This window comes from Tachyglossus aculeatus, chromosome X1 (assembly GCF_015852505.1).
Source record: "Tachyglossus aculeatus isolate mTacAcu1 chromosome X1, mTacAcu1.pri, whole genome shotgun sequence".
NCBI lineage: Eukaryota > Metazoa > Chordata > Mammalia > Monotremata > Tachyglossidae > Tachyglossus > Tachyglossus aculeatus.
The window spans coordinates 79,771,081-79,875,631 of NC_052101.1; the positions used below are offsets into that span (position 1 = coordinate 79,771,081).

The 104,551-nt window shown below is 42.7% G+C and overlaps 1 protein-coding gene across 1 annotated transcript; it reads left to right on the plus strand.

Annotated features, from left to right (window-relative positions):
* Positions 1-22,991: 22,991 nt before the first annotated feature.
* Positions 22,992-104,216, plus strand: FGD3 (FYVE, RhoGEF and PH domain containing 3). Its single transcript, XM_038772822.1, has 17 exons — positions 22,992-23,191; positions 24,771-25,368; positions 39,560-39,649; positions 40,938-41,074; positions 45,864-46,020; positions 49,489-49,627; positions 50,823-50,881; positions 61,778-61,924; positions 64,149-64,241; positions 65,599-65,678; positions 66,080-66,110; positions 69,450-69,551; positions 74,547-74,609; positions 80,365-80,484; positions 85,499-85,639; positions 93,282-93,422; positions 102,274-104,216. The coding sequence occupies exons 2-17, from the start codon at positions 24,820-24,822 to the stop codon at positions 102,514-102,516; spliced, it is 2,292 nt and encodes a 763-aa protein (XP_038628750.1). The 5' UTR covers positions 22,992-23,191; positions 24,771-24,819; the 3' UTR covers positions 102,517-104,216.
* The last annotated feature ends 335 nt before the right edge of the window (positions 104,217-104,551 follow it).

Sequence of the window (104,551 nt, forward strand, 5' to 3'; positions counted from 1 at the left end):
TAGAAACAAGAAAATAAGGTTGGACATTGTTGCTTTTCCACATGGGGCCCACATTTTAAAAGGGAGGGAAGGAGAGTAGATATTGAATCCCATTTTAAAGGGGAGGAAACTGAGGCACAGAGAGGTTAACTGATTTGCTCAAGGTCAAACAGCAGGCCAGCGGCAGAGCCAGGATTAGAACTCAGGTCTTCTGATTCCCAGGCCCATTATCTTTCCACTAAGCTAGGATGCTTCTCATCAGGACTGCTTTATAGTAAAGACTGCTTTACATCAGGAGGGGTAGAGTCTTGCCTACCTCTGTGGATGCTTCTGGTGAACCTGGCCTGGACTGCCCTCCCTCCGCACATCCTCCAAGCTAGCTCTCTTCCTCCCTTCAAAGCCCTACTGAGAGCTCACCTCCTCCAGGAGGCCTTCCCAGACTGAGCCCTCTCCTTCCTCTCCCCCTCCTCCCCCTCCCCATCCCCCCGTGTTACCTCCTTCCCCTCCCCACAGCACCTGTATATATGTTTGTATACTCTATTTATTTATTTTATTTGTACATATTTATTCTATTTATTTTATTTTGTTAATATGTTTTGTTTTGTTGTCTGTCTCCCCCTTCTAGACTGTGAGTCCGCTGTTGGGTAGGGACCGTCTCTATATGTTGCCAACTTGTACTTCCCAAGTGCTTAGTACAGTGCTCCGCACACAGTAAGCGCTCAATAAATACGATTGAATGAATGAATGAATGAATGAATGAACCTTCCGCTGCCCGCTTTCTATCACTCCTCAACTCCACTGACCTCCCACTTTACCTCACTTCACCCACTCACCAACTTGCGCACACAGTCAATCTCATCCTATCTGGTCACTGTGCGATCTCTACCCTCACCAACTCTGAAATCCCTATATCCTTGTCACAACCTCCTTACTTGTCTTCTCTCCCACAAACCCCCTCCTCACAAATCTGTCCTCTTCCTCCTCAGAGACCTCCAATCTTTTGACCCCTCCCAATTTTCTCGTCATCATGCCCCATTTAGCTTCTATACCCAAACAACATTCCCTTGATGACCAAATTGATGCTCTCAACACCACCTTCTCTTCTGAACACAACTTACTCACTTCCTTATCCCTTTGCCAGTCTTGTACCACTAACCCTCAGCCTTGGATCACCTTTTCAGTCCACTTCCTTTGCTCCTATGCATGAGCTACAGAGTGCTGCTGGTGGAAATCCAGATACCAGCCAGACCTCATCCACTTCAAGTTCATCTCTGCCTACTTTAGCTCTGCCGTCTCCTCTGCCTGGTAACATTATTTCTCCATCCTTATTGACTCCCATGCCCATTGCCCTCACCAGTTGTTTCACATATTTAACTCCCTCCTCAAATCCGCTCTTCCCCATCTCCCCCATCTCTTGCCTGTAATGATCTGGCCACACTCTTTATTGAGAAAATTCACACCATCAGGTGTGATCTCCCTAAAATCTCCCCTGCTCCTCTCCAGTCCTTCCCTCTTCCTGCCCTTTCTTCAACTCTCATCTTTCTCAGCAGTATCTCAAGAGGAGATTTCCTGCCTCCTCTCAAAATCCACTCCTTCCATCTGGGCCTCCAACCCCATCCCTTCGCACCTTTTCAAAGTGCATTCCCCCTCCCTGACTGCCATCTTCACCAGTTCACTCTCCAGTGGCTTCTTCCCCACTGCTTTCAAACATGCTCATGTCTCTCTTGTCCTGAAAAAACCCCTCCCTTGACCCCAATGCTCCCTCCAGTTATCCCCTCGTCTCCCTGCTACCATTCCTCTCCAAACTCTTTGAGTGGGTTGCCTACACCCACTGTCTCCATTCCTCTCCTCCAATTCTCTCCTTGACCTTCTCCAATCTGGCTTCCCCCCACTTCACTCCATGGAAATTGCTCTCTCAAAGGTCACCAATGATCTTCTTGCCAAATCCAACAGCCTCTACTCCATCCTAATCCTCCTCCACCTCTCAGATGCCTTGACACAGTACACCATCCCGTGCACCTGGAAATGTCATCCAACCTTGGCTTCACTGACACTGTCCTCTCCTGGTTTCCTCCTATTTCTCTGGCCGTTCATTCTCAGGTCTCTTTCATGAGCTCCTTACCTGCCTCCCTCCCACCCGCAAATGTGGGAGTCCCAAAAGGGTCAGTTTATAATGGCATTTATTAAGCGCTTACTATGTGCAAAGCACTGTTCTAAGCACTGGGGAGGTTACAAGGTGATCAGGTTGTCCCACGTGTGGCTCACAGTCTTAATCCCCATTTTACAGATGAGGAAACTGAGGCACAGAGAAGTTAAGTGACTTGCCCAAAGTCACACAGCTGGCAATTGGCAGAGCCGGGATTTGAACCCATGACCTCCGACTCCAAAGCCCGGGCTCTTTCCACTAAGCCACGCTGCTTCTCTGGTCAGTTCTCTGGTCAGTTCTGGGTTCCCTTCTATTCTCCATCTAGACCCACTCCCTTGGAGAACTCATTTGTTCCCATGGCTTTAACTTCCATCTCTATGTGGATGATTCCTAAATCCCCATCTCCATCTCTGATTTTTCTCCCTCTCTGCAGTCCCACATTTCCTCCTGCTTTCAGGAGGACTTGGATGTCCTACCAATACTTCAAACTTAGTATGTTCAAAATGGAACTCTTTATCTTCCCACCCAAACCTTGTCTTCCCCCTGACTTTTCCATCACTGTAGACAGCACCGCCATCCTCCCTGTCACACGAGTCTATTATTTTGATGATATCCTCGACTTATCTCATTCAATCCACCTATTCAGTCTGTCACCAAATCCTGTCAATTCAACCTTCATGACATTGCTAAAATCTGCCCTTTCCTCCCCATCCAAATTGCTACCACGTTAATTCAAGCTCTTATCCTATCCCGCCTTGATTACTGCATCAGCTTCCTTGCTGACCTCCCTCTGTCTCCCCCTGCTCCAGTCCATACTTCCCTCAGCTGCCCAGTTCATTTATCTATAAAACCTCTCAGTCCATGTTACCCCACTCTTTAATAACCTTCAGTTGTTGCCTAGCCACCCCCGCATCGAACAGAAACTCCTTACCATCGTCTTTAAAACACTCAACCACCTTGCCCCCTCCTACCTTACCACACTGTTTTCCTACTACAACCCAGCCCACACATTTTGCTGCTCCGATGCCAGCCTACTCACTGTACCTCGATCTCATCTATCTCGCCACCGACCTCTCACCCACGTCCTGCCTTTGACCTGGAACTCCCTCCCTTTTCATAGTCAGCAGACATTTACTCTCCCTACCTTCAAAGCCTTATTGAAAGCACATCTCCTCCAAGAGGCCTTCCCTAACTAAGCCCCCATTTCCTCTCTTCCCACTCCTTTCTGAGTCACCCTGATTTGCTCCCTTTATTCACCCCTCCCTCAGCCCCACTGCATTTATGCACATATTAGTAATTTATGTATATCCATGTCTGCCTCCCCCTCTAGACTGTAAGATCATTGAGAGCGGGGATCGTGTCTACCAACTCTGTTATATTGTACTCTTCTAAGTGCTTAGTACAGTGCACTGCACACAGTAAGTACTCAATAAACATGATTGATTGGGGGCAAGCAAGAGATGAGGCCACCCATCTCCCACCTCTGTTGCCAGTCTTATCGATAGTCAGTAAATATGATAGCTGATTGATTGGTCTTATCTGAACCACAATTCAGGGACTGGAACCAGGCCTGGCCTGGGCTCGGACATGGCACAACATGACTTTTGTGGAAGTATCTGGGTCTTGTATGTACAGTTGTCTATTGTTGCTGGGATTTGTAGTCTCAGCACAAATCCTGGTATCATTTGTTTTCTTGCCATTTCTTGGACTCTCTCAAGTGCTTAGTACAATCAATCGATGGTTTTGGGGTTTTTTTATGGTGCTTGTTTACCACTTTACTAAGGTCCAGGCACTGTTTTAAGTGATGGGGTAGATACAAGATAATCAGGTTGGACACAGTCCCTGTCCCACATGGGGCTCACAGTCTTAATCCCCATTGCACAGATGAGGGAACTGAAGCATTCATTCAGCTGTATTTATTGAGCACTTACTGTGTGCAGAGCATTGTACTAAGCGCTTGGTACAATATAACAATCAACAGATACATTCGCTGCCCACAATGAGCTTACAGTCTAGAGGCCCTGAGTGCCTGCAGTGGGGTTTGGGGTGAGGCAGATGGTACCTCATAACTCAAGAACTCAAAATAGCTGCTTTCCTTTCCAATCCACCCCAGGCTCTTGCCACAACTCAGCTCCCGGGATCTGGGCTGAGGCAAGTTGCCCAAGGTCACCCAGCAGACAGGTGTCAGAGCTGGGATTCTGACTCCAAGGCCCATGCTCTATTCATTAGGCCACACTGAGGCTTATTGATCCTAGCTGTATGGCAGCACTAAGCCAGGTGTTCTTTGTCAGGGCCATGGCTCCACCCAGGTTGGCCCCAACTTTTATGGCCCAGCTAGACTCTATGGGGAGAGGATTTCAAATGGTATCCAGCCATCTCTCTTAATTCACTGTGACATTCTAGGTGCCCCCCAAACCCAAAATGATTGGAATGACAAAATGGGAAAGTGCAGGCTAGATTTATTTCTACTCTTGGTATTAACAGTTTTATTTTGGGGAGTGGCCACGATCTTAACGCTAATCGCTTCCAAGGGGCAGAAGACAGAGAAGAAGCTTGGCCTACTGGATGGAGCGTGGGCCTGGGAGTCAGGAGGACATTTATGTACATATTAGTAATTTATTTATGTATATACTAGTCTGCCTCCCCCTCTAGACTGTAAGCTCGTTGACGGCAGGGAACGTGTCTGCCACCTCTGTTATATTGTACTCTTTCAAGTGCTTAGTACAGTGCGCTGTACATAGTAAGTACTCAATAAACGTGATTGAGGGCGAGCAAGAGATGAACAATCTACTTGTTTTATTTTGTTGTCTGTCTCCCCCTTCTAGACTGTGAGCCCGTTGATGGGTAGGGACTGTCTCTGTATGTTGCCAATTTGTACTTCCCAAGCACTTAGTACAGTGCTCTGCATACAGTAAGTGCTCAATAAATATGATTGAATGAATGAATGAGGACAGGGACTGCGACCAATCTGATTAGTTTGTATCTATCCCAGTGCTCAGTATAATGTTTGGAACATAGTAAGCACTTAACAAATACAATGAGAAAAGAGACCCAGAGATAAGACAGACAAGTATAGGAGAAAGGAAAGAGAAGAGCAGCCTGTGGAGACAGCAGAGAAAGCACACATATATGCATGCGCGCACACATGCACGCACACACATATGTGCACTCTATCTTGCTCGCTGTTCATGAGTCAATGGGGACTGGGTAGAGCTAGGGTTGGGCCATCCATGGCCCTGCTGCTACTGTCGGCTGTGCAAATTGTTAGGCCTACCCTTGATTTGAGCCATACAGGGACCTGCCCATGTCTCCCTCCTATATTCCTGGAGTTGAAGCCTGTGATGTAGAGCCTGGAATGGGCATGAAAAGCCCCAGTCTATCCCAAGTGCTTTGCACATAGTAAGCGCTTAATAAATGCCATTGTTATTATTATTATATTGGGAACCTCAGCTTTGTAAAGCTTGCACCATGACCCCAGAGTTAGAGAGAGTTCAGCCTAGAAGGGAGTAGGGGAACTTGACTGTGGCCAGGGGGCTAGGATAAGCCTGAATGCAGCTGCAGCAAGATGTGGAAAAGAGCTTGGATCTGGCCTGCCATCAGAGGGGCAGCTAGGCATGTCCCTGTGGCTGACCAAAGCTGGTTAGTATGACTTCTCACCCTGCCCCAAAAGTTGCTGGGGGTGGGGGAGAGGGGTGGTCAAAACTATTGGGTTTGTCCCTGCAGTTCTTATTTTAGAAGATATCAATCAATCAATCAGTGGTATTAAGCACTTACTATATGCAGAGCAATGTAATAATAATAACAATTATGGTATTTAAGTGCTTACTATGTGCCAGGCACATAGCAATGGGCACTGTGTTGGGTAGGGACCATCTCTATATGTTGCCAACTTGTACTTCCTGAGTGCTTAGTACAGTGCTGTGCGCACAGTAAGCACTCAATAAATACGATTGAATGAATGAATGAATGAATACTAAGCACTGGACTGTAAGCGCTTGGGAGAGTACAGTACAACAGAGTTGGCCATCAAGTTCCCTGCCCACAACACGCTTACCGTCTAGAGATGTGGAGGGCGATCACACCATCTTGTTGCATTTTGGGAGGAATACTCTTTCAGGACCCTGGGGGACAATTTAGTGAGGGACTTATGTGATACCTTAAATAGTCTCCTAGTAGCTTGAAAGAATTAACACCCCCTCTCCATCCTCTCCTTTGTCACCAGGAAGTATCAATTTTTTTCAAATTGAAGACACAGTACTTTCCAGAGAAAAAGTTGTTTTATAATCTTCCATGCATCTTTGAATTTAATATTACCATTTCCAAGGTAACAGCCAAGCCAATTAGACTGCTACCCTGGAGAGAGCAGGGGAAGAATGAAACATTAATAGGAAAGGCATAGGAAGGGATTTTGTCCAGAATATTATGCTAAGGTTTATTGAGTGCATCATCCTTCAACACAGAGAGTGACTATCTGTGACTACCCGCAATACGAAGAACATTGAACTTGAATGATGACATTTGTCATTCTTAGGAATGATATGCTATGTTACTGTTTTTCTCTGGTGAGGCAGTGGCTTAAAAAGGAAGTTTTTTGTTTTTCTCTGAGACCTTCCCCAAAACAAGGTTCTATTTAAGGACATTGTTAAGACTTCTTTAGAATCCTAGAATTATCAGTGTCAAATGGGTGGCTCAATTCATTCATTCAGTTGCATTTATTGAGTACTTACTGTGTGCAGAACACTGTACTAAGTGCTTGGAAAGTACAATTCAGCCACAAATAGAGACAGTCCCTGCCCACAGTGGGCTCACAGTCTAGAAAGGGGGAGACAGACATCAAAATGAGTAAATAGGCATCATTGGCATCAATATAAATAAATAATAATAGTAGTAATAATTATGGTATTTGTTAAGTGCTTACTATGTGCCAAGCACTGTTCTAAGCGCTGGGGTAGATACAGGGTGATCAGTTTGTCCCACGTGGGGCTCACAGTCTCAATCCCCATTTTACAGATGAGGTAACTGAGGCACAGAGAACTTAAGTGACTTGCCCAAGATCATACAGCAGACAAGTGACAGAGACAGGATTAGAACCCGCGACCTCTGGCTCCCAAGCCCGGGCTCTTGCCACTAGGCCATGCTGCTTAGAATTATAGATATGTACACATCATTCATATAAATAAATAGAATTATAAATATGTACATATACACAAGTGCTTCGGGATGGGGAGGAGGGTAGAGCAAAGGAGCAAGTTGGGGCGATGGGGAGGAGAGGGGGAGCAGAGGAAAAGGGGGGCTTAGTCTGGGGCAGGGGGAGAAAGGAATTTTTCCATCATAAGAATGAATTCTTTGTCATAGTTTTATCCTAAATTGCAGCATCCTGGCTACAATTTGTGACCCTCACTCAAAAGCACACCTGGGTTATGCTCTTACAGAGCAGCAGGTAAGAAAGGCTCAGTGACATTTGTTTCCCCTTTGCCTTATCGAGAAGTCCCAGAATTGGCCTACTCACTCCACCCCCTACCTCACCCACTGATAACTTTGTTGGCCCTGGTTCTGAGAATTCTCATGTCATAAGATAGGGAAGGCATGAGGCTATCTCTGGGTAAAAGTGTCATAGGAAAGTTCTAGTTGCCGTCTGGCTACTCAACGCTGCTCTCCCTGACAGTTGGATCCTAGGAAGGGGAAGCTAACATTTTTGGAAGATGACAAAAGCAAAACTTTGGTTTCCCTCAACATGCGAGTCTCATGTGAAGCAGTAAGTTGTATTCTCCTTGGTCTTTCTGTCTCATCTATTTGATAGCTTTTTTCTTGTGTGTTCCATGTAGGTCTGTTTTCTTAATGCACTCCTCTCACTGCTTAAGTTTTAATTGACTCCCGAACTGTTCAGTATTGTACCAGTCAGTTATCAAAAGCCCCTGGAGAGCTGGGTGTGGGCTCTTGGCATGTTTATGATTTTGTCCTTTTCCTCCTATATTGTTTACAAGCACTGGGTTCCCAGAACTCTGGTCAAGAAAAGGAGATCTCTAATTATTAATAGTAATAATGATATTAATTGTAGTTTTCTAGTGTCAGGCACTGTAGATACCAGATAATTGGGTTGATCACAGTTCCTGTGGGGCTCAAAGTCTAGGGGGGAGAGAGAACAGCTATTGAATCCCCATTTTACAGGTGAGGAAACTGAGGCACAAAGAAGTGAAATGACTTGCCCAAGGTCACACAGCAGACCAGTGGTGGAGCCAGGATTGGAACCTAGCTCTTTCTGACTCCCAGGCCTGTGCTCTATCCACTAGGCTATACTGCTTCCACTTGGCCATGCTGCTTTGTTCCTATACCTGGTTTGTTAGTGGATCTCTAAATGCTTGTTAAAACTTTAAAGTGCTCTGTTGCATAGAAACAAAGCAACAGGAAAAGGAAGAGGCCTCTTAGATGCTCAAGATCAGGGCAAAATAACTCCTTAAAATATGTTTTCTGTAGAATTCTATGTCTGAAAGTAATCTTTCATTGAGTCCAGTTCAAAATTGAAAATCAATCAATCAGTCAATCGTATTTATTGAGCGCTTACTGTGTGCAGAGCACTGTACTAAGCGCTTGGGAAGTACAAGTTGGCAACATATAGAGACAGTCCCTACCCAACAGTGGGCTCACAGTCTAAAAGATAAATCAAAATCTTTTGATTCAAATCCATTTGAAAATCCAGTTGAAAATCCTGGTTCAAAATTGTGGAACTGGGAATCTGGGCTGCCCATTTCTCTCCCTCCCCCTTTCCCCTGCAGATCACCTCACTGCTCCTCTCCCTTCCCCTGCCCGAGGGGAAGTCCAGCAACGAAGGTCCCTATTACATGGGTCAACCTCTAGCCCATAGCATTAGAGCCAGAAAGATGAGTCTGGGAGAGGGAAGAAGGGGAAAAGGAAGATTGGGAGAGAAGAGGAAGGGGAAGAGGGAGAAGAAGGAGAGGAAAGCGAGGGGGAGATAGAAAAAATAAAAGAGGGGAGATAAAAAAGGACTAGAGGTGACAATGTCACTGTCCACTGTGGTCTGAGCTGTGCCAGTGATCCCACCTCTGTGGTCTGGGCAGTTCAGGTCCCATTACTGGGCTCCAGGTGGTGGGAGCAGTCAGGCTCCTTCTGGCATTACACAGCTGGTAACAGACTCCTGGAGCAGCTCCTGAGCCTCAGGCTCCACACCACACCTGGCAATAGCTGCCCAAGTCCCTAACCCCACTGCAGGCCTCAGCCTCAGGGCAAAGGCTCTGAGTGTCAGACCTGTGAGGGTTGGGGATTAAGGCAGCTATGGCCCCCTCTTCCATGTCTTCCTTCTTACTTCTACTCCTACACTCCCATACATGGAGGGAGATTTGTACAAAAACCAAGACATATAGCTCCCTCCCTATTTGACTCCGTTTTTTTCTTTAGGTTTTTTGGGGGCATAAAAATATCTCCAAGATTAAAGCGGGTGATGGGCAGACCCCCAAAATTTCAGGACAGCCCCACTGGAACAGGGAAACCTAGTCACCTTCATTCCAGCACAGCACAAATGGGTAATGATGATACAATTTGATAAAAGCCTACTATGTGCCAAGAACTTTAGGGAGCACTGGGGTAGATAATAATTTTGGTATTTGTTAAGCACTTACTAGGTGCCAAGCACTGTTCTAAGCGCTGGGGAAGATACAAGGTAATCAGGTTGTCCCACATGGGTCTCACAGTCTTAATCCCCATTTTCCAGATGAGGTAACTGAGGCACAGAGAAGTTAAGTGGCTTTCCCAAGGTCAACAGCAGACAAGTAGCGGAGCCTGGATTAGAACCCATGACCTCTGACTCCCAAGCCCATGATCTTTCCACTGAGCCATGCTGCAGAGTATAAGCAGGTGGATCACAGTCTAAGCAGGAGGGGAAACAAGTATCCTCCCCATGTAGGCATGTGAGGAAACTGAGACACAGAGAAACTCACGTGGCAGGGCCGGGATTGGACGTCGTCAATGGGTGCCAAAGCATTCACGTTCAGCTGGGGTTCTTCAGTGCCATCTCATTCGCACAAAAAACAACACGCAGACCCCAATGTTGCTTTTTGGCATTTATGAGCCCTTTCGCATTATTTATGTGATGAAATGACTTGTAATGAAAGGAAAAATGATAGGTATGGAATACAATGATTAATTTGGTTTGGCAGTGCATTACTAGCAAGCCCAGAGCTGTCTTCCATGATTGAGTTGGCCTTACCACCCGGCAGGGTCAAAGTTTACACCGCTCCAGGCAGATGTGACTCTCCTAATTTTAAATCTCTTTCTGAGTCACCCATTCTAATGTTTAACAATTTCCACTGTCAAAAAAATGCATCCTTGTCAAACCTAAATATTTCATGCTGCAATTTATGGCCTTTTTTCTTTGTTCTGTTTCCAGTGGAAAGAGAGAAGAGCTGATTACTATCCTTTGCATGTGCCCTTCCAGTTACAGACCGTCATCAAATAGGGAAACAACATGGCCTAGTGGAAATCAATCAACCAATTCAGTCATATTTATTGAGCACTTATTTTGTGCAGAGCACTGTGGTAAGCACTTGGGAGAGTACAATATAACAGAGTTGGTAGACATGTTCCTTGCCAAACAATGAGCTTACAGTCTAGAGAGGGAGACAGGCATTAGTATAAATAAATTACAGATATGTACATCTTTGCTGTGGGGCTGAGGTGCCAGGGGAGGGCAGGAGGGAGGATAAATAAAAGCAAAGAGCTTGGGCCTGGCAGTCAGAGGATCTAAGTTCTAATGCTGACCCTACCACTTGTCTGCTGTGTGACTGTGGCCAAGACACTTAACCTCTCTGTTCCTCAGGTCCCCACCTGTAAAATGAGGATTAAGACTGTGAGCCTCAGATGGTACATGGAATATATAAAACCTGATTAGCATGTAACTACTCCAGCACTTAGTCCAGTGCCTGGGACATAGTAAGCACTTAACAAATACCATTAAAAATAGACTCTCTGCTGCCTCTTTTCTAAACCAAATAATTTTGGCTCCTTTACTCAGAGATCATATTTTCTTGATGTTGGTTTGTGTTTTCTCTCCTCTTTAGTTTTGCGTTTCCTGAGAAATAGAGCTGTTACCCATTTTTCCACATACTTTTGTGTTTCACATTTGAGAGTTTGAACTTAAATGCTTTCTTTCATTTTTTATCTCTTTCAGCTGCTACTACTCTGCATCCTATTGCCCCTTTCTCAATGGTATATTTGGCCAGTTTGTGTCCTCATGAGTTGTAGTTTGGGCTATCAGTATATTTTAGAGTCCTTAATCTGTTCAGGTTTATTTTTAAATTCCTCTCTTTTAAACAAATCAGTCAATGATACTGAGTGCTTATTATGTGCAAGGCACTGTACTAAGCACTTGGTACAGTACAGTACAATAGAGTTGGTAGACACAATCCCTGCCCATAGTCTAGAGAAGGAGGCAGACATTAAATAAGTTGCAGATAGTGGAGTTAGCAGAATAATGAGGATATGTAAATAAGTGCTGTGGGGCTGGGGTGGAGTGTCAAAGTGCTTAAACGGTACAGATCCATAGGCATTGCAGAAAGGAAGGAGAATACTGTGGGGAAATGAGGACTTAGGGAAGGCCTCTGGCGAAGATGCGATTTTCATAATCAATCAATCGTATTTATTGAGCGCTTACTATGTGCAGAGCACTGTACTAAGCGCTTGTTTTGAAAGTGAGGAGAGTGGTGATCTGTCATACCTGAGGGGGCAGTGGGGGGGGGGGGGGTTGGGAGTTCCAGGCCAAAGGGAGGACATTGGCAAGGGCTCTGCAGTGAGTTAGATGAGTTCGAAGTTCGGTGAGTAGGTTGGCACTGGGGGAGCAAAGTAAGCATGTTGGATTGTAGTAGGAAATCAGCAAGGTAAGATAGGAGGGGAAGAGCTAATGAGTGCTTTAAAGCTGATGGTAAGGAGTTTCTGTTTGAGGCAGGGGTGGGTGGGCAACCATTGGAGGTTTTTGAGGAGTGGGGAGACATGGACTGAATGGAGCTTTTTTGGAGAAAAATGATCTAGTCAGCAGACTGAAGTACTCCATCCTTTGAATTATTTTCTTTATCCTTAGCACATAATAATGATAATAATGGTATTTAAGTGCTTACTATGTGTCAAGCACTGTTCTAAGCGCTGGGGTAGATACAACGTAATTAGGTTGGACACAATCCCTGTCCCACATGGGGCTCTCAGTCTTAATCCCTATTTTACAGATGAGATGGCTGGTGCACAGAGAAGTTAAGTAACTTGCCCAAGGTCACTTAGTAGACAAGTGGCAGAGTCAGGATTAGAACCTAGGTCCTTTTGACTCCCGGGTCCTCTCTCTATACACTAAGCCATGCTTCTTCCCTGAAAAGGGGGCATTAATGGATAGATGGTGTTTAAAGTATCCATATTTTTACAGCAGAAAGTGAGACAGTGGGGCAACAGCTCTAGAGGCCACAGCCAAAATTGACAAAGAGGAGTGAGGGGGAAAAGAGAGAGAGAAGAAATATGGGGAGAAAAAAAAATGGGAGTGAGAAGAGGAAAGAGTGTCAGGCACACAAGCGTATACATAGCAAACACATATTTTTACTCCAAGAAAGTCAGCTGGCTCTTTTTGTTGGCCTAGGTAAGAGACCAGTCAGAGCTACTCATTCCCTCCACTCACTCTCCTCCAGCCTTCCTGCTGCTGCCAACCTTTTGTAGCTGCCAGGGCCATTTCCATCATGTTTGCTTCTACCATGGGCCTTTCTCTGTAATTTTTGGGCATGGCTACCGTTCTGAGAATCTTTAGGGAATGGCACACTGAAGCAGCCATGCAGCTCAGTATTGGAGACGGAGTGGCAGAGGCACTGGAGAATGACAGGAAGAAGATTGGCAGCTTCTTTGCCACTGTTACAGTGGTTGCTTCTGCCCTGCCTCCTGAAAGTGGTTTTTAAGGGGGTGTCAGGGCCATTTGTTGGTTGGCGGGATAGGACCTTGTAATTTCTGTCAGTCCTTTCTAATGTGGGATATAGAGGGTTATAGTATGTTATCAATTATCAATATTAATGTCTGTCCCCCCAGCCCCAGACTGTAAGCTCATTATGGTCAGGGAATATGTCAGTTTATTGTTGTGTTGTACTCTCCCAAGCACATAGTACAGTGCTTTGCACACAGTAAGCGCTCAATAAATATGAATGAATGAATGAATGAATTGAATCAGTGCAGTTGCTTTGTTTTTTGACCATCTACTGTGTGGGAGAGTATAGCAAGAGCAAGACACATGTTCCTCTCAGTAAGTGCTTAACAGATACCATTAAAATAATGAATGTAATGTACGACTTGGGGAGAGGGAGAAAAGGGGTGAAATGACTTTACAAATTTGAGGTCTGTTAATTCTCCTCCTAGAGTTCCACATCACATGGACTTTGGAGGGAAGAAGGGGAAGGAAGGGAGGGCTCTGTCATGATTAGAGGCTTTGTAAATTCTCTCACTTTTAGGTCTCCAGTCTTACCCAGGAAAGGTCTTAATGGATGAATGGCCTCAAGAACACATCACCTGGCCAACTTTATTTCAAAATATCATACCAAATATAGGAAAGGTCAGAAGACACTGCCACTTGATTTCTATTCTGGATTTCAGTGACAGCTTAAATTATCGTACCATTAAGCATTGATTCCTCTGAAAAAGACTAAATACATGTCAATATATCCCCTAGGTTGCCATTTAATTACTTTCCATTTAGCAGAGGTCTTCGTAATTGAGGAGAATTTATGTAATTTAGCACAAGTTAGGGATGGTGTTCATGTGAATAAGACATTCGGTCATTTATTGAGCACACTTACTCTTTGCAGAGCACTGTACTAGGCACTTGGAAAGTACAATTCAGCAACAGATAGAGACAATCCCTACCCAACAACGGGCTCACAGTATAGAAGGGGGAGACAGACAACAGGTACTTGGTAGCTACTCTCGCATTTGTAAATTCTGGCTGTGAAGTTGCAGAGAAAACACAATTTCTCCGGTTGAAATACACTGAGTTGTGTGTCCTAATAAATGTAGTGCTTTGGTTGACAGTCACAACTTTTGGAGCCTCAGCATTTCTTTCTTTCACAAAAGTTGAATTGCCTCACCCTTCAACACTGTATGTGTTGGAACCCGGCTATGCCATGTGTCTGCTGTGTGACCTTGGGCAATCGCTTCACTTCTCTGTGCCTTAGTTACCTCCTCTGTAAAATGGGTATTGAGACTGTGATCCCCATGAGGGACAGGGACTGTGTCCAACCCAATTTGCTTGTATCCCAATGGTTAGTATAGTGCCTGTCACATAGTAAGCACTTAACAAGTACCACGATTATTATTATCTAAAGAACCACATATTACGTCCACCCACCAGCCACTCCTAGTAGTTATGTATCTGCACCTACCCTCAGTACTTAAGGAGGCAGAGTTGCCTAGTGGAAAGCACATGGGTTTGGGAATCAGGATATCAGAGTTCTAATCCCAGTTAAACCATTTGTCTGCTGTGTGACCTTGGGCAAGACAATTAACTCCTCTCTGCCTCAGTTTCTTCATCTGTAAAATGGGGATTCAATATCTCGCCTCTCTCCTACTTAGGCTTTGAGCCCCATGGGCCAGGGATGGTATCCGATCTGATTACCTTGTGTCTTCCCCAGTGCTTGGCACATGGTGAACACTTAAAAACACTATTATTATATAGATTATTGGTATATAGTCATCTAAATAAGCTATTTCATTTAATCACATTCTTGCTACTGCCAGTCCTAGCCATATTCTTCCTCTTACACTCAATATTTGTAAACAAGTTTTTTCGACCTTTCTCTCCTTTTAGATTGTAAACCCTTGGAGGGTAGGGACTTGACTCTTGCTTATGTTGTACTCTCCCAAGTGCTTAGTACAGGGCTCTGCACACAGGCACTTAATAAACACCCTTGACTCTGTGTTTGACTGTCATGTGATTTGTATTAACCAGTTTTCATGAGGGAAATTTTATTAGGTTTTCTTATATACTTTACATCTAAAGGATAAAGTCATTAAAAAAATCTTCATGAATAAATTGCCTCTAGCTATCTTCCCACTGCATTGAAATATGCATTTCAGTTTAACCACAACTTTAAATGTATCGGTTTGATTTTTTTTAAATGAAGCCTTAAAATGAATAAGATGATGAAGATGATTGTAAGGTACACGAGCCTTCAATTTTGGCATTTTGTGGTATTTAAAAAATAAAAATCATTATTTTTGTGATCAAATGATTGATCGTGGCCATTTTCCAGCAATCTTAGTCCTCCCTTTTGTCCTCCACTTCCTTTGCTCTCAAGAAAAATTCTTTTAATGAATGAATATCAGTAAAATGATGCATCTAAAAATCTCAGTCTTGTGCAGTTTTTCTACTATATCATCTTACTGTTTCTGGAATGAATGCTGCTTTTTGACACGGTCAGTCCACACCATTGATTGGGCACCCATTCTTTGCTTATTACTCAACTAAGTACAGTGAGACTGTGAAGGAGAATAAGACAGGGTCCTTGATTTCTAGGAGCTTATGGTTTTATGACCAGAAAAGGAATGAAGATAAGAATAATATATTCTGTTACTACTAAAATAACCCCTGTTTGGTAGACTTTCTGATGAAAGCAGCATGAGAAGTAATGTGGCCTAGTGGAAAGAGCACAGGCCTGGGAGTCAGAGGACCTGGCTTTTAATCCCTGCTTCACTGCTTGTCTGCTGTGTGACCTTGGGCAAGTCACTTAACTTCTTTGTGCCTTAGTTAACTCATGTGCAAAATGGGGATTAAGATGGTGAGCCCCACTTGGGACATGGACTGTGTCCAACCCGATTAACTCATATCTACTCCAGCGCTTAGTACAGTGCCTGGCACATAGTAAGCGCTTAAAAAATACCATTAAAAAAAATCCACCACAAGTTGCTCTGGAATCTTAACATCTGAAGCTAACACTTGAATACCCCGTTTGTGGATTATCCTTTCTCCTTTCATCCAGCTGCTGTCCTTTCCTACCTGCCTTTGAGTTATTGCATTAAACAGTTGCATTTCCATCAGAAACAGGGCAAGGAAATGGTAGGGAGAAGCACATCAATCCATTTTTCCTCATTATTATTCCAGGTAGAAGGTTTCCGGGGACAGGAGGTGAAATTCATTACTAAAATGAGATGACTGGATCTCATTTATGCATGTGCTCCCTGTTGTTCTCCCATTCTGTTGGATTATTGAGAGAAGACTGTAGTTAAAACTTCATTTAGTGGTGCTCCTATGCTAATTTGCACTTTCAGAGAGCCTAAAGCAGCTTCACTGGAAGACAGAGTGAAGACTGTATTTAATTGTGATATATTATGTGGATGTCTGTCTCCACTTTTAGACAGTAATCTCCTTGTGGACAGGGAAGATGTCTATCAACTCTATTGTATTGTTCTCTCCTAAGCATCTAATACAGTGCTAGGCACATAGAAACTCTTCAGTAAACACCACAGATTGATCCATTTTATGTTAAGTGGCTTGAAGTGGCTGTTTGGCATATGACCTCATACACTAGGAAGTGTGAGGGGCTGATGGTTAGAGAAGTGGTCTGGGCAAGAATGAGGTGACAAACCTTACTCTGAATGCACTCTGAATTTCTGCAGTGCTCTGGGCAAGCACTTCCCCTTCATGGGCCTCTGTTTATTTGGAGTTAAAATGTTGGCTGTGTGAAACTTTTGTCCTCAGGGGAATGCTAGAAAAAATAAAAACATGGTGGTCAAAATATTTGCTGTTCTCAATTCCATGGGCACCCTACAAAGGGCTATTAGAGTATGCGGGGCGCAGTTGACGTATCATGATCATCATTATCAACAGCATCAGTTGAAGTTCTGTTGCAGAGCACTATACTATGCCCTTGGGAGACATAAAGAAGAAAATAATTATGCAGAGAAATGATTGCATATAAGGTATACAGTGCTCTTAATCTTTCATTGACTTGTGGATATAACATTTTACCTGAGTTACTCTGCCTTGATGTTTTGCATTATTCTTGCGGATTTCTGGAGCAAAATCCCCACAAATAAAACAGACCAATCCTGCAAATCTTAAAACTGGTCACCAAATTGGTCCCAGCTGCCATCTCCATTTGGGAATTTGAGACTCTGATGAGGCCGAGGCCCATCTGGACCCCCTATCTGACTTTCAGTTAAGTTCCAAGGGGAACTTCAGGAAGGGGTGAAAATTTCCAAGGGCTTAACTGTTTCTGTTTGTGGTTTTGTGGTTCTCAGCAATTCCCATGAACAGTGAAGTTTGTAATACTTTTAAAGATAATTCTCTCTGCTTTTCTGTGTGTGTGTGTGTGTGTGTGTGTAGCTATATATACACATCATGTATATACATATATAGTATATTATAAAAGATCTCAGAGATGTACCTATGATAATGAACAAATCTGCCTGATTTATTTGCTTTGAAGTTTTCTGTAAGGTATGTAAACATGAATAATCTGGGAGATGCCATTAATTTGTTCATCAACATGTATATCAAATTATTTTTTTTCCTCAATATGTGTGGTTTTCATGCCTCATTGTACTGCTGAGGTGATTTTAGTAGTCCCATTCTTGAATAATGCAAGTAAAATGTGGCTAAGATTATCGACTTTTACCCTAAATCAGATGACTTGTTTAAAGGAAATAATTACTTCCAGGATATTGTGACTGAAATTTTTTTTGACACCAACAGTTGATGTACTCAATAAAGTTAATAAAATGGTTCTAAATAAGAGAGTTTGTAATCTATTCTGCAGTGCTGGAATTTTAAAAAGTAGCCTATTAATCAAATTTTATTTACAAGCACCCAATTGGTGTGTCCCTGAAAAGAGTGGAAAGTTTTCAAAGGACAAGGAAAATCATGCTCAACCATTTTTTCCCCCGCTCTCATCCGTCTCTCAGGTTGCTCCCATGCTCCTGTTCAGACTGAATGTCTCGTTGACTCAAGTCTGGCATCAAAAGCACGTGGGAAGTTGCAGTGCCTCAGCCCTCTACAATGTATTCAGAAAACTGGAAAAAGTCTCCAAAACAAGTCTCCACCACATAAAAAACATTCTCTACAAAAACCCCAAGGTAAGCATTTTTAGTTCTTCCATTTTCATCTTTTCCTTATGTACTCTAGTTTTGGATTTTTCCATTAAAATAGTACAGTGTAGATTTTTTCTTCTGGAAATAAATGCCAACACGGATTAAGCAGAAATTGTTCTGGTGTCATGACTAGTTCATCATGATCACTGCAGAATTTGAGATGCAGAACCGTAAAAATAAAGACCGTTTTGCCCCAAAAGTTATGTCTCATGGGTACATATTGGGTATGCTTGAAGGGTGCTTTTTACCATTTTACTATTTTCATCGAGTTATGACAAAGGCAATCATTTCTCATTGTGCTAGCTTTTCATTTGAGAGTTGGCCTAGGAAAACTGAGAATTTTTTCCTGCGTGGGCCAAACGTTTCAAGGCAATATGACCGAATTACATCCCTGTAGGGCTGAATAATCTACATTCAGCACATCAGAAATACTTTAAGCTCATTGTGGGGAAGGAATGTGTTTGCTTATTGTTATATTATACTATCCCAAGTGCTTAGTACAGTGCTGTGCATGCAGTAATTACTCAGTAAATACAATTGAATGAAATATGACAGAGGGGCAGCCAACTCAACCTCCAGATAAGGATCCAGTACCAAGATCCATGCGGGATAGGTAAAATATGTAAAGTTTACCGCCCTCTAGTCTCTGCCCCCTCACCCACATCTGCACCCTTTTCCTCCTCTTCCTCCCCCTCGCCCCCTATTACTATCAAGTAGACAAGCTAAACTTAGTTCATTTACTCCATCTGCTCATCCAGTTGTGCCGCTGCAGCCAACTCAGTGTCACTCAGTGGGGTCAATGTTTTTAATCCCCTGGAGAGACCACACAATGCAACTCTGATATTGGATAAACCAAACATAGCTCCTCTTTGGGACTTAATAATAATAAAAATAATGACATTTATTAAGCGCTTACTATTTGCAAAGCACTGTTCTAAGCACTGGGGAGGTTACAAGGCCTTCCCAGACTGAGCCCTCTCCTTTCTCTCCCCCTTCTCCCGACTTCCCCATCCCCCCACCTTACCTCCTTCCCCTCCCCACAGCACCTGTATATATGCATATATGTTTGTATGTATTTATTACTCTGTTTATTTATTTTATTTGTACATATTCTACTTATTTTATTTTGTTAATATGTTTTGTTTTGTTGTCTGTCTCCCGCTTCTAGACTGTGAGCCCGCTGTTGGGTAGGGACCGTCTCTATATGCTGCCAACTTGTACTTCCCAAGCGTTTAGTACAGTGCTCTGCACACAGTAAGCATTCAATAAATACGATTGAATGAAGAATGAATACAAGGTGATCAGGTTATCCCACGGGGGGCTCACAGTCTTCATCCCCATTTTACAGATGAGGGAACTGAGGCCCAGAGAAGTTAAGTGACTTGCCCAAAGTCACACAGCTGACAAGTGGCAGAGCTGGGATTTGAACCCATGACCTCTGACCTCAAAGCCCGGTCTCTTTCCACTGAGCCACGCTGCTTCTCTGATATGGGTCTTGTAAGGACTCTGGGGTGATTCTGAGTGATCATGGTTGCCCACAGCCCCAGATAGTGGAGCACATGTGATGGTGGGATAGGGGAACACTGTATTGTAGGAGGCAGAGACCACTGCTGCTTTGGAAGAAGAATGTTGCTAATATCCAGGCAACGGCTCAGAGCTTGTGGGTCTTTTTCTATCTTGACATTTTACTGAAATCCATGAATTTCATAGGGAATATTGGCTGAATGAAAATTTCATCAACCCTCCGTTCTGATGTTTCGTTCAGGTGGGTTAATTACATCAAGATTGTATCTGAAGTTTTTTTTTTTACCCCCTACTGGGCAGATCAAGAATGTATCCTGGAACTGTGGAATCTGTAAAGATCAGAGAATGCCGCAGCTCCACCCAAAACAATCTAAAAATGTATAATGCTTCATTTAGTGAAGTACTGATATTTGAAATGTCTTCCATTTTCCTGAGGTTGTAGATTTTTAAGGGGAAAGAAAATAACACCAATTTCATTTTGCAAACTAGTCAATGGGCTCATTTAGCTGGATAAGTCACATGTCTTTCTACAGTAATACATAGTGCTGTCTCCATGCTTTTCTGGCATTTGGATAGACTGCAGCATAATTTCTTTAAATGTGGATAATAAAATTTCTGGTAAAGATTCCTCTTCCCGTTCTAGGCAATGAGCTTTTTGCAGTTATCCAAGAGCCAGAAGGGTCACAGATATAAGTACTTGGAATCCACCACCAGTCGAAGGAGGGCTTTTAATAATTAAGGACACAAGTTACCAAGGAGATGTAAAACCTAAACACTTGCTAACAGTAATAATAATAATGATGGTATTTGTTAAGTGCTTATTATGTGTCTAGCACTGTTCTGAGCGCTGGGGTATATACAAGATAATCAGTTTGGACATAGTCCCTGTCCCAGATGGGGCACACAGTCATAATTCCCATTTTAAAGATGAGATAACTTAGGCACAGAAAAGTGAAGTGACTTGCCCAGGGTCACACAAGCAGACAAATGGCGGAGCTGGGGTTAGAACCCACATCCTTCTGACTCCCAGGCCCAGGCTCTATCTACTAGGCCAAGTTGCCTCTAGGCTTCAATACCAAATATATGAAAGAATGTCTTGGCTCTCTCTTTCTTGCTTTTCCTCTACCCACCTCCCACTCCCTCGATCAGCCAAGGCAAAACAACCGTAGAAAACTCTCTAAAGTGAGGTAATGGTGTTGTCGACTTTTAGTCGAAGGGTTTCCTCACAGCATTTGAAAATGTAAAGATAATCAATAGGCCCACTGGCCTACAGCAATATGTGTATGAGTGTGTACATCTCCCTCTTTAAAAAACCAGAAATATGACTATTCTTAGCCACTGTGCATTTCAGATGGCTGTTAAGACTAGAACATATATTGATGGAGTCCCCCATCAGAAATGACAGATAAGATTAGATCCTGGGATTTTAGGACCAAGAACCTGCACAGAGGAATTAATTATATAGTTCTAGTGGCTTGCCCTTGAAATCTCTCCTCCTTCCCAGTCCTATTCCTAATATGGCCTAGAATGCAGCAAGCAAGTAATAATAATAATAATGATGGCATTTATTAAGCACTTACTATGTGCAAAGCACTGTTCTAAGCACTGGGGAGGTTACAAGGTGATCAGGTTGTCCCACGGGGGGCTCACAGTCTTAATCCCCATTTTCCAGAGGAGGTAACTGAGGGACAGAGAAGTTGTGACTGGTGCAAAGTCACATAGCATGACAATTGGCAGAGCTGGGATTTGAACCCATGACCTCTGACTCCAAAGCCCGTGCTCTTTCTACTGAGGCATGCTGCTTCTCGTACCTTGTACCTTCAAGTACCTTGTTGTGGGCAGGGAATGTGTTTGTTATAATTGTTACATTTTAGTCTCCCAAGCTCTTAATAAAGTGCTCTGCACAGAGTAAGCATTCAATAAATATGATTGATTGATAAAACAGGCAACAGGCAAGGGTGCAGCACACTGTGATGAGCATGCATGGTCCTCACCCCTGTTGGCTAGCTACAGGCAGAACCAGGACTAGAACCAATTCCCAAAGCAGTGATTTCCCTCAGCCCCTTCTCTCCACCCCCCACTCCCCGACTAGACCAACAGCAGGGCTACATATATAATTCATGGAGAAAGGATTGATTTTTGTTTTCCTCTAACCATGCAGATTTTATTCATCAAACTCAGATGTCTGTCAGAATTGAGTTGTTTTGTGAATCAGTTTGCAATATTAATCACATTATAATAATTCCTTCTATATCGACTCTTTTGTCACATTTACTTTGAAAACAACTTATTCTAACTTGAATTTTTGGTTGAACTTTTAGTATTTTCGTCACTGGATTGTTTAAGCTTGTCAGGCTACAAGCAAGCATCATTTAAAACAGTGCCAATTTGCACTGATTTCGTTGTCATTTATTTAGCTTTTTGTGGGTAGAGCCTTAAGTTGAAGTCGTTTTCACCACATATGCATCCGTTGCCATGGTTAATTGTTTACATGGATGCAGAACAACACAGGTTTATTCTTTTCTGAACCTTTCTCAGAAGTTCGTGTACCTGTAACTTGACATTGAGCAACTTCAGGTTGAACCTTTTCAGTAAATTCTCCTCAGCCAGCTAGATGTTTTTTAACTGATGTTTTTATTGGTTTTGTCCAACAAAAGAGGAAGGAAGCTCATGAAGAAGATTCTGCCACAAGGGGCAGGGGTTCAGAGTGGTGGGGGAAAGTGGGAATTATTCTTTTCATTGTTGAATGTTGCACACACAATGAAGTGTTTGCAGCTTCTATTATACAACTCCACAGCAATGTGCCAAATTGACAGGCTCCAAACTTGGAGAAGCCAGCAGAAGAAGGGAGTGAATTTGCTGGTAGAAATCATTGCTATGTTTACTCTTGCAAAACCATTTCTTTTCCGTATGTGAGAGGCATCCGGTTGAGAAATGCGGAAGTGGTTATTTTCTTTCAGTTTCTCTGTTCAGTGAAAGACCTGGTCAAAAGTCTGAAAATTAGAAAGCAAGCTGGTCATCCTTTTTTTTCCCCTCTCCTCTCCCCTTGATACAAGAATGAGATAAAAGTAGTTGGTAACCTCTCCAAGGGTTTGTGAAGGCACCGGAAACAATGTAAGGATAAAATGGTGAAGGGGCAGATTCTAAAGCATGGAGTTCAACGGACGATACCTTCTTCCTAGTTGATATAAATTTAATAGGATGAAGATGGATTCTTATTTTCTTTTGAAATTGTATTGTATTAGTACCTCCTAAGCCTGTCCATCTCAAACCTGTTGGATGGAAAAGAGATTTTGAGTTAATACCTCCAGCACCTTGTAGACCTCTTCCTGCTGACCCCAGACTATCCAGAAGCTCGCTGCCAGTAGAAGGAGGATCACAAACATCATCGGACATCAACTCTCTAATTGAAAAATTTGAAAGCATCTGGTAATTATATCTTGCAATTTTTTTAGACTATGATATTTCATTCAGTTCATTCAGTCATTTATTGAGCACTTACTGTGTGCAGAGCACTGTACTAAACTCTTGGGAGGGTGCAATATTTGAAATGATTATAGGAAATACATTTCAAATGAGAATAAAACCCACCTTTTTCTCCTGATGTTCTTATGAAATGATCTGTGGACATGAAGTGAACTTTATCTTGCCCACATCACAGAAATGTTGTAAAAATGTAGCCGAATGTCTAATGAGCAGTTTGAAGTTTCCAGATTTGATATGGAACTGTAATGCCTTATTGGATAGTACAGTCAATTGCAGGATATTCAGTCAATCATATTTATTGAGCGCTTACTGTGTGCAGAGCACTGTACTAAGCACTTGGGAGAGTACAATGCAATAATAGACACATTCCCTGCCCACAGCGAGTTTACAGTCTAGAGCGGGGGCGGAGGATATGTGATGCTCACTCACCAAACTATTTTGTTTTTTTGTAAAATAGCTTTTGGATTTGAGAGGTAGTTTACAGGATTAAGCATGTTTAGACTACAGTTGACATTATCCTTTTTTGGAAGTAAGAAGTCCTTTTTCAAAGCAATTACTTTTCTAATGTTTTATTTGAAACTAGAATGCAGAAAGACCCATAAATTCCAATATATGTTACTTGACAATATTATTCAGGGCACAAAATGGATAGAATCTCAGTTCTGGCTTTTGCTTTTTGAGTGTTTTTTCATTTATTTGGTTGTCTGGGGTGTATGAAATGAATCATGTGCCTGTAAATATGAGAAAAGAAAGGGCCTGGTTTTCAGGGGCTGTTTTTTTATCACTAAAGTCCTGGATACTGTAATTCTATCAAACCTCTGACTTAGGAAAGCTAGAGAGCAATTCCATTGTAAAATTCTCATTGATATTCAGAAATACAGTGTTTTATTATCCCAGGTCCCGCTGAGAAGCAGCATGGCCTAATGGAAAAAGTATGGGCCTGGGATTCAGAGGACCTGGGTTCTAATCCTAGCTCCTCCACTTTCATTCAGTCGTATTTATTGAGCACTTTACTGTGTGCAGAGCACTGTACTAAGTGCTTGAAAAGTACAATACAGCAATAAAGGGACTTGTCTGCTGTGTGACACTGGGCAAGGGTTTCACTTCTCTGAGCCTCAGTTACCTCATCTATAAAATGGGGATTAAGACTGAATGCCCCTTGTGGGACATGGACTATTTACCCCAGCGTGTAGCGTAGTGCCTGGCACATAGTAAGTGCGTAACTATTTTTATGGTATTTGTTAAGTGCTTACTATATGCCAGGTACTGTACTAAGCTCTGGGGTAATCAGATAATCAGGTTAGCAAATACCATTAATTTTTTTTAAGTCTCCCTTTTGGATCTGTGTGCAGGAATATGATTTGTTTCTGTAAGTGGGTTTGCTCCAAAACCACAAATTTCACTCCAACAAGATGTGCTTATGATTTTAGGTGGCAGGCTGGACTTAAAACAAAATCATATGGTTAACCTGGCTTGTTTGATTTTGAACCAAAAATCACTTGTCCTTTTCCCCCGTTTTCAGGCAACCCATTCACATCTTTCAAAGGGGCCAGTTAAGTTTAGCTTTTAAGATGGAATCAGGATTGGATTCTTCACCACAACCAAATGCAGCAGACCATGAGCAGATGACAAGTTCTGGCAGCTCTGCAAGCGAAAGAAGTGAGCCAGGTGAGAAAGAGCCAGATGTACTATGCACTGCAGGGCAGTATAACACAGACTTAATCAAAATGAAAGAATTCAACATCGGGGAGAGCCAAAACTATGAGGACCATTCTCCAGTGAATCCCAGTGAAGAGCCCAGAGTAGAACACGGGGCTAAAGACACAGCTGCCGAGCAGAATGGAAATGGGAAAATACCAAATCGAGACAGTGGAATCGACAGTCCTTCCTGCAGTGTGGCAGGAGAGACCTTTCCAAATGAAGAGGGAGGGGAGCCCAAGAAAGGTGTTGGAGCTGGAATCCTGACCAAGATGGAGTCTGAGGGAAAGGTCAGGAAGTCTTCACCTGCTGAACCCAAGAGAGATTCGACCCAGGACGAAGACAGTGATATTGATGAGGGGAGTAGTGAAGAGCAGGAGTCAGCTGAAGGTCCAAAGTCAGAAGATTTAGATACAGCCAAGGTAAGACACTGACTTCTCTCCTGTTTATCATTTTTCTGTGATGTTGGATTGATGAGATATCTTTCTCTATCCCAAAAACGTATTGCATTTCCTCCAAGATGTAATAATTATGACACTGATGTCTTCACTATCACTCTATTTCTGACACCAGATTTTCTTAGGAATGTTATCAATTCATAAGAGAATAGCAACAAAAATCACTAACATCACAAAGGAAGAAAAACCCCACTAATTCCAGTAAAGTTATTAAATTATTTGGAGGCTTTCTTGGAATATAGAGTCATATATAGTATTTGCTTTGCAGTGCCAGAATTGAAATAGGAAACCTATTGTTAAACAGTACAAAGTGGGAAGCAGCTTGGCCTCCTGGAAAGAGTATGGGCCTGGGAGTCAGAGGATCTAGGTTCCAGTCCCAGCTCTACCATTTGTCTGCTGTCACCTAATTTATTTGTGCCTCAGTTACCTAGTCTGGAAAATGGGGATTAAGACTGTGAGCCCCATGTGGAACATGGACTGTGTTCAATTTGATTAGTTTGTTACCTACCCCAGCACTCACTACAGTGTCCTGACACACAGTAAGCGCTTAATAAGTACCATAAAATACCTCGTTGCTGAAATAATAGATTGAAATGATAATCACAACCTAAATCATCTTTTTTTATAACCCCAACTCGATACAGAGTGAGTGTATAATCACTTTACTTGTACTGAGGGAAATTAATTTGACAGTGGGCATGTTTTTAAACCATCAAATGTAGGAACCAGCAAGACTCCAAATGAGTTAAATTAAAGGCTAACATTTGCCCTTTCCTTAGATGTTATGGTGCTCATTAGCTTGAATAATAGCTCGCTGTTCAGGTAACACACAAAGGTTTTGCTGACATTTGAGAATGCTTTTATTCCAAGGGGGATTTCTTTCAATTTTTAATGCAGAAAACATGTGGCTGGTATAATAGTCTACATTCTGTGAGCTCTGAATAAATGTCAATTACTATAGCAATGATCATACAAAACAAGAGTACTAACTTCCTTATAAAACTCCCTTAACAAATAATCACCAAGTTCTTTGAAGCCTCAGAAACTGACAGACCATCTTCTTATGGAGTCTATTTCAGTTATCACTGATGAAAAAGCAGCTGCTCCTCAGCTGAATACAGTACAGTTGAGGAAAGGATGCAAAGGTTACCTTATCTAATTGAAAACTGCAGGGGTAATTTTTATGTAGACAGGATGTAATTACTGAGTTTGGAATTTGGCCCGGTCATTGGATTTGGATGAACTCTTAGCAGAAAATGAGATCAGATCTTTAATAGCTGCAAATGGTCAGGACATTGGATTATGACCACTCCTCACTGAGGATTTACTCAAAAAAGGGACAGGACTGTGTTTTGTCTATGACTTCTTTCAATGCATGTTCAGGTTAAATGAAAAAGTAAAAGGACATTTCGGATCTGGTTTTGATTTTTCTTAAAAGCAGTAGCCCTTATTTTTCCCTCTAGATTATTAGAGAGATTGATAGCTGTCACTTTTCATTCATTCATTCAATCGTATTTATTGAGCGCTTACTGTGTGCACTGTACTAAGCGCTTGGGAAGTACAAGTCGGCAACACATAGAGACGGTCCCTACCCAACAGCGGGCTCACTTTTGTGACTGCTGATCACTATATAAGGTCATTTGTTCCTAGATGCTTTGTAAATCTGATCTGTTGTCCACAATGGTTTGCTTCCATTTTATAGTTGGGGAAAATGGAAATGCAATAATAATAATACTAATAATTATTATGGTATTTGTTAAGCACTTACTATGTGCCAAGCACTGGTCTAAGCGCTGGAGTAGATACAACGTGATCAGGTTGTCCCCCGTGGGGCTCACAGGCTCAATCCCTATTTTACAGACGAGGTAACTGAGGCACAGAGAAGTTAAGTGACTTGCCCAAGGTCACACAGCAGACAAGTGACGAAGGCGGAATTAGAACCCACAATGTCTGACTCCCAAGCCCGTGTTCTTGCCACTAGGCTATGCTGCTTCTCTGTGGAGGGAAGGGACCTGCAGATGCAGGGACCTGGATTACAGGCCAGTGAAAATGCTGGGACTTGGTCCCAGATCTCCTGTTTCATTAGCGTGTACCCTGAATTTCTTCATCAGAAGCACTTACTGAGCACTTACTGTGTGCAGAGTACCTTTCTGGGTGCTTGATGAGATTTTTCCAAGCATGGTCACATCAGATATCTTATTTTTTGTAGTGAGAGTCAAGTTTAATTCCCATTTTATCAATGAAGAAACTGAAACACAGTTAAGTGGAGTAACCTACCCATGACCACACAACAAGCCAATGGCAGAGCTGAACCTTTTGACCTGTTTTTTTTTTGACTATTAGACCCATGCTTTCTCCAGTAGACTCCTCTGGTTACCTGTATTTCACAGACAATGATAGTAGTATTAGTGGTTAGAGTATTAAGCACTTTGTGCAGAGCACTGTACTAAGCATTGGGAAATGTTGCAGAGGTGGGAATTAGACACAGTCCCTGTCCCTCAAAAGGCTCACAATTTATGACTTTAGGTGGGGGAGAGGACTGGAGACAGATTCATTTGGAACAAAGAAACCATCAGACATTAATGAAACATTATTAGGGACAAGGAGAAATACACAAAATAAGAACAAGACAATTTGGAGGAATAATTGTCTAGGAAAGGTGGCTCACCTCAGGTTTTTCTGAACACCCCCAAACAATCCATTATCCCTCATTTTGTTATCCAGGGGCTTTAGTGAGAGGGTGGGGTGGGGTTTATGGGGAAACGAGATAAAGCAGAGTTGCTTAGTATGCCCAGTTCTGTTTAAGTTTTTCAATGACACCATCCTGGCAGTACCTTAATGTTACTGTTAGAACACATTTCTTCTCCTCCAAGAAATTCTTTCAACTCAACACCACAGGCTCCGAGTATCATTGAAAGCCCTAGGGGACCACACCCAAGAAGACTTTCAAATGATTGTAAGTTGCTTTGTGGCCTGAGGCAGGAGCTTTGGATTGACAGTAAGTCTGAAGCAATCCAAAATAATGTATCAGCCTACACCAGGGAAGCCCTTTACCCAGCTGAACATTTTCATTAGCAAGGCGAAACAATGTTATCTCAGAATTCTGTTACTTAGGCAACACCCTGTCCAACAATGCAAACCTAGACAAGAACCTAGAAAATCAAATCAAGAAGCCCAGCACATCTTTTAGGTGACTGCCAGACAGAATATGGTAGCAACAAGGTTTTAGACCAAACTATAAGTCAACTGCTTCCCTCTCCTCCAACCACCACATTTGTCTCTTTAAGCAATTCTATCCACTCTATTACTTATAGGCCATGCCTAATATCAAGTGGTATTCCAGGATCACAAACAATGAAATCCTGGACTGAAGTCAATCCACTAGCATTGGCGCTCTTCTCATCTCAACACAGCTTCACTGGGTAGGCTACATAGGAAAGATGGTACTGTATGGTGAGCTGGAAGGAGGTAACCAAAATAAAGGGAGCAGAGGATTAATGAAGTACAGTTAAATGAATAATAATAATAGTACTTAAGTGCATTCCTTATGTCAAGCACTGTACTAAGTGCCAGGTAGATATGGGATGAGGAAATGATTTAATGGCAAAATATTGTTGAATTGCACTCCCTCAAGGGCTTAGTACAGTGATCTGCACGCAGTAACTGCTCAATAAATATGACTGAAAGAATGAAAATAAAATGAAGCTGCTCTTCAGGGCTGGAGGACATTGTTAACCATGTGCCCTCAGAATTTCAATGTGATTTAATCAGATATAGATACAGGCAAACGTAAGGAATAACACAAAGACCTCTTTACAGTGTTTGTAGATCTAAATAGAGCATTTGTTATCTTTCAAAAGCATTAAACTGGACTCTAAAAACTGGAAAGAAAGTTTTTGACTACTGTGAAAAATTGATCAGGATCCCAAGATTACTCCATGATGATATAATAATAATAATGGTGGCATTTGTTAAGAAGTGCTTACTATGTGCCAAGCACGGTTCTATCCAAAGTGGAGTAAAGCAGAGCTTTGGACTCTAATAATAATGATTATGGTGCTTGTTAAGCACTTACTTTGTGCCAAGCACTATTCTAACACTGGGGTAGATACAAGTTAATCAGCTTGGGCATGGTCCCTGTCCCACAAGGGGCTCACACTCTTAATCTCCATTTTACAGATGAGATAATTGAGGCACAGAGAAGTGAAGTGACTTGCCAAGGTCACACAGCAGACATGGCAGTGCTGGTATTAGAACCCAGGTCCTTCTGACTCCCAGGCCTGTGCTCTATCCACTAAGCCACACTGTTTCCTATGACTATAGGACCTCCGCATAGAGGTGGTAACTGAAGCCAGAGCTAATGAATGTAAAGTGAGAAACTAAGGGCCCCAGAACAGAGTCTTGAAGGTTACCTAAGTTAGGGTGTGAAAAACAGACAAAGAACTAGCAAAAGAGATTGATGAGGAGTGGCCAGAGATGTAGGAGGGGAAGTAGTATGTGTAATCAAAGACAGCAGAGAAATCAAGGAGGATTAGGCTAGAGTAGAGCCCATTAGATTTGGCATGGGGGAGCTCATTGGTGATCTTTGAGCATTTGGTCTCAATAGAAGTGAAGGGGTAGAAATCAGATTGTAGGGAGTTCTGAAAGTGCTAGGAGAAGGGAAAGCAGCAGATGTATACAACTTGTTCAAGGAGTTTGGATAGGAATGAACCCAGGAAGATGATGGGACCACAACTGGAAGGCATAGTGAGCTCCAGAGAAGTCTTTTTAGCAAAGGTGAATTTTGAGCATGGTCTAATCAGTCAATCAATCAATCGTATTTATTGAGCGCTTACTGTGTGCAGAGCACTGTACTAAGCGCTTGGGAAGTACAAGTTGGCAACATATAGAGACAGTCCCTACCCAACAGTGGGCTCACAGTCTAGAAGGGGGAGACAGAGAACAAAACCAAACATACTAACAAAATAAAATAAATAGAATAGATATGTACAAGTAAAATAAATACATAAATAAATAGAGTAATAAATATGTACAAACATATATACATATATACATGTGCTGTGGCGAAGGGAAGGAGGTAAGATGGGGGATGGGGAGGGGGACGAGGGGGAGAGGAAGGAAGGGGCTCAGTCAGGGAAGGCCTCCTGGAGGAGGTGAGCTCTCAGTAGGGCCTTGAAGGGAGGAAGAGAGCTAGCTTGGCGGATGCGCAGAGGGAGGGCATTCCAGGCCCGGGGGATGACGTGGGCCGGGGGTCGATGGCGGGACAGGCGAGAACGAGGCACGGTGAGGAGATTAGCGGCAGAGGAGCGGAGGGTGCAGGGTGGGCTGTAGAAGGAGAGAAGGGATGTGAGGTAGGAGGGGGCAAGGTGATGGAGAGCCTTGAAGCCGAGGGTGAGGAGTTTCTGCCTGATGCGCAGATTGATTGGTAGCCACTGGAGATTTTTGAGGAGGGGAGTAACATGCCCAGAGCGTTTCTGGACAAAGACAATCCGGGCAGCAGCATGAAGTATGGATTGAAGTGGGGAGAGACATGAGGATGGGAGATCAGAGAGAAGGCTGATGCAGTAGTCCAGATGGGATAGGATGAGAGCTTGAACGAGCAGGGTAGCAGTTTGGATGGAGAGGAAAGGGCAGATCTTGGCAATGTTGCGGAGCTGAGACCGGCAGGTTTTGGTGACAGCTTGGATGTGAGGGGTGAATGAGAGAGCGGAGTCGAGGATGACACCAAGGTTGCGGGCTTGTGAGACGGGAAGGATGGTAGTGCCATCAACAGAGATGGGAAAGTCAGGGAGAGGGCAGGGTTTGGGAGGGAAGACAAGGAGTTCAGTCTTGGACATGTTGAGTTTTAGGTGGCGGGCAGACATCCAGATGGAGATGTCCTGAAGGCAGGAGGAGATGCGAGCCTGGAGGGAGGGGGAGAGAGCAGGGGCAGAGATGTAGATCTGAGTGTCATCAGCGTTGAGATGATAGTTGAAGCCGTGGGAACGAATGAGGTCACCAAGGGAGTGAGTGTAGATTGAGAACAGAAGGGGACCAAGCACCGAACCTTGAGGAACCCCCACAGTAAGGGGATGGGAGGGGGAGGAGGAGCCTGCAAAAGAGACTGAGAATGAACTACCGGAGAGTTAAGAGGAGAACCAGGAGAGGACGGAGTCTGTGAAGCCAAGGTCGGATAGTGTGTTGAGGAGAAGGGGGTGGTCCACAGTGTCGAAAGTGGAAGGAGATATAAGAAATGGTGCAGTTGAAGATGATGGTGCCTACTACACATCAGTTTGCACATTCTACTCCTCCTAAGTTCACCTTCTCTAGTTGCCTCCTCCTCAACTCTCCTATCTCTGACCACTGGCTGAGTCAAGGCTTTCAAATATGCCTTTCATCTTCAAAGCCTTTCTGAAATTCCACCTTTTCCAGGAGGCTATTCCCAATTAAACTTTCTTCTCCCTGCATCGTATACTCCCAACTCTCATCTCTGTGCTTTTGGGCAAATCGATTCCTGTACTGTACTATTTGTGCGCTTCCTATCGATCTGTAAATGATTTTGTGTCTGTCTTCTTCAGTAGAGTATAACTTCCTTATGTGTCTTCTTCCCCTTTGGTACTGTCTTCTACTTTTTTGTACTCTCCCAAGCATTTAGTACATAGCTCTCCACACAGTAAGCAGTCAATAAATGCTATCTACTGAATGTAGATTGAATGAAGAAAAACCAGAAATCATGTGAGGTAGCAATAGAAAGAGTTCAGTCTGGTGTACTACAGTTAGAAATGGGGAGACTGCTTAAAACATTGGCTTTGGGAAGACTGAGACATCAAGAAGAAGGATTGAAAATGTGGGTGACTCATACATTGTCAATCATATTTATTACCCTGTGCATAGCCCTGTACTAAGCATTTGGGTAGGTACAATGTAACAGAGTTGGTGGACACATTCCCTGCCCACATGGAGCTTACAGTCTACAGGGGGGACACAAAATAGGCAGCATAGGGTAATCTATATCAGAACATCATGTGAAAGGATTATAGGTCAGGTGTTCCAGCCAGGCTTCTACATGCCCCCCGCCTCCCGAAATCTCCCCAGAAATAGTGTCATCTTTGAATCAATCAGTCATATTTATTGAGTGCTTACTGTGTGCAGAGCAATGTACTAAGCGCTTGGGAGAGTACTGACACAAATTCAGTTGAAAAATATGAGTTTCAATGGAGCGTCATTCGTCTTTACTAACTCCATGGTACTCTCCCAAGTGATTAGGCCAGCTCTCTTCACAGTTAAACATTTAATAATTACTAACAATTGACTGATTGTGTTGATCTTCCAATAGCTATTTTTTAGGTTTTGCGGGGCCTATCACTACTGGCAATATTCTCTTGGTCTCACTGGCTTTATAACCAGTTTTTTCAGAGGAGCATCACCTCCTGTGCACCATGTTGAACTGTGTTTATCTTTTCCACATAGCCACATGTACTCCTTATCAAATTCATATGTTGTATTAATTTAATTCTGCCTATCTGCTTAGAGATTTCCCTAATAGGGGAGGACAAGAATTACTGACTATGGTAAACTCTTGACCTCATTCTCTTGACTTTTCATTCTCAGTCTCTTTTGCAGGCTCCTCCTCCCCCTCCCATCCCCTTACTGTGGGGGTTCCTCAAGGTTCAGTTCTTGGTCCCCTTCTGTTCTCGATCTACACTCACTCCCTTGGTGACCTCATTCACTCCCACGGCTTCAACTATCATGTCTACGCTGATGACACCCAAATTAACATCTCTGCCCCTGCTCTCTCCCCCTCCCTCCAGGCTCGCATCTCCTCCTGCCTTCAGGACATCTCCATCTGGATGTCTGCCCGCCACCTAAAACTCAACATGTCCAAGACTGAACTCCTTGTCTTCCTTCCCAAACCCTGCCCTCTCCCTGACTTTCCCATCTCTGTTGATGGCACTACCATCCTTCCCGTCTCACAAGCCCACAACCTTGGTGTCATCCTCGACTCCGCTCTCTCGTTCACTCCTCACATCCAAGCTGGCACCAGAACCTGCCGGTCTCAGCTCCGCAACATTGCCAAGATCCACCCTTTCCTCTCCATCCAAAACCACTACCCTGCTCATTCAAGCTCTCATCCTATCCCGTCTGGACTACTGTATCAGCCTCCTCTCCGATCTCCCATCCTCTTGTCTCTCCCCACTTCAATCCATACTTCACGCCGCTGCCCGGATTGTCTTTGTCCAGAAACGCTCTGGGCATGTTACTCCCCTCCTCAAAAATCTCCAGTGGCTACCGATCAACCTATGCATCAGGCAGAAACTCCTCACCCTCGGCTTCAAGGCTCTCCATCACCTCGCCCCCTCCTACCTCACCTCCCTTCTCTCCTTCTACAGCCCAGCCCGCACCCTCCGCACCTCTGCCGCTAATCTCCTCACCGTGCCTTGTTCTCGCCTGTCCCACCGTCGACCCCCGGCCCACGTCATCCCTCTGGCCTGGAATGCCCTCCCTCCCCACAACCGCCAAGCTAGCTCTCTTCCTCTCTTGAAGGCTCTACTGAGAGCTCACCTCCTCCAGGAGGCCTTCCCAGACTGAGCCCCCTCCTTCCTCTCCCCCTCCTTCCCCTCTCCATCCCCCCCGCCTTACCTCCTTCCCTTCCCCACAGCACCTGTATATATGTATATATGTTTGTACATATTTATTACTCTATTTATTTTACTTGTATATATCTATTCTATTTATTTTATTTTGTTAATGTGTTTTGTTTTGTTTTCTGTCTCCCCCTTCTAGACTGTAAGCCCACTGTTGGGTAGGGACTGTCTCTATGTGTTGCCAACTTGTACTTCCCAAGTGCTTAGTACAGTGCTCTGCACACAGTAAGTGCTCAATAAATACGATTGATTGATTGATTGATTGACTCCATTTGCATATGCTATAACCACTACCGCACATGCACAAATAACTTCTACTTTGGCTTTGGACATTATCGAACTCATTTATTGGTTTCATTCTGCTCTGCCTATCTCCTCAGATATTTTCTGAAGAGGTGAGGATGAGAATTGGCTTCTAGAATGAACTCTTGACCCCTCTTTCGTGCTCTAACCACTATACCATATGCACAAATAGCTCCTACATGGTTTGGGGCATTAGCATGGGAGGAAGTGGGGAGAAATAAAGCTATAAAAGGATATGTGTACTATTAGTTTGGTTAGTCTGCTAATTTTAGTAGTATGGTAAAGCATATCTAAAATTTTCGTGTGCTCTTCTTGTTTAAACTCTTGTGCAAATGGCAGCCTAAACCAGGTTCAGCAACTTTTCACTCTGAAAAATCTATTTGTTCCTCCTCCATTCTCTCTCGTCCTGTGGCAGGATACCCTTTGGAGATGACAGATGGAGTTGAATTGTTTTTTTTTAAAGAATGTCTTGGCCTCAGCACTCTTCACTCTGTTCAGTCAGGAAGGGAAGATGCTAGTCAAATGTAGAAGTTATTCATTCAGTTGGTCTTTGCCTGTGTGTTCAGAAGGCTATGAAAAATAAGTAGCCGTGATTGCATATTGATCAAGTACTTTAGTAAAATTTATTTTCCTGCTATAGTCACTGTGATTCTTAAAAGAAGGAAGGTTCTCCTAAACATGTTAGAAAAACAATGGACACCCAAAGGCCCATTAGACAAAGATGCCTCTATTATCATCTAGTGAGAGAGTAGTTTGCTCATATCCTTCTTCCCTGCCTTAATTCTGGCAGGTCTCAGAAAGCAAGGAGGATAGATGTGGTCTAGGTCTCACGACCTCTGAGCCACGTTTCAAAGAGCTGGTGGAAATCCAGGCCCCAAGCCGACTTCTTCCACTTTAAGTTCATTCTCTCTTTCTAAAATTCAGCTCTCTCTTCAGATCAGCAACTGTTCTACTCCTCTCTCATTGACTTCCATCCCCCCAACACACACCAAGTATTCCAAATCTTCAACCCCCTTTGAAAACTTCCAGGGCCTCTACCACCGATCCCCATTCCTAGCCTCCAGCAACCTCAATAACTATTTTGTTGGCATTATAGAAATCACGCAAGTGACCTTTCCATAGTCCCTTCCTCATCTTGCCATTGTTCTGCCAGTCCTCCTTCTTGCCTGTTGCTCCAGAGGAGATCTCCTGGCTGCTTTCTAACTTTACTCCCTGTACCGGTGCCTCTTACACTATTCCCTCTTATCTCTTAAAAGCTCTTGCTCCCACTCTGCCCCTCCCTTACTGTTATCTGTAACTCCTTTCTCCTATTGATTCCATCCCCTCTGCCTTCAAACACACTCACCTCTTCCCTATACTAAGCAAATCCTCTTGGCCCCACAGCCCTCTGCAGATATTGTCACTTGCCTGTTTCCCCGATCCTGACCAAATTCTCTGAAGGGATACGTCTGCTGCCTTCATTTCCTCTCTGACAACTCTCTTCTCAACTCAGTATATTAAGGTTTTCACCCCCTTCACTCCACTAAGACTGCACTCTTCAAAGTCACCCGTAACTTCTTCATAGCTATATCCAATGGCTTCTAGCTTATCCTAATCCTCCTGGACCTCTCAGCCACCTTTGATACGACTATCCAATCTTGGTTTTGCTGACTTGGAACTCTTCTGGTTTTCCTCCACGTCTCCGACTGTTCCTTCCGTGTTTCCTCTTCCAACTTTTTTTGTTTTGTTATGGTATTTATTAAGCACTTACTATGTGCTGGGCACTGTAGTAAATGCTGGGGTAGTTACAAGATAACCTAGGATACAAAGAAGGTAAATGACTTGCCCAAAGTCACAAAGCAGACAAGTGAAGGAGTCAGGATTAGATCCCAGGTCCTCTGTCTCCCAGGCCGATGTTCTTTCCATTAGGCCATGCTTCTTCCCTCTTACCTAGTACGTGGTTGCCTGGGTCCTTTGTTTTTGTGCTGGGTCCCATGTTTTCCCTCCTTCTACACTCTCTTGGGGAACTCATACACTTGCATGGCTCTATGCGGGTGACTCAAAAATCTCCCTCTTGCCCTGTCCTCTTCCCTCATAGCCAGTCCCACCTCTCCTCTTGCCTCTAGGGCATCTCCACTTGGTTGGCACTCCAGCACCTCAAACTTAATGTGTCCCAAACTGAACTAATCTTTTTCCTTCCCTATTTCTCAATTGCAAACACCACCACCCACCCCGTGACCCAAGCACACAACCTTAGTATGATTTTGGCCTCTCGCTCATTCCACTCTCACATCTAATCTGCTATTACAACCTGCCAATTTTTCTTCAAAAGCATTATATGGATCCACTCCCTTCTTCTCCACCTATACAGCCACAACCATGGTTCATGTGCTCATCATATCATGATTGTGGACTATTGTGTCTGCCTCCACATTCGTCTCCCTACCTCCAGGCTCTCCCCCAACAATATATACTGCTGCCTGGATCATCTTCCTGAAACATCGCTCTCAGAGCATATTTGCCTGCTTTTCAAAATACTCCTCATTAAAGACAGACCATTGACCTCAAAACTCTGCACTGACTTTCCTCACTGTACTTAATCAGCTCTCCTTATCCACTACTGTTCTTACTGCACCCTTTGCTCCTCCTAAGCCCACTTTCTGGCTCTTCCTTGCTCTCATCTTGCATTCCTCTGACCCCATGCTCACGTTATCCCCAGAACTCTCAACACCCTTCTCTCCAATACACTGGACTTCATCTCTCCCAACCTCAAATCCCACCTCTTCCAACAGTTCTTCCCTGAGTAATCATCAGTATCCCAAATATCAACTCTATAGCCTCCTTCTGCAGTTACGATTTCAATTTATGCCCAGTCTCACTGTTGTATATTTGTATATTTGATTGAGCAGTCAATTTTCTCATTCCACCCCTTGCGACTATGTCTATTTCTGCCTCCCCCATTAGAATGTAATGGGGCAGGGAAGATGTCGTGTGGTTCTGTTTTCTTTCAAATGTGTAGTTGAGTGTGCTGCATTCAGTAAGTGCTCAATAAATGTCATTGCTACTAGTACTACTGGGGGATTGAAAGCCAGTTGGTTAAAAAAAATCAACATTCAAAACTATGCTAATATATATATTGTTAAAGGGACTGAGAAATAGTAAGTCTATCCACAAACAAGAGCAGCAAGAATTAAAAAAAAGTATAGCATAGGCCCACCATGTCATATACTTCTGGAGGTTCTCCACACTCTTAGGAGGGTACAATAGTAAATGCTGTTGTTGTTGAGATGTGGATAATGATTCCAATTTTGTGCTGAAGACTCATCTTAAAGGGCAGATGTGGTGTTACAGTAGACACTGAGCATTGCCTTCTTGGTATGCTTGATGGAATGGGCAAAAAAGAAAAAAAAACTCCACAGAATGTTGAAAATTTTGGACTTTGGGGAAGAAAAAGTCTAGCAAGTTGAGAACCAAACCTAGGATTAGGTTTGGGTGCATGATTAATGTTGGCAAAGATTTGGTGATAAATCAACATCATCCAGGTCTATTCAGAGGGTAGACAATAAAGTCAACAAAATCTCTATATAGTTTCCAAAGGAACTGTTACTACTTCAGAAAATGTCAGGGAATGGGAGACTCCTGCTATTCCCCTTACTGTCTTCCTTTTCACTGAGATTTAATTAAAAAGGGATGGATAAAGGCAGGGAGTAATAATTGTATAATGGCAACACGTGCTTGCTCTATTCTCAGAAAATTGACTTTGAGTCAAGATCAGTCCATTAATTGGTGGTATCTGAGTGCTTACTGTGTGGCAAAGCACTGTACTAAGCACTTGGGAAAGTACAGTACTGCAGATTGGTAGATGTGATCCCTGCCCACAAGGAATTTACAGTGTATGGGGTGGGGGGGGGGGGGGGGGGGGGAGCAGCCATGAAAATAAATTACCAATCAGAGAAATAGTTCCCAAAATGTCTTCTGGAGGTGGTAAATAACCCAGTGAATTTAACGATATAATTAATTTCAAGCGTGGCTTAGTGGAAAGAGTATGGGTTTGGGAGTCAGAGGTCATGGATTCTAATCCTGGCTCCTCCACTCGACAGCTGTGTGACTTTGGGCAAGTCACTTAACTTCTCTGTGCCTCAGTTACCTCATCTGTAAAATGGGGATTAAGACTGTGAGCCCCACGTGGGACAATTTGATTACCTTGTAATCTATCCTAGTGCTTAGAACAGTGCTTGGCACATAGGAAGTACTTAACGAATACCATTATTATTATTTTCTTAATGAAATGATAAGATTACTTATATAAAATAGACTTTGAGTAATTGGGCAGGGAGGGACTACTGGTCTTTGGTCAGACCTTTTGGTTAAATATGTGTACTCATACTTCAAACAGATCAGCAGGATTCCCTTTGAATTTGGAAGAACTCTAGCAGGTATTTTCCAATCTTTCCACTGCTGAACCCCCTCACCAGATTATCCATTCTTTTCCCTGCGGTTGAACTGAAATTGCTCTCTCTAATATTGTAGATTGATACCTATATTAGTTAGGAACATTGATGGATTAGTCCTTTTATAAAGGCTGAATTGCTTATCTTAGTTTCATCCTGGAGTTGATGGATAGTCTTAATAGAGAAATGCTATCTTTTCTAAAGGAAATCCCTTCCAATTATCCTGTCCCACATGAGGGTCACAATCTAAGATGGAGGGAGAGCTGATATTTTGTCCCCATTTTACAGAAGAGGAACCTGAGGTACAGGGAAGTTAAGTGATTTGCCCATAGTCACACAGCAGGCTAGTGTGCTCCTTCCATTAGGCAACACTGTCTCTCCACCTAGATGACATGTCTGTATATTTGAGTGAAAAAGTGACTTTCTAAGTTGTGAGGCCAGGAGGGAGGGAGGGAGAGAAAGAGAGAGAAGAGAGAGACGAGTCATTGTCTTATGTAAGGGACACTTGGTCAAATGTTTTTTTAAAAAAAATGCTAGAAGAAAATGATGTCACTGCAGTCTACAATGAAACATTTGGATATAGTGCATAAATGATTTACCAGTACTTTTAACAATTCTAAAAACTTCTGCCTTCCATTTTTTTCTTTTTGGTCCTTTGGCTTTATAATATTTGGAGGAAAAATAGTCTATATCGAGTGTTAGCTACCCTATAATGTATTACATCAGTGGGGTTTCTTTGTATAAGCCTTGCCTGTGAGTTGCTAATATACTAATTTGGAACTGATTTTTTTTTTCCAGTGTACAGAGCCACAAAAGCTATTCAATATTGCAAATGAACTTCTAAGTACTGAAGAAGCCTATGTGAAAAGACTGCATCTTCTAGATCAGGTATTTCAAACAAAATGCACTACTGTGTCCATTCTGGTCATTTTTTTTTAGTAAAACTGAAGTTTGCTACCTTTTTAGGCAATCAGTATATATTCTTTTGGGTGACAATTTGGCAGGGATCCACAACTCTCAAGTCAGTTCTTTGAAATCTTCTGGAATGAGGACACTCACTTAAATGAAGACCATATATGTGATCCTTCTACCAGATGTTTATCTAAATGTTGATATGACGACCAACCATTATTATTATTAATAATAATAACAATAATAGTATTGCTTAAGCATTTACTATGTGTCAAGAACTGTTCTAAGCACTGGGGTAGTTACAAGCTAATCAGGTTGGACACAATCTCTATCCCATGTGAGGCTCACCATCTTAATCCCCATTTTACAGATGAGATAACTGAGGCACAGAGAAGTTCAAGGTCACACAGTTGAGAAGTGCATAGACGGGATTAGAACCCAGGTCCTTCTGACTCCCAGGCCCGTGCTTTATCCACTAGGCCTCACTATGACTGAAATGTCAAATAATGAAACATTTCTGCATCTATCTAGGCCCGTTCAAGCAGCAATAGAATCTTGGACAAAATAACTATAACCTTAAGCAAAGAATGAACTTGAGTAACTTACTCCTGTAGAAATTAAGTTGATTACAGAGACTCCATATCTACACTGAGACTTTGAGCCTAATTTATGTACTTGTGGTGTTGTTTTATTTCATCACTCCTGATGTGTCTGGCTCCAATCCCTTTTCCCCACTTAAACTCTTAGATGTGACCCATCCCAGGAGTAAGGGACTGTGTCTAATTCCCACTTGTGTATTTTCTCCCAGAGTTTAGTACTGTGCTCTGCACACAGTAAATGTTTAATAAATACTATTATAACGACTACTACTACTAAATAAAACCTGAGGGAATGAGAGAATCTACAGTTTCATGAATCCTCCATAAATTCAGCTTGATATTTTTTGGTGAATCAGAGAATTTTCTTTCTGGCAGGGCCTCTTCATCTACTTTATTGGGTAGTCCTTAGGACTGACATTAACTATTGTATGAGCTTGCTTTCAGGTTATAGACTTTTTTGAGTCATTGGAAAATAATAAAAGAGCATAAATGGCAACACAAAAGCTATGTCCCTAAATCATTTAAGTGATTGATTTTTCTGTGCAACTCTCTGCCAAGAAAAACTAATCCTAACCAAAAGTTGAGACATTGTACCAAAGCAAAAAATAAGGATCTTTAATAATATTTTTAGAAGTGGAGTAACTTTATCAGTTGGTTTTTGTTAGGTTTTTTGTACCAAGTTGGCAGAAGCTGGGATTCCATCTGAAGTGACAACTGGCATTTTCTCCAATATTTCTTCAATCTACTGTTTCCATGGGAAGTTTCTTCTGCCAGAACTACAAACCCGGATTACTTGCGAGTGGTGGGTACAAATTCAAAAATCAAAGCTGAGGCTGGGGGTGCAGTGGCTGATGTTTTCTTCCCTCCCTGTGCACAACTATTGTCTACTGCTTTTTGCAGCTCTGTGTTTTCATTTCCCAGGCCTTGTGATGCCCTATTGCTTAAAATGGCCCATCTGTTGTTTCTGCTTCCCAGCAGTTAACAGCTCCACAGTTCCAGTGCTTTCATTGGTAATAAGAACAATATTTGCAAATATTAGTTTGTCAGTATGTTAAATTGCCTCTATCTTGAATTAATGGGAACTACTATCAATTTTACTTTAGCACTATAATTTTCTGCCTGGCTTTATTTGTCTCAATCATTTATGAGATCAGTTTGGTTCGTAATGCAGTATTCTGATGTTCATTCAATGTGTGTTGTGGAAATCCTTGCTCAGTGCTCACACCTTTTGCCCTGGAAGAAGGAAAAGAATTTTAAAGGATAAAATTATTATTAATTATTATTTATTATCAATCTTCACTTCTAAGCAGGATGCAAATTCCATTTGTAAATCTCAACATCTTGTGCCCCCCTGATTATAGCTCAGAAACTAGTAGGGGCCTGAAGGGAATGAATGAGAACTTGGTCCTGTAGCTGCTTCATATTTTAAAGATCCCCAGGATTGGGGATTCCTTTGTGGTGTTTCAGGGTTTGATAGGTTACATGCAATCAAATCCTTTTTGAAAAAATCTCAATTTTGATTGCTTTTCCCACCTTTGAAATCAATATAAAACAAAGAGTGTGGAATGGACAGTTTTGCGGAAGTAATACATTCAGAGCTATGAAGCTATTAAGCCCTTACACTAAACTCTGGGGAGGCTCACAATCTCTAAAGTGAGAGAGGTGAAGTTATTCAAATGAACAGCAATGACAATGCTAACAGTTGATTATTGGTTAGGAGGGATGCCTTTGAGTCTCCGACTCCTTTCTGCTCCCATGTGGAACACTGTGATCTGAACGGTCACATCATTTCCAACATTTTAAATTCTGGAAAGGAAAGTTTAGGGATTCTTTCTTTTCATCAATGTGTAATATAGATTTGGACATCCATTTTTGAACTAGATATTTTCTGAATTTATTTTAGCTAGCCAAACTGCCAAATGCAGGCTCTCAGATCTTAGAAAAGTACTTTTGTTGTCTATAATATACCAAAGCATTTAAGTCACTGGAAGAGCTATAAATCTTTCAAGATGAAATCTAACCTGTTCCATTAACATTGGTTACACCATATAACACTGTTTCATTTGACTCTGGAGCCTTTTGGAAGATAAACTGCTCTAACCATAACCATATTAACTTTTTCATTGTGCTTGCTGCAGCTAATATTTCTTGGGGCACACGCAATTGTTTTAGCTCAACATTTAATGAGATGATTTTGCCGGAGCAAGGTGGTACAGTTTTCTGCTAGTTATACATTAAAAGAACTAAGGAAAGAGAAAGGTGCAGATTTGATAAGATAAAGGAAATGTGATTTGAGCTTAATTATTGGCTATGAAGGTTTTTCCCTGCCCTGCAAAATTGGGCACCTTAGAATCATGATACTGAGATGGGAACATATGCCTCAATTTCATGTGGTGAATTTTGTATGATATCAGCAATGTAATGTTAGTTTTCAGTGAGGGTTGAATATTCTTATTTCATTGGAAATTGCCATCTCACAAATCATTAAGAGGAAGTTGAGTAGGCCCAGGGGACTGATTCTGAAGAAAGGTGATGGGAGAAAGGGAGGATGGAGTTTAGGTAATAAAATGATTTGTCCCACTTGAATGTAAAAAGGCAAATGCAGGGTTCTCTGCACTTCCTCAACATATGGAACCCCAGGGAGAAATCTCTCATGGGATCTCACTGCTTTCCATCGCTGGCAAGGCCCTAACTTGAGACTTCTTGGTCAATCAGTCAACCTCATTTATTGAGCACTTACTGGGTACAGAGCACTGTACTAAGCTTTTGAGGGAATATAATATAATGCAATGTCATTGCCATGCCCTCCTAGAATCACAGTGTGACTTCAGATCACAGTGGTTCACAGGAGACACAATTTTTGTTGCACATCAGATGCAGGAGAAATGCAGACAATGACATCAGAATGTCCAACCTTGTTGGGTGGACCTCAGGAAAGCATTTGTCACCATCAGCAGGCCTGATTTTAGCCAGTGACTGAAAAAGTTTGGCTGTCTTGAAAAGTTTATCAAGATCCTGAACCAACTCTACAGTGAAATGCCAAGATGCTATCAGATCCTTTCCCTATCACCCAGGTTGGGTTGTATAATAGGCTGAATCCTGTTCAACCTATTTCACACAGCCATGCAATTCCAAGCCTCTGGAAAACTCTCTTACAAGACATGCAGGTGATTATGAGCTACTCAGAATTAGCAAAGCACCTTGGTTTGACAGTCAGTCTGAAGAAGATCAAGGTTATGTACCAGCCCAAACCTGGCAAACCCTACACCCAACCAAGAATTTACATCAGCAACATATAATCAAATCCTGTAACTCAATTATGTTTCCTAGTAACACATTTCCAATTATGCAAGGGCAGACGAGGAGATAGAAAACTGATTCATGGAGACTAACATGATTGGCAGTCTCTTCTGCACACACTGATAGAATCTCATTGTCAGTGTCATTTTCAAACTCAAGAGTGTGGCTAAACATGCACACACAGACTGTATTATGATAGTACATGACCCATAGTTGATATCCTGAGTGAAATCTGATCCTGCTCCTGGTGGATAATCACATTCTAGAAGCATTCACCGTCTGTGGATTTTGGTGTTGATTGTATTTATTGAGTGCTTATTGTGTGCAGAGTACTATACTAAGTGTTTGGGAGAGTGCAGTATAACAATGTAACATTCCCTGCCTATACTGAGCTTGCAGTCTAGACAGTGTGTTACACCTTCCATAACCTCTATCCATCATTCATCTCCATTCTTGTTTAATATTATGTGTCGTTCTGTACTTGGAATATAGCACAGATGTATGTTTCTGCAATAATAAGGTTGGGGAATTGATAAACTGGGATAAAAACAAGAACAAAGGAATATTACAATTAACATTTCATCTCAGTTCTGATTTTTGATACACAGATCATTGTCCTTAATAAACATGTATGCCTTTGAATTCTATTTGGTTTCCTGAATGTCTGAGTGTGGCTAAGGAGACCAGAATGTTGCTTACAGTTTACACACTGAGTCTGTCCTTCAATTCACGGTAGGCATTTAGGAATAAGGCTCTGTTTTCCATGAGTACCTCCAATATTTCCTTTAGGCTGATGTAATTTTAATGGCATTCTGGCCTTATGTAAAAAGCATTTCTCGGCTTCAAGGCTCTCCATAACCTCGCCCCCTCCTACCTCACCTCCCTTCTCTCCTTCTACAGCCCAGCCCACACCCTCCGCTCCTCTGTCACTAACCTCCTCACTGTACCTCGTTCTCTCCTGTCCCACCATCGGCCCCCGGCCCACATCCTTTCCCTGGCCTGGAATGCCCTCCCTCCACACATTCGCCAAGCTAGCTCTCTTCTTCCCTTCAAAGCCCTACTGAGAGCTCACCTCCTCCAGGAGGCCTTCCCAGACTGAGCCCCCTTTTCTCTCTCCTGCTCCCCATCCTCCCTGCCCTACCTCCTCCCTGCCCTACCTCCTTCCCCTCCCCACAGCACTTGTATATATATATTTGTACAGATTTATTACTCTATTTTACTTGTACATATTTACTATTCTGTTTATTTTGTTAATGATGTGCATATAGCTTTAATTCTATTTATTCTGATGATTTTGACACCTGTCTACATGTTTTGTTTTGTTGTCTGTCTCCCCCTTCTAGATTGTGAGCCCGTTGTTGGGTAGGGACCGTCTCTATATATTGCCGACTTGTACTTTCCAAGCGCTTAGTACAGTGCTCTGCACACAGTAAGCGCTCAATAAATACGATTGAATGAATGAATTGAATTAATGAAGGAAGCATTGACTTTTGGTCTGTTTGAAATGGTCATTCATTAATATTTCTAGTAGTAGTAATAGTCATAGTAGAATCTATTGAGCACTGAAGGACACTGTACTGGGTGGTTGGGAAGTGCAGGATAACAAGATGACACATTCCCTGCCCACAAGGAGCTTCTATTCTAATGGGGAGACAAAAAATATTATCTGGAGTGGTCAAGAGAAATAAATTGAGCAGACGTGTGTAACAGTTGTCTGCTACTTTCTGACTTGATTCCCTTTCAGAATATTTTGATATTTTGAACATACTCCCCCACTTCTTGAGAACTTTAAAATGTTTCATTTTTAATTTCATTTTGTAAAAGCTTGTGTTTTTCAGGGGAGAAAAGTCTTGCAGATAGTTAATTTTGATGTCACTCGAGCTCCACAGTGTCCTAGAAATGTCACAATACTCACCAAAAGAGAACATTTATTTATCTCTTATTAGTAGGATTTTTTAATTGCTTCTTTCTCTCCACATAGTATTGGGATCATGGAAGACTGGCAAATAAGAATGAGCTATATCCTATCACAAAGTATTTCTGCATCATCTCAGAATTATCAGTGCTGTTAATAAATTTTGAGATGTCAGACAAGTAGTGGGAGAAGCCAAGCATGCAATAATATATGAAAGAGACGTATGTCTTGTACTTCAAGGTGTTGCTTCTTTGGTTCTTTCACCCATGATGTAGTTGAATGGCCATCTTTATGGTGCTTTGTAGCACATGGAACCTTGCTCCATTTCACCAACTGGTAAAAATTGTTTCTCCTTACATGCAATGAAATTACAAAGGAATACTAACCCCAGGATTGGAGACATCCTTCAGAAGCTCGCTCCATTTCTGAAAATGTATGGAGAATATGTGAAGAACTTTGACAGAGCCATGGATATGGTGAACACTTGGACACAGAGATCATCCCCATTTAAAGATGTTGTTCAAAACATTCAGGTAAGATGAAAAGTCTGTCTCGGATTTCTTTTGCACTTTTTGTTTAGGAATGATAGAAACAGTAACAGTGATTTGTATTTTCATTTGTTCATTCAATTGTATTTATTGAGCACTTACTGTGTGCAGAGCACTGAACTAAGCGCTTGGGAAGTACAAATCGGCAACATATAGAGATGGTCCCTACCTGACAATGGGCTCACAGTCTAGAAGGGGAAGGCAGACAAAAAAACAAAACAAGCAGATAGGTGTCGATACCATCAGAATAAATTGAATTATAGCTATATGCACATCATTAATAAAATATAGTAAATATGTACAAATAAAATAAATAGAGTAATAAATATGTACAAATATATACAAGTGCTGTGAGGAGGGGAAGGGTGGGGGCCGGGGGGTGATGGGGAGGGGAAGAGGAGGAGGAGAGGAAAAAAGGGGTATTTTAATCTGATCCATTCCCCAAATCATCCTGTGTTATATTCGTTATCTCAATTGTAAAGATTGGAAAACAGAAATGGAGAGTGCTCAAAACCATACCAAAGAATGAGATGGAGCCAAAGGTAGAGTCCACAACACGTGAGCCCAATTGCCATGTTCCCTCCATTAGTACAGTGTTTCTCAAAATGTTTTCTACTGAGCGCTAATGGCTGTATCTATGACCATATCACCACTGCCACCAGACCCAGAACTTGCTTTTATTTCCTGCAGAGTATTCTAACCACTTTAATTCCTGGTATCTTTCCTGACTCCTGTACATCTTACTGGGGCTACTACTACTCAGTTCCATTCTTAAAAAGATGTCCTCAGGGAAATAACTGGGGTCCAGCACAATAGGAGTCTGAGAAGGAATTCCCTACTCAGAGGTGTTCTGTGAGGACTTTTCTCCTCCAAAATAGTTCTCAGATGGAAAAGTTTAAGTACCTTTGAGCTTGAACAGTCTTGCAAGTGGCTCTCAGGAAAATAGTAAAGAATGTTGGTTTCATTTTCTTTCTACTTCCTGTGGTTCTTCTTGGCAGAGGGCAAGATAGTGCTCTGTATACGTGTAAATTTGGTGGTCTTATTTACAAGACCATGTTTAAGCATCCTATTTAACCTGTCTTTACTTGGAGAGGATTTTAATGTCTTCTACTCCCAGCTTTCTCAGTTTGAAAAAGAATTCCTCTGATACTACAAAAATCAGTAGTTGGTAGAGTAATTTGAAGTCACACCTGATCAGATATGTGACAGCCTCCATAGGGAAGAAGTAATACATTTTGTCTTGGCACAATCATTGAGCTAGAATGGAGTTTTAAGAGTCAGTTCTTGACCTGTTATGAGTGGGGGTAATGGTGTTGAAGCTTTCTTCCTTTCATCAGTTTTTTGGACGATGTCCATTTTTCCCAGTATGCATTGTTCATTCTAGTAGATTTTATTATAGGAGTATGATCAACATCCCCTCTCAGGATCACACCTGGAGAATTTCCAGTACTCTACCAGTCTAGGCTATGGGAGGGAGAGTCAAGCAGAGGCATATCCATTCCATTCCTAGCTTGGGCAGTGGCTAGTCAAAACTCACCTGTGCTGGGCAGCAGTGGCATGGGATAGAGTCGAGGGCAGAGACTCAAGTTGCATGGAAGAAAACTCTATGGATACACTACCAGAACGATTGCAGGTGGAGGTGCGGTTTTTTGGGAGAGATGTATCCATGGAGTTGCTATGAGTTGGAGACGACTTGACAGCATAAGACAAGATAATCAACATAAGCTGTCTTGTCAAAGCAAATACTTGTATTAAATTTATAATAATGGTCTTTAATCATAGAAATCCCTATGGATGATCCTTTATTCCTTTAGACCGTACCTTCATTCCCACTATGTATCACTTCTGTACAACTGATTCCAGTTGATTACAAGGGGATTTGTATGCACAGAAGTGATAGCCATGTTAGTAAGTGGGGTCAAGGACCTCTTCATAGTCCTCAAAACGAGCAAATGCTGGTGACTTTCACTTTGATTTTTCAGCCAGTTTCACTTTCTGGTTCTCACTAATGTAGTTTGTTGTTTGACTTAATTCCTCAGGGATACTCTGTAGCCAGATAAACCTCATTTTATTACTCAAAAACTTTTCTATGAATAGTGATTTTCTTTTAAGAATTTTTTTTGCAAAGAAACCTGTATTTTAAAATTGAGTTGCCTAAATTACAGGTGTAACATGTAGTGATTCTTAAACAATAAAGACCCAACACAACTTAACAATTGGTTCAATTATCTTAAATAAGAAAAAGAAGATGACAAAGAAAAAAAAACCTTCAATTTACTGACGGATCTCGGGTCAACACTTCACATCAGTAAAGTCTGGATTGGTGAGGGAAAGAAGTGGGAAAGGAAGAGACTTTTACATGGAAAATGCCAGCTCTGTAATAGTCATAGCAGAAAACACCTGGGTTTTCCAGGTACCAAGTAGAAAATATACCCCTGCTTGACATCACAAGCTAAATGTTCAGGGACTTTCTCCACTCTCTTCTTCCTAGAATCCTTATCCTTCTTTCCAACAGAATCAGGTTTAGACCTTGTGAAGCGTTCAAGTTAAAAATAATTTGAGGTAGTTAATTCACGCTCAATAAATACGATTGATTGAATGAATGAATGAACTTTAAGCTACCCTCAGAACAATGTGAAGTATGTTCCATGTGCAACACAGTCCCAGGTTACTTCCAAAGTTAATCTATGCCTTTGACTTTAAACATGTTTAATGTTTTTTATCAGACATTTGTCTCATAATCATTTTCTTCCCACCCTTGAAATCTGGCAAGTCAGCATTATGTCGGCCGCTGTAATATTTATGACAAGTTTTGCAAGTCCTATACCTGAGCGCTAAAGGTACAAAATTATGGGACAGAATACTGCTGCAAGAGGTTTAAATGGAAGTTCAGTGATCCCCTAATGAATTGTTCTTCTGAGACTTGTTTAGATGATGGTAGGGGATGACCATAGGTGAATGGAAAGTGTCATAATTTGAGATACTTTTGGAGGGAAGTCAGCCTTACAGCAGGTGCAACCTTGGGAAGCAGTGTGGCCTAGTGAAAAGAGCACGGGCCTGGGAGTCAGAGGACCTGGGTTCTAATCCCCGCTCTGCCACTTGCCTGGTGCGTGACTTTGGACTAGTCATTTAACTTCCCTGTGCCTCAGTTTTGCCAACTGTAAAATGGAGATTCAAGGCCTGTTCCCTCTCCTACTTAGACTATGAACCCTAAATACAATTAATAGTAATAATTATATTAATAATAATAAACACCAGAAAACCATTGTAAATATCTGTTGCTGAACTTGTGGGCCCTAGAAAATTAGTATGAGTTGGATGTTTGTTGGGTGAGGGTGGGTGTCAGGACATTCCACACCTCAGCTATTCAAATATTATATGTAGCTCTGTCTTGGTAGCTGCATGCCCACTCTGGATAATTGTTCTTTTTTGGGGGTGATTGTGTATCCATAGAAGCAGGAGGTGTGTGGGAACCTAACGTTACAACACCACATGCTGGAGCCAGTACAGAGGATCCCTCGCTATGAGATGCTGCTCAAGGATTATCTAAAGAAGCTTCCTGAGGAGTCTCCAGATAGAAAAGATGCTGAAAGTAAGTCAAATTCCGTGGGCTGGGCTGTAGGGGCAAATAGTCCTCTAGATTGTCAGCTCCTTGAGGGCAGGGATGGTGTCTACCAACTGTGTTGTATTTGTTGTACTCTCTCAAGTGTTCAATCCAGTGCTTTGCACACAGTAAACTCTCAAATGCCATTGATTGCAATAGGAACTTTTTGTTGGATTAAATTTGAGGCCGCTTTATTGTATAGCCATAAACCAGTACCAATATCAGCCTTCTTGTATTGAAAGCTATCTTGAGAAGCATGGAATCAGCAACTCCATCCAGAATCCAGTAGAAAGTTCAGTGTAGGCCCCAGCAGTCATGACTGGACCAAACACCTAACGTAGGCAGGATCAAAATCAGTATTTAATTTATCTCAACAATGGGAAAAATCACAATAGGGAATACTAAAAAGAAGAGGTTTGCGAGATAGCATTTGCAGGTTTTGAGGATTTAGACCATCAGCCAAGCTGGGGAGGTCTGATTACCAGGTGCCATGGTTATGAGAGCCTCATTTGGGGAAAACCTTAGAAATGGGGGTTTAGACTAAAATCACTCACAGTTTAAGCTCATAACCATCGGATCCATCTCTTTCTGAATTCTGATTCTTCATCCTTCCCTCCCTCCCTCCATCCCCTCTCTTGGAGCCTTAGGACAAAAGAAAAGGGCGTATTTGCTGTCAGGAATAGATCCCATCTTATAAGGGGGCAGAGGCAGGGAAGCTCCACATCATGTGACACCCAGAGAACCAAAGCTCAGCAGGGCAATCCAATACAATTGGTTCAGAGCAACTCATGATCTCTGCACTGAACTTGTAATGTGAACTGGGCGCAAGCCAAAAAAAAATGTTACTGATGTTCAGAATGAAACTTGCCATCTGTTTGGAGGATATGGGAAAATGGTTGCCAACTAGCCGTGGACAGTTTTTCCTCTGCTTTTTCGTATGATTTCTTTTGTCTGATTTCATAAATTTAGTAAGTCAAATGGGCTATAACCTGAGCCTTGACCTCTTGAAAATACCAAACTGCGTTTCAGTATTACACAGTGTTCTCTGCCAGCAAACAATTATAGAATAAATTTTCAGGAGAATATCACATGGCCCTGGTGGGTCATGTGGTCTGGGTCTTCAAGACTGAGACCAATTTTAGATGCGTTTTGCTGTAAAATTATTTTGTCTATTTAATTTCAGAATCACTGGAGCTCATCTCCACAGCAGCAAATCATTCAAATGCGGCTATTCGTAAGATGGTGAGTATAAGATCTATTTGAACTATACAGCCTTTTCTGTCCCAGAGGTCAGGCTCCAAATGGAAAGATACAGGCCTCAATTCAACCTTCAATAGGAGGGTCCTGCTCCAATATGAAAGGCAGCACTTTCATACTGGAGGAACTGTCCCCATGGGTGAGGTTGTGAATGTAAGCTCCGTTCATTTAAATCATCTTTTTTGCCCCCCAGAGTAAATCAGTAAACACTCAGTTTTCCTAAATGCATGGTACCAAGGCCAATGCCTATTTGCAGATATTCTTGATCATTGGATTTTTCTGGGTTTTTTAAATCCAAAGGTATATTCATAAATATATAAATTCATTTATAAATAGAAGGATGGTATCCTGGCCAGGTCTTTAATGTTTAGTTACCTGCCCACTTGTATTATGTGGTGATAAAAGCCTTAGGTGATATCCATTTTCTACTCTCAGTGTGTTTTGCCACTGAAGTGCAGTACTCCCTGTCTTTTGTTCTTATTTGTACCAAAATGTTGCGTATCAAGTGCAGTAATGTTTCCATGGTATTTTGGGGAGTGCAAAATGGGATGTGGGGTGGGGCCTCCAGAGGAGGAATCAAAAAGGCAAGAAAGGAAAAAAGATCGACCAAGAGCCAGAGAAGGGAGAAAAACTTAGACTGCGGTAGACCCAGGCAACACACACGTACAGACATATGCATACACCCAGGCTCCCCAAGCTGTCACTGCTTCCTCTCTCACCGTGGCCACATGTGTGGCAGCTGTGGCATCCATGTCGCAGTCTGTTTCCTGTGTCATCACTCTGATGCATTCCTGGCCGTGCTGGAAGTGGCCAGTACAGTTGCAGCAATGGCAGAGGAGGATGTGGGCGAGCGGCCTCTCCTCCATCGGTGTACTGAGCCTGATCCACCATTTCCACTTCCCCGGCTGAAAGCGGGACCCTAAGCAGTCCCTCTAGTGACTTCTCAGGTGGCTGGATGGGATCCTCGGGTTATTAGGTAGGATCACTGATTACTTTAACCTATAGTTCAGGTCTACCATGAAAAGAGAGGGTTTGGATAAAGGGTCTGGCTTGTTTCTGAATTGAAGTAGTTGGAGAAAGTATGGAGGAGGAGGAGAATTTGGGTTATTTCCCGGAATTGTTGTTCTGGGTGATTCCAAGCCAAAGTGATCATGTTGCATTGTAACCATTAATCCCTGGTGACAACTGTCCACTCCTCCAGATGGTTATCCCTGCAATATACTGAAAAATAGACAAGAAATTTTTAGTTTGTTACACACAGACACTATCCATAATACAATATATTAGATTGACAGTGAGCTACAGTGGGAAAAAAAGGACATTATGTGCTTATTTTATTTATGGTATTTGTTAAGCGATTGCTATGTGTCAAGCACCATTCTAAGATGCTGGGGTAGATGCAAGTTAATCAGAGATTAAATTTATGCTGAGATTAAAACTCATCATGAGAAAGGATGTGACTTCCCTCGGGGAATGGAAAATGTCGATTAATTAAAAGTTCTAGTTAACCAGGTATCTGCCCCAGGACCTCTGTGGTACCCAACTCACCTTCACCTGAGCCGAGAGGAAATAATGCACAGTCTAGGCCTGGCCTAGAAAAATCAGATTTTCCCCTTCTTGGTGGCCTCCCCAGCATGCCTTCATTCCCTGGGTTGGAGCCTGGGAGAGAAACAGGTATTCGGCACTCAAACATCATTCCCAGGACAAGTTAAGCAATGTGTTATTTCAGAATCAGAATTGTCCGGAACCCCTCCCCACTCCTCTGTTGGGAAGAGGCTGCCTACCGAAGCTGTGGGCTAATTTGATTAGCAAACAATTTTCCTTTTATCACAACACAGTGTTGCTGGCCTGTCTTGCCTTGCCCTAGATAGCCTTTCTAGGAGCATTCAGGGAGACCCCATGGGAGATGCCCAAGAGCTACATATAACTTGCCCCGTTCTTACCACCACAGGGAGAAATCAAACTACTGTGATCATTGTTAATTCCTTCTGTTTGGTGATGGTGCTTTTCACAGGGGATTAATTGGCCATCCAGCATTTAGTACAGTGCCTGCACCTAGTAAGCACTTAACAAATACCATAATTATTATGATGGCAAATAACAAAAATGAGGATTTCTAGAGCTTTCCATTTGGTTAAAGAAAAGCTCCTATGAAAACTCTTCTCCTTTGCCTTTAAGGCTTTTCATCAGCTGGTTCTCTTCCTTATCTGCTCTCTTCTCCCACTACAGTCCAGCTTCTGCTCTTTTTTCCTCCCAAGCAAACCTCTCATTGTCCCTTGCTCTTAACTGTGGCCTACCACCCATTGCTCATGCTTTTCTTCCTAACCCTCTCCCCTGAGCTTTGCCAAACCATGTTCCTCCTCCCTTTCAAAGCCTTCCTAAAGATCACTTCCTCTAGAAAACATTCCCCAATTATTTCTCCCAGTTTCTTGGTTTTGTCATCCCATCAGCCACCTCAGCACTCATGCATTTAGCTATTTACTCATTTGGTATTAATATACTTATTCACCTATGTTTAGTAATTTCTATCTAGTCCCATGTTCTTTTTTTTTTAAAAAAAAAATTGATATCTGTTGACAGTATTGCTTAGAGGAAAGAGCTCGGGCTTGGGAGTCAGCATTTACCTGCTGGATGAACTTGGGCAAGTCACTTAACTCCTCTGGACCTCAGTTTCTTCATCTGTAAAATGGGGATTACATGCCTGTTTTCCCACCTACTTAGACTGTGAGTCCCATATGGGACAGGGCCTGTGTCTGACCTGATTAACTTGTATCTGCCCCAACCCTTAGTACAGTGCTTGCCACATAGTAAAGGCTTACAAAATACCACAGTTACTATTAAGTAGTATTTCTACTGTCTCCCTTATTAAACAGAAAGCCATTCCACGGTAGGCATCCCATCTTTTATTTCTATTGTGTATACCCCAAGCACATAGTTTAGTGCTCTGCACACAGTAAATGCTGTAATATTCATTCAATCATATATGAATGCTTACTGTGTGCAGAGCACTGTACTAAGCACATGGGAGAATATGATACAATAATAGACACATTTCTTGCCCACAAGTCTTGGAATCTAGTTCCCAGGATGTAGAAAATTTACTGTCCAATTTCCAGGGTCCTCTCCTCGCTACATTCTTCAAAAGTTGCCAACTATCATCATTATCATTTATTCGTTTAAGTGCCTACTTTGTGCCAAGCATCTGCTGGAGACAGAATCAAGGATGATACTTAGGCTGTGAGCCCCATGTGGGACTGGAACTGTGTCCAACCGGATTGTCCTGTATCTACTCCAGCACTTAGTACTATGCTTGGTGCATAGCAAGCCCTTAACAAATACCACAGTGTTGATTATTATACTTCAGATGGGGCCCTAGCTCACAGGGGACTCTCAATCCCCTGATGAGAAGCAGCGTGGCTCAGTGGAAAGAGCATGGGCTTTGGAGTCAGAGGTCATGGGTTCAAATCCCAGCTCTGCCAACTGTCAGCTGTGTGACTTTGGGCAAGTCACTTAACTTCTCTGTGCCTCAGTTACCTCATCTGTAAAATGGGGATTAAAACTGTGAGCCCCCCATGGGATAACCTGATCACCTTGTAACCTCCCCAGCGCTTAGAACAGTGCTTTGAACATAGTAAGCGCTAAATAAATGCCATAATTATTATTAATCTAAAAAGGGGAGAACTGATGACCAATTTACATGAAAACATGGTAAATACAGCAGTAACGTTGAAAGCAAAGCAGTCAGTACGTTACTGCTTAAAGGATGAGTTTTCAGGCTCCTCATTGCTTTCAGTGAGGTTGGGGTGTGAATGAGACCTATTTTACTCTTGAGTTGTCAGGCTGTGGTAAAAATAAATAAGTTCGTTTGTGCAAATCGTCTTTGACTTCGCACTTTCTGTTCCTGTGACCTAAGAGTGTCCTAGAGGGCATTGTTAAGGCAATGGGGTATGGTTTTAGGGTACAGCCTTATGGTTATAAAGGATGGCTGTGAAATACAGCAGAGTTAAGGTACAACGTGAAAAATATTGAACTTTTGCACTGATCATTCAGTAGTATCCACAGATTGCCTACTGTGTGCAGGGCACTGTGCTTGGAAGCTTTTAAAACTCTTCTCTGCCATATTTATTCCAGCCACACTTCTTTGAAGGATATATTTATGGTGCCTTGTCCTGAAACTGCCCCTTGCTGACACAAGTGTTAGGTTTTCTAGAGTCAGCATTTCCTGCCAAGGACTGACGAGCGGTTTCTGTGGAATTGTGTCTTTTTCATGTTTGTTAATCTTTCCTGTTTTTGACCCTAAATCTAAATTTTGACATGCCTCTCATGCTTTGCCTACTTTTCTTTCCTATCTGCATTCAATACTCTAGCTCTTTACCATTTTCTCATTTTTCTCATTTATTCATTCATTGATTCAGTGGTATTGATATGATTCCTTCCTCTTTCTGCCATACCCTCTCCAGCTCAGCTGGTGATACCACCCTACAGCGCTCATTCAGACCCTCTCTGTACTGTAGCAGCTTCCCTTGAGACTCTTGGAAAACGATTGCCTCTCACGGGGTTATGCAAGAGAAACACGCTCTTTGGAGATGCTTTAGAGAAGGAAGCAATGTAAGACTGAGGTGAAAAGTGCTACATCTGACAAAGAGCACTTCCCTTAAGGGATTAAGTGATAAGATATCCTATACCCATCTGCTGTGGAGCATATTCAGCTTCCAATTTCTGTTCCCACTACCTGGGGAAAGAATGAAATGTCTTGGGAAGAAGGATAAAGGCATAGGGAGTATTTAGCCTAGAGAAGGAAAATGAGAGGCCCCTTTCCAGTGCTTCTCAAGAATATGAATGGTCATTATGGGTCTGGTCAGGGAACTCTCTCCACTCCACCCCTGGGTCCCATCCTCCTTCCTCTCCCCCTCCTCCCCGTCTCCATCCCCCCGCCTTACCTCCTTCCCTTCCCCACAGCACCTGTATACATGTATATATGTTTGTACGTATTTATTACTCTATTTATTTTACTTGTACATATCTATTCTATTTATTTTATTTTGTTAATATGTTTTGTTTTGTTCTCTGTCTTCCCCTTCTAGACTGTGAGCCCACTGTTGGGTAGGGACCGTCTCTATATGTTGCCAACTTGTACTTCCCAAGCGCTTAGTACAGTGCTCTGCACACAGTAAGCGCTCAATAAATACGATTGATTGATAAAATCATCAGTAGGAGAGGGAGAGCACAAAGAGGCTGGAGGCTAACCAGCTACTCTCCTTCTCCCTTTAGATAGAGTAAAACTAAACAGGCTTAAACTACAGCTTGAAAACGTTAGGCTAGATGCAAGAATGAATGGGTGATAAAGAGGATTGTTAATGCACATAAGATGTTAAAGGAAGTGGTGATGGGTTTTTCCCTAGAGGTACTTAAGAATAGCATAAGTATCTACATGCTGGGTAGTAGTGTGGCCTAGGCATCAGGACAGCTAGGTTCCTGTCCCAGCTTGGCCACTGGCCTCCTATGTGACCGTTGGTAAGTCATTTGGCCTCTCTTTGCCTCAGATTCCTCATCTGTAAAATAGGGATAATTTTACCTGCCTCTTCCTTAATTTCACAAGTATAGTGTGAGAGTAAAATGAGATCGTTTAGGTAAACCCCTTTTGAAAAATAAAAATATTACACAAATTCCAAATCTTTTTATTATTATTATTATTGTTATCATTTAATTATTATTCCCACCTGCTAGTCCTGCTTGGAGGCAGGGGTATAAAAGCCTATTGATCATTCTGGAAATGGGAGTCCTGAAATGTAATATGACAACATTTTCACTCTCTAGAGTAAATTGCATTTCCTGATGAACACACATCTCTCTGCTGAAATAGGTCTGGGTTTGGGCAAGTTCCTTTCCTGCTCTCTTCCTGCTTCGGAAAAAGGACTGAGTAGGTCCAAATAGATAGGCATCACACTGATGAAGAACACTAGGTGTCGCTTCCACTCCGAGTGAGAATCCTCAGTCGCAGCCAAATGTCTAGGTTGCAGTTGGCAAGAACAGGTAAGTTACTATTTTTTTTTGGACTTGTCCCCCGTCTTCTCCCACCATTCCCCATCCCCTTTCCCTTCCCTGTCCACCCTGCCTTTTTAGACTTTGTTATTTAGAGTTAAAAAGACTCCCCCGCGGGAAGGCCCCCTGGTTCCCAAAACCCAAACTCCCCCTTAACCCAGGTCCTATCTCCCCACCCAACCATTCTTCAGTGCGCCAGCCTCTTTGCTTTCCTCCACACCATCCCTGCCCGCTTCCCTGGGGGTGTGGAGGGAGGGGGGAGGGTAATGGGACCCAGGTGTCCTGGCTTGGGGTGGGGGTGGAGAAAAGGCTAAGCTCTGTTGGTGCAGAAGGACCCAGGAGTCCTGGCTTTGGAAGGGAATGGGGGACCCAGGTGTCCCAGCTCTGGGAGGGAAATGGTGAACCCAGACATCCCAGGTCTGGAAAGGAATGTTGGACCCAGGCGTCCCAATTCTGGCAGGGAATGGGGGACCGAGGCATCCCAGTTGTGGGAGGCAAACGGGGGACCCAGGTGTCCCAGCTGTGGGAGGCAAATGGGGGACCCAGGCGTCCCAGCTGTGGGAGGCAAATGGGGGACCCAGGCATCCCAGCCGTGGGAGGCAAATGGGGGACCCAGGTGTCCCGGCTGTGGGAGGCAAATGAGGGACCCAGGCGTCCCGGCTGTGAGAGGCAAATGGGGGACCCAAGTATCCAGGCTCTGGAAGAGAATGGGCGATCCAGGCATCCCGACTCTGGGAAGGAAATGGCGAACCCAGACATTCCAGCTCTGGAAGGGAATGGTGGACCCATGTGTCCCAGCTTTGGAAAAGAATGGGGGACTCAGGCATCCTAGCTCTGAAAGGGAATGGTGGACCCAGGTGTCCCAGCTCTGGAAGGGAATGGGGAATCAGGCGTCTGAACTGTGGAAGGGAAATAGGGACCCAGACATCCTTGCTTTGAAAAGGGGAACCCAGGCATCCCAGCTCTGGGAGGGGAATGGGGAACCCAGGTGTCCCAGGTCTGGGAGGGGAATGGAGGACCCAGGCATCCTGGCTCTGGGAGGGGAATGGGGAATCCAGGCATCCCAACTCTGGGAGAGGAATGGGGAACCTGGGTTCCCAGATGGGATGGTAAAGGGGGACCCAGGCATCCCGGCTCTGAGAGGGGAATTGGGGACTCAGGCGTCCCAGCTTTGGGAGGGGAATGCAGGAACCCGGGCATTCTGGCTCTGGGAGGGGAATGGGGGATGCAGATGTCTCAGCTCTGGGAGGGGAATGGGGGACCCAGGTGTCCCAGCTCTAGGAGGGGAATGGGGGACCCAGGCGTCCCAGCTCTGGGAGGGGAATGGGGGACCCAGGTGTCCCAGCTCTAGGAGGGGAATGGGGGACCCAGGTGTCCCAGCTCTGGGAGGGGAATGGGGGATGCAGGTGTCTCGGCTCTGGAAGGGGAATGGGGGACCCAGGTGTCCCAGTTTTGGGCGGGGAATGGGGGACCCAGGCATCCTGGCACTGGGAGGAGAAAGGGGGATGCAGGTGTCTTGGCTCTGGGAGGGGAATAGGGGACCCAGGTGTCCCAGTTTTGGGCGGGGAATGGGGGGCCCAGGTGTCCCGGCTCTGGGAGGGGAATGGGGGACCTGGGCATATTAGCATTGGGAGGGGACTAAGAGACCCAGCGGTCTCAGCTCTTGGGGATGTGGGATGGGAGAGGATCCATCTCTATCCCCCTCCTTCCCACCCCCCTTTGAAGACAGGTGTGGTGGGGATGAGATAGGGGTGGATGGGGAACCTGGCACAGCACGGATGGGAATAGGACCTGGGTTGGGAGGATTCTTCAGTCCTCCCAACCCATCCCACCTGGGTTTGGGGGATCGGGGAGCCTTCCTGCGGAGAGCCTTTTAACTTTAAAAAACAGCCAACAAAGGCAGGTCAAACAGGTTAGGGTGGGGACTTGGTGGGGTGAGAGAAGATAGGGCAGGGTGAGTTTAAAAAAAACACACAAAAATCCCCCAAAGTAACCAGACTGCTGTTGCCAACTGTGACCTAGTCGGTTGGCTGCTACAGGAGGTTACTGATCAAAGTAGAAGTGACACCTTGTGTTCACCTGTGTGCCATGTCTCCGTGCGAACAACATCAAGCCTGCCCAATGGAATGATGAGCTAAGACTTGGGTGGGTCACAGCATTTTGTCATCTCTACAGAATCAAAAAGAAGGAAGTTACTTGTCTATTATTTCAAAAAGAAAATGCTCAGACTCTGGTTTTTTCCGTTGGACACTGAGAGATGAAGCAAATGATTCTGCAGTTAGTTTTGGCAGGAAGGAATAAAGTGGATATTTGGATCATTTTTAATGCAAAAAAATCTTTATGAGTACCTGAAAATCCTTCCCAATTACACTCTTATTCATTCTGGAGGCAGGATAATTTAGAGTCCATTTTTCTCTTGAAATTGTTTTCCTTTCCCTCCAAAGGTAGTACCTAGAGTCCTCTGTAATTTGTGCCCAGAAAACAGCTCACTATTTTGAGTTAAAGATAATTATGGACTAAGTGGTAAATACCGAAGCAGCCGTTCAATCAGCCTCCTCATTGCTCCAGGAAGTAGTTGTTGTTTCCGTTTGCAAAATTGGCAGCCAGCCATGCATTTGGGTTTGTCCTTTTTAGCAAGACGCCAAGAGGCCACTTTTCCTTCCCCTCTTATCGAGAGGCAACCAACTGATGTGGAAGTATTTTTAAATTTCTCTGCCTCCACTTACTTTTGTATAGGTAATGCTTTGCAGGCTCTTAGGAGAATCAGCTTTCATTAGAAACTGGTTTCAATAGTAAATCCTTAACTCCTTCATTATGCCCAGTTGTACTTTTGGTGTAGAACAAGTTTCTCTAGGATATTGAGAAAGCTCTGCAAAGGAATATTAATAATGGTGTTTATTAAATGCTTACTACGTGCCATGCACTGTACTAAGCACTAGGGCAGATACAAGATAATTAGGTTGAACACAGTCCCTGTCCCACATGTGGCTCATAGTCTAAGGACCAGATGAAGTCTATTTTGTGACATTTTCTGCTGCTCTGGGCCAAGTGAAGAAGTGTCACCCACGGGAAACTGAGGAGAGGAAATGTTTATAACCTTGGTTAAACATGCCACATGAAGAAGCTGACAGTAATGGTAGAAGAAAATTTGACATTCCTGTTGACCGTGGCTGAATCCAGGTTAGGTTCACTGAAATGAGAGGCTTTGAATATGACTGACAGCTTTTCCTGCATAAGCGTAGCCCACTGGCAAGCGGAAGCTGCTAAATTGTGTTACAAAATGTATTTGAGTTCAAGGATTTAAATTTTGCTCCTTAATGATTTGTCTTTAGCGGTTTTTGATATAGAGCTCTGCTTTTATTGCTTATTTCTTTAGAGTTCTTGACACTTGAAAAACATGCTGTTTGAGGGGATTTTGAGCAGAGAAGACTTGTTCTTTGTAGTGGTGATGTATGCCAAGGGCCCTTTGTCACCCACAGTATTTTTTTCCAAGCAGATGGAATAGTTTAAAGAGCATCCACTTAGTGAATTGGGCTTGAAGATAGGCATGATTGTTTTCCTTGAATATTTCACTGGATAGATTCTTAAGAAGCTGTCCTACTTGGGAAGGATGATTTTCATAGCAGGTGGAGTCTGTGGAATGTGCATTTGGATTTTTGGAAAAGGTAGTGGTAGTAATGGGATTTATTGAGCACCTACTGAGTGTGATGCATTCTATTAAAAACCCTTGGGAAAGTGGGACCAAAGTACAAAACACATTCCCTGCCCACCAGGAGCAAAGAAGGTAAAGGTACTATGGACTAGATCCAGATATGATAACTTTTTCAGAGTGTTTTTGGGGTTTTTTTTAGATATCCATTCTTGAATAGTTGAACGCTCAGAGCCTTTAGGTTGCTAACTCAACCCTACTCTAGCCTTTGGGCAGCAAACTAAAACCTTCCCTCTTTGAACAGGTGTATGAAGTCCATTGGGGTTTCAAGGGGTCAGCACTTCCATGAGGATTGAAATCATCATTGAGGGGATGCTTTTCCCTCACAGCTTTTGGGGCAGTTAGGGCAGCTGTAGTTGTAGTTGTGTGGAGCCAACACCTTGGCTCCAATTTTTTTCCCCTCAACCACAGCCTACAGCTGCCAAGCTCAGCCCAGTCACCTGCAAGGTTCCTCTTATCTTCACTGGGCTCTGGGAGGCAGGCCAGAAGCTAGTCTTGTCCCTAGGCCCAGACATTAGTGAAGCTGAGCTTTACACCCATCTGAGACCCAGTCTGTCCAGATGGGCTGGGGAATCCTCTGAAGACGAGGCAGGGGTCAGGGTTCTGGAGCTGCTGTGGTAGCTCCGTAACCCCTGTGGCACTGGTTGGCACAGCCTCTGTGCTGCTTCCAAGCCTGGAGCCACTGTCCTCTGCCTCCACCACCCGAGCAGCAGCGGCCCCAACCCAGCTAGCCTGTCATGGGCTGGCACCATTGCCGCTGCTGCTTGGTTAGTGGTAACAGGTGTGACAGTGGCAATGGCGGAAGATGACTGAAGCATCAGGGCCGATGAGTAAGTACCCTCTTCCTTTCTTCTCCCTCTCTCCTTCTCATTTTCCCCTCACTCCCTCTCCTCCCCTCATTTTTCCCTTTCCCTCTCCCCTCCTCACTTTTCCCACTCTCCCTTTCACCTCCTCATTTTTCCCTCTCTCCTTCCATTTTGTTCTTCTCCCTGTTTTTGCTCTTACCCCTTCTGCCCCCTCGCTGCTATTTTCTGTGTCTCTTCAGAGTCCCACCCTAGAGCTTAAAGTGGAAAGTTGGCACCTCTGCCTCTGTATGTATTGCTAGTGGCTAAACCTTGCCTGTATTCCAGGAAAAGATGCACAAGCTCTTGGAAGTGTACGAACGGCTGGGAGGTGAAGAAGATATTGTTAATCCCGCCAATGAGCTCATTAAAGAAGGACACATTCAGAAACTCTCTGCGAAGAATGGCACAGCTCAAGATAGGTACTTGTTTCTGGTGAGCTGAAGATCTTCATTCTCTCCCAACCAACTTTCTGTGACTTCACACTAAATGCCATCGATTTGCTTTTCTCTCTCCTTTTGGGAAAAATGGCCATTCCCAATATAGCCTCTCTAGTTACCCTTACAGCCCAGTTCACAGATCAGTGTAGCACCATTCTTGAGGCAATTGGTGATTTGCTCCCTGAAACCTGTTCTTGGACTACATCCATCTTGGGACCAGTTTTGAGATTGCTTTTGTCTTTGTGTTTCATGGGCATATTAAGAAAGAAACTTGGTTTTCAAACTTCTTCTCTTGGAGGTGTACCTAGCTAGTCCCTGTTAGTGTCTTTACTGAATTGGATCTCATTTTGGATCTCAATGGGAAGCAGCATGGCTCAGTGGAAAGAGCACGGGCTTGGGAGTCAGAGGTCATGGGTTCAAATCCTGGCTCTGCCACTTGTCAGCTGTGTGACCTTGGGCATATTACTCCCCTCCTCAAAAATCTCCAGTGGCTACCAATCAATCTGCGCATCAGGCAGAAACTCCTCACCCTGGGCTTCAAGGCTCTCCATCACCTCGCCCCCTCCTACCTCACCTCCCTTCTCTCCTTCTACTGCCCAGCCCGCAACCTCCGCTCCTCCACCGCTAATCTCCTCACTGTACCTCGTTCTCGCCTGTCCCGCCGTCGACCCCTGGCCCACGTCATCCCCCGGGCCTGGAATGCCCTCCCTCTGCCCCTCCGCCAAGCTAGCTCTCTTCCTCCCTTCAAGGCCCTGCTGAGAGCTCACCTCCTCCAGGAGGCCTTCCCAGACTGAGCCCCTTCCTTCCTCTCCCCCTGGTCCCCCTCTCCATCCCCCCATCTTACCTCCTTCCCTTCCCCATAGCACCTGTATATATGTATATATGGTTGTACATATTTATTACTCTATTTATTTATTTATTTATTTATTTATTTTACTTGTACGTTTCTATCCTATTTTATTTTGTTGGTATGTTTGGTTCTGTTCTCTGTCTCCCCCTTTTAGACTGTGAGCCCACTGTTGGGTAGGGACTGTCTCTATGTGTTGCCAATTTGTACTTCCCAAGTGCTTAGTACAGTGCTCTGCACATAGTAAGCGCTCAATAAATACGATTGATTGATTGATTAACTTCTCTGAGCCTGTTACCTCATCTGTAAAATGGGGATTAAGACTGTGAGCCCCACATGGGCCAACCTGATCACCTTGTATCCTCCCCAGCGCTTAGAACAGTGCTTTGCATATAGTAAGCACTTAACAAATACCACTATATTTGCTTACCGTTCTACTGCTAAAATCTTGTCAGTTTTTTTAATTACAATTGTCTCACATTTTTATCTTCCTAAATCCCTACACTCCAAGCTTCACATAGAATGCAGCAGAATAATTTTTTCCTAGGAAAAAGAAATCAGTGTCACTCCCCACTCTGGCAACTTTTATTTCTTCTTGGCTCTGATAGACTGATTTGCCCTTTTTTCCTTGTGATTCTTTCTAGATCAATCTATAGTATTTATTGAGAACTTGCTGTATGCAGAACACTGTACTAAGGGCTTGGGAAAGTTCAATCCACAGAGTTTGTAAGCACATGTCCTGCCCGCTAGGAACTTACAGTTGGGAGTGGGAAACAGATGATAAAATAAATTACAGATATGTACATTAGTGCTGTGGAGCTGAGGATGGGGTGAATCTCAAGTGCTTATAGGATACAGATCCAAGTGCATAGGTGACATAGAAAGGAGAGAGACTGTAAGCCTGGTGTGGGCAGGGATTGTCTCTCTTTATTGCTGAATTGTACTTTCCAAGCGATTAGTACAGTGCTGTGCACACAGTAAGCACTCAATAAATATGGTTGAATGAATGAACGAGAGAGAAGGGGAAATGAGGACTTGGTAATGGTCTCCTGAAGAAGTTGTGATTTTAAGAAGGCTTTGAAGTGAGGAAAGTGATGTCCTGTTGTAAATGAAGGAGGAAGGAGTTCCAGGCCAGAGGGAGTTAGGGCTTTGTTTCTCATGTAGTTAACTCTTTCATTGGGTGCATAAACTAAGGACACAATAAACATTATTGATGGATTGACTTCTACTAATTAAATATTTCCCCTCAATCTTTTTCACTAGTTCAAGTTTGGCTCTCTTAAAGTCCTCCTGGGAGATACTTTAAGATGGGTGCATTTTGAATCATATCATCATCTGTGGTTCTTAATGAGCATATCCGTTTCTCTTTCAGTTCAATAATATGGTGTTATACTGTGTGCCCAAACTGAGACTCATGGGTCAGAAGTTCAGTGTTCGCGAAAGGATCGAAATAGCAGGCATGCAGGTTCGTGTCTCTTTTGACTGTCTTTGTCCCCGGTCTTTGGTTTCTAGATGGAAGTAAGTGCTCTGCAGCTGATGCTGAATTTGGTTGGATGAGGAGAAATATGTGAAGTGGTCAGGATTTCTCTCAGAGCATTTTTTTTTTTCTGTGGTGTCCTGAAGGATTTGGATATGGAAACTTGTGTAGCCCTGAGGATCCATCCAGGGATGACATCATGGAGCCATAACAAGAAATGTTACTATAGATATTCTACAGGACTGGGTAAAATCTACTCAGTGGTCCAGATACAGCCTGCCAAGTGATTTAGTCAGCTAATGTGTCGGATTTTGGGTGACTCTGAGCCAGCCTCTTCCGCCCACAGTGGTTCCTTCCTCGCTTCATTCCCACCACGAATGCTAGCAGGAATCTCATGGTCTACTGCAATCCCAAGATTACTGGTTTAATGGGGGTTACTAACTGTTTTTCCCACCAACATGGAGGCAGGAAGGAGCTGCTGTAGATGGAAATGGCTGCTCTTGTGTGTTTTATTCCCCTCCACTCACCACTGCTTTTCAGTACTGGGCAACCTGTAGCCACTTACAAATCCCAACAAATGGCCTGTGGGCCAAAATAGTTGCTCACTGTTGCCCTAGATTGGATCCTCTTATTGGCCTTGTTGTTTGGTCCTGATCATGTTATTTTTCTACCCTGTTGCAGTCTCTACATTTTGGAAGCAGACCTACAGTTACATATCCTTTGGATGAATATTATTCAGAGAGAGTGTGTGTGTGTGTGTGTGTGTGTGTGTGTGTGTGTGTGTGTGTGTGTGTGTGTGTTCATATTTAAAGAAGAAAATTGAAGGTATTACTTCATGAAGTACACCCTTGACACTGAAAGACTGAGGTCTGAGTGGGATCAAATTTTCTGGGGGTTAGACATAGAAAATGTGATGAAGAGGTATTGTGGCATCTATATAATTCTTTAAAGATCTACAATAGTCTCAACTGTTTGGGATCATGTCTAATTACAGGGGGATGAACTGGTTGACCTCTTAAGTTCTTTTTCAGTTCGAGGTTGTTGTGACATACATAAGAAAGCACAACTTTTATATCTAAATTGATCTGTCACTCGTGAAACCACATTTCCCTTTTAAGCCTTGTAAAAAGACACTAAAAATATGTAATAATAAAGTTGAATAAGTTATTTTTATACCTGTTGGAAAAAGTTAACCACTACTGAATGTTTCATGGTATAATGTTTTTTGACATATGGCTTACCTTCCATCTTTGTTGGACATTTAAAAAAGACAAAATATTTCAGGTTTGGCCTTTGAGAGCTGTGGTTAGGATACATGTATTATAACTGTTTGAATCTCTTTCAGGTGCAGGAAAGTGTGAAGCAGAATGCAGCACATACATTTATAATAACAGGAAAAAAGAGATCTTTGGAATTGCAAACTAGGTATAACCTGGATCTATTGCTTTAAAATTTTCAATATGTACTGTAGATCCATTTTGAATCTAAGAAAAAAAATTCACAATTTATCTCTTGTGTGAGTACTAGAGCTCAATATCAAAGGTGATGAATTGTGTGGGAGATGGAATTTACTGGGATAAAATTAAAGCAATTTAAAGGAAGTATTTACATCTTTTATTAAGTAACTGTAAAGTTTGCTTAGTATATCAAAATCCAGCAAAAATGTTAAAGACTTTAGTAATTATTTTCTATAGTTGATACTGTGAATGCTATTTACAAGGGAGCAAATATTAAAATTGCCTTATTTTTTAAAAAGCATAAACTCATTACAGTGATAACAGTTAATATTAAAAGAGAAATCCTAAATTGTGTTTCTGTTTTTATAGAACTGAAGAGGAAAAAAAAGAATGGATTCAGGTTAGTAAAGTTTTAATGGCCTTCAACAAAGTTCACATGTTCCTTCAACTAATATGACTCATTTTGATTACCAATAACTGCCAGAATCATGGAACCTAAAAATCACTTGCTTGAGCAATCCCATATCCCAAAATGTCCCTTTCTCTGAGTAACACATTCATTGTGCTGGAGAGTGGAAAGTGCTCCTGGTAGATATTTTAACTTCCTCATACTTTGGAAGTTTGGGTTAGGTCACATTTGGGTTGTCAAATATCAGCTATCCACTAGGTTGCTGGGGCTGCAAAAATCCCTGCAAAGCAGCACTGCAAAATGCAGCCAATGAGAGGTGAGAGGTCAGGTGAGCTTTAGCGGGAAGAAACATGAATTTTGTCATTTGGTTTTGGGTTTTTAGGCTTTGTTTTTGGAAGTTGTCTGGGAAGTTGACTAATTGTCTAAAAGGGTCATTTCGAAAAAGACACTGACTACTCGTCTTGCATCGCTATTGAGGCCCTTCTGTATAGTAAGAGAGATTACATTAATCATAAGAAAGAGCTTGGTGATAATCAAGACAATTCAGTACTAGAATAGGCTAGCAAGGGAGACTTGGGACTGTCCATCCCAGGAGAGCTAGAGAAATCGGATTTACAGCTGACGGATAGTGTTTCAGGGTGGGCCATCCTATATATGTATATTTGTTTGTAAATATTTATTACTCTATTTTACTTGTACATATCTATTCTATTTATTTTATTTTGTTACTATGTTTGGTTTTGTTCTCTCTCTCCCCCTTCTAGACTGTGAGCCCACTGTTGGGTAGGGACCATCTCTATATGTTGCCAACTTCTACTTCCCAAGCGCTTAGTACAGTGCTCTGCACACGGTAAGCGCTCAATAAATGTGATTGATTGATTGATTGATTGATCCTAGGAATGGGGTGATTGGATGGCATTGAGGTCCTTTCCAGCTATATGAAATTCAGACTTTGGGGAAAAAAGGCACAAAGAAATATGTGAGAGAAAAAGAAAACTAACAGTATACCGTTGTGGGCAGGGATCGTCTCTCTTTGTTACTGAATTGTACTTTCCAAGTGCATAGTACAGTGCTCTGCATACAATAAGCTCTCAGTAAATACAATTGAATGAATGATGGTTGTTATTAAGTTGTTACTATGTACTATTTGCCCAAAGTCACACAACAGGCAAGTGGCAGACCCAGGGTTAGGACCCAAGTCTCCCAGTCCTGTGCTCTTTCTACTAGGCTAGATTCTTTACTTACTATGTGCCACACACTGTGCTAAGGGCTGGGGTAAATACAAGATAATCATATCGGATACAGACCTGTCTCACACGTGGCTCACAGTCTGAAACTAGGAGAGCAGGTATCCTATCCCCATTTTAAAGATGAATAAACTGAGTCAAGGAAAGGTTAGGTAACTTGCCTAAGGACATGCAGATGGCCAGTGACAGAGCTGGGAACAGAAGCCAGGTCTCTTGATTCCCAGTTCAACACTCTGTCCCTGAGGTCACACCACTTCTCATTTTAAATTTTAGCTATAATAATAATAATAATGGTATTTGTTAAGCGCTTACTATGTGCCATGCATATAAGACATTACAGTGTGTTCAAACCATAAGATATGGTCTAAAAATCCACAAAATAATGTTAACACTTGTTCAGACCTAAGATTGTGGATTAGTTGACTTACTACTGCAAAAATATAACAGTGAATGAGAAATAGGCATATATGACTGTTTTTTCCCCAAATATTTGTGGAGTTCAAAACAAATCATAATCCAACTAGGGAGTAGCTTAAATTTATGGGATACTCAAGATAATACTTAAAACTTATTTACATTCTGATTGCAATTTTAAGATAAGAATAGAATTTCCTCTACTGATTTGTAAACTCAAATTGCTTTAATCAACCTAACCTTTTCTAAAACGCAGTCCATAATAAATTCAGCCCCAAACACTACCGATTGCCAGAGAATCACAGAAAGTTGTTGTTGTTTTCTGTGAAGCTGTTGGTGCCATTTGGGTGCTTTACAAATAAAACTATATGCAATTCCCAATTCTACATAATAGTGGAATTTAGAGCGTGGCTAAATTTAATCAAATCAATAGTATTTATTTTAAGCTTACTCTGCAGAGCACTGTACTTAGCACTTGTGAAAGTACAACAAAGTGGGTTTTTTATGGTGTTTGTTAAGTGCTTTTTATGTACCAGGCATTGTACTAAGCACTGGGGTAGATACAAGCTAATCATCCCTGCAGATAATAGTACTTATTATTATGATGATGGTAGTAAATGCTTCATTCATTCAGTCGTATTTATTGAGCACTTACTGTGTGCAGAGCACTGTACTAAGCGTTTGGGAAGTACAAGTTGGCAACATATAGAGACGGTCCCTACCCAACAGTGGGCTCACAGTCTAGAAGGGGAGACAGACAACAAAACAAAACATATTAACAAAATAAAATAAATAGAATGAATATGTACAAATAAAAGAAATAAATAAATAGAGTAATAAATACGTACAAACATATATACATATATACAGGTGTTGTGGGGAGGGGAAGGAGGTAAGGCGAGGGGGAGGGGGAGAAGGGGAAGAGGAAGGAGGGGGCTCAGTCTGGGAAGGCCTTGCAATGCTTGCAGTGTACTTGCCAAGCTTCTGGTACAGGATGCTCAATAAATGCTAATACTATTACTACTACTAAGTGCCAAGCATGGCACTATGTTCTAGGGTCGAAATGAGAAGATTGGCCCCTCTAATTGGTGGGTAGAGGAGTCTTATGTTTTTTCTATTAGACCATAATCCCAAATCTGTATTTTAGCCAAGAGTTTCAATCTTCTTCCCAATTAAGCTTTTGTTAGGCAAGCAAAGTAACAGAATTTGACACATTTGAATTTCATGACCTCTACTTCCCTCTTTTCCATGCCGCCTTCTCTTCCTTTTCCTCTTTGCCTCCCCCCCCCCCCCACCCCCTTTATGTCACCTGGCAGATTTCCTAATGACCAGCTTAATGTCTAAATGATGAGCAGCAGAAGAATAGGTGAAATTCTGGGGCTTTGAGTAACTGGATAATCAGCGCCAGAATAATTGAGTGGTGAAAACCAGTCCCCTCATCACAGTTTGCTTACGGCATATTTTGCTTCCCTGATTTCAGAGGAAGTTGCTCAACAAAGGATAGAAAACATTATTACAGGAGCAAATTGGCCTTACTGTTTGTGCTTAACTTGAAAACAAGTATTATTTCCCCCCATTGTTTTTAGTATCTGCATCTAAGTATATTCATAAATATGCCATTTTAGGGAACGGATGCTCTCTGACTTGTCTTGATTTTTTTTTCCTTTAGGTCATTTTAGCAACAATTGAACTGCACAAGCAAAACAGTGAGACATTCAGAGCTTTTAACACTGCTCTGTCTCAGGAAGAGGACCATTTACTGGACTCACCTGTTAGTATATGTTGCTTTCTTAAGACACATGTTTCTCATGATCCCCTGATACATTTAGTGTGTGTTGAGTCTACAGTTTGCTGTCCAGAATAAGCATAATTGAAACTGTGTTTCTATTAATGAGGTGTTTTGGTTTTTTTTGGTATCCTTTAGCATGGTCCTTTTTATTTGACTCCCTTGCTCCATTAATACTGAATACATATTCCCTTTAGTGTCACCTATGCACTTGAATCTAAACCCTTTAAACACTTGATAGTCACCCCTCCCTTACCACCACAGCATTTATGTACATATCCATAATTTCTTTATATTAATGTCTCTCTCCTGCTCAAGACTGTAAACTCCTTGTGGGCAGGGATTGCTTCTACCAACTCGATTGTACTGTACTATCTCAAGTGCTTAGTACAGTGCCATTGATTGAGTGATACCTAATCAGTGGTAATTCACCAGCCTTTGCTCTTTCCAAGATTGGTAGCTGCTCCAGAGAAATAAATGCAGCTCTGAAATGTGGTGAGTGCTCTTTGCGCTAAGAAAAAGGTTTGACTGTTACTTGACTAACTGGAATCTTCTCTCTGACTTTGCCTCGAAAAGATATTGAAGAATAAGGTTCAGCCCCAGGTTTTAATTCTATTACATTGGAATGGTTGAGGTACTGATGATAATCGTTATCCAAAGATCTAACCTATGAAGGCCAAGAATAGGTTGTTTTCGCTTGAGAATTTCCAGAATTTGGTGCCTTTAATGACCAAATTACTAGTTCTTAGCCATTCTTCATTGATAAATAAATTAGGCACGACTTTGTTTTCTACTTCCTAATTATGCCTACTTTCCTTAATTCCAATTTTTTTGTGGTTGTACTAATGAGATGTTTACATTTATACTCTAACAATTCTTAAAAAGCAAACAATGAGATTATGTGGTTCATCTCTTAAACTGCAGTGAGAATGCAATTTCCTCAGCAGTTTCCATCCTAACCCATTCTATATTTTGACAGTAATTTATCAGCATGAATAATTTTAAGATTTTATGTCAGGCTAAATGAATAAAATTCAGCATCAGTAAAAGAGAACTGGATTTCCTATGCAAAAGAAATAGTTGAGAATACAGTTATAGGACCAAACAAAAACAGGTACATGATGGATGGGGTTTGCTAATCTATGACTCTAATAGATTACTCTCAAGTGATCTATTACTTGAGAAGCAGCATGGCCTAGTGGAAAGAGCATGGGCCTGAGAGTCTGAGGGACCTGGGTTCTAATCCAAGTGCTGCCACTTGGCTGCTTGTTCCCTTCTGTTCTCGATCTACACTCGCTCCCTTGGTGACCTCATTCGCTCCCATGGCTTCAACTATCATCTCTACACTGATGACACCCAAATCTATATCTCTGCCCCTGCTCTCTCCCCCTCCCTCCAGGCTCGCATCTCCTCCTGCCTTCAGGACATCTCTATCTGGATGTCTACCCACCAGCTAAAACTCAACATGTCCAAGACTGAACTCCTTGTCTTCCCTCCCAAACCCTGCCCTCTCCCTGACTTTCCCATCACTGTTGACGGCACTACCATCCTTCCCGTCTCACAAGCCCGCAACCTTGGTGTCATCCTTGACTCTGCTCTCTCGTTCACCCCTCACATCCAAGCCGTCACCAAAACCTGCCAGTCTCAGCTCTGCAACATTGCCAAGATCTGCCCTTTCCTCTCCATCCAAACCACTACCCTGCTCGTTCAAGCTCTCATCCTATCCTGTCTGGACTACTGTATCAGCCTCCTCTCCAATCTCCCATCCTCTTGTCTCTCCCCACTTCAGTCCATTCTTCACGCCGCTGCCCGTATTTTCTTTGTCCAGGAACACTCTGGGCATGTTACTCCCCTCCTCAAAAATCTCCAGTGGCTACCAATCAACCTACGCATCAGGCAGAAACTCCTCACCCTCGGCTTCAAGGCTCTCCATCACCTCGCCCCCTCCTACCTCACCTCCCTTCTCTTCTTCTACAGCCCAGCCTGCACCCTCCGCTCCTCTGCCGCTAATCTCCTCACCGTGCCTCGTTCTCGCCTGTCCCGCCATCCACCCCCGGCCCACGTCATCCCCCTGGCCTGGAATGCCCTCCCTCCCCACATCCGCCAAGCTAGCTCTCTTCCTCCCTTCAAGGCCCTACTGAGAGCTCACCTCCTCCAGGAGGCCTTCCCAGACTGAGCCCCCTCCTTCCTCTCCCTCTCCTCCCCCTCTCCATCCCCCCTGCCTTACTTCCTTCCCTTCCCCACAGCACCTGTATATATGTATATATGTTTGTACTTATTTATTACTCTATTTATTTATTTTACTTGTACATATCTATTCTATTTATTTTATTTTGTTAATATGTTTTGTTTTGTTCTCTGTCTCCCCCTTCTAGACTGTGAGCCCATTGTTGGGTAGGGACCGTCTCTATGTGTTGCCAACTTGTGCTTCCCAAGCGCTTAGTACAGTGCTCTGCACACAGTAAGTGCTCAATAAATATGATTGATTGATTGATTGCTGGGTGACCTTGGAGAAGTCACTTAACTTCTCTGTGCCTCAGTTACTTCATCTGTAAAATGGGGTTATGACTGTGAGCCCCATGTGGGACATGGACTAGGTCCAACCTGATTATGTTGTATCTACCCCAGCACTTAGAACAGTTTCTGGCACATAGTAAGCACTTAACAAATACCATAAAAAAATGACTCCCTTGGCATTTGAAAGGCTTTTGGGCAACTTTTGTTTTTCAGATTCACCCAATTAAACAATTGGTTTATGATCCCTTCCCTTCTCTAATTGGTTCCTTCATGCAGGGTATGATTGGTGGGCAAATCTGCCTTTAGTGCTCCCACACCAATGCCAGATCTGATTCATGGTACTGCAAAGACCAAACTTATTTTAATGGAAACCACAGTTTTTGCTAGGACCACCATCATTATCTTGTATTTGTTACAGGTAGAGAAGCAGTTTAAATTCCATTTCCCTACCAGGGAGAGCCTAGCCTGAGAAGACAAAGCCAAAGGGTGAAGATCATTAGTTTTTCCATAGTCCTCCAGATTTTCATGAAATTCTTCATGGCCTGGGTGGTCTGGCTCTGAAAATATGCTTTATCATGTTTTCCAGAATGTGGACAACTAGCTGACCATGTGCTTTACTAAGAAAGGCCTATAGTACAGCATCCTGTTGGAACAGAATTCTGGACAGCACTGGCCATTGCTGTGACCTAGCAATGGTCTCTAGACTGTAAACTCATTGTGGGCAGAGACTGTGTCTTTTGATTATTGTATTGTACTCTCCCAAGTGCTTAGTACGGTGTTCTGCACACAATAAGCACTCAAAAAATATGATTGAATGAATAAATGAATGCATTTCTTACAATGTGAGGCAGTGAGGTGTATTGCTTGGCAAAAGCATGGGGTTAGAAATCAGGACTCCTGGGATTTAGACTGGAAGCTCGTTGTGGACAGGAATTATGTCTACCAACTCTGTTACATTGTGCTCTCCTCCCAAGAACTCAGTGCAGTGGCCTGCACACAGTAAGCATGCAATAAATACCGTTAATTGATTGATCTAATCCCAGCTCTGCCACTGGCCTACTATGTGACTGGTCAAGTTGCTCAACCTCTCTGTGCCTCAGTTTCCTCATCCATATAATGGGGATAAAACATGCCCCTCTCTATCTCACAGGGAATTTGTGAGGCTAGAAAATGAGATCATTGATGTGAAAGCACTTTGGAAAAATAAACATGCTATATGGAGAAGCAGCGTGGCTCAGTAGAAAGAGCATGGGCTTTGGAGTCAGAGGTCATGGGTTCAAATCCCAGCTCTGCCAACTGTCAGCTTTGTGACTGTGGGCAAGTCACTTAACTTCTCTGGGCCTCAGTTACCTCGTCTGTAAAATGGGGATTAAAACTGTGAGCCCCCCGTGGGACAATCTGATCACCTTGTAACCTCCTCAGCGCTTAGAACAGTGCTTTGCACATAGTAAGTGTTTAATACCATCATTATTATTATTATCTCCAAGGTAACATCATGTTCTTATGTTTGTTAGTAGTTAGATATATTTTGAGTTGTGTTTAGTATTATGGTTTCAGGTCATTAAGCATGTTAAAGGCCAGAGAGAGGTTTCAAAATAAGCATTCACAATAGGGTTTTAGTCTATTTTCTCCGCAGTTATTTCAATTTGTAGCCATTGCCTGATTGGTCCCCAAGATTGTAACTTGAAATTGAATAATACTTTTGAAATTGGAAAATTCAGAAATCCCTAAGCAAATAAAAGTTTGTATTGTATCTATGGACTTGAGGTGTCTCTAGAAGCCAAAGCCCTTGTGAAATATTCCATTTTGAGAAGGCTGAGTTGTGAGTTCAAAATTAATAGCTCTGTTCCAGGATCTACACATGCTATGTCAGTGGAGTAGAGTGGTGGTTTTGCACTTCAGAATGATCTTATTTGTAGACTTTATTTCATTGGTAAACCATATTACACACAGTCCAGGATTCTATTATTGGTTTTCAGGTTCCATTTTCCCCTCTGAAACCAGCTGGGTTGAGTGAGTCACTACAATAGAGTGTACAAGCACAGTTGAGTTATAATTTTCAGGATTTAAAACAGTTGAATTTTTCTTTTCCCATTCATTTCACCAAAAACTGCATTTATTAAGTGCCTCCTGTGTGCCGAGCACTGTATTGGGCACTTCGGGGCGTATAACAGAAATGAAAGACCAAGTCCCCATCCTTCAGGAGCTTACGGCCTAACAGAGAAGATAAATAGATGTAAATTGCTCAAAATTCAAAAGGTAAATGAGTAAGAGCCTGTTGTATGCCCACTAGATTGTAAACTCATAGCAGGGATCGTGCCTACCATTTCTATTGTATTCCCCCAGCTTGCATAATACAGTGCACTGCACAGAGTAAATACTCAGGAAATACCATTGATTAAAGTATGACTGTAGACCGTGTAATCTTTATACTGAAATACTCTATGTGGCTTCTATTTTCAGATGGTGAGCACCTGCTCTGTTGAGTCTATGGTTGGGGCAGATGGCTGTGGTGGATCTGGAGGGGTAAGAACCCTTGCTATTCATTGTTTTCAAAGGAGAAATCTTTAAGATAAATGTGTTACCTTGAATTGCTTGGTGAACAAGCTTTGTTTTGTTCGTTCACCAAGAACAGAAACAATAAAATTTAATAATCTCAGGGGATAGAATGTTTTTTGATATTACCACTGTCATAATTATTTATTAAGCATTCTTTTGTGGTGGTGTACTAGCCACCAGGTCAAAAGTTAAAACTGATTCAAATATTTAAAAAGAATTCTTAGACCACTATGTTTTTATTAGGTGTCATTCCCACCCTTTATGATATATTTATTCAACTAAACAAATATGCCTAAGAGCTTAAAAAAACAATATCAGACTGATTTTGCATATGAAAACTTTGTAGAAACTTTCACAAATTTAAGGTATTTTAAATATAGGAATAAGAGCAAATCTCTACCTCTTTGACTGCTACCCTAATGAGAGGGGCAGATAGAGTCTGAAATATTTTTCCAAGACATTGGACCTTACAACTTAGTAACTATGGCTCAAGTATTCCCGAAGGTGTTTCTGAAATGTTGAGGCTGGGAGTGTGTGATGGTTGAGCACTGTATCCTCTTGGTGCCCATCGACACCACAAAATTTGCAGTATTTTGTTCAGTGTGGTTAGTTAAGGGAGCATCACTTAGAAAATGTTCATTATCATTTCTTTGGATTTTCCTAGTCTTAATGCTGTTCCTTTTCCATTGTGAAAGCTCCTGCAACCTCCCTGAAGTTTGCACTATTTCTACTGACAACTCTGCAATCTTACCACTTGGTGGTGGTGGTGCTCAAAAGAACAGATTCTTCACTTGAGTTATGGAGTTAAAGAAACATTGAACACATCTAGATTTCCCGCTGTATTTTACATTTGCATATTGAGACCCTCCCTCCTCCTGCCCTTCTTCAACTCTCCCATTTTTCCCAGCAGAAACTCAAAAGCAGGTCTCTTGCTTCCTCTCAAAATCTACCCCCTCCACCTGCACCTCTGATGCCATCCCTTCGCATCTTATCAAAACACTTGCCCCCTCCATTCTTCCCTCCCTGACTGCCAGCTTCAGCCGTTCACTTTCCAATGGTTCTTTCCCTCCTGCTTTCAAACATGCTTGTGTCTCCCCTACCCAGAGGAAATCCTCCCTCCCATGGCTCCTCCGGTTACCACCGCAACTCCCTCCTGCCACTCCTCCCCAAACTCCTTGAGGGAGTTGTCTACACCATTGCCTCCACTACCTCTCCGTTCTCTCCTTGACTCCCTCCAATCTGGTTTCTGCCCCCTTCACTCCACAGAAACTGCCCTTTCAAAAGTCACCAGTGATTTCCTTCTTGCCAAATCCAATGGCTTCTACTCTATCACAATCCTCCTTTACTTCTCAGCTGCCTTCAACACTATGGACTACTACTCCGTTCTCCAGGAATAACCTTCCTTCACTGATACTGTCCTCACCTGGTTCTCCTATCTGTCTGCTCCTTTTCAGTGTGTTTCAAAGGTTTCTCCTCTGCTTATGGGTCATTTGCTCCCATAGCTTCAACTACCATCTCTATTAGGGTCCTAAATCTGCATCTCCATCCCTGATTTTTCTCCAACTCTGCAGTCATGTATTTTCTCCTGCCTTCAGGACATCTCTTCTTGCATGTCCCACCAACATCTCAAACTTAATGTGTCCAAAACAGAACTCCTCATGTCCCCACCCAAACCCTGCCCTTCTCCTGACCCTCCCATCACTGTAGACAGTACCACTATCCTTTCTGCCTCACAAGCCCATAACCTTGGTATTGTCCTCAACTTATCTCTCTCATTCATTCATTTAGTCATATTTACTGAGTGCTTGCTGTGTGCAAAGCACTGTACTAAGCACTTGAGAGAGTACACTATAACAAACAGATACATTCTTGCCCACAGTGAGCTCACAGTCTAGAGGGGGAGACAGACATTAATATAAATAAATAGATGAATAAATAAATTATAGACATATACATATGTGCTGTGGAGATTGGAGGGACAATGAATGAAGGAGCAAATAAGAGCAGCACAGAAGGGAGTGGGAGTAGAGGAGCACTTAGGGAAGGCTTCCAGGAGGAGATGTGCCTTCAATAAGCTTTTGAAGTATGGGAAAGCAATTATCTGTCTGATATAAGGAGGAAGGGCATCCCAGGCCAGAGGTAGGATGTGGGCGAGAGGTCGGTGGTGAGATAGAAAAGATTGAGGTACAGTGAGAAGGTTAGCATTAGAGGAACAAAGGGTGCAAGCTGGGTTGTAATAGGAGAGTAGCAAGATGAAGTAGGAGATAGCAAGGTGATTAAGTATTTTAAAGACAATGGTGAGGAGTTTTTGTTTGATACAGAGGTGGACAGGCAACCACTGGAGTTTCTTGAGAAGTGGAGAAACAGTCTGAAATGTTTTTGAAGGAAAATGATTCAGGCAGCAGAATGAAGTATGGACTGGAGCAGGGAGTGACAGGAGACACAGAGGTCAGCAAGGAGGTTGATACAAAAATCGAGGTGGGATAGGATAAGTGCTTGCTTTAATGTGGTAGTAGTTTGGACAGAGAGGATGGGGCGGATTTTGGCGATGTTATGAAGATAGAACTGACAGGATTTAGTGATGGCTAAATCTGTCACCAAATTCTTTCGATTCAACCATCACAACATCGCTCAATCTGCCCTTCCCTCTCCATCCAGATTGCTACTATGCTTATCCAAGCACTAATGCTATTCTGCCTTGAATACTGCATCAGCTTCCTTGCTGACTTCCCTTCCTCTTACTTCTCTCCCCACCCCAGTCCATGTTTTGCTCTGCTGCCCAGATCATATTTCTACAAAAACATTCAGTCCCTGTCTCCCCACTTTTTAAGAGTCTTCAGTGGTTGTCCATCCACCTCCAACTCAGACAGAAACTCCTTACCAGCTTTAAAGCATTTAATCACCTGCTTTATATATCAGAGTTGGTAGATGTGTGCCCTACCCACAAGGGGCTTACAGTCTAGAGGGGGGAGGACAGACAGTAAAATCCATTATGGAAATACATTAAATGATCCATTATGGAAATACATTAAATGCTGTGGGGCTGAGGGTGGGGTGAATATAGGGCATAAATACAAGTTCGAGGGTGACGCAGAAGGGAGAGGGAGTAGGGGAAATGAGGGCCCCTGGCTTACCTTGCTGATTTCCCACTATAATTCAGCACACTCACTTCGCTCTTCTAATACCAACCTACTCACTGTACCTCAATCTTGTCCATCTCACCACTGGCCCTTCACCCACATCCTGCCTCTGGCCCAGAACTCCTTCCTCCTTCATATGCAACAGATCACCACTGTCCCCACCTTCAAAACCTTATTAAAATCACATCTCCTCCAAGAGGCCTCCCCTGACTAAGCCCTCAATTCCCCTACTCCCTCTCCCTTTTGCGTCGCCCTCGAACTTGGATTTATGCCCTATATTCACCCCACCCTCAGCCCCACAGCACTTAATGTATTTCCATAATGTATTTTAATGTCTGTCTTCCCCCCTCTAGACTGTAAGCCCCTTGTGGGTAGGGCGCATGTCTACCAACTCTAATATATTGTATTCTCCCAAGTCCTTAGTGCAGCATTCTAGCATTCTGCACAAAGTGCTCAATAAATATGATCGATTGATTGATTGATAATTCAAAGGACTTTCTTGTTCTATTGTAACATTCCAATTTAGACAAGTAACTAACCGAAGCAAGTGATTTTGCCAGTGTCCCACATTATCTCATGATGAGATTGTGTGATTCAGAGAAGTGTGTAATTCCTAAAGTCTGTACAGTCCAATCTCCACTGAAATGTTGTTTAGGCTTAATCAAGTTAAATATGCTAGTTTCTGTACCTGAATGAATGCACTCAAAAATGCTTTGCTTCCAACAGAGTTTCTAGAAGACATTTCTCCTTTGCAAGGTAGAATTGAAACTATAAACTGACCTTTTTCTCATGAACTAACTTGGCTTATATTGAAAATATTTACGCAGTTTTTCAAGACTGCATAGTTTTCAGGAAAAATTGACTATTTAGCAGAAAAGTATTTAAGGCCATTCCTTGCAGTATTCCAAAGAAGGATTTCCAATCCATAATCACTCACCAATCTTTATCCACTGTCCCCACCAAGCAGTTTTTTTTAATTCCACTTGTTTGTTGTGAGTTCTAACCATTTAAGAAGTGTTCACCTTGTGTCTAAGAAAGTGTCCCCTCAAACATTTATTTAGCGTGAAAATCAGAGTTATAATTGTAAAGAAGCCCATTCAAATAAAGGATGTCTTTGTCCAGTTGAAATGCTGAAGAAGATGGTGCAATTTAATCTCATGTTGATTATCAAAAGGAATCCAAATCCCTTTAATTTTATGTCTGATTTTAAGAAGGTTAATACATAGTACAAAGAAAGTCATTTGCAACTCAAGACATCACTTAATTTACATTTGTTATGCTAGCTCAAGGGAACTGGTTTCATTTGCCACTCAAGTCAAAGTGAAACATGTTTTTATAAAGTGTGTGTTTTCTTTGACAAGCAGCCAGCTATTTTGCTTATTATAGTGCTGCAGACCCTGCATGTAAAATGTATTTGCATGCACTTTGCCATGTGCTGCCCCTCTGCCCTTCTATTTGCTTATTGCACTCTAGCCAGCAGGGCCTTGGAGGGCAGCTGGGTGACTGGCTCACAGAGCTGTGATATATCCAACCTTGCCTTCCAATTAGAGCATGAGGGAAATATATTTAGACATTGGGAAGTAGCAGGGTATAGTAGAAAAAGCCCAGGCCTGGAAGTCAGAGAACCTGGGTTCTAATCCCGATTCCATTACTTGCCTGCTGCGTGACCATGGACGAGTCACATAACTTTTCTGTGCTTCAGTTTTCCCAACTGTGAAGTGGTGATTCAATACCTGTTCACTCTCCCACTTTGACTGAAAGTCCAGTGTGGGACAGGGACTGTTTCCAACCTGATTAACTTCTATCTACCTCAGTGCTTAGAACAGTGCTTGACAGCTAGTAAGCACTTTATGAATTCATGCAAATGTCTTTCTTGAGCAATTACTGTGGGCAGAGCACTGTACTAAGCTCTTGGAAGAGTACAATACAATAATAAACAGATACATTCTCTGCCCACAACGAGCTTACTGTCTAGAATGGGGGGGAGACATATATTAATATACAAATACTATTAAACAAACAGCAACAAAAAAAAACCTTGAATGGTAGAGATGGGAGATAACCCATACAACTATTGTGATAATCAATTCCTTTAATCACATTCTCAGTTCTGGTGTCTCTCAGGACTGAGGTTCCTCTGTAATTCTGTACAGGAGACTCTACTCTAATCATTTTGCTGAAATGCATAGCTTTGAATCTCCTGTATTTTTTTTTTTTGAGTAAAGAGAACCCAGTGAGTTCTCAGTGAAGCCAACCGGCATTTTCTATACCAAATTTGCATGATACTAAATTCATGCTAAGCCCGATATCCTTACTGTAGTCATTAAACCAATCAGAAGTCTGGTGGGATACATAAAAAGTATCAAATAGGTATAAGACATAAACTCTGGAAGATTCCATTTAGCTCTTTGCCCATGGCAAAGGAGCCAGGCAGGTTCAAGCTTGCCTCACGGGCCCCCGGCTGTCCTGTCTAGCAGTGTTCGTTACATAAGCAGAGTTGTGGTCATACTTGAGGAGGCCAGGGAAAATTGATGAACAACAATAATCTCATCAACTTTCTGAATTCTCTGTTTCTACCTCAGTTTGAATCCAGAAAATCTTCTAAAAATAGACGAGATAAAGAGAAGCAAATGTGTAAAGGCTGCAGTGAAACTTTTAACTCAATCACCAAAAGACGGCATCATTGCAAGCAGTGTGGCGCTGTAAGTATTCATCATCAGAAAGCAACATCTAGTGTTCATGTGTATATCCTTATACTTGGCCACTTCCCTAGACTGTAATTTATTTTTATGTCTGTCTCTCCCGCTACATTGTAAGCTCCTTTGGGCAGGGATCAGATCTATCAACTCTGTTGTATTATGCTCTCCAAACTCCTAGCACAGTGCTCAGCACACAGAAAACACTCAATAAATACCACTGATTGTTTGATAAGCTGAAGTGGTTAAATGGTGCCTTTGAGTGTAAAAGTGTGACTCGAGTGTTCATGAATATACCTTCCATTTTAAAAAATGTGTTCTATACTGTTGAATTCATTGTCGTATTTATTAAGCCCTTAATGTGTGCAGAGCACTGTATTAAGCACCTGGGTGACTATAGTATAACAATAAAAAGAAACATTCCCTGCCCCAAAGTCCCAGGGTATTCCACAGGGTCTACTTTTTCCAGAGTCAGCTTTTTGGTGATGTGAGATTTATCATATTAGTGAATGAGGACAAACTGCTCAAGTGGGCAGGGAATGTGTGTGTTTATTGTTGTATTGTACTCTCCCAAGTGCTTAGTACAGTGCTCTGCACACAGTAAGTGCTCAATAAATACAACTGAATGAAGTTGGAGAGGTAGTAGAAAGGGGGCAGTATAGAAGTTGGGCTTAATAACTCTTTTTGACATGTTGCTAGTGGATAGGGTCAGGAGGACAGAGGTGCTACCTCTCCAAATCTGGAAATGTGGAGCTTAGGCACAGGCGAATGCTCGGATGGGGAAAAGAGAGAAGAGATGGGGAAATGAGTAGGACAAAGCAAAAAGAAGTTGCTACTGTTTTTTTTAAAACTTCAGGGCCTAAACACAACTCAATTTAGGTCTAAATTAGAAGAAAAAAAATTGGAGGGGAAAATTTCTCTTCCACTTGAGTGCTTGGCAATAAACATTTCTCTCCTCTTATCCCAGTTCCCTGCAGTTCAGAGAGGTGAAACAAGTGTTTGCAGTAAAATACTATTCATCCCTCAAATACATCCATCTTACACTCAGTTCTGCCATAACCTGTGTTGTCAACATGCTTTTTGGCTGGAACCCTATAAGGGAATTAAAGAATGTTCTTCCTACCATGTGAGCTTGTTTGGGCTGGACATTTGTTCTCAGAAGAAATTGCTTGTGCATGGAAAGGATGAATACTACAATGCTGTGAGTCTTCCTTAATGAAGTTTGGCAATAATACAACTCTTGCGCTGTAGGAGAATTGGATGTACAGTGGAGGATCTTTGATGATCTTGAATCTTTAGTGATTCATTTCATAAGTATTTAGGTCATCAAAAATCTAATTTCCAGAGTATAGATTTTTATACAATAGTTATTATTCAATTAAAGCCCTCCCCTCAGACAAGAAGTTGTTGAACAAGAAATTTTTGAAATTAAGTTATTACTTAATATTGAATGAGCAAGACAGAGTTAGCCCATCTGTCTGATATGGCACCAGCAAGAAAATCTAATGAATTAATTTGCCTCAAGCAAAACAATGCAGTGCCCAAATGAGTCAGTGTGTTTCATTCAGGCATCCATCAATCCATCAATTGTATTTATTGAGTGCTTTCTGCGTACAGGGAACTTTGTCAGAACACTGCTAAATTTAACACATTATATTCACTGAGCCAGAAGGTGGGAAATGCACACACCTAAAATCCACGTTTCTTAAGACTAAATATTGTCAGTAGAATTTTAGAAAAGCAAGGAGCAAATTAAAGCTTGATAAGCCAGGAAGACCTGAAGCAGTAAGAGAGAGGGGAAGCAAAGAAGGGGTGTGTGTGTGTATGTGTGTGTGTTTTGCAACAAGGATTAATACAGAAGTGATGACACAGCAGTCAGAGCTTGAATTTAAAACAACTCTAGGTTGGTATTTAGGGATGCTTCAATCATTAAGATTATCAGTAAATAATATTTGAGTATCCGATACCTGGTGCATGAGTTGGTGTTTTCAATTGCTAGATCCTCTCAAGTTCATTCATTCAGTGATACTTAGTGAGAAGGTACTGTGTAAAAAGCACTGTAGTAGACACTGGGGAAAGCAATATAGAAAAAAATAAAACTCTCTGTCCATGCTCTCAAGTTTACAATCCATTGGGGAAGACTGGCAGGCCTAAAATGTATACATAAAGTAGGGGCATGAGGTTAGTATGTAGTTGGTAGTAAGAATATGGAAAAATCAAATAAACACAGATGTTAAGGGTGGCATTTGGAATAATGACATGACCAGGGGTGGTAGAAAGTATTTGGGGAATGTCGGAGAGTGAGTTTTCAGGGAACCTTTGAAGATGGGGAGCGGTGTAGTCTTTCAGAGATGTGGGAAGGGTACTCTAAGCAGAGGGAAAAGCATGAGCATGGGGGCAGAGTTGGGAGTGTACAGAAAGCGGTACAGAGAAAATGGTGTACAGAGAGAAGGTGGCTTGGGAGGAGTGAAGCACATAAAAGCTGCATATAGTGGGTTGAGAGCAGGTCTGTAAGAAGGAGAGAGAGCTAGTGAAGAGCCTTGAAGTCGCTGGTCAGAGCTTCTGTTTGATGCAGAGGGAGATGGCTAGCCATTGGAGGGTTTCTTGCATGGGACGCCCTTTCTCCTCAAATCCAACAGACAATGAACTCTCTCCCACTTCAAAGCCTTATTGAAGGCACATCTCCTCCAAGAGGCCTTCCCAGACTAGCCCTCCCCTTTCCTCTTCTCCTACTCCCTTCTGCATCACCCTGACTTACTCCCTTTGTTCTCCCCCCTCCCAGTCCCACAGCATTAATGTACATATCTATAATTTATTTGTATTGATGTCTGTCTCCCCCCTCTAGACTGTAAGCTTTTTGTGGGCAGGGGATGTGTCTGTTTATTGTTGTATTGTATTTTCCCAAGCACTTAAGTACAGTGCTCTGCACACAGTAAGCACTCAATAAATATGAATGAATAAATCAATCTAGGTGAGGGAATGTACTTCAGACTTAGGAAGGGAGAGAATAGGAGGAGACTGATTAAATAGACTCCGTGGGAGATGACAAAACCTCCCATCAGGTTGTGGGGGCTGTAATAAAGGAGAAGAAAGGGCTGAGCCAGGAAATATTGTGGAGAAAAAACGCAAGTGGGTAGATATCCATCACGCTAAATTAATAAATGAGAAACTACCTTAAAAACGAATAGGTTGGAGAGGCTAAGAGCTGACGTGTTTGGATACCAAACTTGCTCAGAATTAGGATGTGTTGAGTTTGGGAAGACTAAGCCTGGTGTGGGCAGGGACTGTCTCTCTTTATTGCTGAATTGTACTTTCCAAGCGCTTAGTACAGTGCTCTGCACACAGTAAGTGCTCAATAAATGCAATTGAATTAATTGAGTGAATACTGCACTGCCTCATATATACTGGTTTGGTGGGCAAAGGATCTTAACCCTTTAGGATTCTCTGTCTGACTTTCTCACAAGGACCAGTTTGACTTTATATGACTTTCTCAAAAGTATCAGTTTCACTCTAGACAATATAAACAAAGTTCAGTTCACAAGGGTTATGAAAAGTCATAACTATTTAGTTTATAATGTTAGCACTCCTGCTTTCTACCAGGCAGAAGCTTGTTAGGATTTTGAGCCTAGAAAATATGGTTTCAAATAAACATGCATCATGATATTTTTATCATTTCTCTGTCTCCATGGTCTCTCCTTGTTCATTCTGCATTCTTCTGTAGACTGTAAGCTTGTTGTGGGCAGGGATTGTGTCTACCAACTCTGTTGTACTTTCCCAAATGCTTAGTACAGTGCTCTGTAGAGTAAGCACTCAAATCCCATTGATTGATTCTATGCCACTGCGCTGTTTCTCCTTATCTAACCTCATCTCCTTTTGGTTTTTACTTGTCTCTCTCCTCCACTCCTCTTCTCTTCTTTCACTCTTCTGCCCCCCCGCCCCTTCCCATCCCCACCCCACCTTTCATTAATTAATTAATTCATTCGGTTGTATTTATTGAGCGCTTACTGTGTGCAGAACACTGTACTAAGTGCTTGGGAGAGTACAATACAATAAACAGACACATTCCCTGCCCACAACAAGCTTACAGTCAGTCCTCTCTCCTCAGTCTCCTTCATTATCCTCCTTACAGTCTCTTCTTCTCAATTCCTTTCACCCAACCACCGGATTGGAAACAGAAACCAGGTTTCCCTGAACCCTTTATAGCAGAGGGGGTTCTGTTTTTAGCTCCCTTCCCTCCTGGAGTATGAGTTATAGGGGAGCAGTAGGACAAAGGGATCCTACTTACAATCTTTAAGGGACTCAGAGGGCTCCTTTTCCAGGTTGCAAGTCCCTTCAAGGTCCCCAGACCTCCCTTACCATGGTACAGTGGCTGGAAGCACAAGGCCTTCTTTTCCTCTTGCCCCCTTGGGACTAACATAGCCAAAATTAAGGTGTGATAGAAGGAGGAGTGTTACTTTTAAAGATGCTGCCAGCAGATTTGAGAGAATGTTTAATGTTCCATTGTATAACATATGTTTCATGTCATTAATCGATCAATCAATGGAATTTATTGAGCACTTACTGTGTGCAGAGCACTGTACTAAGTGCTTGGGAGAGTGCAGTGTAACAGAGTTGGTAGACAAGTTCCCTGATCACAATGCGCTTATAGTCTAGAGGGGGAGATAGGCATTAATATGAATAAATAAATCATGGCTATGTTCTAGGGGCTGAGGGAGGGGTGAGTGAACACAGTAGTGATTAAGTAATTAAAGGTTTGTTAAAATGGGGCAGCACGTGTAGCCAGTGCATATGCAATACTGGTAAAAAAACCACCAATAGGTATAGAAAGTACCGAGTTGTGCAGGGATTAAGCCTGTCGATATGGTGTTTATTCAATATGATTATTTCTCCTTGATATTTTGCAGGTTCCTTCTCTCTCCCTTCCTTCCTCCCCTCCAACTTCTTATTTTGTGGCCAGTGGTTCTAATGAAATGAGTTTCTTCTTAGTTGTGGAAAATAAAATTCTGTCTTCATGATTCAGGTGATCTGTGGAAAATGTTCGGAATTTAAGGCCGATAATAATCGCCAGAATCGTGTTTGCAAAGAGTGTTTCATTGTGTCGTCCACAATTCCTAGTAGCCCAGGACCTGAAGCTCTTGGTGATCAAAAGAAGAAAGTGGAGGTAGGTATCATCAGCTCTCTCAAAAGCTTTGTAACAGGTGGTGTTGGGCCAAATTGGGAATCCCAATTATTTGGCTTTACTTTAAGAACTAGGCCTTGCTTGTCACTGGAGCCAAGATTTTGGGGATGGTGCCACTGAAATTGAACTGTGTTGTCAACAGCCTTTGGGCATGGATTTTGTTTCTTACTCTGCAATATTTTCAGTACACACTGTAATTCTAGCTCTTCACTAGGAAGCAAGCTGTGTAAGCATCAGCACTGCCTATGTTTTCTCAACATATTGCTAATTCAAAACATCTATCTTCAGCAGAGCCCAAACAGTTCAGAACTCTTTTAATACTCACAGCAAGAAACTCTTTCATAACAGAGGTATTTGTCTCGGAATTTTGCCTAAGAGAACAATTGTTTGGGAAAATATGGATTTCTCAGTACTGCTGGGCATATCTAAGTCTTTAAAAGAAAATTCAAAAAGGCAAAATAGAATAGACAAAATAGGAAAATCTCTGGGCAAGGTTATTTTTTTTATTTCCATTTGACTCAGATAATGAGCTTAATGATGTCCAGGGAGTTTTTGCCCTACACTTCTTATTAGGTGTTGAAATTGACTCTGGACAGATTACACATGGGAAGGGCTAATGCAATGAAGCTTATTTTTCCCCAGATACAAGACAATCATTCCTGGTGTGACTCCTCACAAAAATTATGGTACCCTAACACCCCTGCTAGTCATTTGATTTGAATAGGGAATGTTTTGCCCCCTTGGAGTCACTCTATCCTGTTTCAAAGACTTCCTAATTTTTCTCATGTTGTCTTCGATGCAGTATCTGTCTGATATCTTTGAACTATAATTTATGTTTTGTTAAAGGTGTGTGCCTCTTGTTTTTATATGTTCTCATTTATCCTGGCTTGGGTTTTTCCTTCCTGAAACCTGGGCTGCTAAGCCTGGGCTGCTATTCCAGAACACAGTTTGCCCAGGCAGACCCGTGCACTGAGCTATATAATCCCTCTGCGCCTTCCTTTAATCCTAGCTGCACAGTGATATTTCATTTGTTGGAGGATGAAATGAATCCCAGTCCATCCGAATATTCTTACATACCCATCCCAAATGAAGAAATCCTTTTGAAGTGCAAATTCCACAAGTCTTCCTTGAGCTCAGGGGTTGATTTAGGGATTGTCAGGTTCTTTCCACCTGAAGGATGGGAAGAACAACAACAACTCTGGCCTTTCGTGGCCCTCAGATTCTTATTCCAACACTTCTGACCTCACTATTGCTACCATCCCTGAGGATGGAATCTGAGACAGAATTAGGCAGATCCAAATTGCTCAACTGTTCTCCCACAGACTGCTTTGACAAAGGAAGGTGAGAGCACAATTATCCCTGTTTTCTAAGGCAGTAGGAAAAAAAAGTTTTCAGGTTTCTGATTTTAACCCAGAGGATTGAAGCCCTCTCTAAATGACTCACTTCAATTTAGATGATGATGATGATGGTATTTAAGTGCTTACTACATGTCAAGCACTGTTCTAAGCTCTGAGGTAGATTCAAGCTATTCAGGTTGGACACAGTCCCTGTCCTACATAGGACTCACAGTCTTAATCCCCATTTTACAAATGAGGTAAGTGAGGCACAAAGAAGCAACTTGCCCGAGGTAACACAGCAGATATATGGCAGAGCCCAGATTAGAACCCAGATCCTTCTGACATCCAGGCCCATGCTCTATCCACTAGGCCACATTTAGATGCTCCAAGTTATCAGCAGAAAGACACTAAAAGACAATTAAAATTGGAGTATTTTGAAAGGAACTCAAGAGTTATCATTCATGTATCTTGGGACCTTAATGGTGAATGTCGTTCTGTGAACTTAGGGATCACTTAATAGCCATTCCTCCTGAGGGCCCCCCTCCCCCACCAAATAGAAGACATATCTGAGATCCTGTGAGACTGCCCCCCACCCACTCCATTCTGTCCATTGAAAATCCTGGGTGACTAGCATAAATTGCAAAAATATGATTCTGTCTTTCAAAACTTGAGTCGTCATACACTCAGCTTTAAATCTGGATTGATGGGGTGTTGTGGTTAACTCCTGTGACTGTAAAAATCCCTTTTTTCTGTGTGGACACCCCAAGGGAAACAGCAACTACTAATCTTGGAACTTTTATTCTGTTTCCAGGATCAGCTGTGGCTACTACATGATGATGTCAGTGACACTTATTAAGTGCTTACAATGTGCATACAAAGCACTGTATTAAAGACTAGAAAGAATACAAGCCTATTAATTCAAAGACCGTCCTTGGCCCATAGGGAGCTCACAGTCTAAAGGCAGCTAGGATGAGAGGGAGGGAGAGAGAAAAAGGAGGACAGGCACAGACAAATAGAACAATGGAGCAATTTTATCAGCAGAATCTGTAATTTTACTAGATAGTCCTCAGGCACCTCATTGTTTCAGGCAAACAATCCTCAGTCCTGATTGAAAAATCCACCACTAACATCTCAATATTGTAGTACTGTGGAGGATGTTGGGCTTCTCCCCGAAGAGTGCACCAAGGAGGGAGAAGCCTCCCCAGGGGTAGGTGAATCTGACATGATATCCCACGTTGGGGGAGCAACTAAGTAAACCCATTGTCACCCCATCTCACTCAGCCTCTGGCCTTTCCTCTCAGCCTCCACTCCATTGCTCTTTAAAAATATATCCTCTCCTTTCCCACCCCACCCCACCCTGCCAGTTTGGCTTTTAAAGCATTTCTCCTATTTCCCCATAGCTCTCATGTGCACCCTGCCTGCTGCCCCCAAGTCCACTTCCCTAATTTTCTTGTGGTTTCCCCCAATCCTTTACCCTGGCATGCAGCACTGCTTCCCTGACCGCCTCAGTCATCCCAGTCTCCGTGGCTTTGATACTCCCATAAGTAGGAAATTCAGGTCAGTGAAGGGCCAGCCATGGCAGAAAAATAAGTACAAAATAAAAAAAGCAAAATCGGATTGGTGGAACCATGGGTGGGGATTGGGAGGAGCCGGGGGAGGGACAGGAGACACTTCTAGAAGAGGAGGGAAAAGGAGTAAAAAATTTAAAAAGCTACAGCTGGGGGGTGGGAGTTACAGTGACAGGGAAAGTGGGAGTGCTGGTTGAGGAAGACCTCACCTGGTCACTACCCAGGGTCGCTAGTGTGAGATGGCAAGGCAAATTTACTCAGTGGAGAAGTAAAAATTGCCATTCCTCTGGCAGCTCTGATCTTGGGGGAGCTCCAGGCTACCTGTTCATGGGATTCTGCCCACCATCCATTCCTGAATGTCATCCATTTCATTTTATAGCCCCTTTTAGGAATTGCTGCTCAGTTATAGTTGAGCACATTTTTCACCGTAACTTTCCATATTCTTTGAACCTGTTTTTGCTGAGACTCTATTCTCATCTTCAGTTTGCCCTGTGGAGTTGGAATTGGAACTTTACTTCCTCAGAGAACAATAATTCTGGATCTGTTTTTAGGAGCACACTCTACCTAGAGTTTAATACCGAATATTTCATTTGAACATGTGCTGACTCCTTAGTATTTATACTTTAGTACAAACCTAGGTCCCAACTCAATATTAATGCTAGAAGCCTGTTTCACATAAATGTTTAATGCCATTTCAATACTCTGACTCCAAAAATGTCCCCAGAGGGGATGAAATAGTGGCATAAGTACAGATTGAAAAATCTACATTCCCTATAGGACCACAATTCAGGCCTTGGATTATTTCATAGGATTGAATGAAATAGGCATTTTTGGTCTTTTGAATAAGACCTTAGAAACCAGGATCCCATACTCCCTTCCTCAAACTCCAAACTATCCAAAGAAGTCATTGTTTTTCAGTCCCAAGAGAAGCCAGCAAGTAAACGAGTGCATCTTCTCTGTCAGATTGTAAGGTGTATGAAGACTAGGGTGTCATGTTTCCTCTTTCTCTACTGCTTAAGATTTCTACATAGACTTTTCCTCAACATTTGGAGCTCTGAGGAAATGCTAAGATGGTCTCACTTTTGAAAAGGAAGATCAGAAAGGTGGCTATAGAAGTGATGGTAGCATCTCAATGGTCTCCGTTGCTAGTAAAATCCTAAGCAGTTTGGCCTATTGGAAAGAGAATGGGCCTGGGAGTAAAAAGGCCTGTTTTAAGCCTGGCTCTGATACTTGTCTTCTGTGTGGTCTTGTCACGTTACTGAACATCTTTGTGCCTCAGTTTTCTCATCTGTAAAATGGGGATGAAAAACCTTTTCTCACTTAGACCAAGAACCCCAGGTGGGACAGGAACTGTGTCGGATCTGCATATATTGTATCTACCTCAGCGCTTAGTACAGTGCTTGGCACATAGTAAGCACTTAACAAACCACAGTCATTAGTATTAACTATAATTCAATCATCAGTCCTTCTGGATTAGGTACAAACAAAATTCCTAAACAGGTTTAGCTACCTGTTCATCAAGATTCTGAGGTTTCTCCATGACAGTAGAATCAGTCGTGGCTGAGTTGAAGATGCATTTTCTGGCCCTTTTCCCTTCCCCAAGGAGTAAAGTGAGGTTGTACAGTAAGTCCAAACCATTTTAGAAAATATTTCTGAGGATGCAATAAGTGATCTAGCAAACAAATGTTAGAATATGTAACTACTCAAATATGTAAATTATGTAAATATGAAAAGACTGATTTACTGTACCAACCACCAAAATCTTCCACACAAGCAAAGACATTCATCAGCTAAATACAGAGCTAAAATCTGTGGGAGGTCTGCTTTATAGACTATATACCGTGCAGTGATGTCCAAATGGACGAGGAAATAGAAAACCAAATTTAAAAAGCCAGTATTTCTTATGGGGTGCTGGCAGGAAGAGTTTAGTAGCATAGAGCACTGAGCTCCTGCCCAAAGAGAAGATCTCTGCAGTTTTGCAACTCCTCCTGCCTTCAAGACATCTCTACTTGGATGTCCTACCGTCACCTCAAACTTAACATGTCAACCTTCCCAGCCAAACCCTGTTCTTTCCTTGACCTTCCCATTAGTGTAGACAGCACCAACATCCTTCCTGCCTCGCAAGCCTTTAACCTTGGCATTATCCTTACTCCTCTCTCTCTCATTCATCCCCCATACTCAATCTATCATTAGTCAGTCAACCTTCACAACATTGCTAAAATCTGCCCTTTCCTCTCCATCCCAACTGCTACCACATTAATCCAAGCACTTACCCTATCCCGCCTTGATTATTGCATCAGCCTCTTTGCTGACCTCCCAGCCTCCTATCTCTCCCCACTCTAGTACCATACTTCACTCTGCTGCCTGGTTCATTTTTCTACAAAAACATTCAGTCCATGTTACCTCACTCCTCAAGAACCTCCAGTAGTTGCCCATCCGCCTCCACATCAAACAGAAACTCCTTACCATTGACTTTAGAGCTTTCAGTCACCTTGCTCCCTCCTACTTCTCCTCGCCTACTCTCTTATTACAACCCAGCCTGCACACTTTGCTCCTCTAACGCCAATCTACTCACCATACCTCGATCTTGTCTATCTCACTACTGACCTCTTGCCCACATCCTGCCTCCAGCCTGGAACACCCTCCATCTTCATATCGGACAGACAATTGCTCTTCCGGCCTTCAAAGCCTTATTGAAGGTACACCTCATCCAAGTGGCCTTCCCTGACTAAGCCCTCTTTTCCTTTTATTCTATTCCCTTCTGTGTCTCCCTGACCTCATCCTTTTATTCATTCCCCCCCTCCGGCCTCACAGCACTTATGTACATATCCATAATTTATGCAAATTAATACCTGTCTATAAACTCAATGTGGGTAGGGAATATGTCTGTAATATTGCTATATTGTACCCTCCCAAGCACTTAGTACAGTGCTCTGCTCATAGTAAGCACTCAATAAATATGATCAATTGATTGATTGATCTCCAGAGCAGTAGTAGTGCCTTCCATGTGCCTGTGAGATCTGGACTAACCTTAGACATTGCATCTGGCTTCCAGTTTCAATAGCATCAACTATGTCACGTTTAAAATTACATAGCAAGACAGGATCACAAACAGAATGGTCCTGGAATGCAGTCAACCTGTCAGCAGCAATCCAGTGGTCATTAAAAGACCAGTGAGGAGAGCAGATGGTAAGGTGCAGATAACAAATGGAAAGACTTTGAATTTTTTCTGAGTCTAATTTATTTTTATTAATATCTGCCTCTCTAGACTGTAAGCTTACTGTGGAGAGCGAATGTGTCTACCAACTTTGTTGCATTATACTCTCCCAAGATCTCAGTACAGTGCTGTGCATACAGTAAACACTCCATCAATAACATTGATTGATTGATTTGAAAGACACAGGGAAGCATAACCTCATCCTGTGAGGCATAACTAATAATGATACTGGTGGTATTTAAGTGCTTACTATGTGCCAAACATAAGTGCTGGGGCAGATAAAGGATAATTAGGTTGGACATTATCCCTATCCCACCTAGGTGTTACAGGCTAAGGGGGAGGGAGAACAAATATTTGGACCCTCAGATTTTAGGTGAAGGAACTGAGGTCCAGAGGAGTTAAATGTCTTGCCCAAGGTCACACAGCAGGCAGCCAGCAGAGCTGGGATTAGAATCCAGGTCCTCTGACTCCCAGGCCCATGCTCTTTCTACCAGGCCACGCTGCAGAAAACTAGCCTGGTATGTTGGTATTGATGAATAGGGCAACTCAGATCAGGGAGAAGCAAAGAAGCAGCGTGGCTCAGTGGAAAGAGCACGGGCTTGGGAGTCAGAGGTCATGGGTTCTAATCCTGGCTCCGCCACATGTCTGCTGTGTAACCTTGGGCAAGTCACTTAACTTCTCTGAGCCTCAGTTGCCTCATCTGTAAAATGGGGATTAAGACTGTGAGCCCCACCCACGTGGGACAACCTGATCACCTTGTATACCCCCAGCGCTTAGAACAGTGCTTCACACTTAGTAAGCACTTAACAAATGCCATCATCATCGTCATCAGGGAGAGACTTAAGGAAGATTGTAAACTGATGGAATAGAATCAGTGCCAAGTGTTGCAAATAACAATACAACAAAAGCAGTGTGCCCTAATGGAAAGAGCCCAGGCCTGGGAATCAGAGGACCTGGGTTCTAATCCTGGATCTGCCACTTGCCTGCTGTGTGGCCTTGGGCAAGTCACTTGACTTCTCTGTATCTCAGTTACCTCATCTGTAACAAACGGGGATTAAGTCTGTGAGCCCAATATGGGACAGGGACTGTGTTCAACCTGATTAACTTGTATCTACCTCAGTGCTTAGAACAGTGCTTGGTGCTTACTATGTGCTTAACAAGTACCATAATTTTTTTAACGTATACCATTGAAAAAAGTCCCTACTTTGAATTACATCTCTTCACCTTGTGTATTTGCTAGGTGGTTTTTGCCCACGAAGAGGGGATGGGAGACTTTGTGCTCCACTTCAGCTGAAATGTGTCTTATGCTACATTTTGATGGCTTCATCCAAAATCCTAACAGTTCCACCTTCTCGTTTCCCTATGGCCTTCCCCATCCCTAGCCAGCATTCTGTTTTAGTGCAGAGTTGTCCAGTAGACCTCATAGGAGCAAAGATACTTATGATCAAACAGCACTTTATAATCCAGAATGTAACTTTTTTGCCCTTGTTGTTTTTTAATAGAAGCCAAATGTTGCAGCCCCTGAAAACAGCCTGTTTTGCAGCAATCTCCTGATCCTTGACAAAGGGAAGGCTTGGAGCAAGGTGTGGGTGACCATTCCAAAGACTGATCCTCTGGTATTGTATCTGCAAGGGAGCAGCCAGGTGAGAAGGATGTTCACTCTGGTACCTTCCAGCAATGGAAGCAGAACTTTAATGATGTCAAGCTGAGAAATAGGTCAAGGGATTTGGCTTGCTTTCAACAACAGAAATGAACACGCCTGTGAATTTAGCACAAAGCCTCAGAGGTTTCAAATTTCCTCCTTATCAGCTGTTGAGCTTATGAGATCTCTAGCAGAGTCTAGGCTCACATCTTTCCTCCCCAACCCCCGCCCCCTCACCCCCAAATAATGTTTGAAGAAAAAGAAGATAAACCCATGATGTAAAGTTTGCTTTTCTAAGATGGCTGCAGAAAGTTGAGTGTTTGAATTAAGTCTTTAAATGGGTTATTGGTCTCTGGAGAAAGATTGGTACCTGAAGGCTACAGAGCCCTGAGGATTGGAATAATTGAATGGTTGTTACTTTGAACTTTCTCATGAATGTTGCTGCTATTCTGACTTATTCATTGATTTGACATTTTTCTCCCCATGGGGTGGTTTTATAGAATTGTTGAGGCAAATACTCCTTGACAGTCAGTCAAGGGTATTTATTGAGTGCTTGCTGTGTGGAGAGCACTGTTCTAAGCACTTGGGAGAGTACACTACAACAGAGTTGGTAGACATGTTCCCTGCCCACAAAGAGCTTACAGTCTAGAGAGGGAGATAGATATTAATATAAATAAATTATTGATATGTACCCAAGTGCCCTGGGGCTGAGGGTGGGGTGAATATCAAGTGCTTAATAGGTACAAAGCAGTGTGGCTTAGTGGATAGAGCACCAGCCTGGGAGCCAGAAGGATCTGGATTCTAATCCCAGCTCCAGCACATGTCTGCTGTGTGACCTAGGGCAAGTCACTTAACTTCTCCGTGCCTCAGTAACCTCTTCTGTAAAATGGGGATTAAGACTGTGAGCCCCATGTGGGACAGGGACTGTGTCCAACCTGATTACCTTGTTTCTACCCCAGCACGTGGCACATAAGAGCTTAACAAGTATTGTTATTATTACAGATCCAAATGCATAGGTGATGCAGAGAGGAGAAGGAAAAGAGGGCTTAATCGGAAGGCCTCTTGGAGGAGATGTGATTGTAATAAGGTTTTGAGGTGGGAAGAGTGGTGGTCTGTTGTATATGGAGGGGGAGGGAGTTCCAGGTCAGAGGGAGGACGTGGGCAGTGAGATAGGCAAGACTGCACTACAGTGAGTAAATTGGCATTCGAGAAGCAAAGTGTGCGGGCTGGGCTATAGTAGGGAATAAGCCAGGTAAGGTATGAGGGAGTGAGGTTTTGAATGCTTTAAAGCTAATGATAGGGAGTTTCTGTTAGATGTGAGGGTGGATGGGCAACCACTGGAGGTCCTTGAGGAGTGGAGAGACATGGACTGAATATTTTTTATAGAAAAATGATCCGGGCAACCGAGTGAAGTAAGGACAGGAGTAGGGTAAGACAGGAGTCAGGGAGGTCAGCTAGGAGGAAGATGCTATAGTCAAGATGGGATAGGATAAATGCTTGGATCAGCGTAGTAGCAGTTTGGATGGAGAGGAAAAGATGCATTTTATTGATGTCGTGAAGTAAGAACAGACAGGATTTGGTGACAGATTATGTGGATTGAATGAGAGAGTTGAGTGATGACCTCCCTGCTTCCTATCTCTCCCCACTCCAGCCCTTAACTTTCCAAAACAGCATTCAGTTCACATCTCTCCACTCTTCAGAAACCCCTGATTGCTGCCTATTTACCTCCACATCAAAGCAAAAACTTGAAAGCACTTGATCATCTGCCCCCTCATATCTTACCTTGCTGATTTTGTACAGTGACCCAGCCCATATTGCACTGCACTAGCACCAACCTACTCCCTGTACCTCAATCTTGTCTATCTTGTCTGGAACTCATTCCCACTTCATATACGCTAGGACTACCCCTATCCTCACCTTTGAAGCTTTATTAAAATCACATCTCCTTCCAACAGGCCTTCTCTGTTTAAGCCTCCTTTTCCCCTACTCTCTCTCTCCCTTCTTCATCTCCTATGCCATGTGTCTGTACATTTAAGTACTTGATATTCACCCCACCCTCAACCCTACAGCACTTATATACATATTCATAATTTATTTTAATGTGTGGCTCCCCTTCTAGAATACAAGCAGGAAATGTTTCTATCAAGTAGGTTTCATTGTACTCTCTCAAGCAGTAAGTATAGTGCCCTGCACACTTAATAAATGCTGTTGATGATAATGCCAAGGTTATGTGCTTGTGAGATAGGAGGATAGTGGGGTTGTTTACAGTGATGGGAAAGACAGGGGGAGAACAGAGTTTACGTGGGAAGATGAGAAATTTTGTTTAGGATATGTTTATTTTATCTTATCGGTGGGACATTCAGGTAGAGTGGTCCTGAAGGCAGAGGGAAATGTGAGATTGCAGAGAAGGAGAGAGATCATGGATGCAGATAAAGATTTGGGAATCACCTGTGCCGAGATGGTAGATGAAGCCATGGGATCAAATGAGTTTTCCAAGAGAGTGTGTGTGGATGGAGAATAGAAAGAGGCCCAGAACTGAGCTCTGAGGGACTCCCCCAGTTAGAGGGTGGGAGGCAGAGGAGGACCCTGTGAAAGAGGAGTGGTCAAAGAGGGAGGAGAACCAGGAGATAACACTGTTTGTGAAGCCAAAGTTAAGTAATGTTTCCAGGAGAAGCGGGTGGGCCACGTGTCAAAGGCATCTGAGGAGGATTAGGATGAAGCAGAGGCTGCTGGATTTGGCAAGAAGAAGGTCATTGGTGACCTGAGAGAGGGCACTTTCCATGGAGTGAAGGGGGTGGAAGCCAGATTGGAAGGAGTCAAGGAAAGAATTGGAGGAGAGGAAATGGAGATATCAGGTGTAGGCAACTCGCTCATGGAGTCTGGAGAGGAATGGTGGGAAGGAGATGGTTTGATAACCGGAGGGAGCCATCGGGTCAAAGGAGGGGGGTTTTAGGGTGGGTTTATACGAACATGCTTGAAAACAATAGGGAAAGAAGGGAGGGAGCAAGTGTTTTCATGAGGTGTGAAGGGAAGGGTGGGAGGAGGTAGATTTTGAGAGGAAGTGAGAGATCTCGTCGAGGTACTGCTGGGAAAGATGGGAGAGTTGAAGAAGGAACAGAAGAAAGGAAGGGCTTGAGAGGAATAGGGGAGATTTTAGGAGATCCTGCCTGTTGGTTTTGATTCTATCAGTAAAGTATGTGGCCAGGTTATTAGGGGGAAAGAAATGGTAATGTTAGTAGGCCATTTAAGAGGAACATTAACCCTTACAGATCACTAAGGGATAGCCTCAAAAACTCTCCAGTCATTACCCTGTCCTTTCCACATCAAATAGAAGCTCCTGGTTATTGGTTTCATTTAAGGCACTTAGCTCTCTCCCTTCTACCTATCCACTCTCTTCTCCCACTAAATCTCAGCTTGCAGTCTTTACTCCTCTTAAGCTAAACTCTTCACTCTACCTTGTTCTCATCTTTCCTGCTGCCAACTTCTTGCTCCCGTCCTTCCTTCTGCCTGTTATTCCCTCCCACTTCAAACAGAGTACAAGCTCCTTGTCACTTTTGTCATTCTGGACTTCTCAACACATAGTAAAACACACTGCACCAAGTGGGTGCTTAATAAGTGCTGTCACTACTGTTATTCATTCATTCATTCAATCATATTTATTGAGCACTTACTGTATGCAGAGCACTGTACCAAGTGCTTGGAAAGTACAATTCAGCAGCAGATAGAGACAATCCCTACCCAACAATAGGCTCACAGACAGAAGGGGGAGACAGACAACAAAACAAAACAAAACAAGTAGATGGTGTCAGTACCATCGAAATAAATAGAATTATAGATATGTTTAAAGGGTGCAGGCCCATATGCATAAGCGACACAGAAGGGAGGGCAAATTGGGTGAGGAAATGAGGGGTTAGGTATCTCCCATTCCAGACTGTAAACTCGTGGGGGTTTTTTTAATGGTATTTGTTAGGGGCTTAATGAGGCACAGACAAGTGATTTGCTTAAAGTCACACAACACCCCTCATTGTCTGTCTTTCTTAAATCGCATCTCCTCCTTGAGGTCTTCCCCAATTATTTTCTCAGCATCCCAGGTAATATCTGCCTTACTGCCTGTTCAGCAGATATTTAGCAGTTACATACATATCTTACGTACCCTGCCACTCAAGCACTAACTCATGTATATGCCCCCCTTCTGCTTCTCGTCTGTATATCTGTATGTTTAATGTCTATCTCTCCTGCTAGATTGTAAGCTTCTTGAAGGCAGGGATCATGTCTGCTTACTTTATTCTGCTCTCCCAAGAGCTTAGTAAAGTGCTCTGCATACAGATACTCAAAAATAGTGCTGTTGATTGATTTATGTAGTGCAACTGCTGTCGGTCAACTTCAGTGGGCAGTGGCTGGGGGTGCAGAACAAACAGTTTAATGGTAGAGCCAAGATTGTCTCAAACACTATGGTGTAGTAGATTCTCAGGAGAAGGGCTTAATTTGTATCAAGAGAGGTACCAGGAGGCTGCAAATTGGAGCCCCTCCCAGTGGCTGGAGCATCTCTAACACACAGCCATCTTCCAAAGATCACTTCGTAGAACAGAAGCAGGAAATCAAGTATTTGGCTTAACCCCAATCCATCCACTCCCACCTACATCTCACCACCCTAACAGACTTAGTGCACTGAAGAAAAGATGGCTAGTAAGATCTTCTTCTTAAAGGAGAGTAAGTCATCAGTGGATATATAAAATATTTGTTATGGTGATGCATAAAATATAAGTTATATTTAGTCTTTTAAAATCTGTCCTAGATTCTCAATAAATAGCCCAACATGAAAGCAAAGAATTTTTGGTTTATCTTTACCTCTTTGTACGCTCCAAGCAGTACTATCACAAGTCAAGGCAGCTGAGGCCATGAACAATGGAAAGAGATAAAACTGCAAACATCATCTGCTTCAGGATGTGTACGCGAGACAAGTACAGGGTCCCCACCATCTGTGGCATATTGTAGGAAGAGAATCTCCCCAGACCACAATAACAACAAAAAAATATATATAATAATACCCAAACTGGGTTCCCTTCCTACCAAATTATCTAAGGATAATTATCCTCTTTTCGTTCTCCCTGCTACACACCTAACTAAGCACCTAGCTGAGCATTCCTTCCTGTCAGTGGCACACCTGACAGGGCAACTCCTAAAGTAAGCTCACTTTCTGGTGGTCCCTGTAGGTCATCACAAATGGTATTTATTGAGTGCTTACTGTGCGCAGAGCACTGGACTAAATGCTTGGGAGAGTACAATACAACAGAATTGGTAGACACATTCCCTGGGAATATCTAGCTGAGAAATGTTTATAAAGTGACTCCCTTCTCCTTTCAAAAGTGCACTGCAGGGTTTGCGTGTGCATGTGTGTGTGTGTGTGTGCTGCCTACTACAAAGATCTATTAGTTGCTAGAAAAAAATCCTCAGCTGTCTTTCAGAAAGATCGAGCTGTTATTCTGTATAAGATTTGTGATCATGAATAATGCTGCTAGAGATCTAAGTTAGAGGTTTCAGTGGGGATACAGAGAAGACCAAATCTCCTTTGGAAATGGGAGGAGTGCTAAAGTAGTATCAATCAATGTCATATTTATTGAATGCTTACTGTGCGCAGAGCAATCAATCAATGGTATTTACTGAAGACTTACTATGTGCAGAGCACAGTACTAAGCACTTGGGAGAGTCCCATACAACAGAATTAGCAGATACGTTCCCAGCCCATAACGAGCTTATATAACAATATAATATAACAATAGTAGTAGTAATGGTATTTATTGAGTGCCTACTGAGGACAGTACAGTGTACTGAGTGCTTTGGAAAAGACATTTGAAGCATAAGACACATTGCCTGCCCATGAGGAGCTTACACTCAAATGGAGGAGAGACATACTCATTCATTCAATTATATTTATTCAGTGCTTATTGTGTGCAGAGCACTGTACTAAGGGCTTGGGAAAGAACAGTATATCAATAAACAGACATATTCCCTGCTCACAGTATTTACAAAGAATAGGAGGAAGAGGAGGAAGAATGGGGATCGGTTAGGGAGTAGAACAAATATGGCAGGATGAACTAGAGTAAATCAGAATAAATAACTAAATGCACAACTGCATACACATAGAACCATAAGTGGTAGGGGTGGTTATTGGGTTGCTATGACTCAAGTTGTTGGGAATTCATTGGAGAAGGCTTGGAGGAGGAGGTGGAATTTTAGGAAGGCATGTGGAAGGCTGAAATCTGTCAAATCTGGTGGCTGAGGGAATCTAAGCTGGGGGAACAGTGTGAACAAGGGGTCAGAGGTGAGAAAGTTGAGCTTGGGAGGAGTGAAGAGTGTGAACTGGGGAGTAGCTGGTAAAGAGAGTCGCTATGTAAAATGGGAAAAATTCGTGTAGAATCAGAAGTTTTGCTTGATGTGGAGGGAAATAGGAAGCCATGGAGGCTAATTCAGTAGTCTAACCACGATAGAATGAGTGCTGAAACTGTTTGGGTGAAAAGGAAGGGACAGATCCAGAAGTGGGTCAAAGTGATCATCAACATGATACACCAACCAACAGACCCTCTTAGGAATGGTGGATTCCTCCTTTGGACTCAAGCTGCTATAGACAAAAGACAGATGACAATCCATGAATGCACTAAACTCTTTTAAAGTGGCACAACTTTGGAATACAGCTCCAGCCCGGCTGCATTAAAAGCACCCATTGCACATGCTGACCTGCATTCATCAAGAGCCCAGATGGGAGCTCTTGAGCCCCAAACACCCCTTCCTCTGAACAGTGACTCAGCTGGAAAGTAGATAGGCCAGCAGCTCCTCTCCTTTGCTCCCTCTCCTGTCTGGGATGCTTAAACAGGAGTGGGGAATTCTGACTTCTGCCCTTCTATTTCCAAGCTGGAGTTCAGAAGAGAGGGTGCTGGGTGAGATAGGATTAGAATTCATCTCCATGCTGTGGCACCCACAAACCTGGGAGACTGCTAGAGCCCCTTCCCTCTTTCTTCAGTAGGAGACCCTTTCTGTCATACCCTCTCCACATTCCAAGGGTCAGACTGTCAATCCATTCTGCTCCAGTTCTGCTCTTTTTGCCACCCACACCCCTCCCTCGATGCTCTGCCTGTTGCAATAATACCAAGCAGGGAGAGGCAGGGTCCATGTTCCCTTTCACAACCCTGGGGCCCATTCCCAACCCCTAGCTGCTGGGGAAGACAGCCATATTCTATGCCTTCTCGGCAAACAGTCCTCTGGACTATAAACTTGTGGGCCAGGAATGTGTCTGTTGTATTGTCCCAAGTGCTTAGTACAGTGCTCTACGCATAATAAGTGCTCAATAAATACCATTCATTTATTGACTGATTGACTGAACTCCTGGACTCCGTTCTCTCCAGATCTTGGAAGAAGTCCCACTGCTAGGTGTGGAGTCCTGCTGACTAGCAGTGCAGAAGCAATAAGTGTGTGTGTGTGTGTGCATTCACATGTGGTGTAAGTTGTCAAATGGTGAAAAGTTACATGAATTCATATGCCAACTTATTTCTGGCTGAATATTGCTGCCAAATATCCTACCTACTGATATGATAGTTATGGACTAGTATCAGGTGTCTGCCAAAAAGATCTTATTCGTTCAGATTGGTAGCCCAGTTTATTCATTCATTCGATCGTATTTATTCAGTACTTTCTGTGTGCAGAGCACTTGGGAGAGTACAATGCAACAATACAGGTAGGTGTGTGAGGAAGTGGCATTCTGTGTTGGTACTAAATCTAGCAGTTGGCTTAAATGCCTCTTGACAGAGGTCTCTGAAACAGCATATACCTGCTGAAGTCCTTTCTGTGGTTTCTAGTGCTTGATTTGGACTGTACCTACATGAAGTCAGTGACTTTAATAAAATACAGTTAAATGAATATCAATTTGCATCCCTACTGGGAGCAGAATGGCCTAGTGGAAACCTCACGGGTCTGGAAGTCACACGCTAGCCTGCTATGTGACCTTGAGCAAATCACTTAACCTCTCTTTGCCTCAATTTCCTCATCTGTAAAATGGGGATAATAGGGCCTGCCTTTTCCTGCCTCACAGGGATGTGGTGAGGATAAAATGAGATAAGTAATATCTTTGGAAAAATGAAAGCACTATATAAAAACAAAGTGTTATTGTTATTACCTGTTGTTCTTCCTCCTACATCCACTGTTGATGAAGAACAGTATGTCCTAATTGAAAGAGCACAGCCCTGAAAATCAGAGGACCTGGGTTCTAATCCTGGCTCTGCCACATGCCTGCTATGTGACCTTGGGCAAGTCACTTGATTTCTCTATGCCTCAGTTTCCTCATCTGTAAAATGGGGATTCAATGCCTGTTCTCCCTCCTACTTAGACTGGGGACTGTGACCAACCTGACTAACTTGTATCCACTCCAGCACTTAACAGAGCTTAACATAGAATAAGTGCTTAACAAATACCACGATGATGATGATGATGATAATAGTAATAATAATGATTAGTTTGTGTGTGCCTGATTCCTTAAGCTCCTTGTGCTTCTAGTGTGCTTTCCCAGTAGAGTGTTCTGTACTTCATTCATTCATTCAATCGTATTTATTGAGCGCTTACCGTGTGCAGAGCACTGTACTAAGTGCTTGGGAAGTACAAGTTGGCAACATATAGAGACGGTCCCTACCCAACAGTGGGCTCACAGTCTAGAAGATAAATACTTGATAAATAACTATTAATTGATTGGGGGAAGCATTTTTAATTTTCCAAGTTGATCACTGAAGGTACTTTTGTGACAGTCCAAAAGGAAACCCAGTGAGGCGGTATTTCATAGTCATTCACTTCTGCATGTCTGGTTCCAGGACGCACGGACTATCCGGACCATCCCCCTCCCCGGGTACGAAGTAAGTTTGCCAGGGCCAGCCGAGAAACCGGACCCCAAGCCGCACGTGCTGAAGCTTTGCCAGTCCCACCAGACCATATATTTCAGTGCAGAGGATGAAGAGCTACAGATAAAATGGATGGACATTCTCACCAAAGCAGCCAAAGGGGAGATGGATGAGCCTGCTGAGGGAGCCAAAAACCCACAGGGCAGTTCGATGTAGCAGAATCCATACTGCTCAATTACAGTGGCCCTGGAACTTGGGGATGTGTATGACTTTCTATATTTTCATGTGTCTGCATAGAAACTTCAGTGTCGTCTCCGCTCTTTCCATTAGAGGAGGGACGGGCCCAGGTGGGTTGTCCAGCCTCCAGCAATTAGGGCCCCTGGGGAAGGAGAGCCCTTCCATGCCTGGAACTGGGCTGTGGTGCCACCAAGTAGTGGCTCACATATGATATGGAGTGGCTAAGGGGGGAAGCTGGAGAGGAAATGGAGGTGGAAAAAAGTAGTAGAAAAAAAGGCCTGGGCCATTCCAAGAGTCCATGTGTTCACTCCGTGGAGCTAAAGTCTCCACCAGCTCTTTCTCAGAGCTCACCTGCTTAATAATTGTGGTATTTGTTAAGTGCTTACTGTGTGCCACGCACTGTACTAAGTGCTGGGGTAGATACACGACCATCAGGTTGAATCCAGTCTCTGTCTCACCTGGGGCTCGCAGTCTAAGTAGGAGGGAGAACAAGGTATCTTATCCCTGTTTAACTTGTGTTTCTTGACCCTGGCCTATTTCCTTCCCACCCTGCCACCCAGTATGCCCTCTCCCATCTCCGCTCATGTAATCACTCCATCAGTGGTATTTATTGAGCACTTACTCTGTGCAGAGTACTGTGCTAAGCACTTGGGAGCATACAATACAACAGAGGTGGTAGACACGATTCCCGCCCTAAAGCCTTACATACAGGTGAAGGGAGAAGAGAAGTAAGAAGTATGACATCGAGTCTTGAGCCTGAACCTTAGGGACTGAAGGAGACCAGGGGTCCAATTGGTTTCCTCCCCCATTCCCCTCCTCCCCCGCCGTTGTGTGTGAACTGGCTGTTGCCATTGCATATGTACAAAGGTAGTCGTAGTTGCTGATGATGTTCGGTGGTGCTGACCTCAAAGAGAAAGAGGAGAACCGCTCATTCTGTCCAATGGTGGGGTCACTATCACTCTCTTGTTTTGCTAAATGTCTATTTCACCATTCCTTCAGATTGCTATTCAGTGCAGAATGTGGAGTATGTGAGTAGTTAAGTAAATCCCAGGTTTAAGCTAAATGCTTTAAAGGCTTGGAGCTGGTAGGGGGAATTCTCTCCTCCTTAGCCTTTGTTTGCTGATAAAAAATGGTCCCCGTAAAGCATCAATCATGTAGCTAAGTTTTCCTTTGGCTCAAACTGTCGCTTTGCTGGTTTGTGATGATCCCTTGTAAAGGAGAATGCTGTGAAAAAGGACTTGTAATCATTTCTACAGCTTTCTGCCGAAATGAAAATTTGAAGCTACCTATAGTGTTGGGAATTTACCAAATGTGCTATGTGTATTTTTATATCCCAACCTTTCTAATTTCCTTTTTTAAGATCTAGTGGGTGACTTTTTTTTGTATACGTAAGGCGTTGCCAATCAATGAGAATATTTGTAGTCTTCACAGGAAAGGTGGTTTTTTTCAGTTGTTTTGTTCAATTCTCCAGTAACCTGGGGTTTATTTATAATTTGTACATAATGTTTCATAAGTATTTCCAAAACTTTAAAAGATTTTCGCTTGTAACGGAATTTAGTGCATAGAGTGCTGAGATATCTAAGTGAATTTGAATTTCTTGTTAACCAGCATTTGTTTTGTTCCCAAAGTCCTGTGCTTGTCTATTTAAATAAAAACCCTGCAGCCATCTCTCAAGCCAACTCACTGGATTGTTCCTGCTGTGCCTTGACTCTGCTACTGGATAACAAGTGATGCTTCTTGGGGCAGTGAGGGAGCAGATTGAAAAAAAAAACACATTCCCAGAGTTGAACTTCTAAAATGATTTTCACTTTGCTCTCCATTTTTCCTAACTTCTAGACATTCCTAAAGATGGGATTTTTCTACGTCTTGTCAACCAATGGTAACCAGAAAAAAGCAAGATTCACCTGCATTTGATAGTAGTCTCATTTTTGATGTGGCACATCTCTGTAGCCTCATCTATCTAGACTCGCAAAGTTTCCTACCCACCCCAACCTTTCCTCATATTTTGGAAGGA

Excerpts from the sequence above, each read along its gene's own strand:
- FGD3 (XM_038772822.1), top strand. The coding sequence starts at position 24,820 with ATGGAATCAGGATTGGATTCTTCACCACAACCAAATGCAGCAGACCAT. Across the intron at positions 69,552-74,546 it reads ACCATTTACTGGACTCACCT|ATGGTGAGCACCTGCTCTGT; the intron begins GTTAGTATATGT and ends TTCTATTTTCAG. Across the intron at positions 80,485-85,498 it reads ATTGCAAGCAGTGTGGCGCT|GTGATCTGTGGAAAATGTTC; the intron begins GTAAGTATTCAT and ends TTCATGATTCAG.